Genomic DNA, 136,394 nt, shown 5'->3' on the forward strand with positions numbered 1-136,394 from the left:
AAGGTGAATGTATTGTATTAATATCACTCAAAACCATAAAACGTTACATAGTCTGTTAATTTTGGCTGTCTTTTCAATATGGTCCCGTCGTCCTCTACAGTGGACATTTAAAAATAAAATAAAAAAGGTCTAAATTACAAGATGGTTTTTTTAACCCTTAATAGGTAGGAAATCACACCAAAAAAAAAGGTATACCAGCAGCACAGCTAAATTGGTTCTGTCCATCATTCAAGAGCAAGGGGCTGCACATTACAATAGACGGGAGGAGTTTCCAAAACCCGGCGACACCATTGGCCTGGCCCCGCGACGAAGGAAGGGGGCGAAACAAAACAAGTCGTTGAGGACAGGCACCTGCAAGGGTTTCGGTTTGTCCCTGTGAAGAATGAGTAACACGGTAAGACAGCCGTCAGCACCTGCCGAAATGTTGTTAAATGTTTTTGTACACTCTTCCGCATCCTTTGAGACCGCTCACACAAATCGCGTGTGCGCTTAGAAAGTTAACATTAGAAAGTGTATCCAAATGCTAGCTACACGAATGAAGGAAACAAATACAAATGTTTGCTGAAAGTACTTTAAGCTGCGGCCATTATGTAGCTGTGAATAGACTTGTAAAATGAAGCTGAGGCTATAAACTGCTGAAACTTTGACCTACTTAAAAACAGTGTCTGTCATGTTGCTTAATAGGTCGCTACCAACTGATATTAACGACTCGGGTCCTGTTCATAGTTCATAGTTCATAGATAAGGAGTTTGAGTGTGTCTACATAACTAGGAAAAGCCTGGACTCCTATTTGTTGAAAATACATGTTTTAAACGCATAGAAAACTTTTTTTTATATAAATAATGTCAGTAGACTCTAAATATGGGGTTTCAAAAGAAAAAACACAATAGTTACAATAACATCAACCCCCCTCTTTGTTTTACATATGTAGGGTATTTTTTACAGCTCTACAAGAGATGTTTCCTACTGTTATTCCCCCTAGACTACAATGAAGTGTCTCTGTGTGTCCTAAAATACAATCATGTGTGTTATTTTTAGTTGGCCCTGCTTTTCCTGTTGTTTTAACAACCTGTAAAACTTTCCTTTGTATAATTTGTGTTAATTCAGAGGTTGAACAATTAGTATGTGTTTTTGGCAGATAACTTAAGACTTGACTATTTAATATAATAAAAATCTTGCAAGGCAACACTTAATACCCGGATCCACTTTGTTTATACCAGCACATCCACATATGTTTATGTTTTCACTACTCAGTCACACGCTACAGATCATCCATGTGGCTACTCTTTCTATCTTATTAAAGGTGTCAAATATTTAAATAACTGTAATGCCTTTAATATGAGTTTGCCTTTCCTCCTCCAGTACAGGGACTCATGTGGAGCAGGGCTGGAAAATGAGGAGGAGTTTGTGGATATATTGGAGGAGCAGAGGCGCAGCAGTGATCTGGGCCATGCACTGCGGACCTTCAGCCCGCACCCTTACAAAGGAGCCGAGTCCTGCTCCAACGCTGACCTCAACAAAGCTGTGCTGGAGTCCCAGTATCTGCGCTACATCGCCAAGGAGGTGGGATAGTGTCATTTAAAAACATAACAAAGACGTTTTCAAGCATTTCTTCATCAAAATTGTCTATTTTCTGCATTCCCATTCAGATAGCCGCAGAGACGGGGTCATCGGTAGAGGAGGTGAGAGAGGAGGCTTGTGGGATTTTGGAGGAAATGTCTCAAAACTTGCAGCTGAAGTGTATCAGGCTGATGGGCTTCACAATGTCCAAGGTGTTAAAAAGACTCTACAGCGGCATCTTTGTTAATATGGAAGGACTCAACATGGTAAGGTTGTTAATTAATACTGAGTTCAGAACAACAGAAAGGTATTTAATGATGTGGGTAATAAATGTAAACTTAAAGGCACATCTCCTGTATTTAGTTTTCTTGCCTTTATTTCCCTCAAAATACAAAAATTTTAAGCCTCTGTTCAAATGTTGGTTTAACATTTCCCTTCTGTCACTTTGCAGCTTCAACAATCCATTCAGGAGCATCCAGTGATCCTGATGCCCAATCACAGGAGCTATATGGACTTCCTTATTATCTCCTACATCATGTTCACCTACGACATCCCTATGCCAGTTATTGCTGCAGGAATTCGCAAGTATCTATTTAAATTAAAACAACAGAATAATATATAGTAAAGAATAACATTACAGAATCCGTAGTTGATGCTCATTTCTCTATCTCCCTCTTTTTATTTCACAATTTCTCTCCCCTCTGAAGCTCTTGCAGGGATGAAGTTGGTCGGACAGGTACTGCGTCGCTCGGGAGCGTTCTTCATCCGACGTGCGATTGGCTCTGACAAACTGTACTGGGCAGTGCTGTCAGAATATGTCAGAACCATTGTAAAGGTAAAACATAATAATCTGCTTCATCAGCCACACTCAAACTGTGGTACTCCTTTTGGAAATGACTTCAGCTCAGGAAGCCCTTCTAAATCCATATTTATCAGCTTCTGTATTTGATCATCTGTTAAAAAGAATTCAAACTCTGAAATGTTTTTTTCTTTAGACAGGAATTGCTCCCTTGGAGTTTTTTGTGGAAGGACTGCGGAGTCGCACACTAAAGTCCGTGATGCCAAAGCTAGGTAATCATAGTGTGTGTGGGCCGTATTTGGGCCATTGCAGATAAGAACAATAATACAAGTGTTTATGATTTACGAAATTTTTTAACAATGTCGTAAATCATACACTTTATTGTGACTTTATTCTAACAGAAATCAAAAGATATTCATCTCATAAATGCAATTTTATTTTTAGAGTATTACCATCCTCTGGTGGCTGCGTCAGTACTTTTCTTTTTTAAAACTTTTTTTTTGTTGTTGTCACATTTTAACTTCAGTGTATTATGTACATATTAGTTTAATACTTTTACAGTGGGGTCCATCTTTTTGTACAACAATGACCCTAATACACGGTCGTAGAAAAGTGAAATTGTCTGCCATGGAGAAAGGCCATGACCGTGAAAAGAGAATGTCAAAAAGCTGAACGCAGGTGGCGAAAAACAAATCTCCAGGTTCACTTTGAAATCTATAAAGAGAGACTTGGGCTGCAGTCGGATAGTTTAAAAATCAGCTCCTAAGTTCTAACCCTATCGTCTATTCCTTGACCTCTGAGTGAAACGTCACGGGGTTAAGGGATAGTGGATAGGAGAATTCAAAAGGACTTAGGAGAAGAGACTGCGGTACTTTAGAGAATCCGAATGCACTTTCACTATCCGACGTGTTTATGATGCGCCCGCGGACGTCATTGTGTGCGTCTGCTGCTGTGGGGGAACTATGGAAACCACAGTTTTCTATACAGCGGACTACAACATGGATGTTTAATAAGAACGAGGGACTACTGTAAACTCATCTAGAGACTCTGCTCCGTGCTCTGATGCTGCTGCTTTGCTTTATGAACGTGGACAACAGAGAAACATATTCTTCATGACCAAAGTTGGAATTGAAATAAAAAAGGAAAGTGAAACTTATGCTCGTCACCCTCTCCCTCCGGTCCACATTAATACAAATGATCCCAATACGTATGATTGTATGAACTAAAGATCTTAAAATCAATACAGATGTATTTATTATAAACATTAGATTAGTCCTTAACATCTATCACTGTGTATATCACCATTCAAACATATTTTAAAAGTTGAACAAACCCCACACAGCTCAGTAAAGACTGAAATGTTGACTTTATTTGATAATTTCAGTGAAAACTAACGTTCATATTTCTCTTTTTGATTATAATACTGATGAACGTTCAAAACAAAGCACTTTGGCAACTTACCACCTATGTTTTAAAATGCTTAATAAGCACCGTAACTTTCATGATATAATTTCTCCGTCATAATCGGTTGTTTCCGTGAACGGCCGACTGTTGAGTGACGGCAAATGCTGCGGCTGCAAGGCATTGTGGGGCAGCATTTTCGCTTCTCCTGTCGGTTAGGGAGGTCCAGTGGTTCCTAAGCTAAAGGAGGTTATAAAGGAAGTTTGAAACCTCCTTTCCTATCATTCTCATCATTCTAGAGAATTCGAACCGCACCTATCATGGCTGTCACTGAGGGACTTCCGGGTCATTTCACTCCTTTAGGAAGGTTCCTAAGCTAAATGGACTATTCGACTTCAGCCCTGGCCTTTATAATTTGGAATTGAAAAACGCACGACAATCGTTCTTCTCTGACATCATTACCAAAAACAAAAATAACGCACGTGCCTTGTTTGCTACAGTCGACAGACTAACTAACCCCCCAGTGTCAGTAGCCTCTGAATTTCTATCCACCAGGGCGTGCAATGATTTTGCCTCCTTTTTCACTGACAAAATCAGACAAGCAGACATGCAGAGGCACTCCTCTGCATCAGGAACAGCAAATATGTTGTCTCTGTGTCCACTTAACATCAATTCAAACACCATGACACAATTCCATCAGATTAATGATAAAAACCTAGAGGACATTATACAACTTCTGAAATCCTCCTCCTGCTGCCTTGATATTATTCCAACAGGATTTTTCAAAGATGTCTTGCCTTGCATGGCCTCAGATCTACTTCATATAGTAAACAAATCTCTTCACTCAGGTATTTTTCCACAGGCCCTGAAAACTGCAGTCATTAAACCGCTCTTAAAAAAGAATAATCTAGATGCTTCAGTAATGAACAATTACAGGCCCATATCAAACCTCCCATTTCTAGGTAAAATCATTGAAAAAGTTATTTTTCAACAGTTGAGTCATTTCTTGCATTTAAATAACTGTTTCGATGTGTTCCAGTCAGGCTTTCGTCCAAACCACAGCACTGAGACTGCTCTTGTAAAGGTCTTTAATGACATCCACTTAAACACAGACAGTGGCAGAACTTCAGTGTTCGTATTATTAGATCTCAGTGCTGCGTTTGACACTGACCACAGCATATTACTAGACCGACTGGAAAACTGGGTGGGACTTTTGGAAACGGTTCTAAATTGGTTTGAATCCTACTTAAAGGACAGAAACAACTTTGTTTCTGTAGGTAAATACACATCTGAGTTGACATGTGGGGTTCCTCAAGGCTCCATCTTGGGGCCTCTTCTCTTTCACATCTACATGCTACCACTGGCTCAGATAATGAAAAACAACAAAATAAGTTACCATTAGGGTTGGGAACCGGTTCCGGTTCGGAACCGGTTCTAACATTTCGATTCCAACGGCATCATTTAGAAATGTGAATTTCGGTTCCGCTTTTCGATGCCTGAGGAAATGTTTCTCGCCGCTCTCCGTAGCCTACTGCATGACTGCAGCGGGGCGGGAAATGTAGCGTTGTACCTACACTTCCTACAGTGTAACCTGAGACCAGGGCCGGCCCGTTGCACTGGCGTTATAGATGTTCGCCTAGGGCGCCAGATCTGTGGAGGCGCTGCGCTGGCAGCTCTGGGAGGAAAACAATTTGTTTTGACCATTGGTGCTCATCCTAATTGTTGGCCTTGATGTAAAAACATTCATAATTAAGTGAATGTAACACCCTTTTCATCCCGGTTACAATTTTCATTTCCCCTGTACGATGGGCGCTGTAAGTGATGAAAATGGGGGATGTTGGCTTATCTGGCAACCGCAGCTCACAGCCAAAGTGCGAGGGAGAAAGGGAGGGCGCTGTTATTAGCATCTGGTGCTAGCTGCTCTAACGGAAGAAGAAGATGTTTCTACAATGATGTGGAGGGAGAGTCCTCTCCAGTCAGACTGAGGCTGATAACTTCAGCTCAGTGAGGTAAAGGACTCTGAGTGTTTAGATAGTTCACTTTAATCTAAGTTATCTCAGTGGGTCTCAAACGTTTTGATCACAATTTACGTAAACACATATTTCCAAGGCTCTCCTTTATAATTATTGGGATTAAACGGGTTTGAAATCATTCCAATGTATACTATAGGACAGTAAACCAGACATATCGTTTTAAACTGGAGAGATACAAAAAATATGCATAAATAAAATAGTAAGATATGAATGAACAACAAAAATAAAATACGTTACATGTATTTGTTATTGGCTATGGTAGGTTACTGGTTATGCTCACATACTTATTTAATTATTAAAATGTAAACCGATCTTTTTCATATGGGTGTTTGGAGTTGTACCCCCTAGATCTAGTCTCTAGTAATTCTGCTTAAAGTGCACCAGATTGAAGCATTTTACTTTAAAATGTTCAAACATTTCTTCCCGGTATGCCTGAGAAGGCAGATGCTTGTTTTTCTCAAAAAGAACTGTTCTTTAAAAGTTGCACTGTTGTAGCTTCAGTGGTTCTCAGGTTACAGTTACATAGCAGTGAATATAAACAGACTGATTGATGTGAATATTACTGTAAACGAACCCGTGTAAAAGTTTCTCGAATAAATGTAATTTTTTTGGTGGAAGAAGCATGTATCATTTTTTTTTTTTACCCTGCCCCTCAAAGAACCGGAATCGAAAAGTAGAATCTGAATCGTGGAAATTCAAACGATACCCAACCCTAGTTACCATAGCTATGCAGATGACACAAACATTTACGTAACAATTTTACCAGGAGACTATGCTCCAATTCAAACACTGAGTAAGTGCATTGAACAAATCAATGACTGGATGTGTCAGAACTTTCTCCAATTAAACAAAGATAAAACTGAGGTAATGGTTTTTGGAGCCAAGTCAGAATGTATAAAAGTTAGCGCTGCGATGTTCAAAACAACAGATAAAGTCAGAAATCTAGGTGTAGTCATGGACTTTGACCTGAATTTCAACAGTCACATTAAAACAGTTACTAAATCATCCTACTATCACCCAAAGAATATATCTAGGATTAAAAGACTAATGTCACAGCAGGATTTGGAAAAACGTATCCATGCTTTTATCTTCAGTAGACTCGACTACTGCAATGGTGTCATCACAGGTCTCACTAAAAAATCTATTGGGAAGCTGCAGCTGATTCAGAACGCCGCTGCTCGAGTCCTCACTAACACTAAGAAAGTGGATCACATCACTCCTGTTCTGAAGACTTTACACTGGCTTCCTGTGTGTCAAAGAATAGATTTCAAAATGCTGCTGCTGGTTTATAAAGCACTGAATGGTTTAGGCCCAAAATACATTTCTGACCTCCTGCTAAATTATGAACCATCCAGATCTCTCAGGTCTTCAGGGACTGGTCAGCTTTCTGTCCCCAGAGTCAGAACTAAACATGGGCTGCAGTCGGATAGTTTAAAAATCAGCTCCTAAGTTCTAACCCTATCGTCTATTCCTTGACCTCTGAGTGAAACGTCACGGGGTTAAGGAATAGTGGATAGGAGAATTCAAAAGGACTTAGGAGAAGAGACTGCGGTACTTTAGAGAATCCGAATGCACTTTCACTATCCGACGTGTTTATGATGCGCCCGCGGACGTCATTGTGTGCGTCTGCTGCTGTGGGGAAACTATGGAAACTACAGTTTTCTATACAGCGGACTACAACATGGATGTTTAATAAGAACGAGGGACTGCTGTAAACTCATCTAGAGACTCTGCACCGTGCTCTGATGCTGCTGCTTTGCTTTATGAACGTAGACAACAGAAACATATTCTTCATCACCAAAGTTGGAATTGAAATAAAAAAGGAAAGTGAAACTTATGCTCGTCACCCTCTCCCTCCGGTCCACATTAATACCAATGATCCCAATACGTATGATTGTATGAACTAAAGATCTTAAAATCAATACAGATGTATTTATTATAAACGTTAGTCCTTAACATCTATCACTGTGTATATCACCATTCAAACATCTTTTAAAAGTTGAACAAACTCCACACAGCTCAGTAAAGACTGAAATGTTGACTTTATTTGATAATTTCAGTGAAAACTAACGTTCATATTTCTCTTTTTGATTATAATACTGATGAACGTTCAAAACAAAGCACTTTGGCAACTTACCACCTATGTTTTAAAATGCTTAATAAGCACCGTAACTTTCATGATATCGTTTCTCGGTCATAATCGGTTGTTTCCGTGAACGGCCGACTGTTGAGTGACGGCAAATGCTGCGGCTGCAAGGCATTGTGGGGCAGCATTTTCGCTTCTCCTGTCGGTTAGGGAGGTCCAGTGGTTCCTAAGCTAAAGGAGGTTATAAAGGAAGTTTGAAACCTCCTTTCCTATCATTCTCATCATTCTAGAGAATTCGACCCGCACTTATGGCTGCCACTGAGGGACTTCCGGGTCATTTCACTCCTTTAGGAAGGTTCCTAAGCTAAATGGACTATTCGACTTCAGCCAAGGTAAAGCAGCGTTCAGTTATTATGCTCCAAATATCTGGAACAAACTCCCAGAAACCTGCAGGTCCGCTGCAACTCTGACTATTTTTAAATCCAGGCTGAAGACTTTTCTTTTTGTCGCTGCTTTTAATTGAACTATTCATATCTTAGACTGCACTGTAACTTTTATCCATGTATTTTTTCTTTTAATGTTTATTTTATTAGCTTTTCTTTTTAATGACTGATTTTAAATGCCTTTTTCTTAATGTCTTTCATTTTTTGTAAAGCACTTTGAATTGCCTTGTGTTGAAAAGTGCTATATAAATAAACTTGCCTTGCCTTGTTGGCATCCTCAGTGTCAACAATTTGAGTTATTTGTTTCATATTTAATTGTCAATTATTTTTATGTTTACATAAAGTACATATTTTGCTACCTTTGCTGTGGTTGGTCAAAAGTCTGTATTGTTCCCATCCAGATGACTATAGGTTTCCACAGTTCAATTGTAGTGACTAACAAGGGGGAACAAATGTTGTGTTCATGCATTGCAGTTTTGACACAACTTTACTGTGTATGCAGGCATGATGCACATGGTGATGGAGCCCTTCTTTAAAGGAGAGGTGTATGACATCACACTGATCCCCATTAGCATCAGCTACGACCGAGTGCTGGAGGAGTCGCTGCTCGCACACGAGTTACTGGGTATCCCCAAACCCAAAGAAAGCACCACGGTACGCCCTGGTCATTTACTCGCTTCACCAAACATTTCATAATCATCTGATTCCAAGACACCTCAGCACCTCCCAGCATGCACTGCAATCCAAACTGTTTATAATGAAAGCTAATTGGGTTCAGAATACCCTTGCTGCACCATTACTCCTGCCTCCATACCAACATGTAATTAAGTGTGTTAATTATGTACAATACAGAAAGATATGTATTAATTGTATTTGCAAACAATATGAGTTTGTCTCACTAACTCATTAAAGCAGGTCAGAAGAGTTAATGCATGGATAAAGCTGATTATTTCTTGCTCGTGATTCAATCCCAGCCTTGCCCTTTCCCTGCAGGCTCTGCTGAAAGCTAGCAAAGTGCTCCAGGAAGATTACGGCAGCATGCATGTGAACTTTGGCCGTCCAATGTCTGTTCGACATTTGTGTGAAGGCAAGATAAACCGCTGCCAGTACAACCTCGTACCAAGGTAGAAAAAAGTCCTTACATAGTGTTCAGTCTAAACTAAATCAAATTTAGTCAAAACAACATTTAATGCAGCCTGAATAAAGCAATAATAATAATTGTTCAATAAACACATGGTATAAAAGCCCTGAAAATTGAAAAAAAATAAAATACTTCCACCCCCTTACTCCCCTTGTCCCTTTTCCTCTATCCACAGGGACCTTCCTCAGAAGCCCAGTGCAGAGGTTCAGGCCTGTGTAAGCTGGCTGGCTAATCTGATGGTCAGGGTCCAGGAGGAGGGCTCTGTGATGGGCCCCTGGGCTCTGATGGCCTGTCTGCTGCTCCAGGCTCCCACCATAGTCCTAACAGAGGAGGGTCTGCCCTGGCAGGAGCTCACAGACAAAACCCTCTGGCTCAGGAAGCTGGCGCTGGACTTTGGGGCTCGCCTGAACTGGCCGAGTGGGCAAGGTTATAATAGTTTTTAGTTATACTTACATTTAGTTTTAGGTAATTTTGTGTTTGCTGGTTTAAGTTTAGTTTTCAGAAATGTTGTTCTGATTTGACATAAATTCATGTCTCTTTTCCCTGTAGGAATACATTCTAGCTTAAAAAATGTAACACATTTAGGTTTCTTCTTTTTAAATTTGATTTAATTTCTTTTTCATTTTAAGAAAATATATGGTCACATACACAAATGAATAATATAAAAAAATATGAACAAATAAAATAAGAACCAAGAAAAGAGAGGAACATTTTATTTGTTTTATTTTATTATGTTATTTTAAAAGTAGGCAATAGGGGTTCCAGTAGAAATGATTCCAGTTTAGTTAATCAGAATAGATATCGTTCTTATTTAGTTTTTTTCCGTTTGTTTACTTGTTACTTGTTAACCATGCATCAGCACAATATTGTTTTATATCTTCTATAAATATTGAAGTTCAGGTGCAGCTGCATCATGCTAAAAATGATGGAATTAAGTCCTCTACATTCAGTGGGCCTTTTTAATGAGGTTTAATTCCAGCTCCCTTGAACAACCAGTATGTGGCATTTGTATGCTGCTCTACAATTCACCTAGACAAAGTGATACAGACATTCAAACAGAGTTGTATTTGTGGGAGTCTCACCTCGGGACACTGAAGACTCCTCAGACCCTGCTGTAGATCAGACAGATTAGATGAATGTGAGGTGGCACTCGTGTTCACATTCACTTAGGAGATGTTCAGTGGATTATTGCACCTTAAGTAACTTACCCTAAGAGGACCCTACTGAACTCTCTCACTTTACAGTTCTTGTTTGTGTGTGCAAATGCAGGCGAGTAAACACACAAACACATAAATACAATACAAACTATTCACGACACGTTTTGTTTTTACAGGACAAGCCCCTGATACGGATGTGATGTCATCCACGGTCGCCCTTCATGGCTCTGTAGTTAATCGTAAATCCGGGCGTGTCTTCCTGGTTCAGGAGGAAGAGCCTGCGAGAAATCGCCCAATCAGCCCAGAGGAGGAAATGATCAGCACGGCGGCGGCGGTGCTGATGCTGGCTTCCTACAGGAATATGTCTCTGTACATATTTGTTCGTCCCGCCTTGCTCGCAACGGCCTTACACATCACAAAGACCACACAAAAAGGTGATGGTTGAATGAGATATAATTCAAGATCTCTAATGTATTTTCTTCTCGCTTCATCCTGATCCATCATTCCGTTCACAGACGAGCTCCTCGTCTTCTTCTGCTTCCTGCGGGACGTCTTCTCAAACGAGTTCATCTTCATCCCTGGAGATTCGTCTCAGGTAAATGTCCTTTTCAGATTCCTTCGGGCATCTCAGGACAAAGATCCCAGAGAGGATTACTGTCCTGTCAAACAGTGGTGATATAATGAGGAGTGAAAACATGATCACAGCTCTGCTTCTGACAAACATCATCAGGCTTAAGTCAGAGCAGAGTCCCAGGTCAGGTAGAGGAGTGTGTTTTGAATAGCAATGGAAGTGATTAAGTAGCTTTTCGAGAGCTTCAAGTATTGTTAGCTAATTGTTAACAGTTTATATGAGTTTATACACTTAAAAAAAAACGAATCGAGAACGTTTTCAGTGTAAAAGACAAAAATATAGGATTTTTTTTTGTATTGATATTGTGTGTTTCTGCGTGTTGCTTCTATCCCTCCATTGATCAGGACTTTGAGGAGGCGTGCTTCCTCCTGAAAAAATGTGGAGCAATCCACGTCAGTGAACAGGAAGTGATGGTGTCAGACGCCGGGCTGGAGGTGTTGTCCTTCCTGCAGGCACTGCTACAACCCTTCATAGACTCCTACCAGGTGCTTTGACTCTTGCCTCCAGACAGACAGGGCTGTATCTGCCTCTGAGGACAGTGAGGTCATGGCCTCTGTTTATGTTCTGGGAATCTGAGGGTTTAGTCACTCGTAGTTAACATTAAGCAGGTGATCTTGTTTTTATTCTGATTCCAGTTTTGTTGTTGTTGAATACTTTAGGTAACACAAATAAATGATTAACACAACATAACTAAGTCAGATAATACAATTGTCCTCTTTGTAGTGTGGGAAAAAAATAGGAGTGCTTTATTTCACATAAAAAATACATTGTTTACTAATTAGAAGTAGTTGATGACCGATCTTTAAAATACAATTTGCAGAAAGTATTTTTAACCTGCTCTTTCATTCTGGTGTAATGTAAATTTTTCATTAAATTATATTTTAATTCAATTAAAGTAGTAAATGTAATGCTTATTTTATGTTAAATGTATATTGTTACGACACCCATCTTTACACTGGAGATTGTATTTGAAGGAAACTAAATAAAATGACTAGTTGTTTTCTTTGATGATCCTTGAAGTGAAAGTCTCACTGGTACAACCTTGTCAATCTTTGCTAAAGCAGAGTGGGCACTGGTTAAAAGTTACTAATCTAGGCATTAACTCAAATTCAATGTTGGTCTAAAAGTATGTGGTGTATGTCTTTTAATTGATCAGGTGTGCTTTCATTTCCAGGTGATATTCAGGTACCTCTGTGAAAACGAAGTTCACGTGCACGCTGAGAAACAGTTCCTAACTGCTGTGCGAAACCTGGCTACAGAGCTCATCCTTTCAGGTGAAACAGAAAGTGACCTCTGACCTTTTACAAACAATCTCCAGCTGTGTCCATCAAATAATTCTCAATCATTTTCTCTGAGTTTCAGGTGAACTTCACATCTACGAAGCACTGTCGTCCGACACACACAAGAACGTGTTGTCGGCCCTGCAGAGACTGGACACTGTGACAAAGTCGAGGGCGTGAGTAACGAGATTAGCTCCTGCAAATCTGTTTGGTTTTAAGCTCATTTTCTGAGGTGCCTGAGAAGCTGTCTGAATTTCTGATGCCAGAGTTAAGAGTTCCCCTTTTTGTTTTCTCACCGCAGGTCTGAACAGAATGAATACACAGTGAATAAAGCAGCTGTCAGAAGAATCGATGACATACTTTGTAAGTCAGTTAACTTGAAAATACAAGTTTGTTTTTGAAGGAATTTGGGATAAAGTTGTGTATTTAAATCTTGTCCTGACTGTCCTTTCAATGTATGAGATTTGGTGTTTGTTCTTGGTTTTGTTTATCCCTCCAACCGAAGAAATTATTTATTTTCTTTCTCTTTCTTCTCTCACTGTAGCTGGGAAAATCCCCCCCCAGATGCTCCACACCACACCTGAAGCAAAACTCTAGCCTCCATTGGAACAGATCCAATCTTCAGTATCTCTGTTTCCTTGTTTTAATTCCTCACATTGATAGGGTGACCCAAGGTTGACTGTAGGCTGATTTTGATAAATGGCCATTGTCAGTGTTATTCGATGAAGAAAGGTGATGCCTGTGATTTAATATGCTGAACTCAAACTGATTTCAATCAGTTGCATTGTATTATTATGTTTTTGTCTATTGCTAATTGAAAAGGCTGCCATGTATTATTGAGGAAAATGAATAGAGCACTTTAAAAGAACTTGACTGATTTATACTAGTTGACATAGGACAGAGTATGATTGATGACACTTGATTGTATAATGAATAACGTACCATTAAAGAAAAAATAATCTAAAAACCATATCCCATCACAGATTAGTTTGAGACATTTAGTTTTTATTCATGTCAATAAGTGTAAAACAGATGTAACAAAATGCACCATACATTCTTGATCTTCTCCTTTTAATATCTTTTCGGTTTGTTCAAACCGCCAACAACAGCGAGCAATAACCAGAGGTCAAAGTTCAACCTCCTGTCACTGCCTGTACTTGTAACACTTCAGCAGTTAAAGGCATTGTATTTGCAAATTCCCCATTATGCTGTTTTACATGGATTATCTATACACAGGTGGTACGTCAACTTTGATGCGTAAAGCGCTTACGGGGTCTTGACAAAACACCGAGATGTACTCCAATACTCTTGAATTTAGCTTTTTCTCGCCCTCTTTGGCTCGGTGCCGTTCTTTGTCCCATCTATCCTTCTCGCCGTTCATTTGGGAGAACAGGTTTACCTGGATGGTATGCAGCGTGGCCGCCAGCACGTAGAACCCCCCCTGCAGCATGTGGCAGAAAGCCGAGCCCACGCTCAGCCCCGCGCCCATCAGGTTAGGGATCGTCTCGCACACCACGCACAATCCCTCCAGGAAGTGCAGCGTGCCCTTCCTGCCCAGCGGCTGGCCGTGGTGGAGCAGGCCAACGTCAAGGGGAGAGGGGGTGGGCCGCTGGATGTGGTTCACCATATATCTTGCGCAGTCGGCGAAGTGCGTGGCGGCGCGGCGCAGCGGGAGGAGGGCCAGGTACAGGTGACATGCCGCTTTGGTGAGCGCGTGGAACAGCAGCCGCAGCTCGAGCACGGCGTTGCCTGGAGATAAGAGGGTAACGGGGTCAGTTGGAGTCTAATTTAACACCCTGGCTAATGTCAGCAACCATTACAAACAGCGTCTGCCCCTGGATTAAAGTGATCATCAGCCATGGCTAACACCTGAGCACGCGAAGTGGGTGGCACGGGGCTTCACCACGAGCCCCTCAACACGGGACCACTCTTAAATAAAATAGTTTAATCTGGAATAGAGATTTTAACATAATTCCGTATGTTGCAGTTTAACTTTTGTCAATATTTATGTCTTGGAACAAATTAGCATGAAAACAGCAGAGCTTTCAGTGAAAATTGCTAAATGACATTATTTTATATTTCTCAAAACATTATTTTTAATTGAAGCAAACCAATGTTTTTGACTCATTTAACAAGGCCTTCTTTCTTAGATAAAGCCTACTCTACGCAACATGGCCTGATTTACATTTGAAGTAGGCCTATGTCTTGCTTTGCTACACGTCCTGTTTATTCTGATCATGCTAAAATGGGAAACATCACTAACATAACCCAGTGTGCAAACCTTTAATCGCGTTTTATGATGGATTCTTAGCAAAACTGCAATGTTACATATTTGTAGCTTAATGTTTATGATATAATTTGTACCCAAACTACAAATTAAATTGCCACATTTTATGTAGACCTAAAACTAGTTTTATTTCTGATACTGTGAATATATGACAGCTGTTTTCGCCATAAGGTAGACAGGTGGCTTCCTGAAGAGCTTCCAAATATCCCCTAACCTACATTTTCCCTTACCGTCCCATAACCCAGTGTGCAAACCTTTAATCGCGGTTTATGATGGATTCTTAGCAACACTGCAATGTTACATATGTGTAGCTTAATGTTTGATATAATTTGTATACAAATTATGTAGCCACATTTTATGTAGACATAAAACTAGTCTTATTTCTGATACTGTGAATGTATGACAGCTGTTTTCGCCATAAGGTACTAGATAGGTGCTTCCTGAAGAGCTTCCAAATATCCCCTAACCTACATTTTCCCTTACCGTCTATAAAGCATAATATCCACAGCAGGGCAGTGATCGCTGCCAATGAAGTCCACCAATCCATGTGGTCTCCCCCCTGTCCTGGACTCGTCAACGAAAGGAAAGAGAGCAGCTACAATCCCCAAGTTATGATCTGGCCAAGCCCTGCCCTGCCTTTACGCAGCTAATACCCAAACATTAATCGCATTCTCCGCAGGAGCCTTGCAGCCTGTGCGCAACATGTTGAAGGTGCACCTGTCCACGAGCGCATTAGCAACAAGTTAAAACAACTTACTGCACCTTATAGTGTCGCACAGAAAATGGCACTCCTTTACTACCATGTTTGCAATTAGGAATGTCTTTAAACATTAACAACAGAGTAAAAAGTATATTAATTTCCCTCGGCCTATGTCCCATATCATTGGTTTACCCAGGCTGGATAAACAGTCTGCCTCCAAGTTTGTCTAGAGTCTAGACACATGTAAGTGCCAGGAGACATCACCTTGCCTAAAATAGCTATCTGTGACTATTTTAATGAAGAAAAACATCAACAATGATTATTGGAGTTATAAAGTAGTGGGGTGTATTGGAAATGGCATGACGTTGCATGGCATGTTTCTTTGCACTTTTTAAGAACATTTTTAAATGTAACATGTTTGTATTTTCTTAAGGCTATATTGAGAAACATGTATTGCAATACATTTTCAAATAAAAATGGAAATTTGTATTAAACAATCATTTCAAAATATAATTAAAACATAGCCTACTAATGAATAATAATAATATAATAGAGCAAAAGTAGTAATATTAATTAAAAAATAACATAAATGAATAAGACGTAGCCTAATTAAGTTCACAATTTCAAGACGTCACCGACACAGACAATATTTCGGTTTGCCGAAATATGTAATTATTTTTCACACAGAACATGTTGTTCATATTAAACTAAGGAAGTTATGGTGTCGTATATCCGAAGCTTGTCTCGCGCTGAACGCCGCGTGCGTCTTTGCTCGCTTGTGAGACGGTGTCATGGCAACGTAAACACCTTAAGACGGCAGGACACCTGAAGGAGCCTCTCCTCTTCCCCTCATTTCCTCTCCTCTTCCTCTCCGCGAGTCACCGCCTCTGCTGGAGCCAGTCTCAGGGGACAGCAAAGGTTAGCAGTCGGTACGTGTGTTTTATGTGTAGAGTCTGCGGTCTACTCTTGTGCCCACTTTTCAGGGGCGCTGAGGGAGGTCGCGACTTACGTTACTTAGCGACCCTATGAACTTTTTTTTAATGATGTTGTATTGCAATATTGTCCGTGAGGGTGGGACACCAGTGTTTTCTTAATTCACTAATTCTGCCGTTTTTTCTCACGAACGTCTGACCAAAACGTCCTCACTGCAACACAGGTAAGAACACTTATACCATTACCATGTCATTCATATTCAATGTTACTACTTGAATAATATTTTGAGCATGTAGCACACTGACTGTAGATGCAGGTCCTCCAGAGCTCGAAAGTAACAATTAAGTATATTTACTCAAATACCTAAGTAGGCCTACATTTGTAATATACATGTACTTTACTTGAGTATTTCCATGTTATGCTACTTTTTACTTCTAGTCATTTTTGATACAATTTAACTAACGTATTATGATTGATTATTATGGAGGGCAGTTTAAAAAAAGTAATTCAGGTTCTCTCCACCTTCACCAGCTGCCAAATGTTGAACACGTTAATAGATGACTAATAATAGATAACAGATTGAGTAGTAGGCTACATTTTGCTGCCAATACTTACTGAAGTAACATTTATTTTAAGTGCAGGATTTTTTCTTGTAACAGAGTATTTCTACACTGTGCATGGTTGTATTACTTTAACTTCAGTAACATCTGAGCACTTGTTCCACCTCTGGTCAGACCTAAAAGCAGGTTGTCACCGACGGCTTAACTGTTCTCATGATCTAGGGATGAGCACAAAGAAGAAGAACACCCCCAGTGGTGTGATCACCTTCCACACACATTTTCCTGTCGGCCTGCTGAAATCAGAGGTAAACAACGTTCATGCCAACTCATGGTCTTTAAATGTCAGGAAGGCTACCTAGATACGGTAGTGCACCCTGGTCAGCATGGGTACAATACTTTTCCATTTTCTCCTTCCATCTGTTCATATCTGAATGTACAATACTGGAATCTCAGTGTCCTTGGAAAGATGAATGGAAAGGTTTCAGGTTATTGACAGATAGTTGCTGTTGCCACTGTTATCCTCTCTTGACTCAGGATAATAGAAAAAAGGGCCTGTGGAGGGGTCAGGTGACATGCAGCTGAACAAACTAGCCGAGCATACAAATGGTTGTTACAGACAGATAACAGAAAGCACAGCAGGAGGGAAGCTGCCATTGATGTTTCAGCTGATACAAAAAAAATCCTCATAGTGCACAGACATGTGTCCCAGCGTGGTGTTCACGTAACAGTGAGCTGCAGCTCAGGTTTCCAGGTGGTGACGTGATCTGTCAGAGCCTTTTGTGTCGTCTCCGTTCACCTACAGGAGTGTGTCTGGTCTGTCTGTGAACTCAGGCCGGGATTTCTGAGTATATCCTTTCTGATACGCCAATATGTTTCCCTGTAGTTCAAGTGCGATGTATATTTATTTTATTAATTATTCCTTTGTTCACCTGGCTTGAACAAGGTGATGTGAGACTGTATTTATATATATATTTTTGATGTAATAGTATATCTTTATGTCCATACTTATATTTAAAAAATCGTAGTTTTTCACTAGTAGCCGTTTTGTTAGTGAGGGGGTTATTTGTTGTTCAATAATACTAAATAACTAATAAATGTGGATATTTTATATGTTAGCCAATAAATAGTAAAAAATTACTTATTGTCCACATGAAGCATGCTGCAATTTAAGTGTATCAGCATTTTATTATAATTCCGGTATGCTATGCTGTTATTTGACATGTGTTCCGACTGTATAAATGTTGGTATTTGCTATTTAAAAAAAAAAAATCCAAGGATGTTGTGTTTATTAAGGACAGTTACAGAATTGACCCTATGGTGTTTCAGGAGCGCATGGTGGATGTTAAGGGAACAACAGAGAGCCGAAAGACCCCCATGCAGCCAAGCATGAGTATGAGGAGCCCCGGTGAATGTGTGAGAGCAGAGGAAAGCGAGGAGGCCTCACCCTCTGGGTCAAAGCTGGGGGGCCAACAGGGATGGCTCTCTCACACCTCCCTCAGACGACTGCAGGTATTGCACACATCCAAACTCAAACCTGCACAAAGAGAGGGTGAATTTTCCAATGCATGCTTTACTTTTTAGAGAAATATGGAGGCAGAAAATCAACAGGTGAAGGAAATAACCCAACCATTACTGGATACAGAACATGGTTTTGTGAAGGTAAGATGCTGGAGCAACATTTTTTGTCTTAATTTACAGTTTCTGTATTCAAAACATGCAGCTTTTACAACTTGTAATCATCATTGTGTTACAAAAAAGGCCTTGAATCTTTAATGATGTACCTGTACCTCCCACCTTGGTTTAAACATGTCTTCATTTAGGAGTTGGAGAAGTTTCTGATCAGACAGGACTTCACAGAGCTGAGGAGGAGGGAGCTGCTTCACAAGCGCTGGACTGAGCGCGTGTGGTTTCCCCTGCAGAGGAGGGTGGAGGAACACGTGTCCAGCTGTGGCCCCGCGGTGTGCAAAAGCCGTCAGAGCCTCTACAGTCACTTCCTCCATCACTGCAACTCCAAGGTGATGCTCACCTCTGGAAAGAGCTTTGGTCTTGTTGTCATTTAGGGTTTTTAAAGGTCCCCTATTATACTCTTTTTCATCAATATATTACAGGTCTCAGTTATATACAAAACATGTCTCTGAAGAGTTTGGCTCGAAATACCAAACAGATCATGCATTGCAGCATTACCCATAATCCCCTCTGTTTCAGCCCTGTTTCCAAAGTGCTGATTCTCTGTCTGTTACATTAGATGAAAACAAGGAGCCCCTCGGAGAGATATTTGGTTACAAAGAACACAATGGTGCTCTAGGAGGAGGGGGGGGGGTGGTGTTACCTTGGTTGGTTATTGGTAGTTACACAAGACAAAAAAACATGACATTATAAAGTGGCCAAAATCTGATCAGCTCATTTTCAGACAGGTTTTTATACCAGAACAAAAAGAGAACAACTATTTTTTCCTGAAACTTTCAGAATCTCTTTTACGCAGAGGGGACACATGTATAAAAGACATGACAAAGTGGATTTTGCATTATGGTGACCTTTAAATGATGCATAAGACTTCACACACATGCTCCTTTAGTGTGTGTGCTTTCACTACAAAAACACACAAAAGACTATCTAACTAATGTCTTTCATCTTCAGGGCTTTGTGTTTCTAGAACATTATGATCTCAAGGAATACGATCCGTTTCTTCTCCACATCAAAAAGCCACGCTACCTCAACGTGAAGGTGATATTTTGTGACTGAAATGTTTTGCTAAATATATATTAAAAAGCAACTTTTGACACACTGAAGAACTGCAAATGCTACTGATGAAGTATTCTCTGATCTATCCCCAGCTCGGTACGGCAGACTTAAAGGAGCCATTGTGCCTTCAGTTACATGAAAGACTGAAGGAGAAGAGAACAGCCTCTTCTTGTGAAGCAGGTATTTTTCTTCTTTGAACCAAAAGAAAATTGAAGGCTTATACGGTTGCTTTGCTTTGAGTTTGAGCTGAGATATCCGCAGTGGAATTATGTCCACAATTTGGGGAAAGTGAGACTATATAACTTTTAAAAGAGGACATAACACATCGTCCCTGTTGCAGATGAGAGCCGTATTCATAGGTAGTCGAAAGCACCCTTTCTTAACATCATACGATGCTACAGCCTCACTTTGAACAGTAGCTTATTGCGGCCACTTTTCCTTTTGCTTTAGGATCTAGATACACAAGGAGACAAGTAGAGAAGCTACCTCAGAGCAACATCCTGCTACAGGCCTTTTCACATCATCCAGTCACTGCTGCCAGAAACACTCCAGTGGTGAATGAAGCTGAAGGAAGGAAGTCTAGCAGGTATACAGTATGATGAGATGTTAAACCATATTTTCAATTACCCTAGCAGGGGTGTCAAACTCAATTTCATCGCGGGCCACATTAACATTATGGTTGAGCTCAAAGGGCCGGTTGTAACTTTAAGACTATATAAATACACATATATATATATATAATATAGTGAATTATATTACATTATTGCCTGAATTATTATCGGATAGGGTGTTAACTTCCTAATCAACTACGTCTGTTGGCAGAAGTCTAGGGCAAATAATGGCAACGTATTATATTCTTTGCAAGCTCTTACGGGCCACATAAAATGAAGTCTGCAGGCCTTGAGTTTGACACCCCTGCCCTATAGGATGCACAATGATTATGTAATACAGCTGCAGCATAATGCCTCAAAGGGATATTTGGGATGTTGTGAAGTGGGTTTGTATGAGGAACATATAGGTACTTCATACAACCCAATTCCTTTCAGGGTTGCATCTGTTAAATTAATGTGTGCACATTTTTTCCTGCAAATGTCTCTCATGCAGGTTCGTCAACATACCGTACCGGATCAGTTCCACCGCCACACCGGATGGAAGGTGCCATAGGAACGGTTGCTTGGTCTCCAAACGTGGATGTCCGCAACGACCAGCAAGTTTACAACAACACCAGTCCTTGCTAACATCAAAATAAAACCCATATTAACGATTAATCTGTACCTTCCCTTCTAACTACCTCAAATGTTACCCCAGGCACTAAACCTGGGAGGGGGATGTGTGGGATTAAATGGACACCAGGAAAGTGTTCAGAGTAGAAGTGAAAAGTAGTGAAAAATTCACCATAAAAAAAACGAGAGCTAAGTGGCATCTGTACATTTGAATAATGCCATTTTCAGGATCAAATGGCATGCTTAGGATCAACTTTTTACATTACAGACATTGTACAGTAGTGTGCAACATTTACATATTTATTATTAATGTGTTATAAAACCATTTAGCAAATTTAACTGTGGCTAATTACATTCACAAGCTGGTTTGCTGGTTACCCAAACAGTTTATCCAAAATACATTACCCCGTCATTAGTTTGTCATTTTCCATATCTGGCCAGGTCTACTTCCCTTTCAGACAAAGGGTGTGGGTGGCTTAAGGCAGTGACGTCAAATCAAGAGTTTTTCAAGGCAACCCTGGTGCTGCTACAAATAGGCACTTTTTAAAGTGAGTGGCTGCAGTGTGTGTGCTTTGTCCTCATTTGGTCGGTTCGTAAAGCTGCAGGTCCAGTTTGACCCAGACTTCTCCAGTTGGGACTTCATGCAGTAGAAGGCGTCGGTTTGCGGCACCTTTGCTCTCCATCTCTTTCTTTATAGTCGCCACGGGAACCTCAGTACGACCAAGGAAATCTAGGAAACATAACAGTCATTTAGTTACACCTCTAAAATTAATAACCGTTTTTCTTTTTCTTCCGTAGTAGTCAGAAAGTCAAGGCCTTAGAACCTGTGTGTGTGTGTGTGTGTGTGTGTGTGTGTGTGTGTGTGTGTGTGTGTGTGTGTGTGTGTGTGTGTGTGTGTGTGTGTGTGTGTGTGTGTGTGTGTGTGTGTGTGTGTGTGTGTGTGTGTGTGTGTGTGTGTGTGTGTGTGTTGTATCGTATCCACTGACCATCAGGTGAGAACTGGTCCTTCTCGAACACGGTGATACACAGGATGTCCTGGTAGAGGTCTTTGATGAAGAACTGGGAGTTGAAGTTCCACTTTGGGTTCAGGGTGTCGCTGGCGGGCCGGGAGGTGTAGCACTGAGCCCCCATCGTCAGCTCACAGTACGGGTTGCTCTTACCTGGGGGAAACATAATGTGTTTTAATTTAACTCAAAATGACCTATGCTTATGAATACTGTATTTAACAATTCGCTGGTTTTCCTCACCATTGGGTTTACAGGCTTTGAGCTCCTGGGCTTCAGCGACAGTTACCAGCAGGCGGCCGATACCGCTGCTTTTCAGGGAACGAGCTGAAACAAACACACACACATTAAATATGGGCCTACAACATTTAGTGTTAATTCAAATTTTACATTTTAATATTCAGGGAGCAGGATTATGTTTTTGTTTTGCTGAAGGAATCGTAAGGACAGAGGGGTTACATTTTTCAACAAATGTATATTTCAGCTTTTGCAAACATTACACTACATGGAACTTTGATATTTCTCATTCAATCTTATCTGTGCATACACTTGCTTCTTCAGTTTAGCCTACATCACAAAATAACAACATCATAAATGAACCAACTATTTGAAAATTGCTCATTTAATTCAATTAAATTGCTATTAATGGGGTGACAAGTGGGTGACGAGGTAATAAGAGGAGGGTGTTTCAGGGGTTTCCAAGGCGAGAGTAAGTAAGAACATGTGAACGTGTTTACCTTGGTAAGCTTTCTCTCTCTTCTTCTTCTCCGTCTCTATGAAATGTTCAGAAGCTGCTTTGATTTTCTGGACCCACGTTGTTCTACCGACACAATAAATACATCCATCTTTGACACAGTTTGATTATCTTATGGATATAAATGTTGGAAGATGTACCTGAACGAGAGGTATGCATGCACATCATGCATACCTCTCGTTCAGGGTCTCAGTTTTGAGCGTATAGACACGATCGATGTGTGAGACGTGGAAGAGCGGCTCGTCGCTCGAGGGGTCCGCTGGCATTTTCACCAAAACCTCATTTAGAAACAGAGGCTGGAGAAGAACAGAAGGTCAATCATAGGAAGACTGCACCAAGGCACTGATTCATATGTAATCAAAGTAGTATTTGATATCATTCTGTGTGTGAATACTGCCTGGCCTCTCTCTTACTGTTTTGTACATCTTCAGCTGTATGTTGGTCTTGAGACTGAATAGCCTGTCTGGTCCTGAGGAAGAGAAGGGTTTGGCGCTATGTGTGAGGAGGAAGAAATCATTGAAGAGGAAAGCCCACAACTCCCTGCTGCTTTTGGTTTTGTAAAGTCGGCCACTGTGCAGCAGCTTGCGAGGCCCGAGGCAGTTCGTCAGCGAGTTGAAGACCAAGTGCTGGAAGAGATAAGGCAGGACTGAGGAGAGATGAAGGACACTATCAAGTACAGTGAGGGCTGCAGTGAAAAATGCTCCCTGTCTCTGTTACTGTATGTGTTCATTTGTTCTGGAGGAGAAGGGAAACCGCAAAAAAAGGTTATGATAGAAGTATCGAGAAGGAGCTATTACAGTGCTACTGTATACAACATGCACTGGGGGAGGTGTTTATTACTGCACTTCATAGCAACAATATTGATATGTTTAGACTTCTACGGAAGGAAAGTGTGATTATTATTATTATAAGTGTGATGTGAACCGTTTTTTCTCATGAATATATGCCTCAGGAACATGTTTATTTTTGTGGAATAATATTGTTATGTTTCTTTCATCCGCTACCACTTGTTTTAAAAAATAGAAATATATTTGACTCATAGAAATACATGAACTTTGTGTTTAGAGTGCATGGAAACATATGATTTCACCCTGAAGAAAAACAAGATTGTAGTCCTAATTACAACATGGGGCCCTCTGTGTACAACAACAAAAACAATAACATTATCCAGACACAAAAATAAATCTCTTGCCAAAGAATTCCGAGATGAAAAAAAAGATGAATAGACTTTTTTTGTTTCAGAGATGAACTTAGACGGGTAATAATAGATTTATCATACAGCATCTCTGTATCGCATGTGTATTCACTCTGTCCTAAACGGCTTGTTGGAGCTCCTGCCCCCCCTTCCCTATGAGCCCAGTGGGCTCTGATTGGTCAGCTCTCCCACTATGTTCTGATGAGATCACCACCGTTACAGCGGAACATCAGTGATTATGTGTTACAATGGCGTTTGTTAGCAACCAGAAAATAACACCAGTAAGGACAAACAGATGAGAACGCTGCGTGGGGTCTGGGTGCCGTGTTGGCGGGACGTTGCGGGGCTCGCTGCTCCGCCCTTTGAGGATCGAGGAGCGGACAATGTGAGCTGGATTACTGGTGTCGTTTCCTGGTTGCTGCGTGGGGTCTGCGAGACAGCGAGACACCGCGGAGCACACACATACACTCACAGCCAGGCTGTTCGCCACACACTCACAGGCTGAGAAAAGACAAGGCTGAGTGAGTGTGTGTGTGAGGAGCTCCACGGATTGGTCCATTTGGACCTTGGCATGGTTACGTCACCATACTCAGGAAGAAAAAAATGGAGAAAGAAAAATGTCCAACGAGGCGTTCTGGGGCAGCATAGACACGTCTTTTCTGTGTTAGAGTTTTACTCGCTACAGGGTGTACTTTGAGGGTTTGGGACTTTGCAGACAGTTTACATGCAGAAAAAGCTACATAACACACAAGGGGACGGGTAATACCCGGACAAGCATGACATGGGACCTTTAAGTCATAAAAAAAGAAGACTTCCAAATGTTTTATTATAATATTCTTCCAAGTGAATATTATAAAATATCTTATCTGCGTGTGTTTACCTCTATAGTCCCCTCACTCTGCACGTGGCTCTGAATCCACTCCAGCCTGTCAGAGTTCTCCTTCTCCCGCACCCCCTCGTTGACCTGAGAGCACAGCTCCTCCGCCCCCTCCAGAGCTTCTCTCAGCGGGCCGCGGTCCGCATGATTATCAGGGGTGTGCTCCAAGATCTGACCCATAGGAAGAGGCACGGAGAGACATGCAATAAATATCAGAACAATGTGGTGGATCCAGAGCATATAAAGTCATAAAGAAAGCATTTTTCTACATACGTTCTTTATGAGAAGGGGGTAGCGTGTGATCCTCTGCATGGGCTTGAGGAGGAAGCTGGACAGTGGCATTCCTTTGCAGCGGTAGTTAGTGGCTATCTTCTGCTCAAGAGGAAGCAAACAGTAAGAGAGAGAACATATTTTCTTTTCTTCTCAGAACCCTGTCAGTTTTGTCCCTTTGGTTTTTTCTTTTAATATGACCATCCATTATCTGCCACCTTTACCTTGAGGAAGTCTTTAAAGTCCTGCTGGTCTTGGGTTTTGCTCTGCAGCAGGGCGGCTGCGTTGAGCTGGCAGGAGCAGAAGCTGATGTAGGCCTGCATGTGTGCGAGCTCCGAGGCCAACAGGTCCCCGATCAGCTGGACCGGCATGTTGTCTCCTTCCGTCTTTTTACGGACACGCAGCGCCCTGGGAAACACGGATGATGATGATGATGATGATATAAAGCATGATTTTTGTTACATCTTTATTAAAAGATCCAAATCTGTTTTCCAGTGGATTTTTCCTTAAAGGGACAATTCAACCTACAGCGATACGGGAAAGAAAATAGCTCCTACATAAAACTGCGTAACTGGGTCATGATTTCTGGGAAGAGACAATGTTGTGGATTTCTAAACATGAAGATAAAGGCAGACATCTCTACGGCTGATAGCACCAACCTACACCATAACATCTAAATTGATTAATAGCAATATAGATAAGGGGAAACAAATATTTTATTTTTAATTTAAGGTGAACTGTCCCTTTAAATATATTTTTTCTTTGTGCATTTCCTCCTTTTAGCACATACACATTTACAGGGTAGCATGGGGTATATTAACGAAATGTCCCAGAATGCTTCTAAAGGCAGTGTGTGGTACCTACTTGAGTAGCTTGGTGTTAGACATAATGAGCTCCCTCCAGTTAACAAAGATTATTCCCATCTCAGCTTCAGTTAGTCGGCCTGACTCAGACATGGGTTTGTAGAAGACCTGAGTGACAGATGTTTGCAAATGGACATTAATTAAAATGAAACACTATAGGAAATTCCAGTGCCTGTATGTTTATGTTCGTCCGTACTTCAAGAACCAGCTCCAGGTCTTCCACGTAGGTCTCCTCAGTCTGGATGAGCTCATGGATGTAACCCTGCCTCTTCCTCTCCTGAGGGGTCATGGTGTCCAACGACATCAGGTCAGCACACCCTACAGCGCACATGCAAACATGCACAAACACACAAGCATGTGCATGCACACAAACACTTTCCTGTCAATCACAGATACAGTGTCCGAGGAAAAACACGACACACTATGCATGTTAAAATCTCCCTTTATTGTCAGTTATATATTTCTATCTACATTTAATGCACAGACAAGTGTGAGGCACGTTGTAGTTGCAGTACATGAACTAAGGGAACATAGCAGGCGATGCTAACGCTAAGAACTCTGCTACCAAGGCAATGAATTAAAGAAAAATTAAGCACCTTTCATGGTGGAGCGCTCACTCCAAATGATTGCATAGGTGTGAATGAGTAAAGAAGCTAATCCTCTAGGGAAAGAGCGGTGGAAGACTCAGTTGAAGTTCAAACTTAGCAAAATGTGGAGGTAAATGTCAGCAGAGTAGTGTTATAATCTCTGAATCTACTCTTAACAGCTAGTATGCTAATATCTGCTTGTTTGTTCTTTTTGCTGGTGATATCACAGTTCATTATAGGATGACCTCAACCTTAATCACTTGGAAGCATTAATAGATGGAGAAGTGCATAATAAGTGGATAATAAAATCACAATTCATTTGTTTGAGTAAAGCATCAGCAAGCAGCAATCAAGGTTATTGGTGATTTAAGCAACAGCGAGTCTTTACATTGGTCCGTTTTGGCAAGGTTTCATGTTGTTAGTGCAAGAATAAGTAACCCTGCAAAATGCTTACATACATAACCTTAATATAGAAATGTCAACGATTTAAGTCTAATCCATTTATATATTTGTTTCATTATACTTTGTAAGCAAACTATTTCAATCCATATTTAAATGTATCTTTAGCAAAACTGCACATTTCATGCCTTTTATGAGAGGTACGAAGCCTCTAAAAACATGTTTAGCTGCCTCTGCCTCGCTCCCAGGTTAGTTAGTTAGTTAGTTAGTTAGTTAAAGAAACACAAGGGAAACACAGGAGGAGAGAGCAAGGGGGATAAAGGTGAGTAATAAATGCTTAAGAGAAAAGGACAGAAAAAAGAGAAGGTAAAGGAAGCTAAATCAATAATAAAAGGGATCAATAACCAGTAGCACAGAACACTACAGTCCTAAAAAGGTGGAAAGCGCAGAGGTGGGCTGTTCTTGCTGGCGGCTGGGCCTCCTGTAGCGACAGGGCAAATCGGATAGGCTCAGACAGAAGGGGAAGAAGGAAGAGGAAGAGGAGGAGGAAGAGGAGCAGAGAGGAAAGCCAGCATTACTGTCCTACAGAGGAAAAAAAGATGGAGGGGCGGGAGGGGGAGGTGAGTGAGATGAAGGAGAGACGGAGAGACATTAATATAGTTTTAATATTAATGCTACACTCTTACATGCAGGTGTATTAATAATGTATTTCTGGAAATGTAAATGTTGTTACTAATCACATCAGTTGGGGCATGATGGTAATTTCTTCCTTCTTTTTCCCTGTGATTAAACGCAGGCCTTGTGTGAGCCGGGGTGTGTACGAATTCATGTTCATTAGCATTCAAATGTCATTTTGTTTTGTGTCTGCAGCTTTGACAAGTGCATCCTAATTAAATGTCCAGTGTGTTCACACTTGTTAACAGAGAACAGACAACAGAGAACGCAGGCTATGAATACTAAGTAATTGAGACACGTACCTCCTGCTTTTTTAAATAATCAGATCTGTGAATAAGACTTAGAAGAATCCTACCCTTACCAAAGAGCATGATCAGTGAACTATATACACATTGTGCATATCAATTTCCCAGTGAAAAATAAGCTTCCAAAATAATTTAACTGATAAGGACGAAATAAATTGCTTTTAATTTGAAATGTATCAGTGGTTGTTCCCTTTTGTTCTGTGATCCAGACATTTTTGGCAAGACATTTTGGGAAATATGTCTATTCACTTTGTTCCCTAGAGTAAGCAGAGAAGATTGATGCCACTCTCGAGTCTGTATGCTAAATATAAAACTATGGCAGACTGTTAGCCTACTTGACCTACTGTATAGTGTGTGGGAAAATGTTAGCTTATCAAGCAAGCTTTGTCATATTTCTGTTTTTTGTTAAGAAAATAAGATAGGCCTACTGAGTGTTATTTAGTGAGCTGAAAAAAGTATTGGTAGGCATATTTTCATGATTGTTTTGCTTTCCGACACAGCCAAGCTAGCATTTTCTTACTGCTATATTTATATTTATGCTAAGCTAATCGCTTGCTAGCTTTAGCCTTACTTAACAGACCTGGCAAGCAGGTGCATAAACTTATTTCCCAAAATGTCAACCTATTTCTTTCAATAATTTTAAATTCTTTGTACAGCCATTCCAGGGACAATCAAAAAGCCAAATGAACAGTGATTTAACTTTTTTTTCTTTTTAAATTAAGTATCACACCATGTGGGGAATTGAGCCTGAGTGGGTTTAAATTCACCAGTGATCCCTCAGTGACAGAAACCAACTATTTTATCTTACCGTCAGTCTCTCCATGCTCTGACATGGATGGGGGATCTACTGTACCTGCAGTGAGCCAAGTCAACCAATCAGATTGACAGCAGCAAAGAAAAGTTTGTTTAGCTGATAGATATCTGTTTCGCCTACAGTCTTGCTTTTTTCACAATACTTCCAACTAGATGTGTAAACTATTGATTTTCTCTCACATGTATGACAGAGAAATATGGTCCATCTGAGGAAAGTGACTTGAGATGTACTCACATTGCTGGCTGGGGTCTGATTCTGTTGTCATCTGGACATAATTGGTGGGTAGCAGGCCTGTCACCCCATTGACGTCTCCTTTCCACCAGTCAGGGTTGGTCTTGTCCAGGACGCTGATCAGCTGACCCTTGGAGAAGCTCAGCTCATCCCGATTGGCAGCAGTGTAGTCGTACATTGCAATAACTTGGCACACTGCGGGTGCAAAGACATACATCTGGTTTTATAAGGATGTGAGTTTAAGTAACTTGGTTAGTTAGATGGTTCTGTTTGAAATATCTCAACTGCTGTTAGATGGATAACCCTGAGAATTATTTTACATTTACGCTCCCCAGAGGATACATCATGCTGCTTTTGCAGAGCCCCTACAATGATGTCAATCTGTTGACACTACTGACACTTTAAGGTTTCCTGGAATACTTTGAATACAAAATATAACAGTGTTTGCATATTTTTAAAGTTAACAACAATGCTGTGCACTGGTAAAATGACAGATACTACATTATGCAATTCTGAGTTAGTCATTTATAACATCTTGGTATATTTTAGGAGAATATGTCAAAAATAAGAGACAATAATTGTCTATGTGTCTGCTTGAATATGAAAGACAGAAACCAATCAATAATTGTGTTTTAAGTGTGTGTGCCATCACCTGGCAGAGGGGAGGGAGAGGACTTGCTGCTGGAGGGCCCGAGGAGCTTGACGTGAGAGGAATGGAACCAGCCTCTCTGCCGCTTCTTCCCTCGAGCCTGGAGGGAAAAGAGAGAGCAAATCAATCTCCTGCTGCTTCCCCTCTGGATTATTTATCCAGACTTGAATTGATGAATTTATTTGGTCGTGCAGAGTTCTGAGAATTGATATGGCTTCATAAATTAGACCAAAGCGCAGCCTCAAGTCTGAATGACTAAATGATTGCTGTCAAAAGTTTAATAGACTAATATCCTAATTTGCTTTACCGAGGGCCAAATGCAATTTGACAAAGCTGTGGTAATCATCTTTAATTCCAATTTTGTCTGAACTTTGCTGCTTTGTCTCAGCTTTGTCTCATTACTGTGTCAAACTGAGAGCTTAACCAGAGCTATAGTGGCAGCCTCAGCACAAAAGTGGAGTGAGGATTGATCGCTCACTCCTATAGATGTATGACCTGAAGACAACCCTGTTATTACTCCTGTTACCTCCTGTCCACCTCTCACAAAACCTCCATTGATCTGACAAGTCAGCAGATACAACAGCATCCACAGAATAAGCTTTGTTGTAGTGGTACATTTACCTACATTGTGTTATTTATTTGTAATTTCTCTTTTACATTTTCAAAAAAAAATGAGAATGATACTTTGGTCATAAAGCATTTTTTTTTTTTCATACAAATATTTATAGTTCTTCAAACAGAGAAAGAAAAGACTGTCAGTGTGGATATTTAAATACATCCCACATTGAAGGAATAGCCAATTCATTGCTGCAATAATAATTGATCTTGAACTGCACATCAGCATTTAAGTACCAATGAATCAGAGTTACTGGCATTTTAAAGCTTTGCATATAAACTACATTCATAAAAACGACATTAAATCGAAATGGGCCCCTACAGCTGTAATCACTGACCTGCAGTTCCCCGAGCCACCAGCCAGTGGAGTTCTTGGCCAGCACCACGATCAGCTGCCCTGGAGACAGACGCAGCTGATGCGTCGTCGGGGCGACGGTGGTGGAGACTGCCTGGGCGATCTCTGTTGGCCAAACAGATACAGCTGAGGATGAATTTAGATCAGGTAAATGTCAAGAGCATAACAGAGTAATAAGAAGGCCATTATTTATTTGTGTGGAGTGTTTGTGTGCGCGTGTGTGTGTGTGTGTGTGTGTGTGTGTGTGTGTGTGTGTGTGTGTGTGTGTGTGTGTGTGTGTGTGTGTGTGTGTGTGTGTGTGTGTGTGTGTGTGTGTGTGTGTGTGTGTGTGTGTGTGTGTGTGTGTGTGTGTGTGTGTGTGTGTGTGTGTGTGTGTGTGTGTGTGTGTGTGAGAATCACTGACTCACCAGGCTTTTTGATCGAAGCTCCAGCTTTTGTTCCCTGAAATAAAACAAGTTGTATTTTATTAACAAATAACTCAAATAATTGCATTCAAAAACAAAAGAAAACTATGTAACTTTAACAAAAAATGAAGATGATTAAACATATATTATTGTATAATCCTTTAATTAAAACTTTATTTATAGTTCATAGCTCAAAGGCCCTTATCAAAAACATTTAAAAATAAAAAAATAAAAAGACAATAGACAGCAGATGCAAAACGAATAAATAATACAATTCAATACATCCTTTGTAAAGATTATATGATGCTTTTTTACTTTAAATGGCTCGTCTCACCTCTGGTTCTACAGGTCGGACATAGTTGGATGGAAACACTCCCGTATGATCCCCGATGCATCCACGCCACCACTCTCCCTCTCTCTCTGTCACCATGACAACATCTCCCTCAACAAACGTCAGGTCCCCAGCCTCTGGGCTCTCATACGTGTACAAGGCCACAAACTCTGGTTACCATAAAATACAGGTGTGCAAGTCAGAGCCAAATATCTTACAATATGAATATGAAATACAGATAAACTATACCTACCCTCTAGTTGAACAGAATCACATGTGTCAAATGGATCCACACTAGAAGGGGAAAAACACAGTCAATGTACTCTGAGAAAAAGTAGACAATATAAGGTGTGTTTGTGTGTGTCTTCATACTCTGTATTGCCACCCATCTCCAAAGTGACGAAGCTCTTGGGGAACCATCCCTGTGTCCCATTGAGCTGCCCCAACCACCAGTCTTCCCTCTGCTGCTGCACGCTGATGATGTCACCCTGGGAGAAGCTCAGCATTGGGGTTATGACGTCACCTGCCCCGGAGGAGAGGTTGAGGTGAGTTTCCGATGTGGCGGACCAGGAGGAAACAGCTCGAGCCAACAGAGGGAAGAAGGACTGAAAAGTAGAGAAGCAACGTTTTACATCAAGCACCAAGGAAACCATGAAAATCATCCTCAAGGCCATTCGTCTAGATATAGAGATACTTAAAATATCTCAGATCACTTCACACTTCATCACCCTGACCATGAGACCTACTAACACTAATGTCATCTATTGGGAGACGGAGATCTGTAAATGCTTGTGTGACCCACAAAATGGCCAAGAAATAGAAGAACTCTCAATAGGGAAAACTATAAATAAACATCCTGCTGTTGTACTGTAGAAGGATGTGTGTGTGTGTGTGTGTGTGTGTGTGTGTGTGTGTGTGTGTGTGTGTGTGTGTGTGTGTGTGTGTGTGTGTGTGTGTGTGTGTGTGTGTGTGTGTGTGTGTGTGTGTGTGTCAGCAGCAGTGTATGCACACAAGCCAGACCTAGTTAGTTGCCTTCCAAAGCCTGTTTATAGCTCAAATAACTATGAAGGAAGGGAACATGACACTAACAGGAAACATAGCGGATCCAAATATGTTTCATGCAATGTTATTTTAAAGTCAAGGTAAGGTTGAAAATAACACACTTTATAGATATTTCTGGGGTTTGTCTTTTTTGCCTTTGGGTTATATTGCTATTGCTATTGTTCTAGGAGCCTAGAGTAAAAATATATATCAAACTTTACCTGTGAAGTGTCTGCTTGGGCAGAAACAGTGCTGTCATCCGCTACCTTCCCATCTAGGTCTCTGGGTAAAAATGGAGGGACAAACACTTAGAGAAGAAGCAAACAAGAAGCAAAACTCAACTAATACAGAACAAAATTGTAATATTTTTAGTGTAGGGAGACAGAATGAAACAAATACTTTTTCTTTGGGATATTTCAGTTACCCTGTGTTATGTGGTATTGGCGGTGGACACGACATTTTTCCAGGTAAAGAAGCTGGAGTCCCCGTGGTGGAGGTAGAGAGAGTGTGGCACTTCTCTGCGTAACTCTGGGGAAACCAGCCCCTTTTTCCATTGAATCTCCCACACAACCAGCCAGGCTCACCGACAGTCTGCTCATCCACCTGCATCATGGAAAACACACCTTATATCAGCAATTGCAAGACATAGATGATGTTGTTTCCTAGCACAGCGATCGTACACATTTAGTATTTTTAGAGATCCATCGGACACCTGCTTTACTGTCATTTACATTTTTTGGCAGATCAGACAACTGTCTTTTTTTCACTTGACCGTGTTGGTTTCTGTCCTGCATCTTGTGCCAAGCGGATAGTAATGACATATTTTAGTAAAACACAGATTCTAGTAAGCTAACTGCTAGAAATACAATCATAGTCATATTAGCTAACTAGCTTAGGCTAGCAATTATAAAAGCAGTTACTCTTTTACATAAAAGTAAACAATGTGTAAATGTTTGGTTAAATCGTTGTTTTTGTGTGTGATATTTGTTACTTTCTTTTACTTACATTTAACTATCATATGTAATGTTGTCTGTGTGAAGTAGCCGAGTGGTGATGCTAATGATAGCTAAGATGTTGTCCACAGTAAACATACTGTAGTCTATCCCTGACAAAAATGACTGAAACATTTCTTTTTTGGGGCTTTGTTTCAGCTGGTAAATCAATCCGTGGAGTTATATAAAGAAAAAGCAGAAAAAGCATCCACAAAAATGGGACTTCAGGATTTTTGAGGAATGCGGCAAATATTAAATACTGAAATATATACATGCCCGCATCTCATGGTAAATATGTAAATGGTCATCTGTTGTGTGTTTACAGTGTGTGTGTGTGTGTGTGTGTGTGTGTGTGTGTGTGTGTGTGTGTGTGTGTGTGTGTGTGTGTGTGTGTGTGTGTGTGTGTGTGTGTGTGTGTAGTACCTCTATAGTGCCGTCTGCATCTATACTCAGCTCATCTGCGTTTCGGGCCACAAACGAGTACAGAGCTCTATACGGGGTCAGCTTTGAGGATGGCTGAGCCACCAACACCGGCTGCTGTTCTCCTCTTTCCTGCTCCTCTTTCCTCCTTATCCTCTCCTTCTCCTCCTCTTGCCGTTTCCTTTCCGCCTCCACCTGCTCCCTCTTCTTCCTTTCCGCCTCCACCTGCTCCCTCTTCTTCCTTTCCGCCTCCTCCTGCTCCCTCTTCTTCTTTTCCTCCTCCTCCTGCTCCCTCTTCTTCTTTTCCTCCTCTTCTCTCCTTCTTCTCTCCTCTTCCTGAGCTTTCTCCTGAGCTGCTCTGAGGCGAGCTTGTGCCTCCCTCTCCTCCTCCTCCCTCTGCCGGGCCCTCTGCTCCTCCAGGAGCCTCCTTTGACGCGCCTCCTCTTCCTCCTTCTTGATCTGCTCCTGCTCTCTTCTCTCTTGATCTAGCTTTGCTTTTCTGTGGAAAGAGAAAAGCAACTTTGTCACAGAAAATGTGTTAAAAATGAAGGTCACTTAAATTATCTAGAGAGTAAAACATGAGTTAATTTGCAGCCACACTCACCTGGCTGCCTCTTCTTCCTCCCTCCTCTTCCTCTCCATCTCCTCCTCCTTGCGCCTCTGAAGCTCCCTCACTTTCTCCTCTTTGACTCTGTGCAGGTCGTCGAGGACAGCCTGCTGCCTCACCTGCTTCTCCCTCAGCTCCTGATGCAGCAACAGAATGTACAATGCATAAGAGAGTAGGGCTGCTCGATTATGGCAAAAATCATAATCTCGATGATTTGGGTCAATAATTGTAATTGCGATTATTAAATACGATTATTCATTGACTTTGAAAACATCCATTTATTGGAGAACAAATATTTGAACAGTATGTTTCAAAAATAAAAAAAGTAATAATAAAAAAATAATCGTTTTATTTCGATTAAGTTGTTTTCGTAATCGTTGCAAGCCATAATCGTAATCGCAATTAAAATACGATTAATTGAGCAGCCCTATAAGAGAGGCATCAAATCAAGCATCGTTCAGTCTAACAATGCAGAAACAGTGTTATTATTCGCCAAAGCACAACACAGCTGTATGCAAGCTTTCATTCTGTGCTACAAACACAAAGCAGCCAAGGCAGTAGATGTGCAGTGCTGTCTTTTACATGTGTGTGTCAACATCTATAGAAAGAAGTCCAGGTGCTGTAAAACATATCTCTAGTATGTACACATGAGGTCATTTAACATCATACCTGCTTGGTGCACTAGTACAAACATGCAATACTGAAAAACACACCAACACTGACAGACACATGCAGTTGTGTGTATATTATACAAGCAGATTCATTTTCTCCCATTGCTAATACAGCAATTGTGCAGGTTAAGCATTCTGTGTGTGCTGTTTACCCTCAGGGTGCAACCTGTTTACAGAGAAAACACAGGCTGGAATATGGAGAAACAAAATAATGGAAGACCAGAGTAGAGCTCCATCTAATAATGAGTCGTAGAATACAAAAGGAGAGGAGGATTGAAGATTGTGGACTGTGGGAAAACCATAGACTGTATAGGGGAAACCAAGAGGTGAGATGACAAAATAATAAATAAGGGGGGGTGATAAAGATTACAAAGTGGGGGGCGGGAGAGGAAGACGGAGAGGAAGAAAGATAACCTTGATGAGAAGGAAGAGCTGGCTGAGGCAGGCCAGCAGAGACAGAAGGCCTCGCAGGACACAGTCATCCATATCCCCCAGCTATGAGCGAAACACAGTGCGATGATGGAGGGAGGCAAAGCAGTGGAGTAGAGACGGGGATGATCAAAACGTATAATAAGTGTGATAAAGAAAAACGGAGAAGTGAATTCATAAGAAAGACATCCAGGTAGAGGAAGCAGCGGAAAAAAGAGACGGAGAAGAAAAATCGAGGCGTTAAAAGCTTTAAAGAGCAGGGAGGAAAGGAAAACAGTTAAACAGACCAAAAGAGAAATAGTGAGTATTCAATTGACAATTGATATACTGGGAGGGAGCATGACATCAATCATCACAGCAAGTATCGAATTTGCGTACACCTGAGTATGGATGTGGGCAATAACTTTGCCTGGGGGGTGAAACTCTAAAGTTACCCTGAGCAGCCGAACAAAATTTCACAGCAGTGTTTTCAGTGCGAAACCGCCTTTTTCTGCTTTATTCCAATAAACCATAGCTGAAGGATAGAAACAAATCCAGCTGCTGCATATTGGTGCCATAAATCATGCAGTGTTGCTGCTTTTTTCTTTGTCGTATCCTCCAGAAAATACCCACTTCTATGCCGAAATATAAGTCAATACATGTCCCCCCAAAAAGTTAGGGCTTCAAGATGAGAAACAACTACTACACACCAGTTGGTAATCTTTGCCTGCATTAAGATGAAAAACAGTTAAACAGTTAGCCTGGCTATCAAGTAAAAACAAATACATCTCAAGTAGCTAATCAATAAGTCATGTCGTCATTCATCAGTACACAACTTCCACCATTTTGGGTCTGAAAGCACTCTGACCTGGCTCTTCCGGGGCTAATGTGGGTTGTGTATGAGTTCAAATAGTTTAATCTCCTTTGATTGGGGCTAAAAAGGTCGTCCCCACCCTTCATTTCCTGAATTTGTCTGTACCCACTGACCTTAAGCTCCTTGTTGTACTGCTCCATCTCGGCCAGTTTGTCAGTTGTCTCCCTCTCCAGAGTGTCGAGCTGGTCCTTCAGCCTGCGGCATTTCACTCCTTTCTCGTTCACACTCCCGCTCACAGAGGTCAGAGTCACGGCTGCAAGGCAAAGATCAAAGATGTCAGAAGAAAGTGAGAGAACTCCGGCGATGCGTTCTTGTTGTGCCACCAGGCGTTAGTCACCCACAGGAGATTTTGTTGAGGTTGAGGCTCCGCAGCTTCTCTGTCAGCCTCTGCTGTTCTGGGATCAGGATGGAGAGCTTCTTCTGCCAGTCCTACAAGTCACAGAGGCACACACAAACAGAGGATGAACTAAATGCAATTATTTAAATGTTTGACACGGAAGGGAAGTGGAAAGTCTTTAACCTCGAACTGAAGCTGCAGCGTGTTGATCTCTATGATGCGTGCGTCTCTCTTCTGATTGACGAGGTCCACCTCTGCCTTCAGGATCCGCCTCTTGCTCTTGGCGTCACGGAGACAGTCTGAGATCTGCTTGTGCTTGTTGCCCTGCGAGACCGGGGGTAATTGATATCAGTGTCCCTGTTGTCTTTTGCCAGATTGTGATGGCACATTTCTGATTGTTATTTCAGTCTCACCACAGCCTCCAGCTCCAACTCCAGACCCTTCTTTTTGGCCCTCAGTCTGGAGATCTCTTCCTGCTCTCCCTCTTTCCTCATGCCCAGTTCCTCTCTCTTCCCACGCTCCCACTCCTCCCTGTGTTGGCGCTCCATCTCCTGCTTCGCCGCCTTAAAGCATGAACACACATGGTCACCTGACAAACTAGAGGTTCAGCGTCACACATGATGCTTCCATCACTCACCTCCATCCTCTCCAGCTCTCTCAGCCTCTCCTCCTCCCTCTGCCTCTCCATCTCTCTCCGCCTCTCCTCCTCCAGCCTCCTGCGGTTCTCCTGCTCCCTCGCCTCCCTCTCCCTCCTCTCATGCACCTCCCTCTCCTCCCTATCCCTCCTCTCTCGCTCCTTCCTCCGCTCCTCTTCCAGAGCCAGGCGACGTTTCTCCAGCTCGGCGCTGCCTCTTGCAAAGTTCTCCTTCAGCCTGTCCTCGTAGGACACTGAGCGGAAGAGAACATACAGGAATGTTACAGAGGAAGAGCCCTTACGTTATAAGAAAGCATTTTGTGTGCAGGAAATGCCATACCATTGTTCATGTTCTTTTGTGAAGGTAGTATCTCCAGCGTGTCGATTAAACAGGGAGTTATGTGAGGCCCCGTTCCATTAACAAGCTCAATGGGCTGGAATCCTCCTCTGAAATCCAAACAAATGGATACCTCTGTTATCGCAATTTTAAATAGAAATTCAATTGAAAAGTGTATAAATACAGTGTATGTTACCTGACAGAGGGAGGTACCAAGTCTTGAGGCAGGGTGAGGGGTAAAGGTCGGCCAGTTTTAGCCATTTCCACCAGGTGCATTGCCAGAATGAACTCATCAGCTTGGAGCTGTCCGTCTTTATCCACATCTGCCAGAGTCCTGCGGAAGTAAGGAATATAGTAACTCAAATAAAGCAATACAAATGAAAACTTGTGGGTTATAATATCATGATTTGACGGCAGGATATTTCTTTTTTTGGAAGCAGCAAGACAAGCTGTTAACATTGACAAATTATCACCTTGTGAAGTTGTTATTTGGAGTGAGATCGCAGACAGATTTATTTACACATCCTGCACAGACCTGTCTCTTACCATCTGGTCCTAGACTCACTGATGCTGTACAATATATCGTTTTTTTTTTTATTCTCATCGGGATGACAACTTGTGTAATAAACACATCGCAAAAAATTGAGATATCGCACTTTTTGTTAATTAGTTGAAAGAGAAGAGAACTGCACTTTAAATGACTTTTTAAAGAATTGACAGTTTTATATCTCATAATTTATCGCAAGTAACATCTTCCTCATATCCTGCTGCCCTGGTTTGCTTTTTTATTTTGCTGGGTAAGAAGTGTAAGGTCTGTTTAGAGTATTTTGATTATGATATCATAGAGAGTAAATTGAAACAATTTGCTAAAAGACACTAAAATGCTCCAATAAGTTATTTGGATCGATGTTTATAATACAAAAAATAATGGGAAGTGAATCAGAAGTAACATTTAAGATAATCTCCAATGATTTTTGAATTTCCAACATCATTTCAATTACCTTTTCCTTACATATAAACCAAGAATGTATTTTTTTTTTAAAATAATATTGGCATTAATTACCACGCCATCCTGCTGTCCCTCCTCGAATCATCACTCAACATCACCGACACTGCACTCTCCTGGCTGAAATCCTACCTCACCGACAGACATCAGTTTATCAACATCAACAACTGCACCTCCTCCACTGCTCCTCTGTCCCAAGGCGTCCCCCAGGGTTCGGTGCTTGGCCCCCTCCTCTTCATCCTCTACACGCTCCCCCTTGGCAAAATAATTCGTCGCCACAACCTTCAATTTCACTGCTACGCCGATGACATCCAACTTTATATCTCAACAAAAACCATCACAACCACCCCACAACACACTCCACTCTCACCAACTGTCTCTCAGAAATAAAAGCATGGATGCAAACAAACTATCTCCAACTGAACAGTGCCAAATCAGACATCATCATCATCGGCCCCCCATCCCGTATCAAAGACATCCAGAATTTCAACTTCACCATTGACAGCCACACTCTATCTCCCCCCTCACATTCGCAACCTCGGAGTCATCTTCGACAGTCAGCTCAAATTCAACCACCACATAAATCACATCACCAGGACCGCCTTTTTCCACCTCAAAAACATTGCCTGTCTCCGCCCATCACTCTCCTCCTCTGCTGCTGAAACCCTGATTCATCACTTCACGAATACTGCAATAGCATCCTCTACGCGTCTACGGCATACCATCCAACCTAATCAATAAACTCCAACATATCCAGAACTCTGCTGCCCGCCTCCTCACCCACACCCGCTCCCGAGACCACATCACTCCCGTCCTCCAGAACCTCCACTGGCTCCCCGTCCGTCAAAGAATCAACTTCAAAGTCCTCCTCATTACTCACAAAGCCCTCAACAATCAGGCCCCCCCCTACCTCACAGACCTGCTGCACCACCACGCCCCTTCCCGCTGCCTCCGCTCATCAGAAGCCAACCTCCTATCCATCCCCACCCGCACCAATCACCGGACCTGGGAGGACAGAGCCTTCTCCGTCGCTGCCCCCTCCCTCTGGAACTCACTCCCCCAACCCATCAGAGACTGCACTGACCTCACCACCTTCAAAAAACTTACAAAAACTCACCTCTTCAATCTGGCTTGTGTGATTGTTTTTGTATTATTTGACTTTAACTTTAACTATATATTTATTTGTTGTTCCTTCCTTTTCTTTTCCCTTCACTATATCTGTAAAGCGTCTTTGAGCACCTGTAAAAGCGCTAACAGATTAAATCTATTATTATTATTAATTAATAGTTCTAATTGCCTTTTTGTGCTGTAGGGCATTGGAATACTTTCCATATTAAATAAAAAACGAATATATCACTATGTTATAAACTATAAAATTATATATATTGTGAAAACACAATTATGAACTCAAAAGGGCAACCTATACTCACCAGATGGTGGCGAGTTGAGTCTGGGTGAGGTTGGATGCAATCAGCGCATTTCTAACCTGAGGGCCTGCAAGGTAAAGCATTATCAGAATTAATAACAGATTGAATTCCTGCCAGCTGATTTGAAAATGTTTGCTACCTCTTACCACCACATTATGTCAAGTGGGGCTAAGATCAACAACAATGTGTCTGAACTCTGAAGTGATGCTGACCCAGCCTATGCTCTGTCAAACTTTGAGAGGGCCTCTCATGAGCAGCCCTGCACTCAACTTGTGTTTATTTAGTGTGCACGCACAGTATCTGTGTGCGTATGGGACCTACCAGATAAGTATCCACTCATGAGCTTGTCCAGCGTGTTGAACTGCTGGCGGTACTTGAGTCTCGCGCCCTGCGGAACGCCCCAGTCACTTGCAACCGTCTTCGGAGAGTTGCTGGCCAACGAAGTGGTGGAGGAAGAATTTGAACTGCGGAATAAAAGAAAAAGAGAGTCACGCCAAGAGATCACCTAACGGGAACTTACAGAATAATAATACGAGGTCAGCGTTTCCTTATTTCTCCCCTTGTTTTCAAGCCTTGACTTAAAACCACTAATTGCATCGGGACTCCCCGGCGTTATCTCTTAATTAGCGGTAGAGGAAGCAAACGGCCTCGTAGACAATGACTCTTTGAAACGTGCTCTCAGGCTATGCTAATCAGCCGCTCTGTTTTTATTACAAACAATGCCTCTGCAAGAATAGCAAAGGCTGGGTCGTTGATGTTCATTTGAAAAGAATGTGCTTATTTTCTGTCATTATAGCCGGGTGGAAACTCGCTACCCTCCTCTGAAATAGAAGAGGTTTCAGGGAGACAATGAAACTCTGCCCAAGGGCTTTTTTGTTTTGTTTTGTATTTTAGTATGTGTCCCTTATAACTTGTTATGGGTATGGAAAAAACAGCAAAGTGTCAAGCATTATTGAATTTAGAACTTGAAGGTTGGATTTACAGTATATGGGTGGATGTGGGTCAACCTGTATTTTACTTCTTCACACTCCTGATGCCCTTATTTATGCCAGTTTTACCATCTACACCCGGGGACAGGACAAACACGAGGACATCTAAAACAATATATTCAAAATGAAACCAGATACTAATCCTATTCATTCCCCAAACTGCACAATAAGAAGGATATTAGATACCACATGTTGTGTTTTTTGAAGGGAATCTAGCTGTTGCTGAAACTGCCCAAAACCTTCCCACCGTTGGTTTCCATTCCAGGCAGTGATCAAGTGCTTTGTGCAAAAACACAAATAACGTTTTTCTGTCATTGTTGTAGGACTGCAAAACCCCTCCAGTCGCCATATCATATTACCACTTTCCCTTGAGACACAAGCTAGCATTCAAGGCTAATACCATGTGTGATAATTAGCATTTCATGTGACAAACCCATAGACTGGACAAACCCCAACTGGTCACGCAAACAACAGTGCACGTCTCTATACTTTAGTCCACTATCTACAAGTTTGTTGTATTTGTTTTGCAAACCTCATCTGAAATACAATCTGTCTTACATTTTATGAGATTACTATTCTTCAGCTAAGCTAGCTGCTCTATAGTGCTTTACATACTGTAGGTGAAGTACTGTACAGTGGTGTTATGAGCTAAATGGGGCATGAATGTCAGGGCAATCCATATAGTAATTGCCCAAATATTCCCTCAAAACTTAAAATGTGAACCTTATGGTGGTGCTAGAAGTCAGAGGATTACTAATATCAATAGACGTTAACCTCTAATGAACATAAATCGTTGCCCAAATCCAATCGGTATTTAAAACAGCAATGAGGATGTCCTAGTACGGCTACTAAAAACCAGATTAAAACGTCACAGTAATGGTGACCTCGCCTTGAAAGAATGCCATTTGACTCTGATGTGTGTGCTTCTAAACAAGCCCACTTCCTATTGTAGCCAGCTAGAACATCTGATTTGAAAATGCCCTTCCTGCTCCCTGTGTTATCAACGTGTTTCATCTCTGCCTGCATTCTGATCCTCAACCCTCCCCTGAACGAAACTATGCCTCTTTGTGAGCACTGGGCTAAAGGGCTGGTAGTGACTCAGAGCAGTATTTAAACAGGCATATCCCATAATCCCTGCTCCAAAAATGGTGCCTACTAGAAATCCTCACATTTTATATACTTAGAAATTGAGGCCTTTATTCTAAATGTATGTTTCAGGAGGAGTTGGATGGGCAGACAAACATCATCAAAATTGTCCAAAATTCTCTAGACATGCGAATTTAGGGGAGATTAGATGGTTGTATTTGCAGTATGGATTTAATTCTCACCTGCTGGATCCGAGATCAAGAAGAGAGTTGGCCTTTGACATGCCGGTGGATGGAGAGAACGCCATGGGAGAGGAGAAGCCAGAGAGAGGGAGCGCTGCAAGCATAGTTAGAGGCAGTCAGTTAAAAATATTATGTTTGACAAACTCACGGTAATATGAGAAAAACAGTGCTTTTGTACACGCATGAAAACACATACATGCATGTGCTTTGACATACTGTAGAAGTACACAGAGTGCAGTTGCCCTTGAACGTGTGTACATGTAATCTTATCTCCTCATACTTTACAGTGGCAGCACACATTGCTCCAGCACCAAGGTTATTGACATCTGGGTAAAACAAACCGGTGGCTGTTATTCTGGAAAGCTGCGGCCCTGATATACTTTCACCCCGGGAATAAAGATTGAGGAAATGCCAAATAATTGAGAAAGTTCACACATTTCATAGCCAACCATTAACAGAGTGAGATAAAGACAGCAGCCAAAGGAGATATGGGGAAGTGAGAGACGAAGAGTATAGGGTGAGATAGAATCCTCAAAAACGGACTTATTGAGTATGTATACATTATATATGTGCACCTGCTACCGGTGCTGAAGCAGCTGTTTCTGCGTACATACACATCCTGTAGGCTATATTATACACAGATGCTTCCATATTGCATTCAAGTCTGATACAAGACCTCAGGGAGTGGGTAGATAGGGTTCAGCGCTTTCATGTTGCATGTGCTATCCACACCACATTAACACTGCAGCATTTACGCACAAGACCTGAATCTATAAATGACCTGATACTCCAAACATTACACACCAGGATGGGGTTGCAGCAGCTTTCATAAATCATTCCTCAGCTTTTACTAGTCTACTGGATGGTTTTAAACTAGTGATTTACTAAATGATTAACCATTCAAGCCTAAGATATGTCTTAAGAAGATGCTTTCCAATGCAAACAGGAAGTAACTGCAGCATCCTAAGAGGTCAAACATAAGGAATTTGTTTAAGCCAGTGGTATGTTACATTTTATTGAAAATACTTGGAAATAGTTGGATCTTTTTTTCAATTACAAATTAATGTATGGAGAAATGAGTGTGCTTCAGAGTTGGTATAGCACTATTTACTCTAAAGAAAATAATATGTGAAGTTTGTGTTTTAATTTAATTAGATTGAGATTTAATTTAATTAATTAGAACACATTTTCAGGTTCTTTTGTCAGGTTTCTACTAGAAGGTGCTCCATGCTTTTGTGTTACTGTGCTCGTAATTCAAAGCTGCTCATATGTTTCAACTTAACGTAGCTTTGTCAGTCGGATCAGTTAGACATGGTAGGTGCTTGTTTTAAACATTTAGCAAAACATATTTTTATAGAACTAGATTGTGTGATTTTACCATTTTAATTTAGTGATGCGCAATCTCCATTTTGTAAACAGTACAGTTATAATTAGACTAATTAGTACCTAAAAGAAGCTGGTGCATCCAATGTCCTTGGCAAATTCTGAGTAGATATACAACTGGAGATAATTCCCAAAAAGAACAAGTATAAGCATTTTTCTCATTTTACACATTACCTGTATCTATGTCCCCAGCTGTAATGCCATTGTAATAGCTTTCATTGTATGTGCAGAAGTTAAAATCGATAGCACAAGCTTCTTATCAATGCTGCAGTTCTTTTATCCGTCTGTCTTCTCCTCTTCGTTCGAGAAATATCCCCTTTTCTCTGGAACATAATCCAACATCTACACTCTACATTCACATTCTTGATCCTGGGATAAGATTTAATAAATTGGTGCTAATCCACTAATTAATATCTATCTTATTTTGTCTCGTGAGCGAATCAGAATGGTTCCACTTCAGAACCAACCTGCATTGTTAGGAACTAGCGGTGGGCTGAGGAGGTTGATATTGCCATTGGGGAGTCCACAGTTCCCTAGGCAGTTGATGAGGGGCAGAGTCATTGGCGTTGGCAGCAGGGAGTGCATGGAGGGGTTAGCCGGGATGGGTGTTAGGCGGGGCATGGCTGACATGGAGGACAGACCAATTGACAGGTTTGGCATAGAACCCATTCCTATAAGGGGGAAACACACATGTGAACATGAACAGATCAGGAACACTGTTTCAGACAGACTCAATTAAAGTAATATTTCGAAATGTGTAGCTTTTATTTCATAAAGGAAAACCCTAGCTGGTGCAAGTATTATTTGTGTCAATCAATGACTTAAACTGCCTATTATACTCTGAAAGCAACCACCATTTAGTAAAACCAGGATCGTTTTTCTTTTTAAAATAAATAAGCCTCCCATTTGAAAGTTTTACCATTCAAATATAATTCCCCTACAGTACGTGAAACAGCACTTTTAAAAGGTTAGGTTGTGGGAGCAAGAGTTAAAATGTAATGTTTTGGTTAAGTTAGATTGTGGTTATTCAGTAATATGTTCTGATAAATCCTTACCAAAACCTGCTGATGAGCGGATAGTTGGAGCAGCATTGCAGACGGGCGTTTGCTTCATTGTGATCGGCAGGACAGATGGTATGTTTCTCCCCTGGAGTTTGAGTTTGATCAGCTTCATAGCGATGGAGAACTCCTGTCTGTCCATCTTCCCATCACTCTCCATGTCGGCTAGGTTCCTAAAGCACAGGGAGGAAAAATAAAGCTGTTTAATATGATCTAGTTGTAGCAAAGTGTGCATATTTAGTTTTTTTCTTCCTTTATTGACAGTAGAAAGGACAGGGTTACACAAGGCCCTGGTAGGATTGAAATCCAGTGGCGTTATTCACACCAACACCAAACCACACACACAGACTCTGTTCTAAATACATTACATACACAGTTTTCTGGGTAGGCTGTGAAGGAAGTGAGTGCTCAACAAGAAGTAAGAAGCAGGCCAAATGGGACCAAACTCACTCTGAGAAACAATGTGGCTGGTTGTTGCTTACCAGATTTCAGCCAGGACAGGAGCAGGCAGGCCAGACTGGAGGAAGAATTTCCTAGCTTGTTCTCCTGAAGATAGACCATAATCACCGTAATTCAGAAAGACAGGCATTTCAACAATTGAACCACAGAGGACACTTCTGATTGTTTGTTATGACAACAGCCTACCTGAGACATAGCCAAGGACCGGGGCGAGGGAGTCAAACTGTTTGTCATGTTTCCCCCTCTCCTCGGGAGTAATGGCCCACACACTGGCTCCGCCTGGATAAAAACAACAAGACAAGCCTGTATTTTGAAATGTCTTTGCAATAATAATGAAGCAAGACTTTTGAAGTTGATCCACAGGGCTGCATCAATTAAGACGCAAAAAATGGTCAGGTACCTTTTTTTCATTTTATACCTTTCTCTCCCCTCATGTTTCCTGTCTGTCACTGCACTTTCATATATCAGGGATATTAGGGAGAAAAAGGTTATATGATGATATCTTTTAAAAGAAAGTCAAGGGATCACCAAAGTGAAAAGATGAATCCTCTGGAGACCATGAATATCAAAGTCAACTCACAAAAGGATGATATAAACCACAACAGCATGAAATCCTTTACAAGCTGTCTCGGGCACTGCTATGTCAAAAGGAACATGAGTACAAAGAGATCCTGCTTTATGAGATAAGCTGCTACTTTTGTAGAGCCCTAAAGTCATAAATATGAATGAATCATATCTTAGGAAGAAAAATAGACAGAAAAAGCAAATTAAAAAAACATAATGTGTGGGCTGGGCTCCACTCCTAAACACACACAAATAGTGTGAAAAGCAGAAATGCTAAAACCAATTTCAGTATACATCGTTCTTTTCAACTTCACCAATCTGCATAATTTCCACCCCGTATGAGATTTCCCCCTCAGATGAAAACACTCTTAACTAACTCCCGACAATGATTAATGTAGAAAAATGTCCGGTCAGCTTATTTTCACTCCGCTCCACTCTTGCATATCTCAAGGTAACTTCAGGGTTGTCCATGAATTAAATATTAAGTCAAATGTGCTGTGTGAGGAGTGTGAGACTCAATTCTTGCTCGATTCCACAAGACGTCTTTAATTGAGGTGGATGAAAGATTATCATCGAAGCTGATAATCAATTTATCATAAAGGGAATCAGTGAAATTAATCAAATCATAACACGAGCAGGGTATACTTACAGCCTTCCCCTGCATTTTTTATTCCCATACCTTGAGAGCTCTGAATCCATTTTTAATTAAAGGATTGACCATGTGGACATTGTGCAAAGATGGATCTCTACACATGACAGTAATGGAAGGACAGATATAGATAAGGACACGGTGAGATAATGAATGACTACATCGTAGAAAGAGGATTGATGTAAAAAATTGATCAATTAAAACTACAATAGCTGAGTGATGAAAGACTGTTAATTACATTAAGACAGAAGAAACAGCGGTAAAGTAGATAGTATTAGATTGAAAACAACTGAATGAAAGAAAATAATATACTTTGTCTACGAGCACTTCAGTAGCTAAGTTCCTAAACAATTCATCATCTCTGCTCGGCAGATGGCTGTAACTAAAGCGATCACAGCGATACAGTCCTCAAACAAAATGTTTGCACAGTCTGTCTGGTGCAAAAATAAAGACACCATGTTGAAAATGTTTCCTTATAACAATTTGCCTTCTTTTATTGTGATCTTATTATTAGTTTTAAGATCAAATTGGTATGCAAATGTATGATCTACCAATTAATAACAGTACAATTTGTTTGATCAAATAAATAAAAAACACTGGCAAAAAGTAGCTGAATTCAACCTCATAATGATAAAAAGAAAACTCTGGACATGTTGTTAGAGTGAAATAATTTATCAGGACTTGTCGCAAATAATCTAATTAGAGTCTCTGATGAGAAGCACCATCACATTAAATGTGTGTGTGCAGTCTACAAAAGGATGGAATCAATTGTATAGATCTCAAAGGGTCTTTTTATCCATGTAAAAAAAACATTTAATAAAAATGAGGAAAAACTATGGAAAACCTTCCCAAATCTAGGTCGAAATGATATAAACATTAGCTGTCGTGTAGCTCAGTTGGTAGAGCTGGCCATTTGCTTTATATCATCCAACCTTCAACACTGTCACTTAAATACATTTTAAACTGGTTCCCCCCCCAAAAAAGCTTATAAACACAACAAATGTTTAAATAGACTCTATAGATGTTGGTACATTGTTATGTTACTAATTTGTTTGACAGGATTGACTGCTAAGACGTTAGGGACACAGACTATCTGACACAGGATGTTGCCTCTAAAGTTTAAACTCTTGGACTGAAAAATGATATCATCAACATCAACATCAGGGGAGAGTACTATGGCAGACACAAATTCAGACAGTAGAAATTAGTTGAATGAAGTTGTAGAGCTCAGGACATAAACTATAGTTGTAATATAGTGGCAGTGATATTGTTATTCGGTGAAATTATTTGTGCTATTATGGGTGCATTTCTTTATAGACCTGGTATCTAGGGTGTAATTTATTCGCCAGCCTCAGGAAATACCACCCTGCCCATGATGGAACTTCCTCCCCTGCTCTAACCCAAACACTCTTGTTGACTGCAGTACACACATCCCTGAGGAATGACACAGACTCAGCAGTCCTTTATATGCAGCTAGCAGATGAAATGTTAAACTATATAGTTAAAGAAAGGAAGATTAAAATGTTAGCCGATGTTAGCTCACTGAGCAATCACTGTTTGTTAGCAAACACTCTGGCTAGCTTCGATATCTGATCATACTACCTGGTCAGGTATATGATTTTTCCTCTGACAAAGCCAGACTTGCAGTGCCTGACCTAGTTTTGGCATTGTCAGCACCATGAAAAGGAAAAAGTAATTAATATTGCACCGAAAAGTAAGTATACTCCACATTGTCTCATTGGCTTTGAAAGACCTCATTTAGAAGCTTTTGTAAGGGGGGAAATGTGGAGCCGATATTTAACACAGCGCCACGGGACATGTCACTAGCATGGACACATTCACAGGCCTGTCAGTAAACTCTGTTTGTGTACGGTTTATCATTGAGGACTGAATCCTCTGTGAATTAATGGGGCAAAGCCTCTTACAGAGACATGGAAGAATCAAGGGGTCTTCTGTGGCTTGACATTTGTGCTGGAAAAACAGATATACAATGTGAGACCAGAGAAAAAATGCCAAGTAATTAAAAATGTTGATTCGTTTTTGAGGCTAATGGTTTTTTTAATCTGTTTTTTTTTTTAAATAACTTTAATTTATAATACATGAAAAAATAATTTCTTCTTCTCCTTGTTTCATTTCTTAACATTTTGGTAAAAGCCCTTTTATGTGAGAGGGTTGAAACCACTAGAACATTTGAAGCTGGAGCGAGATAACATATAGCAGAGCTTGGCATAAAAACTAAGCTAGCATGAAGCTAAGCTAGCAGTGCTAGCCTGGCTCTGCTCAAGGCCTCCTATATGCCCTAAAGCTCTCTTTTCAAAATATTATACATCATTTGTTTAATCCTCTCAAAGATCTGAGCTGTGACCCAGCATTCTTATCTCCTCTTGTTATTTCCCCCTGTGTTTCTATTAAAATGTGGCTCATCCAGGGCTTCGCAGTAAATCCACACTGTCAAGGCTGCGACCTGGACTAAAAAAGGCAACCGAAGCATCATACCGAGTGGCGTTACGGATAGCTAAGGCAGGTAAACCTCACAGCATTGGTGAAACGTTACTCCTCCCTGCTGCTAAAGACATCTTTGTCTCAACTATTTCTCTCCGAGTGCAACGTATGAGGAAGCTGCCATCCTTAACCTCAACATGTTTAAAACATAAAGAGGTTTAAAAAAAGTTTAATGTTTTAAGGAGGTGACGCTCAGCCAATCAAAAAAGAGAAAGGTAGCGAAAACAGCATTTTATGACATTTTCTCTTACTGGAACTCTTTGAAATGCAATTGAATACCCCGGCATTATAGCAACAACAACAACAATAATAATAATAATAATAATAATAATAATAGCAATAATAATTGGGAGGGGGGGGCGCGGCTGTGATTATGTTCTCTGAGGGGAGGCTCACCTTCCCACACTTTGGGAACCCCTACTGTACATAACTGTAGTTGTCAGGCTTCCTGCTCAGAAGACAAACCCAGTGAATATACAAGAGCCCTTTAGCAAATATTGAGACAGTATAACACACAGTCTAAACATAGGAAAAAAACTGCAGTATACTGTCATGGAACAGCTTCCAAAGCAACAACGCCTGTGCAGAATTCAAACCGACTGTACAACAAAAACAAAGAGTGTCCACCTTGTGTGATTTAACTTCCCTTTGTTGGCCTGTGTTGTTGTCAAGGTGCTGCAGGAGATGCTGGAGCAAAACCTCCTGACACCCAGCGCCGGGCCTTCTGGGGGAAACCTCATCACTGCTCTCATAACTATTTACACATCCAACGCTTCACCTGGGGAGGAAGTCGATGTTTCAGATATGTACGGTGCATCGACAGTCTCTGCACGTCGCAGAATTTCTGTCGACTGTTGCACACCGTCCACCTGTTTGGGAAATTAACACACTAACGATTGTACAATTGCCTCATTTCAGATTCCCCGTGTTCATGATGTGCGATAGAGCAAATATTTCAGCCTCACATACAGTATGTTTCCGTGGAGAAACTCATCACATATAATGGTGTTGTGTTTCTACATTGCGTTGTTTATCTACTGGATGGGCTTGAAGCAGAGTGTACTTGTGGGGGGTTGGCACTTTGTTAAAATGCCGAATTAGTCATGTGGACGAAATGCATCCGACACTCACAAACACACACACACTTTCTCCGAGGCATTTCCCATAGAAGCCCTTAAGGAGCAGCAACTACTGTTCTATGATCAAAGGCTGTGAAACAAGAGGATTAACACACATACACACACACATATACACACACTATGGAGCAATACTGTCCACACCAAGGACAAAAGAGATGCATCATGTTGCGAGACCGAGTACAACAGAAACAGAGCCAGTTCCCTACGCAAAAACATCCAAAAGAATCCTTACGATTTGCACACAATTAACAAAACATGTTTTTTATCTAATAATTCATTTTAATTGGAACCCTTGAGTCCGGAGTCAGATCAATATGCCATTGACGAAATCTTCAGCTGACACAACTTCAGTACAGACTGAAAGAAGGAATGATGAAAGTTTAAAGAATGAGCACGACACAAAGCTGCTTATAGGAGAGCTCCATCCATTCTTTCCTCAACTATTCCCTTCAACTTCATAATTTCTACCCTGACCACTCTCCAGAGAGTACACATTTTGCTCCCACGAACACAAGATAAAGTGTCCTTACCATCCATGGCTGCAGGTGGAGAGCGCAGGCAGAGAGGCGAGTCCTCTTCTCAGCTGGCTAGCTCTCAGACATCTGCAGAGAAAGAGAGAGGGAGACCGATGTGAGTGTGATTGTATGTGTGTGTGTGTGGGTGTGTGTCACGGAGCAGCGGGTTGGAGTGAGGAACGCGACCATGCGTGTGTGAGTGAGAAAGAGGAAAACAATTATTAGAAATGCGTGATGTTAACAATGCAAGGAAGGCAGGCACCCTGATCAGCTAACAGAGAGGGATGACAGAGCGAGGGAGGGACAGAGGAGGGGAAATAAAGAGAGAGGAGGGGGAGAAAAGAGGGAAGAGCAGAGATGCGGACAATGCCACCAGGGAGTAGTAGACAAGACAGACACTTTAGGGGTACAGAGGAGGTAAAAAATGACGGTGGTCTGAGAGGATAGCAGCATCTATCACTGTAGGCTCTCAGGTCATAGATTTTGGTAAAAATAAGTGCTTTATTTTTTCTCACTTGATAATCTCTGTTCAACAGACATGTGTTTTAACATGTCTGTCGATTGGCTGGCTGGAAAATCCCCATTAAATTAGGCTCCCATTAGGAATAGAAATATTTATTGTAGGATTCATATAAATAGCTTTTATCAGGAATATACAGATTTGTCTGGCATTTCTACCAATATAACATTAATATTTGCCTTATTAATAGGTCATATTTATCTCAGGAACATAGAATAGATAATAGAATAGAATCAGAGGGATGAAACCCTCTTTAATTGTCACACATGCAGAGCACACAGCACACACAGTGACATTTGTTCTCTGCTTTTAACCCATCCTAGTACCAGGAGTCTAGTACTGGGAGCAGTGAGCAGCTATTATACAGCGCCCGGGGAGCAATGGGAGGGAAGGGGGATGTCCGGTGCCTTGCTCAAGGGCACCACGGCAGGGCAGGAGGTGAACTGGGACCTCTCCAAGTAGCAGACCACACTCCATTCAAGTCGGGGACTTGAACCGGCGACCCTACGGCTCACAGTCCAAGCCCCTACCGACTGAGCCACTGCCGGACATATAAATGGTATGTAATATCTCAACAAGAATACAAATATTGTGTTTGTATTGATGATATATGAATGTTTGACTTATAAGGAACTGATTAGAATAAAAACATTTATTATTGGACACATTTGTTTTAATAAAAATTAGAAGAGCTTGCCCACAATGTATCTGCACTGCACACGCCACACAATAAATCATTTCCTATGAGTGTATTGACTGCAGTCTGCATCCACTGTTGTCACCAGCCCACCTGAGGAGATTTCTCTGTGGGATCTCTGGCAGAGTCCCTGGAGGTTGAGAGGACAGATGAGGCCATGCAGGTAAACCTCCTAAATTGGAAAACGAGCTCTGTGTGTATGGCCTTTGTTTTATTTTTTCACAACAGCAACCCTGACAAATAAAACGCCTCCTCTGAGTTCCATGTAGTCTTTTGAGTCCTGTCCATTCTGATTTGAGTGCAATATTTCCTCTTTCTTTGCCTTGTAGTCGGAATTGCTACGGCAATAAACTCCACATGTTTTTGATCATTCCTGTTTCCTACAGCTTTAAATGGAAAATGCTCACTACTTTATAGAGGTAGTTTCCCTCTGTTTTAACCCCAAGCTGAGTTTCCTGATGCTGCAGTTTCTTATTCCATCGATTAAGCAACTCTTTCAATCCTGTTCTTCAGATTCTATTAGCACCTCCAGTCAGACCTGCCCTTTTATTTCCTCTGCTTCCATCCATCTAGCTAACAAGCATGGTTTCTCCTAAGCTGTGATTCTCGTCAGTTCGAAGCAATCTCCTCTCCGCTGCTTTCTCCAAATCATTGTATTTCTTTTTTTACCTCACCTCACACTCCACTTTATCTTTTCCATTTCAGCTCCCCTATTTTTTATTTATCCCTCACTCGCATCCGCTCTTATATGACTCCCACCCATTTCCCCTTTTCTCTCCTTCTGCTCTGGTTACAATACTCCTCCATCATTGGTTTCACTCTTTTTGTGTGAATTCCTAGAGCGGGAGACTGGTTGTTGTAGTATAAATCATTCTCTGTACATGCCAACACTGCCAATTACTTAAGAGCAATGAACTGCTCACAGTGTGTGTGTCTGTGCATACGCTTGTATAGATAGGCTAGCTAGTGCATGCGTGCAAGCTAACACACACTGTTGTTATGGTGAACATGTTTTCAATCATAATAACAGTTCACTGTGTGAGAAGTCATGTTTATTTATCACTGCATTGTAAATTGGCATTTCGGACACTCTACCCAACCATAGTTCAGAGTAAATACTAGCTAGCATTGATAGATGTTGTGTGGCTAACCAAAGCTAATATCACTAGAACATGCAATTTCAGAGATGTGATATTTTGTGAACTTTAAATACATTTTTACTCAACAAATTTGATTAAGTGTCGGGTCAGATTAGTCCAAAGATATCCTTTATGATCTCTTTCACTCTTAATGGGTAATTTGTAAAAAAGTTAACGACAGGAAGCTAATGTTAGCTTGGTCGGAGAGCTCAGTTAACTGTGCAACAGTCAGACCTGTTAGTTACTTTGTTTACATTTGTATCAAAAAAAGTATATCTTAAAAATAAGTAGCCTAATCACTTCTTCAATTAAATGATGCATAAAGATATATTATGATTGAACATTAAGGTTGCAAAGAGTCTAAGCTTGAATATATAACCCCTGAGGAAATACCTCCAAAGAGCCCAAATGAAGCTTTGTTATAGTAGTAACTCATTGTTTGTAATATATTAAAGCGACCAACTAGATAAAGCCGGAATATTCATTATTAGTCAAACTTTATAAAATTATTCTAATAGGTCCCTGAGCTGTGGTTGTACCTTTCTGTAAATAATTATGTGTGCGCCTTACACTCCCTTATGTAAACACACAACGTATGAAGGTATTTAGCAGACTCTAATCCGCCCTCACACACAAACACTTTTGTACCCTGAGGTGCATGCAGGTTTAAAATACAAAGATATTATCTGCCTTTGGCTACATTAGAGAAGCTACCCTGTTCAAACAGGACACATCCTGGATAAAACATCACAGAATAAACACGAGGCGAAGAGCCACCCTCTACTACCAGCACCTTCTTCAGAAGCGCACATTCAAATGTTTCAATTTGCTCCTAAATACCCCCAGTGTTTCAAAAGACTTGAGCACTTCTGAATGCATTTTTTATTTGATTTAGGCCTACCCTAAAAATCAATTGCTCACATATTAGTTGCTTCAAAACATGCCGTTCCTGGCAAACGTCGGAACAAACCTTTTTGAACAAATATGCACGAAAGCATCCTATTTGTTCATAACTGGAAAAACAAACACATCCATGTGTTCATGTATTTGGACTTATGTTACTTAGCCTGTGAACATTTCCATAACTCTATTGACACAGGAACAGTTTCTTGGAATTATTTATGGTGGAATAATCTCAACCATCATTTTATTTACAAAAACATACTCCTGATTCAAGGTCCAGTGACTTTTTATGGACCTTTTAACCTGTCATTCATGAATAAAGTTCCATGCATTCGAAGGATTGGTTAATAATAATAAATGACAAGAACCCAGACTGAAGTTTAATGATCTGAGAATTGCTGCAGCCTTGCCTACGCAGTAACAGGAGTACCGTGGGTACTCTGCTGTGTGCGACTGAGAACTTGAAGGTGACAATGCATTGTGGGTGGGCTGCACCACCCACAGAAATTTGGTGTGGACACCAATAGGGGTCCACACCAAATTTCTGCCCTTGAGACCCCCAACAGGGTAATCTGGTCATGCATGTGATGGCAAGAGTACTATCTCAAAATGAATGAAAAAACAACATGGGGTTAGGATTGTTTTTGTCAACATTCTATTCAATGGTTAAACATTGACAGTTTAAACTCATCGCTTGTTGATTGTTGTTATAATGTGAATTCTAAATGAGGCTGAAAATAGTACTTCCTTTGCGATGCAGTACCAAAAGCCCAGATATCTTTCTTCCTCTATAATTTATGGTACATTCATGTTTCGAATATTACATGTAGCACTTTGAAAGTTTGTGATTATGGGAACATTATGAGTCACTTGAAGGGCCAGCGGTTTGCTGACAAACTGCACTGAGGAAGAAATTGAATCAAAGAACCTTTGACTCAGCGCTGCATGCTGATTGACACCTGTGTGCGCCACACTGGCCCGCTCGGATGTGCGTATCAATGCTTCAGCCTGTGTGCACAAGTGTGTCTGACACACACTCCTCAAACAGAGGGGGACCCTGTTCTAGCAGACACAGCCCAGGAAGCTTAGCTGAGCCTGACGAAGAAAGAAGCCTGTGTGTGTGTGTGTTTGTATTTTATGCCTCACAAGAGCACAGAAACACACAGACAGCCACACACACACCTTCCTCAGCTGTGCTGCAGGTGAAAATCGGGGACACTTCCACCAGAAGAATTATATTTATCCCCTTTGATACATTTATGGGTCAGCTGGAGCAATGATTCACCAAAGCTTCTTTACTTCCTTAACACTTCAAACACACACTCACTGGCATGGCCTGCCTCAGCTTCTTACCTATGTACCTATGGCACAACATGTCTATCTGGATTTGGACGTATAATGCATAATTGACACTTTGGCTGTCACATGAGACTGGGCCCATAAAGTCGTCAAGCCACTTTCAACAAAACAGTAAATAATGCTTGTTCGTGTTTACATCTGTGTGTGTGTCTGTGTGTGTGTTATGCAATGCTTTGTTTCTTGGCAGGTGGATGTGCGAGAGTCCCTGCTGGGATAAGGCCAGATGTGATGGGAACATGCAGTTTAAATGGACTTTGCCCACTTCAGCAAAGACAAGCCTCCTCTTTCTGTTTTCACTGAGAGCAGCAGGACACACAAAGCAATCTCTATAATTAGTCTATACTGCAGTGAATGAGCATGGATAAGCTAAACGTGCCCAAATCACATTATGGACCAATAGAAAACTGAAATTATGTTAAACAATGCAAACATCTGATAAGTCCTTTACATTTTAAATGCTTTAAAGTCTCCTCTATGGGGTGATCCAGTAATATCCTGGACTAAAAAAAAAAACTAAAACAAAAAAAAGCATTCATCAGATCACATACTCACTTGATAGTGTCACTGGCAATGTGTAATATTGACGAGAGGCAATTTGCAGTAGATAGCCCTTTTTGCCCTTTAATGTTTAATTATCATTACATGGGATATTGTTAAACTGTAGAAATGCATTTGAGCATATTAAGAGAAAAATATATATACACGTCTTTTTTTCCCATATGGTGTTTTCTTCATCTAAAATGCAAACAAAAGGCTATCACTCAGGGTTTAGAGAAATGTGTCAGGATTATTTCAGTGTGTGCAATCTTTAAAATTCTTATTTTGGCTACATTTTTAAACCACATTGTCAATACGTTACACTGCCTCGCCTTTTACATTTTGTTTTTAATAAAGCAGGACATCCAACTTACCTTCCCAGAAAAGGTGAGGGAAAAGCAAGGTCAACAGCGATAGTGTCCAGTGTGAGCTACATGTTATCCTCTCCTGGTTCCTGGTGATTTACCTGTTGCGGTAGAATATCTGCGGTGATCCGGCATTCAGGCTGGCAAATCTGGCTGCAGGAGAGGGAGGAACTGATCCAGCAGCCGGGGCGGGGTGGACTTGAAATGGGTGTCTCAAGATTCAATCCACACCAGATCCACACAGTGTTATGTTTCAGACTTCCGGATGTGATTTTCACAATAAAACCCCTTGTCGCTCCTCATATGGCAGTCTTCAGGTTTTGATAAACGCATGTAACAACAACCAATAAAAAACGTATACGCAGAGGTGGGAAGTCACTAAGTACATTTACTCAAGTACTGTACTTAACTACACTTTTGAAATACTTGTACTTTACTTGAATATTTCCAGTTTATGCTACTTTGTTCTACTCCAGTAGAATTCAGAGGAAAATCATGTACTTTTCCTCCCATACATTTATTTTGAACCTTTAGTTACTATTTAGATTTAGATTAATTATGTGAAATATAATCAGCACTTAAACAAGACTTTAGTTTCACCTGAAGTGAATTCACAAACTACCCTGCAGTGTACAAAGTGATTAAAACTAGCTGCCCCTTTGCTAGGTTTGATTACACTTGAATGCATCAATAATTATAATAGAAACATATGATATAATATGATTCTGGAATGGACCAATTTGCATAATAAGTACTTTTACTTTTGGTACTTTAATATTTTCATGCCAATATTTTTACTTGAGTAACATTTTGAATGCAGAACTTTTACTTATAACAGAGTATTCCTACACTCTGGTACTTCTACTTTAACTAAAGTACAAGATCTGAGTACTTCTTCCACCTCTGCATCCCTATTCAATGTTATATATTTCCCTCTGCATATTGGACGTTTATGGTATTGTATGTTCTTTATGTTAAAACTAATACAATATTTTAAATACAGGAACATTTAAACAACAACAAAAAACCCTAAGAGATGAAACCGGTGAAATTAGGATTTTACTTTCTTTCATCTTTAACTTGAAAAAATACACCTGGGATTCAATTACATACTTTACCAAAGTATAACTATCTAAATTTTTCAAGTAAACGTTATTGGAGTAAAAGTTATCTTTTAAAAACCAAACTAGGTGATTAACACTAATTGTTTAATAATTGGTAATCCATCTTTCTCCATTTATTCCATTAATATATTCATCTTTATCTTGACCATTTTAGATGGTTGTGTACGGTACAAGATCTAAAAGCTCTACCTTTCCAGGACAGACTTAAAAAAAAAGTCATCTGTAGTTTATTTAAGCATGTTTGATTGAATGCTTGCGAATGAGTGTACATATTATACATTATCATTGCTAGATTATATATTGAAAAATCCTTTTAAACGAGGTATACATTGTTCTTGAACCACATAAGATAATTACATCGGTTACATAAACATACGCCAGATTCAAACATTTTCAGCACAGGGGTTCGTACTGATATGACTGCTGTTATTTCTGACCATCTAGTGTCACAATCATCTAATGTAACCATTTGTCAGTTCCAAGTAACAATTCAAATCTTTAACTTTGAAGGCACAACCCCTTGACCTCAGTGTTCCGGCTGTTTGAATATAATTTCAATGGTCAGTCTTCATCAAAGATGACTGTTAAACATTGTTTGTGCTTTATTCACACGTATTACTGATATGCAAAGTGTTTTAAAATGGCCTTGGCTAAAGTTGTACAATATGTTGTAAACAGACCCTTTCCATGATTTCCTTTTTTCCCCATTTGGCCTATGTGATGAGTGAATCCAATGGAATGAGATGCAGATATCTGTAGTTAGTAGCATCGTTCTGGTTTATAAGCTGTGTAGAGTGTGTAAGGCCTTTGCTGCCCCTAAAGGAAACTAAAAGAATGCTGCTGGTGTAGGGCACCAGCTTCAGCCTATTTTATGTTTTACATCAACAAGTTAACTGTCAGAACCTCACTCAACCTAAAACGTGTATTGCTTGAGTTCAGGATATGATATTATTTAAAATAAGACATTGTGTGATAAATACTATTAAAAGCAGTGATGCTCAAATATGAAAGATCAGATCAATTGACACTAAGCAAATAAGTCATAAACCTATCCTATATACATGTTCATTGGATTTGAAAAGAACAAAGAAGTAGACAGGATGCATGAACATTCTTTATATCAAACATGTGTGGTGAAATCAAAATGAAAAACAAACTAATCCATCAAGATACAGGTATTTTTTACTTTCTACATTGTTGTTGTATTAGCAGATTTATTAGGTACTAACACTAATCTTCACCAATGTACACCACCACTGAAAAAGTAATTATACAAAATCTTGAAAATGTCACTAATCAAATATTTTTGAAAAATAGAGAAAACATAAAAATAGAAACAAGAAATATGGACATATGAACAAAATGCCCAAATGAAGGAAAACAAGACTAGAATAAAGAATAAAGCACAATAATCTTCTTTTCGCTAAGTAAAGTTAAGCGTCAGGATATCCAAGTTCACATTTTTACACATTTGGAAATTACCAAAAGTGGGCCACTGGCAGAAAAATAAATAAAAAATAAAGAACAATAGTTCATGCTTCAACATATAATATGTAATAGCCGCATTTAAACACTTTAATCATACATCAATATTTGTGGACACTTTGAGTCTTTGTATTTACATTGAGATATTTAAAGTATACATTACAGCAACACATTAAGACATTACTGCAAGATCATCAAGTTCATTCCACACCAACAATTAATACATTTGCATTACAATAAGGCAGCTAATGGCATTTGTAATGAAAAACACACATACCACTTATGGTAACCCTGGTAGATGCCTGCTGCACTTTCATTGACCACCATAATGGTATAAGTCAACAGGCACATTATCTTCCTCTTCTTTGATTAATGTGCTCTCATTGCCATGACCTATTATAACCATGGAGTATTCCTGGGATTCTTCTGTTTCCACTGGGACTGAATACTCAACATTTTCAAAGTCCCATTCGGTATTTAAGTTACAAGCTCTGTTTGGATGTGTAACGGACCCTTGTGGTGCACCCAGGATGTAATACTGGACATTCTCATGTTCTGGTTCTGTTTTGTGTCTTTCAGAATCTGGCAATGCAGTCATTAACGTATGTCCAAGAGCTCCTGTAGGATCACCTGGGACAAAATGCGCAACGTCCTCAGGGTTTGACTCAGTTTTGACATCATCATGAAGAGGACAATATCTTTCCTCTAAGTCCGGTTCTGGTTTTATATTTCCATAACATGGATGCCAATCCTCCTCTTTGATTTGCAAGTTTCCTTGGAGAGGACTGCCACAACCATCACCCACTTGGTGCCCATTGTTTTGGACAATCTTCCTAGGATCGCTTTGTACCTTTGTGCCATCACGAAGGATCCAATCTTTTGTTTTGTAGCCTTCGAGAAAATGGACACAACTAACACCTGAATGGTATTTCACTTGGCGCACAAAACGACCAAAGAGCCGACATTGCTTATTTTGGCTCTTCTCTAGATGACTTTGTGAAGCAAATAAAAATGGCAATTTGAAGATCTTGTTTACCTTACTGTATCTGTCATAACCTCTGAGCATGGCTTGGACTTTGGTCGTTACAGCTATTGAAAACTCCCAGCTTCTTCTGTGTTGGGAGCTAATATCAAAGTTATAGTCAAGGATGTCATACCAAGTGCTTGGCAAATAGTGTCCTCTATTTGTTTGTGTATATTTATTTATCTCCGACACAACAGCTTGGGTCAATAGCCTCAAGTGCAGTTTTTCTTTCTCTCCGGATTTTGTTACATCCAAATCCAAACCTATCTCCGTGCAATTGGGATAACGGATCACCTTACTGCAACGCATCATATTTTTTTTTTTTCTCTTGCATTGTATCTTATAAGGATTATCACTTGTCACTGTGTCTTTTTCCTTCTTTGTTTGCAGTGCCAGCTTTCTTTTTTCACTAACCTCCCTCCATCCAGCATCCTGAATCCGATCTCGCCGAGTCGATTTACAAGTTGGAGGTTGTCTCTGAGAAGACTGAAATGGAATTTCAAAGCCCTCATTAAACCAGTCAGGCCCAACTTCCTTTGGGGCTAAAGAGTAGAACAAACGTGCAGGACTTGTCCCCTGCAAGTCAATGTTAAAGTTGTGTTCAAGGATATCACCAATGATGTCACCCTTTGTTCCACACAATGATCTGGCAAAACCAATCACTTCCAACATAATTTTGCGAGTCAGTACATTGGTGTCAAGTTTATCTCTTGCTTGGTCTTTGTCAACAAACAGGTTCAAACCTGTGTTCTTGCAAGCAGGAAAGTATTCCACTATCATCTCCTCTATTGCAGAGAAGGAAGAGGACTGAACCTTTTCAGGCTTTGGTGCTGTGCAGTTTGCATCCCCAGAGACAGCGTCCGCCCTGGTATGTGTAGGTGGATGATGCATGTGACTAGGGTCAGAGTCAACCTTACAAGTCTTATGACTTCTTTCTTGAAAGCATTTGGGGCAATATTTTGTAGGATTTTTTCGGCATATCAAGTCAGGCAGTTCAAAAGGCTTATTCACAGAGTACATTTTCATCCCAATTACTTGGGCCCTTATGCTTGCCAATAGTTGCTCTTTATAGGCCTCGCGATACAGTTCATTTTTTAAATCAAGAGGAAAATTATACTCCAATATCTCTGTGACGAAGTGCTTTTGGTCTGATATCAGTGCTGTGGCAAACGTATTCAATTCAACCATGATGCCATTGGTCAGCGATTTTGGGTCGAGATTGAGTTTTTCTCCAGATCCTACATTGAAATCAATGCCTAATGTCCTGCATCTAGAGTAAGAATATAATGGACAATGTTCAGTATGAGGTGTTGAGAGAATTTGCTGTATACGATTTTCTGTTCAACCGCAGAACTGCCTACTTCTTGGCATGTGATAGCAGTATGGGACGAACCAGCACTACATCCATCTGTATTAAGGTTGTTCTTTAATTTCAATTTCCCCAATAGATGTTCTTTTCCTAGTTTGTTTGGTCCCTTGAAGGGATTCACATAGCATGTTAGATTCCTTTGCTCCACTGTAGCATGAATTCGGGCAACAATGCTTCTGGCAAGGTCAGGATCTCCACTTTGCAAATGAAAATCGAAGTTGTGTGTAAGAATGTTAAGACAAATCTGCTCAATGGATCAGCCACTGATCCATTTGTCAGTTTGTTGATGTCCAGTTTATTTGGTTGATGATTGTTAACATTTAACTTCAGACCTATTTCCTGGCAGAAGGGATAGAGATCCACACCCTTCTGTGAAAAATGTTCTGAAGTTTTAGCTTGTGAATGAGGTGGGAACCCGGGAGCAACATCACCCTCTTCCATTTTCAATATGTTGCTGAGTTGAGGTTTTACATTGCCCATACCAGGGAAAATAGGAAGTACACAAATCTCATTTGAGAATTTGATCGCATCTTTAGAGTTTTCCAGCATTCTCACTCGATTCATAATTTCCAATGTGAATATGTTTCGCTGATATTCACTCTGCAAGCCAAAATTAAAGTTGTGTTCAAGAATCTCCATGATGAAATCCTGCTTGGAAGAGTTCATTGCTAAGGCAAATGTTGCAACTTCAAGCAGATGAGTGTCTCGCAAATTGTCAACCCTAATTTTTTGCTTTGCACCAAATCCAACATGGAATTCAAGACCTGATTTCTTTGAGTTGTTGAATGGACCAAACTCGAATGTTGAGGATTTTTCTTGCACGGTTAGCACGCAACTTCCACAAGTTGTTCTCTGTTTCCATTTCTTCTTGTTTGACGTCACATTTGTTTGGTGTATTTCTTGAAGTTTGTGTTTGCACTTCAACTCCAAAACACCCTCTTTCCATTGGTTGATTAGCAAAGGGTGGGTTAAGGTTTGAGTTCTCCGTTTCCATTTCTTCTTGTTTCATATCACCTTTTTTTGGTTCATTTTTTGAAGTTTTTGTAAGCTGATCAAATCCGCAACGCCCTCCTTCATTTGGTTGATTAGCAAAGGGTTTGTTTACGTTTGAGTTTACATTTGGTAAACTGGATGAGATGTCATCGGAGGTGAGGGAAGGCACGGGATTACCCAGACAACTTGATTCTAATTGTCCAGGAATGTCTGAGCTTAGAAAACAACCATTTGTTTTTTTTAAGTGATTCTGAATGCCTAGGTTTTCTGAATCTGTCATTTCGACTGAGTCTAGATCAGACTCTTCTAGAGGACAAGTGTAGTTTTTTGCTCTTGTTTTCTTTGTTTGCAGTGCAAGCTTTCTTTTCTTGTGAGTAGTTTCCTGTTTGCGGGCATACTGACGAAAAACATAAACTTCATTGAACCAGTCTGGTGTCGCTCTGTGAAAATACATCGTAGGAAAAAAATGTCTCCCCTGCATGCCAATGTTGAAGTTGTGTTCAAGGACATCTTTAATGATGCTAACTTTAGTCCCACACAGTTTTTTGGTGAAACTGGCAACTTCATTCATAATCCCATATGTCAATACAGGTATATCAATCTTAGATTTTGGTTGGTGTTCGTCTGCAAACAGCATAAAACCGTTTTTTTGGCAACAACGGTAGCTGTCCATTATCGTTTCCTCTCTTCCTAAGAAGGTAGAAGACCGATCCCTTACAGTCTTTTGTCCTGTGTAGTTTGCATCATCAGAGACAGCGCCCGCCGTGGTACGAGTACGAGGATGATGTATATGACTAGGGTCAAAGTCATTCTGACAAAGCTTATGACTTCTTTCTTGAAAGCATTTGGGGCAATATTTTGAAGGATTTGGTAGGCACATCAAGTCAGGCAGTTCAAAAAGAGTATTCATCAACCGACGTTTGGATCTCTTGACATTCATTGGTATTACTTTTTTCCATAGTTGCTGTGTAAAGGCACTGCGATACAGTTCATTTTTTAAATCAAGATTCAAATTATACTCCAGTATCTCTGTGATGAAGTGCTTTTGAGCCGATAGCATTGCTGCAGCAAAGGTGTTTATTTCAACCATGATACCATTGGTCAACAATTTGGGATCAAGATTTTGTTTTATTCCAGATCCTACATTGAAATCAATGCCTAGTTTCTGACATCGAGAAAAAGAATAAAGTGGGCAATGTTCTTCATGGGGTACTGAGAGGATTTGCTTAATGTGATTAGCTCGACATTTCCACAACTTTAAATGTAGCTCATCTTGCTGTACAAAGTCAGTCGATCTGCCTACCGGTCGGACTATTTCCACAGACTGAGAAGATCCATCACTACATGCATCTAAATGTGGGTTCCTCTGGCAATCAAGTTTTACCATTGTTGTAGAGTCTTTTGTGGTGTCCTTTCCAGTTATATGAATTGCACAATTTGATAGATTCTGCTTATCCACTATAAAAGGAATCCGTGCAAGAATATCTCCGGCCAGGTCAGAATCTCCACTTTGGAAATCAAACCAAAAGTTGTGTTTGAGGATGTCAAGACATATCTGGGCAAATTTTCCACACAACTTTTCTGCAAAGTTTGTCACCTCAGTCATTGATCCATTGGAGAGTTTGTCAATATCCAGTTTTTATTTTGCTGTGGATTGTACACATTTAGTTTCAGACCTATTTCCTGGCAGAAGGGATAAAGTTCTAAACTTTTCTATGAAATATGTTCTGAAGTGTTAGCTTGAGAATGAGGTGGGAGCAGCGGAGAAAACTCACACTCTTCTATTTTCATTATGTTGCTGAGTTGAGGTTTTACATTGCCCATACAAGGACGACCAGGAAGCTCAAAAACCTCATTTGAGAATTTAATTGCATCTTCACAATTTTCCAGCTCTCTCATTCGATTCATAATTTCTAATGTGAATACATTTCGTTGGTATTCACTTTGCAGGCCGAAGTCAAAGTTGTGCTCAAGAATCTCCATGATGAAATCCTGCTTGGATGAATTCATTGCTATGGCAAATTTAGCAACTTCGAGCAGATGACTGTCACGCAAGTTGTCAACACTGATGTTCTTCTTTGCACTAAATCCAACATTGAATTCAAGGCCACATTTCACTGAGTTGTAGAATGGACTAAACACGAATGTTGAGAGGATTGTTCTTACACGGTTAGCACGCAACTTCCACATGTTGTTCTCGGTTTCCATTTCCTCTCGTTTCATGTCACCTATGTTTAGTGTATTTTTGGAAGTTTGTGTTTGCGCAATAACTTCACAACATCCTCCCTCATTCGTTTTATTTGCATTTGAGTTTACAGTTGGTAAACTGGATGAAATGTCATCTGTGGTGTGGAGAGGTGCAAGAATAACAAGACATCTTGATTTTAATTGTCCTGGAATGTCTAAGCTTAGAGAATTATTTGGATTGTTCAAGTTATCCTGAATGCCACAGTTCCCTGAATCTGTGAATTCGTCTGAGTCTAGATCAGACTCTACAAGAGGACAAGTGTAGTCATCTGCACTTTCTTTCTCTGTTTGCAGTGTAAACATTCTTTCTTTGACAGTAGTTTCCCGTTTCTGATGAATAACATAAACTTTATTGAACCAGTCTGGCGTCAGTGTTTGATATGGAATCGTAGGAGTAAAATTTCTCCCCTGCATGCCCATGTTGAAGTTGTGTTCAAGGACATCTTTGATGATGCCATTTTTAGTCCCACACAGTTTTTTGGTGAATCTGACCACTTCATGAATAATCTCGTTTGTCAATACATTTGTGTCAAATTTATTTGTTGGTTTGTCTTTGTCCAAAAACAGGATAAAACCAATTTCCTTGCAAGAAGGGTATTTGGCCATTATCGTTTCCTCTCTTCCTGAGAAGGTAGAGGACTGATCCCTTGCAGTCCTTTGTTCGGTGCAGTTTGCATCACCAGAGATTATGTCCGCCATTGTTAGTGGATGAAGATGATGCATGTGACTACGGTCAGAGTCATCCTGAAAAAGCTTATGCCTTCTTTCTTGGAGGCATTTGGGGCAATATTTTGTAGGATTTTGTAAGCACATCAAGTCAGGCAGTTGAAAAAGCTTTTTTTTTTCGATGATCTTTATCCATCTTCTTCAAATGTGATACGTTCATTTTTCTCCATACTTGATGGGTGAAGGCACTGCGATGCAGCTCATTCCTTAAATCAAGATCACAATTATACTCCAGTATCTCTGTGATGAAGTGCTTTTGTGCTGATATTAGTGTTGCAGAAAATGTGTTTAATTCAACCATGATGCCATTGGTCAACAATTCCAGATCAAGATTTTGTTTGAATCCAGATCCTACATTGAAATCAATTCCTAACTTCTTGCATCTCAAGAAAGAATAAAGTGGGCAATGTTCTTCATGAGGTACTGAGAGGACTTGCTCAATCTGATTAGACCGACATTTCCACAGCTTTAAATTCAGCTCATCTTGCTGTCCGAAATCAGTAGATCTGCCTACCTGTTGGTCTATCTTCACAGTCTGAAGAGAATCCGCTTTACATGCATCTACCTGTTGGTTGCTCTGGCAATCCAGTTTGACCATCATTGACGAGTCTTTTCTTGTGCCCGTTCCAAGGATTACACAATTTGATAGATTCTGCTTCTCCACTAGAAAAGGAATCCGTGCAAGAATATTTCTGGCAAGGTCAGGATCTTCACTTTGAAAATCAAAGGAAAAGTTGTGTCTGAGGATGTCAAGACATGTCTGCTCAAATGTTCCGCACAACTTTTCTGCTAAGTTTGTCACTTCAGTAATGGATCCATTGGAGAGTTTTTTGATGTCCAGTTTTTTGGGTTGATGATTGTTAACATTTAGCTTCAGACCTATTTCCTGGCAGAAAGGATAAAGGTCCAAACTTTTCTGTGAAATATGTTCTGAAGTGTTAGCTTGAGAATGAGGTGGGAGCAGTGGAGAAAACTTGCACTCTATTTTCATTATGTTGCTGAGTTGAGGTTTTACATTGCCCATACAAGGACGAACAGGAAGTTCAAAAACCTCATTTGAGAATTTAATTGCATCTTCACAATTTTCCAGCTCTCTCACTCGATTCATAATTTCCAATGTGAATACATTTAGCTGGTATTCACTTTGCAGGCCAAAGTCAAAGTTGTGCTCAAGAATCTCCATGATGAAATCCTGCTTGGATGAATTCATTGCTATGGCAAATTTAGCAACTTCGAGCAGATGACTGTCACGCAAGTTGTCAATACTGATGTTCTTCTTAGCACTAAATCCAACATTGAATTCAAGGCATTTCATTGAGTTGTTGAATGGACCAAACTCGAATGTTGAGGATTTTTCTTGCACGGTTAGCACGCAACTTCCACATGTTGTTCTCTGTTTCCATTTCCTCTTGTTTCATGTCACCATTGTTTAGTATATTTCTTGATGTTTGTATTTTCTCTTCAACTTCACAATGCCATCCTTCAATTGGTTGATTTGCAAATGGTGGGTTTGCATTTGAGTTCTCCGTTTCCATTTCTTCTTGTTTCAAGTCACCTATGTTCGGTGTATTTTTGGAAGTTTGTGTTTGCGCGTTAACTTCACAACATCCTCCCTCATTCGTTTGATTTGCATTTGAGTTTACAGTTGGTAAACTGGATGAAATGTCATCTGTGGTGTGGAGAAGTGCTTCTTGTTCCATGTCTGACTTGTTTGGAACATTTATTGGAGTCTGACATTTCTCCTCAACTCCACAATGCCCTCCTTCATTATTTTGACTGTATGTCGCAAGTGGTGGAATCACATTTAAGTTATCAGTTGGTAAAGTGGATACAATGTAATTGGTGTTGAGGAAAGGCACATGAAGACAGTTTGATTCTGGTTTTCTAGGAATGTCGTAGCCCAGAGAACATTTGGGGTTTTGTGACTGATTCTGTTTGCAAACGTTTCCTGAATCTGTGGCTTTGTCCAAGATTAGTTGAGATGATCCCAGGGGATAAGAACAGTTTCTCTCTGTTCCCATTACTTCTTGTTCCATGTCACATTTTGAGTCTGAATCAGACTTTCCTACAGGACAAGTGTGACAATGATCTCCCTCTGCTGTTCTAGTGCTATACAAATGAGTGTGATAAGAGAGTGTGTTTGTTTCTATGTCTCTTTTGCGCCTTTTGATTGCCTGTTTATTTTTTAAATCAGACTGCCTTCTTTTTGTCACTTCCTTAAACTGATATTGCGGAGCTTCCATATCAGACAGAGCTGTTTATCTGTGTCTTTTGAAGGGATTTGTCTGGAATGAAAACGGCTCAGTTTTAAACTCTGGGCTTATTTTGGTACCAATGTTGAAAAATCTCGTTCTTTTCTTCAGCAAGTGCGATATCTTGAACAAAGCTCGACTTTTTTCTTGTTGACTTTTTAGATCAAGTTCAAAATTGTGCTCCAAAACATCCAGAACAATAGGGCTGTAGGATGCAGTCAGAATTCTGGTGACATGAATTAACTCTAACATTATTCCCTTTGTCAACAAACCTGGCTCTAGACTTTGTTTTGACCCAAAATCAAGGTTCAGACCAATTTTCTCACAAAAGGGAAACAACTTGGAAAAATCATCATCTTTTTGTTTCTCTGCTGACTGTGCTTCTGAAAACTTGAATTCATCTTCATAGTCACTGTCATCACTTTGTGCCCTATCCATCTCTTCCAAGAGACTTTCTGCCTTAATGCAATCTTTGGATGTTGCGTGTGAACACTGTAATTCCTCTTCATGTTCCCAATCATCAGTGTCATCCGTCTCCACCAGGATACTTTCAGTCTTATGCTTTGTGGATGCCATGTTCGGTTCATTGCTGCTCGAGCATTCTGGATTACATGGCGTGTCAAAAAGAGTGAACACTTCATTTTTATCTTTAGGAGGTTTCCTAATCAAGTTTTTAACTTTGTGCATAATTCGAGATGTAAAATCAATCCGCTGTTGATCATTTTCCAAATCAAGATCGAAATTGTTCTCTAAAATGTTTGTGAAAAAATGCCTTTTACTCTTGTTTACTGTTTTAGCAAAGTCACAGACCTCAAGTATGACCCCATTTGTCACTAAACCTATATCCAGTTTTGTATGGTTGTTGGATGCTACATTAAAATTCAATCCAATTCTATTGCTGCAATGGAAAGGTTCTGGATGTCTCGAATATTTGTCTACACACATAATGCGCCACTGCCATACTTTGTTGGCATCCATCTTTTTGTTTGTTCTTCATACAGCAGTTGTCCTTGTTTTCCATCTGCAGTGAATTCACCTACTGTTCTTCTTTGCCTTGTATGTTTTCTTTTCCTGTATTTAGTTAGAAAAAAGAATGAAATGATATAAAAATTAATCACACTATTTTTTAACCAAAGTATTAATTATATAATATTTATCAGACTAAAATACCAGATATCTGACACTTAGACCCTTAGTTTCTCAAAGTACTCTGGTTACTTGTGATAGGCATTAGGCAATATCTTTGACATAATGACCATTTCTTTTCTTTCTTTCTATTACCATACATTTTTTGACTATGAGGGACATTTTCTTGAACACTAAATTAATACCAAATTTAAAAAAACACAATTCTACTTGCAGTAAATTTATATAGATTTCATCTTGCTACATACCTTGTAATACATTCATCTTGAATAAAAGCTCTTCCAAGTTTTCTAGCCCACACTGAATGACTGCTTCCTATGTGGTCATCCTCCAGACAGCAACGAGACTCTTCAGGTACAGTGCTACCATGGATGAAAAAAACATTTAAAAACATGTTTAACAGTGGTGAAAGAAGTATTCATAATTATTTATTTTGTAAAAGTTGTACAATTATATTTTAGAAACACTGTTACAAGTTGGAACCATGAATTCAAAATGTAAAGAACTAAAGTATAGGCAACAACATATACTCAAACGTACTCCAAGTTACAGTAATTATTCAAATCAAAACATTATAATACTGGATACAAATAATTTATTCATTAGCATGAATCCATCAGCGATCGGTCTACTAATGTTAGAAGGAACAACAAAACAATCTTGCAAGTAGGCAGAGGTGGAAGAAGTACTCAGATCTTGTTCCTAAGTAAAAGTAGAAATACCAAAGTGTAAGAATACTTCTACAAGTCAAAGTCCTGTATTGCAGAATGTTACTCAAGTAAAAGAACAACACGTTATGGCATCTAAATATACTTAATGTATCAAAAGTTAAAACACTCATGATGCAGATTGGCCAACATCACACTCCTAATCGTTTTGATTATAATTATTGATGCGTTTATCAAGCTGGTTAAGGTTGCACTAATTCTAGCACACTCAAGCTGGTTTCTCCAAAATTACCTACCCCACCTTTAATTTACTGCTGGCCAGTGGCCAGCAACTTAATTTAATCCTGGTGCAACTAAAGTCCTATTTAAATTTGTAGGCTATCATTAATCTACATCTGCAAATGTAATGAAGGTATTACACAAATGCTGTGGAGCAAAAGTACACTATTTACCTCTGAATTGTACTGGAGTAGAAGTACTTACATTCAGTACTTTAGTTTAGAACTTAGTTGCTTACCACCACTGCATAGGTTTACTGTAATCAGTGGCGACTGGTCATTAGGGGCAGGTGGGGCACATCCCCACCTAGTGTCAGCAGAAAGTATTAAAAATAATGATTACAATTTTTTTTTTTTAATTAAAAAATATATAAAATATATTTTAAGATCATGTTTAATCATCTGATTCGTCTGTACATTGTTGTTTTAGACTGTGTTCTTCTAATTAGTGTCTACAGTGTGTGCCAATAGCTTGATTTCACTTGACGTCACACCGCTGCGTTCCTTTGGCGCGAAATTCCATTGGAGGTCAGGAAGTAATTTTCTACAGAGGATCTAGCTGCTGTTACCATTGTGAAAATGCCGGTGTGTTGTGTAGTTTACGGTTGTTCCAATCGATCCGGCCGAGAGAAAAACAAGAGGTTTTACCGAGTGCCGAAGGTTGTCGTCCATAAAGCTGAGCAATTTAAGAAGCTAACCGAAGAACGCCGGAAAAAAATGGCTTTCAAACCTACATCTGCGGTCGGGAGGAGCAGAGTCGTCTAATGCACGTGTCTGCAGTGACCACTTCATCAGGTGTACCAATACTTGAAAGGTACCGCGATACCCTGCCGTTAAAAACATTTAAGTTACCTGTAGTCTAATATGGACTTTGTTGGGACTTTTTAGGGTGACCTAGCGCTTTGGGTGACGTTGAGTCGGTAGACTGGACTCCCACTGTTAGCCTCGGTTACCACACAACAAGTAAGCCCAGATCAGAGGCATCTCTTCGACGAGAGCAGAGGATGGAGCTCAAGGAAAACCAACAAAGACAATCAGAATGTGCAGAGGCTTTGTTGGATCTCCTGCAGACAACCGAGAGCCCAGAACCGACGCAGCCCCCGTCTGACAGCCCACAACCAGAGGACACCAGTGGGATATTAAATGACCAACAAGGTAAATTAACCACCAGCATTATTATTAAATATTACAAATGTGATTGTCAGAAAATCAATGCACACTTTGAATTAGGTTTAGGTTTAGAAAATAGAGTACTAACTTGAGAATCTGCAATAATTGGAACAGAGAACTTGCATGTCTGTAAAAAGGTTGTCAAAAAGATAACTTCACAACAATTCACATTCATATTTGACTATTTTAAATAACTAATTATGCTTGCTACTGCTATATTGTATGCAGATGCAGGATGCCAGACTGATTTAACGATGGAGGACATTGAGAGGATGGAGGATGTTCTGAGACAGAACACAACAGAGCTGGGAGATCTTCGGACAAAGGCACTGGACACAAAGTACAACCAGGAGTCCTTTGAGAACAACGAAGAGAAGACAACGTTTTACACCGGGCTCCCCAACTTCTTAGTTTTACTTCAGGTTTTTCAACTGTGCGAGCCCTACATCACCTGTGGCCCTATGTCTGTGCTCTCCAAATTTGAACAGTTCATTTTAGTTTTGCTGAGGCTGAGACTAAATCTCCCTCTGAAAGATTTGGCTTTCAGGTTCAACATCTCTCTCTCCACTGCTTCTAGAATTTAGCACAAGTTTATTGACATACTTCATGAGAGTACAGAATTTATAATTGAGTGGCCAGAGCGACATGTACTTCAAGCTACAATGCCAATGGGATTCAGACAGGCATTTGGATGTAGAGTTGCTGTGATTGTTGACTGTTTTGAAGTTTTTATTGAGAGGCCCTCTAATTTACTAGCTAGAGCACAAACATGGTCCAACTACAAGCATCACCATACTGTTAAATGTCTGATTGGTGTTGCTCCCCAAGGCTATGTCACTTACATATCTTGTGCCTGGAGAGGAAGAGTTAGTGATAAACAGATCACAATACAGAGTGGGCTCCTAAAAAATCTGTTACCTAGAGATATTGTCCTAGCAGACCGTGGGTTCGATATTGGCGATAGTGTGAGATTTTACTGTGCTTCACTAAAGATGCCTGCATTCACCAGGGGGAAAAGTCAGCTGTCAGCATACGAGGTGGAAGAGACAAGAAAAATAGCTAATGTGCGTATTCATGTCGAAAGAGTCATAGGATTAGTCAGAAGAAAATATCAGATTCTGCAAAGCAGGGCTGTGCCCATAGAGCACATGCTAACAAAACCAGGTGAGGCACTAGCATTAATTTACAAGATTGGGGTTATTTGCTGTGCCTTGTCTAATCTGTCGGTGTCTGTCGTCCCATTGGAGTAAAGTCATGGAGCTGTAGTCTTGTAAATAAGAAACCATGTATTATTCAGTATCATTTAATCTTTTCAGTAAACATCTTTTTGTGTTCAAACATCTTGTGTTCAAGTCTTTTCAGTAAACATCTTTTTGTGTGTTGTAAATTGTGTAGCCCTACTCAATATACAACTTTCATCTACATTCAGGCTTAATTCATTCAACAATATTCTAGAGATGACAATTGGTCTGGTGACGCTTCCATGTATGGCGATTGAGGGTTATTGTAAATGTAAATAAGAAACCATGTATTATTCAGTCTTCTTAGTATCATTTAATCTTTTCAGTAAACATCTTTTTTACAATAGCAATACATCACACAGCCCTACTTCCTCTAGTGCAGGGGTGGCCAACCCGCAGCTCTCGAGCCGCATGCGGCTCTTGGCCTAGTTTCATGCGGCTCTTCAGTTCATATCGAATTGTATAGCCTATGTGTGAGTTTGGGGGAGAGACACTGACTCCTGACTAGTGTTGCACGGTGTACCGATACTTGAAAGGTACCGCGATACCCTGCCGTTAAAAACGTTACGATTCCTCCGTTTCATTAGTATCGGTACTTTAAGAATGACGGGGGAAAGTACTCCGGTGAGAAAGCGCCGTTTTAATAAGAGCCGTGTGTGTTCAGCGCTCTGCTTCCACTCCCTGCACTGCAGCCGTGCCTGCAGTCCCTCCCCTCTCAAGCACGCTCTAAGTCCCGCCCCTCTCAAGCACGTTCAAGTGCCTCCCCTCTCTCGTGCACGCGCTAGCTGTCAGAGCATGTGAGAAAACGAGAAGCTGCAAGTGGGAGTGCAACTGCCGCTGCGCCTCGGCCTGTTGACAGAAAAGACGCCAGAAGCGAAATTTGGAAGTATTTGAGCTATATCTCTGACAGTGAGGGCAAGCCTACGGACACCACGAGGCCTGTCTGTCAGACATGTATTAATTTGATTTAATACGAATTCTTGTCATTTATTTTATTTATTGTTCTCATTGTTTAAAAGTTTGTGTTATGGTTATGGTTCTGGTGTGAAATAAAGCACAATAATTACATTTAAGACTGTTTCCCTTTTTTTAAGAAAAGTATCGAAAAAGAATCGGAATTCTTGACTTGGTATCGGTACCAAAATGTTGGTATCGTGAAAACAAAGCTACTCCTGACAGTTAAACCTGATATTTAGTAGGTCTGTTAAGTATCGAATGCTGATCATTCTGACGTAATTTGGCCGGTCAAAGTTGTTTGGGCTCGGATAAAATCGCTCCGTTACTTTCGTCTTGTGTTACTTTCGTCTCGTGTTACTTTCTTCCCGTGTTACTTTCGTCCCGGCTCTCCCTACGTGTGTATGTGTGGTGTCAGGTGTCAGTATGAGAGGATGACAGCGCGTCTAATTTTGATGTGGCCCAAGAGCCAATCACAATAATACCTGCGATGCAGTGAACCAATCACCTTTGAGGGGGGGGAAACCTATCGTTGATTAAACACTATCCAGTGTTTCCCCTACCATTGTCTTGGAGGGGCGCTGCGCCCCGCCAACAGAGCCCCGCGCCCCCCCCCTGAAATTCAAGGTGTTTAAAAAATATATATTATTTTGTTTTTTAAATATATATATAGCACCAAATTGCAAATAATCTATAACTATTGTCACTTTTCACATTGAACATGTGCTCTTTTATTAAATAAACTAAACGCTTTCATTTTAAGTTGTGAGTTTAGTGTTTTTGACCCTAAGAAACACTGATGCATTAATCAATAACAATAATCCACAGCTCCTCTCTCTGCTCCAGAGGATTTAAAAAATATATATCCCAATGCCACAACAATGAATGAAAGTTGAAATCTTGTCTCCAGAAAACAAAAAACTGTTTGATGTGGCTCTTTGCAGTAACATAGAAAAAATGCGGCTCTTAACCTCTGACTGGTTGGCCACCCCTGCTCTAGTGAGTGTGGTCAGTGAATATGAAGGTGCTGTAATGCAGGTTAAAGAGCTGCCACTGTGCAAATAATAATGCAACAAGGAGAGAACCACAACTTCCGGGACCAGGACGGCATGAACAGCTGACTGACCACTGGAGTCTGAATACCTTTTTGACATGTGATGGCATTAGCCACTTGCACTTCTCAGTGGTGCAGGATGCAGTCTCTCTCATCTTCACACCTGCTTCGATTGCAAACAGAACTGCTCCAACATGTGAGCAGGATTCTGACAAACTGTATAGACAGAGACATACTAGAATAACTAGATTGATCGTAAAAGCTAGTAATGGTATAACATTAATATTATAGCAGGCATTATTTTATCTGAGCTTAAGTGTTGTGTCAAATATGCTTTGGGTTGGGATATTTATTTTATGACTTACCCAGCCATACAGTTACAGTGTGCTGTAACAACTAGTGGTGCACGATAATTATTGGTCCGATATTAGGAATTATGACGTCATCCCGATAAACCCGATAAAAGTATTAATAGCCCCGATAATATACAATATATTTTTTGGGTAAAAAAAAGAAAAAAATACTGCGGTGTGGGTGGATTGGGATGAGGGGCGCTTGTTTTTCCCTCGGCTCCTCCCGTTTTGCCAGTACTGTGGTATTAGTGGTTTAGGAAGAGGGGAGTTCTTCACAAATCCAGCGCTCCCTAACTCATGCCTGGCTGTGACGTAAATGGTGTGCGGCCGTGAAGCCAGGAGAGTAAACAAACATGTCGTCGGTAGTATGGGACTATTTCAAAGTTTCAGAGTTAGATAGTTCGCTTGCCATTTGTATTAACAAATGCAATGCAGAAGTTCCACGAGGAGGGAAAAAGGCAACGAGCTATAATACTTCCAACCTGATTAGTCACCTGAAACATCGCCATCGCTACGATGGTGTGTTAAAAGCGTACGAAGACGCCTGCGCTGCTAAACTAGCGGCGAATCCAAAGCCAGCTGCAAAGGCACCGGGGCTTTTACCTATCGACGAGGCTTTTGAAAAAGGCAAGCAGTTTGCCAGAGACGACCCCAGGGTTAGTTTTGTTCATAGTAGTAATGCTCATGTCATTTGCTCACTACTAGTCTTTTTTTACCACCAGGTGTGCAAAAACTACAGGTAGGCTACATTTAATATATATATATATATATATGATATTATTATCGGTTATCGGCATCGGTCTTGAGAAGCAGGAAGTTATCGGTATCAAAAAAACAATATCGTGCATCCCTAGTAACAACCTCTCCATCTTCTTTAGCTACAATCCACGTTTTTAAAATGGTGTTTCTCCAGACCTCTGGGAATGGTTGACCTACAAAATTGAAGCTCCAGTTAACAACTTGCTAGTTAGTAACATACATTTACCAACATCAAGCCATAGCTAGCTAGTCCAGTTCTGTTACGTCCCCAGCTCGTTTTGGGGTAGAAGGGAAGCAACACATAATCAGATGGTCTTGGTAAAGAGGTTGTTTTTAATATTAACCTCAACATAGAGTGATATAAACAACGTGCAGGCTGTTCAAAGGCTCCGAGCTGTCGATACACAACAGTTCACAAAAACGAAGGCCACAGAATATCACAGTCACGAATCAGGACACTTAAGACAGAACTGGTGAGACGTTTCGCACAAGTACAATGCCGTCACCAAAACACAATATATCCTAAGCTAAACACATACACTCACAACAATATCCTAAGTACACACACACCATAAGCACCCGAGTTAACCTCTGTTAACAATATCGTAAGGAAACACACATCATAAGCACCCGAGTTAACCTCTGTTAACAATATCATAAGGACACACATAAGCACCAATAACACACAAACATTCTGAGGTATGGTAGCATGGCGTCCTAGCACAGATCCAGCGCCCCGATTGTCAACAACTTCGCAGCTTAAGTAGCGTCATCAAGAGGCGTCAGGACCTCTTCCGGTGGTAGGACCTATGGTAGGAACGAAACAACGTCGCCGACGCGGTAACCTACATATAATCATAACACACATACACATATATGTATACACACACAGAACACTCACAGGCCAGTTAATGCTGAAGGCAAGGCGACAGCCGTAACACTGCCTTACATGAGTCCATGTAGCTAAAGTTAGCTAGCTAGATGTCTCCTAATAATGCTACTTAAAGGTAAGAAGGTATAGGTAGTTAACACTCACCCGGGCAAAAACAAGGCGACATTTGTTTAATGCCTCTTTGCTGCCGAGGTCATTCACCCATCCACACACGAAGTAGTTGAAAGCTTCCAGGCTTTTATACGCTTTCATTTGACTAGCCGTGTAGTAGGAGGTATGAAGGACAAGGTAGCTGGTGATATCCATCGCCTCGACAGCGGGCAAATCTGATAAATCACGAGAAAAATCGCTCTTTTTCAGCAGATACGGATCGTATCCGATGTGTGCTGTGATTTTTTCACGATATCTGCGGCGTGCAGGTTCATTTAATTGTTTGACATAGTCGGTGTCCTCCATGATTCCTGCGTTGATGAATGATTGCCTTTTCACTTCCTGACCTCCACTTGAATTTCGCGCGTCGTAGAAGTCACGTGACTGAAACCAAGCTATTGAGCTGTTTAGAGCCATGTGGGACAAAACCCGATCATGCCCCTCCCTCTCACTGTCTAAGTCAATTGTGACTGTAAAAACTACACTGCGCATGCTCAGAATATTTTCCTATTTAATGTGTGTGGCAAAAAAATAATCACCATAGGGGCATTGAGCTGCCATCCCCACCATACGTCATCTCACATCATTCAGAGCTGATTGGCTGTAAGTACGTGTGCCGTGAAAAGTGTGGTGTGTGAAGAGGAGACGAGAGAGCTGCAGTGACGCGTCCTAAAACCCGAAAGTAAGCTGCGCATGGCTTCCCTCGACAAAAAAGCAATGATATTTCTCCATAGGATTTTAGAAAATAGCTCCAAATAAGATCTGTGGGAAACAAACCTGTTAGATAAATGCACGTTTTGTTCAGCCGGATAATATCCACATGTCTACCCTACTTTTATAATTTTCGAATCATAAATCTATTGATTAGATTACATTTATGATAGACTTTTGAAACTACAAGAAGATAAGGAGGACTTTTACAAAAAAGTAATAGAGATTTTTGTCCAGAGGGATAGGCAAATGGACTTAATCTTCAAGTCAAGGTAAGACTGCAATTTTATTGAAAATGGGATCTTACTAAGAGAGAACAATTCAATATTTAAATGATAAAATAAAAAAATGTGGGTATCCTTTTGTTGAACTGTCTGTTTAAAATTAATTGAAGCATCAGACAAAAAAAGCTTTTGAAAATAATATTATATTTTGATTTAGGTCAAAATATATTATTTGTAAACCTGAAGAGTCAGTGCCAGTGCCTCACCAGCCATGAACCTCACTGCAGAAGCTTACGGTACGTCCACACAGCAGCTTTTCAAAAATCTTGAAAATCTTGGAGCTGGGCGTGTCTGACAGCTTGGGGATTTTTTGCGAGCAATGCGACCAACAACCAATCACATGAATCTCCCGCCCCCGACATACAAAGCAAAAAACCCTGGGAATTTTATGCGAGCAATATATATATATATATAAACTCCCCAAACAGGCGAAACCCTACCAGTTCCACCCACTGTCTCTGCCTCCTCCCTCCATGCTGGTTCCTCCGGTTTGTATCCCGATAAATAGTTCTGGTCGTAAAGAACCGGGTGATTTGCTACCGTAATTTCTCGTTTGGAATATGAGGAAATGAACTGCGGTCTGGTTCTCCCTGCTTACACGCGGTTTGATTGGCTAGCGCTTCTACTGTCAGATTTGCATAAACGTGTTTGATTGGCTGGAGCTTCCAGCTCAGCTTCAAAAGTTGAACATTGCTCAACTTTGGAATCCTGGAAATCCTGGACATCCTGGAAATCTTAGCTTCGCTCCCCCACAATGCAGTTCGGCGAAAAGCGAGGCAAAGTGACGTCATCCCCATTCAAAGTCAATGGGCAGAGAAGCGTTGGAAGCGGTGGAAGATTCTTCTGAAGCTGCTGTGTGGACGTACCGTTGTTACCGTTTAACTGGTTACACCGGGGAACTCGTTACGTTACGTTAACGGTAGGAATGGGGCGTGTACTTTGAGGAGCCATTGTCGAATAACCAGGAAATACACATTTCGATCGCTTCTTTTGTTGTTTACATTTATCTTTTGGTATATTTGGCTCCATAGGAACACTTTGATGCACATTCAGTACCAGTGTGTGAGGTTGTGGTTGCGATGCCGATATCCGGACGCGTACAGCGAGGACTACAAAATGACAATAGCCGCGTTCACACCGCAGGACTTTCCCTGGTACTTTAGTTCTTTAGTTCCGTTAGTACCAATAATGTCGCGTTCACACCGCCGGGACTACTCAGTGCCGGGAACTCTTTTGGAACTCTTTTGGTACTTTTTAGTCCCTGCTAGAGAGGTGGTACGAACCTGGTGACAAAAGAGTGCCAATTTCTATTCTATTTCTATTGGCTGGGCGAATTGCAAACCACGCCCCGTTAGACTCTGAATTTGTTTTGTTAGGCAGCCATTTTTTCCCTCGCTACAAAACCACATCCACACCTGAGCGAGTATGTTGTTTGTACTTGAAAGCAGTTATGACAACACGTACAGCACCAGAGCGGTGGAATGATGAGGAAGTGTCGGCGCTTCTGTCAATTTACTCAGATGCAGGGATGCAGCAGCTTCTACAACAAGCAGTTCCCAACTCTAAGTGTTTTGAGCGATGTTCGCAAAAGCTACTTGAAATGACCATCGACTCGGGCACGCTGCTGTGGGAGCTCGCTGAAACGGCGGATTCAGTCGGCTGTGAAGTGAGCAACAACGACGAAGGTAAAATAAACTACTTGTACTGGGGTTTTTAATATGCACATTACTGGTCTCAGATGTACTTTTATTTGCTCAGTAGATCGAGGTAGCCATGAGCAGGCTGAACTGGCTAACACTGTTAGCCGGCCCTGAGCTGGCTAATAACATAACATCTAACTAGCTATTCTCGGCCGCCATGAAAATGTTTTGACTTGTGAATAAGTGGGCAGTGTTTTCTGTAATGTGCTTCACTAACTCATGGCACTACATTTGTTTGTTTCAGGCGAGGCGGGACAACTCGCTGGATTGGAAACGAGTGGACTTTCCTTTCCCGATCGCAACAGCAGCCGTTGCTCGTCTCCCTTTCCATCAACCAAACGCAAAAGTACGTTCACACACACTGTAGCTTCACAATCACGTTTACTTCCTTCATGGTACAATTATGAAACACCGTGGAAAACGTGTTTGCCTAGGCAGGCGTTTACACTTTTTGCGCCCATTTTACGCTCACAAAACTGTAAACATCCGGGCTAGGTCACATGACTTCCGGTAAGAAAACGTAACGTGTGTCTCTCTCTTGTGTGTGTGTGTCTGTGAGTGTGTGTCTGTGCCTAACCCTATCAGTCGGAATAGCCCTAACAGCCTGACCGTGTCCCTTCTGCCTGTAAAACTACATGGTGATTAAATAATGTTTCCTCTTAGGAAAGCGCGCACAGGACACACATGATGAGAACTTCTTTGCCACCATCGAGACTATGGAGGACAGGCGTGCCATGGCCAGCAAGGCGATGCACGAGGACCAGATGGTGCTTTTACACAAGGCCCAGGAAACAGAGGACAGGGTGATTGCGATGATGGAGCGCCAGGATGAACGGGACGCAGTCTTGGCACAGCACATGGAGCAACCAAAGGCTTTTCAGCAGGGGTTTCTGGGAGTGCTTTCAGAGCTAGTGAAGTCAAACAGGCCTTCCTCCCTGTAGTATTGTTTTACATATTGACACACAGCGGTGTTTCCTGGACATGGAAACATTCAGGGCTTAGCCCAACAGTTCAACTCTTATGGTGCTATTTTTATATATTTGTTATAAGTGTATTTTTTTGGGTACATTTGATTGAAGTTGATTTTCTATTGTTATTATATATATATTGCCACTGTTTTTTAATACTGACACCTAACTTGCACTAAGGTGTGTCTGTTACATTGTTTTGAACTTCATCTTGGTGAAGTTGATGCTGAATTCACTATTTAGTAGATAATCATGTGACACTTTAACTTTGCACTACGGTCTGTCTGCTGAGCCTACCTATTGTATTTGCCAGTGTTATGTTTTGATACTGACACTTATTGATCTGCTGCTGATAAATAAAAGATAACCTCCATGGCGATTTAACAGATAATGTATCTTGCTTATTTCTCCTCTGACACTATCTTTACAGTGACCTGTGTTGTAGCATCCTATAAATCACATGTAAGTGATTATTCTGATACCATCATGTTTCATCGATTATAAACTGGCGAAGCTTTGTTGTGTCCCACCCACAATGTGGCTTTGAAATAGATAATTTCATTGTATTTCAAAACGGCGTCCATCAACACAAGCACTATTTATTTATTGAAAGAGAAATGGTTAAGTTTGTAATTACCAGTGTTGTGAGTTCAATATTTTAATTAATTATAGTAAGGGAACATCTTAGGAGTTAGTGTACCGAGTTCCTCTCAGGAGGATATATAATAAAGGTGTGTTAACTGCTGAGCCTATTTACTGTGCATATGACACCTGGCAGTTTGTTATTATATTGCCACACTGTTTTGATACTGACATATTTTCTTTGCACAAAGGTGTGTCTGCACTATTGTAATTGTGCCTGTCTTGAATGTGGTAAATAAAAGAGAGAACCACATGCACTGTACAAAGCCTTCCATTGTCCTGGAAAGGTTTCATCAGCCATCTTTGCAGGGGGTAGGCTGAGTCCCCAAGAATATAGTAACCCACATCATGTCCCCCAATATTCCTTGTTACATGAGGAAGTAGACCACCCCTATCCACAAAACTACCCAGTGAGGACATGCTGAACACTCTGCTATCATGCATGCTACCTGGTAAGCCAACAAAAACACTCCAAAAGAGGCCCCTAGCATCCACAACACCCTGCAGGACGAGCGAGTGCCAGCCTTTGCGGTTGAAATACTCGTTATGGTACGCCTTCGATTCCGAACCAGCATTGCACTTACAGCATCCGACGAGTGGGTCAAATCCCTAGTTGGCTGCAATAACCCAGTTACAAAGCTGTATAACATGAGCACAAAGACAACAAGCTCATTGAACTCCATCATGTCTGAGGTCTGAAAGTAAACAAACGCCTCATACAGCGGGTGGGCTTTATACCCCCTCCCCCGTGTAGTTCTTCTTCTCTCGTTTTTTTGTTGTACTCGCCGTGAAGTGGTTTTGCGGCCTGCCAGTAAACCCAGAGAAGAAGAAGACGAAGTGACGTCAGCGTAATCGTGCCTCAGGGAAAGTACTGCGGTGTGAATGCGATTGGCACTAGCCCCCTGGCGGATTTAGTGCCGCGGTACTTTAGCGGTACTTTAGTGCCGGCACTAAAGTACCGCAAGTCCTGCGGTGTGAAAGCGGCTAATGAGGTGACTGGGGATGTCTGTTCAAAACATTGCAAACGTGAATAAATCATTTCAAATATATTTGTCTCCGACTTTCATTTGTACATTGTTGTTAATGTGATGTTTAGTAGCTTTGATAGCTGTCCATACCTCCAGACAGCCTAAAAGTAAGACACAAGTTGTTTACTCACAGCCCGAATGCAGCATCGAGATCCGTGGCCAGCTGTGATCCTCTCCGATTAACTTGTGACAAGACTTATTTCGCTATTCTCCAGCGAGCAAGGTTTTTATTAAATACCTCCATCCCTCTCATCACAACAAGACTCTACACTGTGCAGAAAAAAAACAACATAAATGAAAATAACCTTGCTGGATAGCTTAGAATGAAACAAACAAACAAACTATCTTCCATGGCTGATACTGATGTCACAGTAACGGCTAAACCACAGACAAGTCCAGCAGGGGGGCACAAGTTGAATCCATATAATGAAATTGTTATTTTATATATAGCCTATGTATATACATATATATATATACACATGCTATATATATTTATTTCTATCCTACATTGTCTAGGCTATATAAACCGGCGGAAGTGTCACAACTTTCTTGGTTTGTGATTATAGAGAGAGATAGATAGCGACAGAGAGATAGATAGCGAGACAGATAGAGATACTGTAGAGATAGATAGCGAGACAGAGATAGAGATAGGCCTACTGTAGAGATAGATAGACAGACATAGAGAAAGATCGGCTGTGCGTAAGTGAGTATTGTGTGGTGAGTATTGTGTGTGTGTGTGTGTGTGTGTGTGTGTGTGTGTGTGTGTGTGTGTTGGAGGGAGAGAATAGCTGTAGGGCTAACCAAGAGGGGATGGATTCAGAAGTTGTGAAACAACTGATGGATTTTATGATCCACAACATTTATCCTGATGGCTTGAATAGAACACAGAGGTTTATTATCAAGAGAAGAGCAGAGACCTTCAGGATTATAGGTAACAATGTCAGACATGTGGTCTTCAGAAGATCATCTGCTATGATAACACTCTTAATACATGTATAATTATGACATTTCAATACCAGATGAGGAACTGCACTACATATGCAGGAGGGAGAAATAAATTGTGCAGAGCAACTCGCCAAAGTCGTGGTGTCAGCCAAAGAAGCCAACGATCTCTTTGAGGAATTCCACGATAGCCACATTGACAGCCTAGACAATGTAGGATAGAAATAAAAAATATATATATATATGTACTATATACATATATATAAAATAACAATTTCATTATATGGATTCAACTTGTGCCCCTCCCCCGCTAGACTTGTCTGTGATTTAGCCGTTACTGTGACATCAGTATCAGCCATGGAAGATAGTTTGTTTGTTTCATTCTAAGCTATCCAGCAATGTTATTTTCATTTAGGTTGTTTTTTTTCTGCACAGTGTAGAGTCTTGTTGTGATGAGAGGGATGGAGGTATTTAATAAAAACCTTGCTCGCTGGAGAATAGCTAAAGAAGTCCTGTCACAAGTTAATCGGAGAGGATCACAGATGGCCACGGATCTCGATGCTGCATTCGGGTTGTGAGTAAACAACTTGTGTCTTACTTTTAGGCTGTCTGGAGGTATGGACAGCTATCAACGCTACTAAACATCACATTAACAACGATGTACAAATGAAAGTCGGAGACAAATACATATTTGAAATGATTTATTCACGTTTGCAATGTTTTGAACAGACATCCCCAGTCACCTCATTGTCATTTTGTAGTCCTCGCTGAACGCGTCCGGATATCGGCATCGCAACCACAACCTCACACACTGGTAGGCCTACTGAATGTGCATCAAAGTGTTTCTATGGAGCCAAATATACCAAAAGATAAATGTAAACAGCAAAAGAAGCGATCGAAATGTGTATTTCCTGGTTATTCGACAATGGCTCCTCAAAGTACACGCCCCATTCCTACCGTTAACGTAACGTAACAAGTTCCCCGGTGTAACCAGTTAAACGGTAACACCGTTACGGTACGTCCACCCAGCAGGTTTTTTGCTTTGTATGTCGGGGGCGGGAGATTGATGTGATTGGTTGTTGGTCGCATTGCTCGCAAAAAATCCCCAAGCTCCAAGATTTTTGAAAAGCTGCTGTGTGGACGTACCGTTATACACATCTAAGTTTTTTGTGCCCCACCACTTTTGTACATATAAAAACGCCACTGACTGTAATGGTGATAGCTATGAAGCTTTTTGTCATCACAATGCCAACCTTTAACGGTTGACGAAGAACACGCAACTCACATTTTCGACTTTCATTGTTTATGATCTCATACACGATAACATCTCAACTAAATTCCAGCCGCCATGCTTTCATTGTGACGACGTTAATCACAACCGAACCGCCATGATCGAATAACAGCGAAACAAATGGTTGTACACGTACCAAAGGTAGGATGAACACTCTCTGAGACTTTATCCTTCCTTGTTAACATCACGTAAATTGTCCCAAAAGATGTCTTCTTATATGAAATCCAGCCAAATAATCTCTTAAAGGAATGGTCCACTCATTAGATAATTAATCAAAACTTCAGTATTTAGTGAAACGTTATGTTTAAACCATACCCTGAAGAAATCAGCGATATTCCCTGGTAAATAATGATTTTATAGCTCTTTTTTATCAAGACCTGTATATTCCGTCTGGCCGCCGCCATGTTTGCCATTTTCAGTAGTCACGTGATGGTCGTGACGTCATCCATGCGTTCACTTTGTCAACACAGGGAAACATGGTGGAGTATTTCAGTTCGGACTCGTCAGCAGAGGAACAAGTTTTGACCAATGTGAAGAGATTGGATGGGGGAATTCAGCCATACATATCAGTATGACAATACGACACCCTCTGTCCTTAGACCCTCACATCGTACAAGGAAAAACTTCCGAAGAAAACCCACAGTTTAAAGGGAACATGGGAGAAACCTCAGGGAGAGCAACAGAGGGATCCCTCTCCCAGGACGGACAGACGTGCAATAGATGCCGTGTGTAAATTGAAAAGATAATACATTTGCAACATAGGTAGTCCAAATGTTTGGAAATGCATGTGTGTATAATGGGAAGATGATATAAGATACTATATGTATGCATGTAGTACCACCCTTGCTAGCGATTCCCTCTCTAGTTTAGCATACTCAGCTTCGTTGTCCCTGGCCATAGAATCACGATTTTATGGGGCCGGAAAAACTGGGGTAAAATACACACTAGCCGGTACTACGCTATATGGAAAGGCCACCAAAAACTGTCCTGGCCTGGACGCTAAAGGACGTTAAAACGGGGCTAGCCGCTGCAATGGAAATGCGCTATAACATACCTTATTCTTACTCCGAGCACTACTTCTGCTCCTCCGTCGCTTCACACTTGCAGAGGGCGATTTCTCAACTGGCCGAACTGGTGTCCTGGTCGGTGATGACACCAGAAAGACCGATGGTACTGCATCTCCATTAAGTAATGGTTGTTCCATAAATCCCATGTTATGTTTTATCATACTCTCAGAGTAGTCGTCCGGAAATTTGAAATGTTCGCTGCATACATGAGCCTGTGAATCTTTCGGTTCGGGCCGGCCACATTTCGCTAGCCACTGCCTCCGAATGTACTTCTTACGCTTACCTTTTGGCAACAGATGGAACCGAGCATTCCGTGGATTGTTCCTATCAGAATTGTGGCAATATTTCGCGATACAGTGAGGCATATTTGAAGAGAGAAACTACAGTAAATAACATGGAGATCAACGTGTCTTCGAAAACCAAACGCATGGTTTACGTCACGTCCGGAAAATGGCGGCGCCCACAGTGTTGATGTTATTTCGGTATATAATCAGTTTAAAATCACTGATAATGTCATCGGATTAAAAAAAAAAAAGAGAGAGAGAGAGACTGGCAGAGACTGGTCTGTTTTATCGGATGATAATTATTTAAAAATGAGTGTCATGAGCATACCATTCCTTTAAATGCAGAACAGTCGATGCACAGCTTTCACAGGAAGCGAAGAACAAAGATCTGAGCGGACATTTCAAAATAAAAGTGTCACCATCGGCGATCAAAACGGGATTTGTCAATGTGCACAATTAAATGATTATTACATATTAAGAATCAATGTAATACATTCGTTATTTCGGTTTTTCCACACACATTGTTTGATCTTGCAGTTACAGTACTTGTATATGCTTTAAATCATGACATTTCTATGTAAATTTAAGTAACTCATTTCCGGTGGTAATACTACTGCCCTTTTAAATGTCACAATCTTAAATTCTTTAAACAATAATTCAAGGGTATTCAATAATAATTCAAAGAGGTCCAGATACTCAAATGTTCTACCAGCAAAGGTCAGAACCTCATATTGTAGAAGTAGTATGGTCTAACTCTACATCTCTCTTTATTCTTACTTCCTAATATGGCTGCAGATTGGTGAGCCAAGAAACGGTGCTTTGTTTTAAAAATGCCTGTTCAATCTTTGTGGAGGAGGCCTGACTCAAAGCTGTAAAACAACCCAGTAACAGACAGAAAATAAACATTGCTCTGTGAAGATTATTTATTCTCATGAATTTATCAGAAATTATTAACAGACTCAATCAAATAAACAGGAGACATTCATAATTGTTGGAGATACTTGCCTGCTTTTGAACTCAAACTGAGCAGGCTATTAGTTTATTTAAAAATACACCCGACACTTAAATACATTGACTTCTTAGCCAATTACTCCATAAAGACACTTAAATATTTCATTCAACCAAATCAATCAGAAAATAAAACACAATCCAACAAATTATTTTGTCATTAGTGTATGTATCAGATGCCAGAGACAAGTTTGGCATACCGAGTGAACTAGTAGAATTTTTTTTTTTTTTTTTTATTATGTTATGTTCATAATTCTGGGTGGGAAAACAACTTAAATAACTGCACACTACTGCGTTATATCATAAAGGTTCTGTTTCCTATTGGAGCATTTCTTTAATCTGTACAGTTTTAGTGCTAGTTGGGGCGTGTTCAGAAGGCTCTGAAAAGCTGGTTTGGCATGTATCCCAGGTGGAGGAAGGAAGATTGGGCTTCCCTCTCAAGGTTAGCCAGTTCCAGGACCGTTGGTGCCAGAGCATCCACGTGACCCTTGTAGTTACCACCTAGGCAAGGGCAACAGGTTTGTTAGTCATGCTCAACACAACTGCAGTGGATGTATCTTTAGCAAAGTTACCAGCAAATCTATGCAATGATTATGATAAAAAAAACTACCAATTAGTAAGCAGTTTAAAACATACCTCCCGAAGCCTTACGCTGACCATAGGTGACCTTTCCATCAAAGTCATCCAAAGGTACTTTGATGTCTGGCTCGCACTGTGTGATGGTGCACTTCAGATGCTCCTCAATATCTGAAAGGAGCTGTGGAAAGAGGAAAGGGAATAAAAGACAAGTAGAATAGAGAATCCACAATGGTTAGTGTTAGTTAGTGTTTTCCTTAGTGTGTCAAGCTTTCATTGCTTCCAAATTATAGCAAAACCTTTCTGCTCATAGGCATTGTAGGAGCCAAAATGCTTGTTTTTGCCTTACTTATTATTTGTATTATTATCTTGTATTTCTGTTTGCATCGCGTTTAATTCTTATTGTTTATCACTTCCGGCAATGGTCACGTGGGTGTGGTTTATTGGTATTTAGGTCACCTGTTGTTGGATGACGGTTTGGAGGATTTGATGTAGGAAGAGGGTGAATGGCGCTCCGATTTCTGTTGACCGTCAGGTCTGGAGTTGTATATTGTTTGTTTTCGTTTTATTAAACACCATGGACTACAAATGACTACGGACTCTTACATGGAACGCGTCACAGCAAAGAGCACTTTTTAGCCTCTCAGCAGCTAACTCATAGGGAGTTATTGCCGCTACAGGCGTTTTACTTTGAATGTTTGCATCTGCTTCCTATCAAATCACTAAAAAGCCCTCTGCTGAATCGGTTGTATAACAAATTACAGATTTTCCTAGCTTGATTTAGTTTGTTTCTGCATCTTTGTTCACCTCTTTCTCTTTGTACCAGATGGTGCAACCTCCGTCCTCCTTCAGTCGCGTGTTGTAGCAGCCTCTGCCTCTGTTCGCACAAACGTGGTACCACACCTGCACATATGAAGAAAACATTTAATTTGAACTTCTTTTAAAAGTTATCTGTAATTCAAATGAATTAGCATATTTCTGTATCTCTGCTACCTTTTCCTTTTCCATAGCAACCAAGGAAATGGCCAGTCCCATTCTGCAAGTTAAAAGCAAAGCATATATTTTAAAAAGGTATATTGTGTGAATTTACAAACAAAACTAATATGGTGACAGAGGAAAATAATAATTGTATCTCCTCTTCAGCCAAAATACACAAACTCAGTTAGTCTCAGGTTGTCAGCGCTTACTTCTCGGCTCTTCCGACTCTGCCGATACGATGGACGTAGTTCTGCTTCTCATCTGGCAGGGTGACATTAATCACTGGAGAAAGATGAAGAGAGTGGTCTTATATAAAAACATTTATGATTTTGTGATGACCGTTGGTCCGTTTTATTTTGAAGATCTGAAATATTTACCATACGGAACTCCATGGACGTCAATTCCTCTGGCAGCTACATCTGTGCAGATCAACAGCCTCACTTCTTTTTTCTGTGAACACAAGAAGATCTTACAACACAAATAGACTGGTTGTCATCCATAAAAAAAAGGTATCATTAAGTTCTTGTTGTTTTACCTTGAAACGCTCCAAGTTAGTCTTACGCTCATTGGGCTTACGATCACCATGGAGACAAACGCAGGACAACTGGTGGCTTTTACTGTCCGGACCTAAAGAAAAGACACCAAAACTGAGTGTTTATTCAGATTTATTTTCATAGAAAATTAGTCAAACATCAATTAATTCCTTATTACTTTATATGCGTGTGTATGTCTAGTGATGGCTGAAATTCTCAGTAGTACTCATACCTCCTCCTTGCTGAATGAAGTACTGTTCCATGTTGTCGCAGTCGATCTTGGTGCGACAGAAGATTATGGCCTGGTCCATCTTGTGCTCTTTGATGGCCCTCACTGTGTACTCACCCTTTAGCATCTTGATGGCTTCTGACCACATTTCTAAAAACACAGACAAACACTCATTTGTTCTTCACCATGAATTTTCCCTGAAGGAAAAAACGCTATACCATCCCCGTTGTTGTTTATGTAAAGCACATTGCTTGTCTTAGATTATATTTAACAAATAAAACAAGAGTTAGATTTGAATGGTCTTAACAGATCAGCCCTTACCCGCAGAGTTTGCTCCTGGTCTGGTGTTATCTTTGGCATGGACCTCATCAGTCTATTCAAAGCAAGAAAAAAAAACTGTTAACATAATCTAAACCGAGATAAACAATTTCCAGCATTATAACTCAAACCATATCAGTATGAAGTATTTCTTTAGGCCAACATGAGGGACTCACCCGGACGTGGTTCTTGCCCAGGCGCTCCCAGAGGCGGTCGTTCTTGGGATTGACAGGCACAACCACATGGTGCACACTCTCAGGCACAGAGTCCTCCCCCTTCAGATCCACCCATGTGGGAAAGTGCATGATACGCTCAGACAGCTTCTTCACGTCGAACGAATGCAGTGTGGCTGAACAGACAATCACCTGGAAAAAAATATATCAACTGAGATAGTTCACTTGGGCTTCCCCCTGCTTACGGCTATCAAATGTTTCCTTGTTTTGCTAGCTGGAGAGCACAAACAAGCATCGTTAACATATTCTTTTAATTAATCTGCACCTCACATATGATATAAAAAGTTTTCAGAAAATACCCCAAAATTGCTTTGACAGTCATCCAAGTGTGTTGTTTTGTGCTTACTTTACTGTTTAAAATGGTCTGAAAAAAAAGAAGAAGCATATAACTGATTTGTTGTCACATATGTGATTTATCTGAAGTGTTACCTGCAGTCTCTTGCCATCAGAGGTGACCTGAGGGATTTGGTTATGAATCCTGTTGATAAAGTCTGTATAGCCTGCGGACAGAAGGCCATCCTGAGGGATACAGGGAACACAGGAAAAGTGATGAGTGACTTCAGGGATGGTTAAGCTATGAAAATCACTGATTAAACATAAACTGTACTTTGTTGGATGCAAAAATGAATGCTTCTGATTTTAAAAGGGAAATACTCAAGATGTGTTGTACATACACACTCATCCAGGACGAGAAAGCGGACTTGGGACAGACTGAGCTTCCCGGTGGATATGAGGTCATCCAGTCTTCCGGGTGTTCCCACGACAATGTCAACCTTATTAAAATTTGACACAAAAATCAGAAACAGAAGAGGCAAACAAGGCAAAAAAGATCTGTTAGTTAAAACTACTTAAAGTTTAAACTCAGTTTGTTTGGAGACGGTACATGTCACATACCCCATGTTCCAGAGCAGCCATCTGGTCCTTGGCAGGCACACCACCAATCACCAACAGGTTCCTGTAAGCCACATCAAAACATTACTGCTATCAACATTTAAAATTGATCACTGGCTCCATCTGCTGGTATAAAACAAAAATGTCATCTATAAAAGATAATGCAGGGAAATATAAAAAGTATAACTGTTAAATGTGCAGAATATATATTTTTAGATATGGCTCAGAATAAGTACTACACAGGAAATGGTTTTCCGATGTTTGTCAAATCCAGTGTTGTTAATACCTCACTAAAGTCATACCTGAGTTTGGGGTTATCCACGTATTTCGCACATTGAATGACATTGTTAAGGGTTTGTTCGGCCAACTCTTTAGATGGCTCGATGATCAGGGCTTTGGGTGAATTGGATGTTGCTTTCACCTGACTCACTTTGGCACTGCCTGCACAAACAGAGAAAAGAGGGCTAATCAATGCAAGAATATATCAGTCACATTAGCAATGGTAAAATGACCGCTCTGGTAATATGATTTAAAAATGTCTAACGAAAGAAGGCTTTTATTGTGAAACTAACTATTGTTTAGGGCTGTCCCGAATACCATTTTTCGGGCTCCGGATATTCGGTAGTAATCAGCTGCGAACCGCTGCCTTCAACACGTGTATTTTGGTGTATTCACGGCATTCATTTTGTTATTCTACAGTATTGTTGTTTTATAGTTATTTGTTAATGTATACGACTCAATTTGTGGGAAAAGGATATCGCATTGTGTTTGTTACTTTCTTTGCAGTTGTATATGTCTTAAGTGTAATTTGGCTTGGCTTCCTATTTATTTATGGACTTTTATTTTGAAGGAGAGGTAGCGCTGTTGACAGGAAGTTGTTGCTTTGGAAACAACGTGACGGAGATTAACGGAGAAAAGTAATATCTACATATAAAGACGGAGAAAGTAAACGATAACGTTTATGGTTACGTGTTAGCACCCCCCGAACAAGCTCTTACGTTGATATTGGAGATTTCAATACATTCAATTTGGAAAAAAAACGAAAAAACAAACAAAACGAATATCCGAATAACGAAATTGAAACCCGAATAGTACTCCAACGAACGAATATTCGGGTACAGCCCTACTATTGTTGTATCTAAATTGTCTCTGGTTAAAGAGCCTGTGACACCATCCCAACAACTGTTGTGCAATGAAATATTGGGCTACTAGTAATCTCGAACCGTCAGTTTAAAAAAGAAAAAGCGATACCGTTTCGTTAAATATCAATAATTTCGAACATCGCGGGGAAATTCCTTCACTCATTTTGAAGTTTTGGGGGAAGCCGGAAGTGACGTCAATGCGGGAACGCTTCGAGAGCCAAACACGGACAAAGTGTGTTGTGTCATGCGTAGAAATGGTGAATTACTGAGTTTAGGCACGTTAATAACGTTTTAATGAAGTTGACTACAGTATATTCATATTTGTCAGTGCTTTCATGTCAATTCGGCGACATAAATATACATGATCGTGGTGAAGATGATGATTACATTAGGATTACAAATCGGGAGTGAGAGCTGCTGAATTTCCTCCCATCGGATGTGATATAAAAACAAATCGATTATTTTTGTGGTTATAAACTCAAGTGGATGAAACTACATTTATTAGTGCTTTCATGTCAATTCGGCGAACATATGATACATTAAAGGATGAGTGAGGATGATGATTAAAAATCGTTTGTTTGAGCCGGTCTGCATTTACTGATGAGAAAACAAACCGATGCTTTTTGTAGTTGTAGTACACCAACAACGTGGATTAAACGTGTGGTTTTTTACCACAATGTTGGGGAAATTAATGGATAAAATGCACGGATTATTATTATTATTCCCACTCCGATCGGGACACTAGGTCCACCGTTTCCCCGCAGTGAGGCTCCCCCCGTTGACAGTTTACGTGGGCTGGGTGCAGTGGCGGACTGTGGATGCAGTGGCGGACTGGCCATCGGGACGAATCCCGATGGGCCGGTACCGAAGTGGGCCGGTCGGATAAGTAACTAGCACATCCCCCATAGGCGGCGCGTGAGGCTCAGGTTTGAGAAGGCTAAATAACTTCTTTTACCTGACGCTGCCCACCTCCGGCGTCTATAGAAAAGAGATCCACTCAGTGTGCGGAGTTTAAATCTCTCAAGTCATATTACAGGATAAAGGAAATACAGTTTAAACTGCCGTATGCAGAGAAGACGCCGACGTGTCGCACTTATCATTCATATTACATCATCAATCAGATCATCGATCAGATAATATCATAATATATCATATATTTCCTTATCTGAGTCAGCTTCTCCAGCCTCATCTGGCCGTGCAACACTCAGTGTCACAGACTCGATGCAGAAGTATTATTTAACACATTATGTTGACGAAACACTCGAGACAAATGTAATTAAAGTCAGATCCACTCGTGTCTTAGACGTGAACGCGCTCTCAGCTGGAGAGAGAAACCCTGGCTTGATTTACCGAGTTGATAACCAGCGTCGTAGGACCGCTTAGCGAGATCTCGTTTGTTAGTTTGTTGTTGTTAGTTTGTTTGTTACTCAAACATATCCAGGGTTTGTTGAACTGGCTTCGTAGTACAGGGCACAGGTGGCTAGCAGCGCTAATGTCAAAGACACAGACATTATACATTATATTTGTATTTTACATCCCCCGCTCCCCCCGTTGACAGCTCGGTACCGAAGTGGGCCGGTCGAGAGTCCCGGGATGATTTTTAGTCCCAGTCCACCACTGGCTACATGACCATATGATCGCCCATATTGACGCACCTCATTCTTAAACTTAGAAGATACAACATAAACCGATCCTTCAGCCTCATATGAGCTCTCAGACACGTTCAACATTAACCTGTCATCGCTGTCTGAGCTTGCTGCTGTGTGCGCCGTCGTGCGTTTACATCTGACTGTATATATATATAAAGGTTTACATGCAGATGCTGGGATCCTGGACGGTGCAGCTGGAGCGCTGTGCCCGCAATGACGTCACCCATAATTTGGCGGGACTTGAAGAATCCGCGAGAAGATCCAGAAAATTGTCAACATTGAAGGCAGATTAATGGTTATCAAAGTACAAATATCCAAAATCAGTTCAGTAACGGTTTTCAAGGGGACAATATGTACTCAAATTGATGGGTTTGGATGATGGGGGAAAACCGTGTCACAGGCTCTTTAAGGCAGTGGTTCTCAAACTTGTCCTCTCATTCCCCACTTTGAACAGGTGGGCCTTTTCAAGCTCCACCTGTTCCTCATCGCTCCAATAAAATGGTAGGCCAAGCTTAAAATTGTCAAATGTATCGTTCTATAATAGGGGTCTCCAACTTTTTTTAGGATGAGGGTTACTTTCAAAAAATAAAAACATGTCGTGAGCTACTTTTACTCCTCTTTTTTGTTTTTTTGCAGTGTATATATTTAGCACATTTTAACATTATTATATGCTACCTTTAACCTTTGAGTGCTGTTTGGGTCTGTGGGACCCGTTTTCAGTGTTTACTAAAATAAAATGTATGCAATTTAATTATTTTAACCTGCTTTATTTGGTGGTGGACGTCACATCCTCGAGGGTCCGGGGGCATGCACCCCCAGGAAGATTTTTTTTAAATGTTGAAGTTGAATGCATCAATCTGGTGCACTTTGAGCTAGGGCTGCTCAATTAAATCGTATTTTAAATCGCAATTACGATTTTGGCTTGCAACGATTATGAAAACAACATAATCGAAATAAAACGATTTTATTTATTTTTTAAATAGGTTTTTCAGTTGAATTATACTTAAAGTTCAGGGTAATCAACTGTTAAAAACATACTTTTCAAATTATTTTCTTCAATAAATTGATGTTTTTCAAAGTAAATGGTTAATCGTTTTTAATAATAGTGATATCAATTATTGACCCAAATAATCGAGATTATGATTTTTGCCATAATCGAGCAGCCCTACTTTGAGCCCAACATGAATTTATGGATACAGCTCTCAACACTCAGATGAAAGGGAGCTGTATACTTTTCAATAATCCAAACATCTTTAGAATATGATCACAACAAATCATTTAAACTTGTTTATTCTTATCTTATGTTACCTAGTTAGCATTCTTTCTTTTTATTTATGCATATTTGACTAATCCCTCCCCTTTTAAACTTTTTACTGTCCTATAGTACACATTGGAATGATTTCTTACTTTATTTTGTACAACTTTATTAAATAGATAAAGGTGTGCTCTCTCTCTTGCTCTCTCGCTCCACATTGCTTTTCTTCCCGACTGCAACGCTGTTGTGTGTGTCTGTGAGAGCGTTTCATACGTGTGTATGCGAAATGTTTACCAGTGGCGAGCCTGTCTCTGAGGGCCTAAGATATTCTACAAAATAATATTTAAAAACATTAAAACTAATTATATTTTTCTTTATATATTTTTTTTTAAATATGTTTTTAGTAATATTTGTCAATAGTTTTACCAAAAATAACTTGATTAAATTGTATTTAAAATAACATTTCCAAAGAAATAAATCCTTTGAATCTGCCTATTCAGTTTCTGTTTGAATGTGAAGTTTAAATGAAAGAAGCTCCTCTCTGCGAGTCTGTGAAGACAGGAGCTGATTGGACGTCCAGGCATGATTTCACAGAGGGCCAGCTATAGTAACTGAACGAGAGAGTAATGTCAAAGGACAGTACAATTGACCAATCATATCTTCCCTCTAAATGGGTGGGCTTTATTATCGCGGACTTTATGACAAGTTCCGCCCGCTGTGAAACGTTTCTTGTTTCCATAGCAACAACAACTGTCAACAGCGTAAACTTGCCTTCAAAATAAAAGCATGCCAAATTACACTTAAGACATACAACTGCAACGAAAGTAACAAACACAATGCAATATCCTTTTCAATTTCAAAGAACACAAATTGGGTTATCTACAGGTGTTGTTTTGTGTGGTAGAGGGTCGCTTTTCATTGATACGTTTTGCACCCCGGCCTTCCGTTGTTTTGATATTCCACCAGTGTATAAATAATAAAAAAATGTGAAAAAAAAATGTAAAAAAAAAAATTTGAATTATTATTTTTTTTTAATTTTTTTTTTTTTTTCACGACCCACCTATCACATCTCTGCGCCCCACCAGTGGGGCACGCCCCACACTTTGAGAAACGCTGGGTTAAGGTGTATGATAGTCATCTCAGATACATTCGGCATCGGTTCTTTTTGCATATGAAATAAGGTGGTATCCACACACCTGTCTGAGTAGATTTGACTGCGTGGCCCTCTGGCGCCTGGTCCATGGCAACAAACCCACTCTTGGGGGCATTTTTAAAGTCTTCTCCTCCAAAGTTGAACTTCAGTTCTGCATTCTTGAACACAGATAAGAAAAAGAGCCATTTGTATGGTGTAAAACTGGCACCTGTTAGTTTTTTTAATCCAGCATTACTTTGACGTGATACCTTTAGAACGCAGGAGGCAAAGAAGGGCTGACTCTTCAATTGTTGAGGGATCTCAAAAGCCACACCCAGGTCATTACCTGAAGAGAAGAAGACAAGAAACATTGCTATAGTGCCCCAATTAGTTAATGATAATAATATGAATGATAACTACTAGGACCGCACCATTTTTAGAGAAAGACATTTGGCCCTTGTCTACATCCAAGTAGCATCCAATGGTATCATGCATGGTAAACTCCTGCAAAGGGACAAAATAAGAAAATGAAAACAAGTTTGAAAAAGGATCTCAGAACTGTTTACATATCTAAATATTCTATAAGTAATAGCTACCTCTCCATAGCTGTCAAACTGCTTGTTGTTGGATTTCTTTCCAGTCCCACCAAAGCCAAAACCATACTTATCAGTTCCTGGAAAGAAATAAAGATTACAAGATTAAATATGTTTTCTAGTCAGACAGTTTATTATATACTGAGTATCTTGTATGTACAGCATTAAGGGGGCATACCCAAGTCCAAGGCTGCCTGACTGGTGGACCACCCAATGCGACATAGACCCTGGTCATGGCAGGTCACCTCATAGTAGTACTTCCCTGGACAAATAAAGACATACATAAGAACCGGCAACAGTTGCAAATAAATAAAAGCTTGTTCATTGTTGTAAGACAATCGAAGAAATGGTTAGTTCCCCTGTGAAATGCGAATGTTGTCATGTTGTACCTTTGGTAACCCCTTTTGTTGAGCGACAGCCATGCCACTCTTTGAACTCCCTGCTCTGGCAGCACAGTCCATCTGGACCAATCGCTGTACGAGTAAAAAGCAAAAAGAGCAGAGCTTTAGGTTAGAATGTCCTTAAGTGAATGTGATATGCTATTTTGTCTCTGCTTACCAAAGGCTGGGCTGCGGTCATAAGGATTCATCTGCCAGTTGTTGAAAACTGAGTCAAAACAAAGAAACAAGCAGGTTAGATACGGCACAGAACACCACTTTCATACTTTGTAATATAATGGATCGTTAATATGAAACTGGTCTTTTGAGAGCTTTAAAAAAGCTTTAGAAAGTGCTGTGTAATGTTTTGAATTTTTTTTAGCTGGCAGGTTAGACATACAGAGTGCAAACAAAAACATAATTCATATTAGGGGGTCTCACTAGTTCCTCCAGTCTTGATGGAAGCTCTGCCAGTCTTGCCCTCCTGCTCATCCTTCAGGGTCTCATACACAATCTGGATCACTGGCATACTGAAGGCCTGTGGATTAGTAATTATTACACATACATTTAGTAATGTTTCCAACTTGGGCTGATGTTTAAATGCAAACTGTAGATGTTAATTGTATTATAATCTGAGTGGCTGTCAAGTACTTACCCCTGTTTTACCACTACCAGTTTCTGCTGCCTAAAAAGGGAATAAAAGAGGAAAATGAGACGGAAACTTGCAATGTTCACATTTGGAATAAGAAATAAAGGAGGCCTACCATAAGAACATCTCCTCCACCAAGAATAAGTGGAATAGACTCCGCCTGGATATCAGTAGGCAGTCTGAAATGCAATGATTGAAATACATCAGTTTAGTGTTAACTGTTAAGCTCATAGCAATGTCCAACACGTCAAAACAATATGCACAGATATCACAAAACAGACGTATATTTTGCCAAATAAGCCTGAATGACTTACAGCCAGTCTAACTCTTCCACAGCCTGCGCTATTTCAGGCATAACACCCATTTCTGTTGAACAAAATACATATTTAAGGTTTCACTTCACTCACGTGGTTTTTAAAATTAAAGTAATATTGAATTCATGCAACATGAACACGGTTAGATTGATAGATATACTTACCCGAAAACGCTGCCATTATTGCTGCTACGAATGTAATTTATACGGATGTTAACGTGTTCGGCTCGGTGCAACTCCTTTAGTGGTCCTGCAAATAAGCCTTGTATCATTGGTTCCGGTTGGTGAATTAGTTCGTTAAATACGTTAAATATATCATTGCTAAATGTACAAGGAGGGCTACGACAGCATATATGTATATGTTTAAACATCATAGCATTTAAGTTATTATCAAGCTATGAGAATACTTAACTTGGGCTGTAAGCTACATTTTCCAAAAGCGGTTCCCTGATAAATACTGTCCAGTGCTGCTCCCGTAGACTATTTTTTGACAGGCTGTTCAAGTAAACATGGCTGAGGAAAGCCTGATAGAAGGCGAAGATGAAAACATTGTTGTACGATTTACTTGTTATTAACGAATGGCCTGCAGTGACAGACACTCAGGTTGGTCAGACTTCTTTATTCCCATGTTTTTAGTTAGGTACGTGGTTATTTTGTTGAACATTTATCTGTAAAGATCACGGAGCACAACACATTGCTAGCCAAATCCTCACATTCTCCTATAGTGTAGCTTTCATTTTTCATCATGATTACTTTTGCAATCAGCAGTTAAGTTCCATTCATTCGGTAACATTGATATTCCGCGCCACTAAGCAATAGCCTCGCAAGTATGTGGATGCTAGCCTAACTTTGGCGCTGTCACACGTTAATTAAAATGAACGAATCAAAATGATCACCCCGATGCTACTGCTGAGCTCACATGTCACTTTCATGTCAATTTACAGTTGCAAGGAGCACAACATATCAGTTATTGCCAAAGCAGTGACAGGTAAGCTTTTCTTTTTTTGTTGCCTAATTGTGATACTCTGCACAGCGAAACGGGGCGCTTTACTTCATCACAAAATCAGTCTGTTCACTCGAATTGTAGCCTATCAATATGCTAGATCTAAATAAGTAAAATAGGAAACATAAGTTTCCTTCCTAGCTTTATAACCAGGGAAACACATTTCCCCTAATCTTACTGTAGGAGGTGCACGAATCATGATCATCAGACCTGGAAAGTGCTATATTAGTGTCTTTCATGACATCCTATGCATTATTGGGGTAAAAAGACTGATTTGTATGTCCTATATGTCCTTGTCTACAGTGCCTAATATTTAATATAGAATGTGACAAGAGACAGATGGTCCATTAAATATGTCATTACCACAGGGTTACCATTGTGATGCTTACTAACTGTGATATCTTTCTTACAGGGCCATTCCGTTTAGTCTTGCACTACTTGTGGTACAGGTACGTTTATCAATATTATGCTAGCAGGTTTACATGACTTATTTTATAATTATTTCCACAATGTAATGGACTGACATGCCACACACAACTGTGATTCATGGTGCTTATGAATAGTGTGACTTTTAGAACGGAGTTATGTGGCTGTGTTTGACTACATTACATTTAAAACACAGGTATTACTTGTAATGTCTGTAGACAGCTTGTAATCAGCTATCTTTATGAATGCAAAAAAGGGTGTGCATTTTTTAAGCACTGACCATGACATCCTTTTTTGGTTTGGTACTTCAAAAAAGCTACACAAATATGGGTCTTAAGAATAACAATACAATTATAATAATATAGCTTTGCTCCGAATGTTTCCTATCATGGTGGCAGTCTTTTATATTTGTATGGTTATTTAAAATGACCATAATAGCCGCACTAACACTGAACTACTTAAAAAGGAAAATAGGATTAAATGTTTCCTGTTACCAATTCACCTAGAGCCATTTTACTAGTTCTATTATTTGACCAAAATAGGCCTGTGCTTTTTACTTTAACCTGGAATTAAATAATTTATAAATAATCCAACACAACTGGAACCCTACTGGTTTATCTGTACCTCCTGAAAACTACTTCACAAAAGTCTCTAAGACACAATCCTTTATTCAAGATGCATCACTTTTTACCTTGCTCTTATCGCACAGTATCTGTTGAAACCTCTTTAACAGATGGCTTTATCTGGCCTGCAGTGGATTCTGTAGTGCTGTAGCACCAAGGCCTGCTTATCTCATCAGCAGGTGGTTAGCTAGCACCATCAATAAACTCATTACATATTTAAGACCTCCTCTAGTCATGCTTGTCTCTTAGCTTCCCTTCTCTTTTTGTGGATGAGAAATCAGGGATTTTATTACAGTACAAATGACCCAGCAGAGTGGGCTGAATTCCTTCCACGTGTCGTAGTACAGTACAAACATGCAATGATGATGAACTTTCAAATGCATATTTTGTTGCTAAACAAGATTGTAAGAATTAATTTCACCAAATCCTCAACTGCACAGCAAATCAAATCAATCCAATAACACCAGCGGTGGCAACATCTCCACTACTTGCACACGAAGAAAGGCAGTTTACAGGACTGATAAAACTCAAAACAAAAATGCACAGTTCATAATGTTTACATTTAAATAACCCCTCAATTCAATAAATAAATAAAGCTGATTTCATGGCTAGTACTTTTATAATGTTATGATGATGATTGTATTGCGTATTTTTATTTAATTTAGGAACAACATTTCTAAAGTTTATTTAATTTCAATGAAATAAAAAAAAAAATACATTATTTCATTACATTTATTTCATTCAAGTGAGTGTAATTTAATTTGTCTACATTTTGGGTATTGTATTTGTAATGTTACTGAATGTGTTAAAGTTAAAAGGTGGGGTAGGTAAGTTTGAGAAACCGGCTCGAGATACACTTTTTGTTATATTCCATGGAATGCTCTTAACATCCCGATAGCAATTAATATCTTAAGTGCTTTGACAAAAAATCCATAAAAAAATGTCATCTGTGGAAGCCATAGTACTATAAAAAGCACGACCAATCATTTTAGCCGGCCCGGCTAAAGTAACTGGATGGCCTACCCACTCGAGCGGCTTTCTCCAAAATTACCTACACCACCTTTAAGTGATATATTCTTTATTTTAACTTAAACACATTTAAATCATAATTAATTTTTAATAAAAAATGGTCTCAGCTATGCTAATATATCTCCCGCTCACACTTTAATGTAGTGATCAATGTTTTACATCAGATTCACTGACTTTTCAACCCAGCACTCTAGACACAGGGATTAAGAATGATGTCATCCAACCGTTGCACCCGTTGCTTCTCTTTTCCCTGGAGATCAGTCCCTCAGTAAAAGTTGCTCTCATCAGCTTTGTGAAAGTTTACTGGGAACTTTTACCCCTCATTAAAAATACTTCTAAGTTAAGTTATAACTGTTTAGCTGTTTCTTGTTCTAATTCATTAACATGTAAATCCTTGATTTGTTTGTCTGTTCCTGTAAACATCAGCCCCTCCAGCTCCTGTCTACCTCTGGGTCTTGTGCGCCTCGCCCATAAGCAGGTGCTTTCAAGGTGCTATAAAAAAACGCACACACACACACACACACACACACACCTGAAAGCAGGCAATTTTCTTGCTGACTTGTTCTAAGCCTCCCTCTCGTTTGGTTTCCTCTCCCTTTTGCTTATCCCCTTGACCAATCATTTCATTCTACTCACTACAGCAAACACACCTAACAGAAAGGCCGTTTTTTAATTGGCAATCGATCCCAGATCCTCTCTTCAAGCCATCCACCATTGGCTCTTATTACAGTCTTTATCTCCTTGGCCCTCCAGACACACACTCTTATCTTCCTTAATCACCATGGATTCATTTCACCTCCACTTTTTAAAATGTTGGTTATATTGACCTCCTCTCAGCCACTGCTCTCTTTTCTTTTCTCTCTTGATAATTCCTGACCATCCTCTTGTTCTCTCCACAGTAATGGCAAACTGTTGGCGGTGGTTCAGGACCAGTGTGTGGAGATTAGGTAATTATTGAACTCTCTCCCGCTGTTTGAAGCTCCCTGTCTTTGTGTGTGCGAGTGATAGAGAGAGTTTTAATTAACAAGATGGCTAATCACATCTCCCTTTAAAAAAAATGAGCTGCAGTCTAAGCTTGTATCTGAAGAATAAAGCATCAATACAATCAAAGACAACTCAATCAGTCATAGTAGAAAACATTTGAGTCAATTTAGCAAACATTTTGTGGCACTTTGGGCTACATAAAATAAATGAAAGCAAATTGAAAACCCAAGTGCTGCCTAAATGTTTCCATCATCGACCAAAGCATACATGCACATGAGCGTGTTTGTGCTCATTTTGAGCTGTTGTAATTATTTTCCGACACAAATCCAATTTTCCCCCTTACAAGGGAAAAATGTGCCCGCTCAGCACTGTGCTCCATTAACACAATGTAGTGCTTTAAATGGAGCAAAATTGAAATGAAAATCAATAGCAATAAAGCAGGTATACAAATATGTCTTGCTCTCTCTTCGACTGATTTGTCTCAAAGGGCTGCCTTCCTCTTGACCCTCTGCGTAATTGAAAGTCATTTTCACATATCAATAAGTATCTGTTGTTCACTCTGACTCAGTTGACCCGATGTAATCCAGACCAATCTCCTCTCATGCCTCAGATTGATGTACTGGGTTTCTCTGTACTCCTTTGCACATACCCCTGTTGTTAAATCACAGAGTGTGTGATAGACTTGCTTTATGGCATTTGTCGGTGTGAGTGGGTGTTTTGTCGGCTCAAGGCCTTATCCATTGAGCTTTGTTTAAGAGTCTGTCTAAACACTGCCCACTCTCAAGACCCTGTCTGCTTGATCCATTGAGCTACTACAGCTCAGAGGCCATAAGTGGCAATTATAACCCACGTTATATGAGGTCATCTAAGGCTAAAAGTGTGTACAGTTGCACCCTTGGGTGTGTGTATCCTTGTCATGTTGCTGCTTTTTCACTGGTGTGTTTGCTCCTCAGGTCTGTGAGAGATGACTTTGGCTCGATCACTGGGAAGTGCCAGGGTAAGTCCCTCTCCGCCGTTTAATTTGAGCTCACAACGCGTTTTTAACTTGTATTCTTCATTAACAGTGTCCATAGCCTGTGTTCGAACACTACTTGGAGTTTGTTTCAAAGCGAAATATCAACCACGGTGGCTAATTGGATTGTGTGAGAGGGACACAGATAATCACTCTCATCCCATACACTGCCACTCATTAGAAGCAGCCTCGTACTGGCTGATAAAATAAATCTCCTTTATTGTTTGATTAGCTATTCAATTAAAATGGCCTGCTGCGTTGGTATTAATTACGTGAAATATGGGGAGGCCCAAACTTTCTGAAAGTAAATACACTTTGATGTTAGGAAGTCATTTCTTTTTTATTATTGGGAACTATTGAGTACAATGAGTAGGATTTTTTTTTTTTCTTCTTTTTTCCCCCCCGTTGGTTTACCCAAAAGTCATAGTGGGCCAAGTTTTTATACTGAAAATCCTACTCATTGTGTCTTAAAGGTCACCACACCTATTATGTAAAATCCACTTTTTCATGTCTTTTATACATTACTGTGTCCCCTCTGTGTAAAGAGATTCCGAAAGTTTCAGGAAAGAAGATTCCCTCTTTCTGTCCTGATAGTCCTCTCCACCTTCCTCCCCCCCCCCCCCCCTCTCATCGGTAACGTGCCTGGGAAATCAATCAATCAATCAATGTTTATTTATATAGCCCAATATCACAAATGTTATGTTACATTTGTCTCAGTGGACTTCACAGTTTGTACAGAATATCAGTATAACAATACGACACCCTCTGTCCTTAGACCCTCACATCGTTTAAGGAAAAACTTCCGGAGAAAACCCACAGTTTTAAAACTGTGCGTCTTTGAGAGACATTTATTGAGATGTATAACTCTAACTATCCTTCATACATGAATTGGATAGGTCCTTAGACCCACGGTGTTGATGTATGGCATTAGCTTCATCCTTCTTCTCCCATCTGTATCCATCATTGGCACTCCTCAGAACACCAGGGATTATTCACAGATTGTCTGGTTTAATAAAAAATCCCTGGTTCCCTGAATCTCTCCTCACCCTTTCTCCGTTTGTTTGAGCTTTCAAGTCTTTTTTCTTCTTTCTCCTGCCACAGTGCCAAAGGACCCAAACCCCCAGTGGCGAAAGGCGGCATGGAGCCACGACTGCACCCTGCTGGGCTACGCCGACAGCACTGGCACGGTGCGCCTCTTCGACCTCATAGGCAGCGAACTCTTCATCATCCCTCCGGTAACCGTGCCTGTCCCTCCTCTTTGATGTCATCAAACCCCCAGAGTCCCCTTTCAAGCTGGCCCTGTTTCTGAAATGCCTTTTACTTTTATTTTGCATGCATTGATGCTCATTCTAATTGACCAGGCAGGTGGAGCATATGGAAACTCAGCATTACCTTGATTTCTTGTCAGTATTATCGTATTCTTCTCAGATGATTGGTTTAAATATAATGTTTATTAGAGCTAAGAGCTGGGATGACTAGATTAATCAATTAACAAAAAGGTAATTGCTGTTGATAATGATGATTGTTATAATTCTGACCATTTCTATAATCATTTAAGTAATGTTTTATGGGAAAATGCCCTCACAACATTGAATGCTTATTAATGCTTGATATCATATTAAACTGAATATCTTTGGGTTAGGAACGGAAAAAACATGAGAAACTGGAATGGAGATTTTTCACTAATTTCAGACAATTACAGAATTGTTATAGAACAACGAATCCATTTATTTTGTAAGATAAAACTTTATTGTAAGCAAATGTAACTCATTTAATCTAAATGTATATAGGCGCGTTCACACCAAGTACTTTTCCCACAAAGGGTCCTGAGAACTACGATTTAGTTGCGTTCACACCAAAAAGCCCTAGGAACTAAATTAGTTAATAGGCGCATTCACACTGCGGTACTTTTCCCACAAAGGTTCATGCGAACTTAGTTCATGCGAACTCTTTAGTTCTCATGAACTAAGTACAGATCGCGTTCACACCGGAAAAAGTCCCTGGGGGTGGATTAGGCAAATGAAGCCGCTGACGTCACTTCTTCTTCTTCTTCTTCTTCTTCTTCTGCTTTGGGTTTACTGGCAGGCCGCAAACCACTTCACGGCGTATACTGCCGCCCAAAGTCCCCGGCCGGAAGTCCCCGGAGTTGGGGACTGGCAGCAGCTTCTACTGAAGCCTTCCGAGTAAATCGCCAGAACGCCGACACCTCCTCATCTCCACCGCTCCCATGTTTTATTTTGTGTTGCCATAAGTTAGTCTCTCTGCGTTTCTGCGCTGGGCTAATGCTAATAATGCTAATGCGAGGATAATAAAATGGCGGCTTCACAAAACTTTTTGAGAGTTTTACGGGGCGTGGTTTGCAATCCGTCCAGCCATTTTATTATCCTCGCATTAGCATTGTTAGCATTAGCATTAGCCCAGCACACAAACGCAGAGAGACTAACTTATGGCAACACAAAGTAAAACATGGGAGCGGTGGAGATGAGGAGGTGTCGGCGTTCTGGCGATTTACTCAGCGCCCGGGGAGCAATGGGAGGGAAGGGGGATCTCCGGTGCCTTGCTCAAGGGCACCACGGCAGGGCAGGAGGTGAACTGGGACCTCTCCAAGTAGCAGACCACACTCCATTCAAGTCGGGGACTTGAACCGGCTCACAGTCCAAGCCCCTACCGACTGAGCCACTGCCGGACATATAAATGGTATGTAATATTCTTAAGAATACAAACATTGTTCTCAACAAGAATACAAATATTGTGTTTGTATTGATGATATATGAATGTTTGACTTATAAGGAACTGATTAGAATAAAAACATTTATTATTGGACACATTTGTTTTAAGAAAAATGAGAAGAGCTTGCCCACAATGTATCTGCACTGCACACGCCACACAATAAATCATTTCCTATGAGTGTATTGACTGCAGTCTGCATCCACTGTTGTCACCAGCCCACCTGAGGAGATTTCTCTGTGGGATCTCTGGCAGAGTCCCTGGAGGTTGAGAGGACAGATGAGGCCATGCAGGTAAACCTCCTAAATTGGAAAACGAGCTCTGTGTGTATGGCCTTTGTTTTATTTTTTCACAACAGCAACCCTGACAAATAAAACGCCTCCTCTGAGTTCCATGTAGTCTTTTGAGTCCTGTCCATTCTGATTTTCGTGCAATATTTCCTCTTTCTTTGCCTTGTAGTCGGAATTGCTACGGCAATAAACTCCACATGTTTTTGATCATTCCTGTTTCCTACAGCTTTAAATGGAAAATGCTCACTACTTTATAGAGGTAGTTTCCCTCTGTTTTAACCCCAAGCTGAGTTTCCTGATGCTGCAGTTTCTTATTCCATCGATTAAGCAACTCTTTCAATCCTGTTCTTCAGATTCTATTAGCACCTCCAGTCAGACCTGCCCTTTTATTTCCTCTGCTTCCATCCATCTAGCTAACAAGCATGGTTTCTCCTAAGCTGTGATTCCCGTCAGTTCGAAGCAATCTCCTCTCCGCTCATAGGCGGCGCGTGAGGCTCAGGTTTGGGAAGGCTAAATAACTTTTTTTACCTGACGCTGCCCGCCTCCGCCGTCTATAGAAAAGAGATCAACTCAGTGAAAGCACCGCCTGCTGACCAATCAGAGCTCAGTGTGTGGAGTTTAAATCTATCAAGTTATATTACAGGATAAAGGAAATACAGTTTAAACTGCCGTATACAGAGAAGACACCGACGTGTCGCACTTATCATTCATATCACATCATCAATCTGATCATCGATCATATAATATCATAATGTATCATATATTTCCTTATCTGAGTCAGCTTCTCGAACCATATCTGGCCGTGCAACACTTACATTGTCACATACTGTATGCAGAAGTATTATTTTAAGCAACACATTAGGTTGACGAAACACTCAACTCAAATGTAATTAAAGTCAGATCCACTCGTGTCTTTGATGGGGCAGTGATATCATAAAACAGTTGTACGTTTTCAAACACTCTGTAGTTATTTTTTAACCAGTTGTTCTATATTCACCTTGCAGGTGCAACTATGTGTCTTGTATCCTGGATTATATGTTTAAATCATGGATGCATTAAAGTTCATATTTTTCTAATATTAGTTTACTTTTCATTAATAAAGTATGACGCTGCGTTGTCAGTACACTTGTCCCTGTTTGTGATTGGTCAAATGTTGCTAACCCCGCCCCTTTCACGTGAACGCGCTCTCAGCTGGAGAGAGAAACCCTGGCTTGATTTACCGAGTTGATAACCAGCGTCGTAGAACCGCTTAGCGAGATCTCGTTTGTTAGGCTTAGTTAAGATAACTCAAACATATCCAGGGTCTGTTGAACTGGCTTCGTAGTACAGGGCACAGGTGGCTGCATAGCAGCGCTAGTCAAAGACACGCACATTATTATATTTTTATTTTACCAGGATGCAGTGAGGCTTAGCCTTAGCCTTCCCTAGCCTACAGTACCCGCCGCCCTTGTCTCCCCTGTTTTCTCGAAATCATTGTATTTCTTTTTTACCTCACCTCACTCTCCACTCTTTCCATTTCAGCTCCCCTATTTTTTATTTATCCCTCACTCGCATCCGCTCTTATATGACTCCCACCCATTTTCCCTTTTCTCTCCTTCTGCTCTGGTTACAATGCTCCTCCATCATTGGTTTCACTCTTTTCGTGTGAATTCCTAGAGCGGGAGACTGGTTGTTGTAGTATAAATCATTCTCTGTACATGCCAACACTGCCAATTACTTAAGAGCAATGAACTGCTCACAGTGTGTGTGTCTGTGTATAGATAGATAGATAGATGTACGCTTGTATAGATAGGCTAGTGCATGCTGTTAGAGAATATTTTAATGACATCTGTGCAGGGGAGAATTATAGTGTTTTGCTATGTGTCCTGCCTGCAACTTAGAGCAGGGCACAGGTCAAAGGTCCTGCCTTCCTGTGGGGGAGTGTGGACCATGCGCGCAGATGACTTTAACAGACTTTCTTTGTCTCTAAACATGTGTTATATCGATTATGATGGAAAGAGCGCGAATATAGGCCACTCCTATATTCTCTGTGTAGAATTGCACTGTTCTGCTCTGATATGGGCAGTGTTGGCTTGGGATTTACATGAGGAAGTCGTGTGGAAATCTTGCCAATGCTCCGGCCGAAACTCTTCAATAAACTCCGGTGTTTGATGTAAAGTGGACTCCAGTCTTCTATTTCTTCCATTCACATTGCTGATCAAAACTTTCCTTCACACATGCGTGCAAGCTAACACACACTGTTGTTATGGTGAACATGTTTTCAATCATAATAACAGTTCACTGTGTGAGAAGTCATCTTTATTTATCACTGCATTGTAAATTGGCATTTCAGACACTCTATCCAACCATAGTTCAGAGTAAATACTAGCTAGCATTGTGACGACCCCTCCACACCACGTGGGGTGCCGTCTGGTTATGTGTGTGTTCTCATTCATAACACTCCGTTCGATGTCTCACTATGGGATGCGCCTCAATGCGTATGCAAACAGAGGCATCAATCTCAGTACGCCAATCCTGATTGGCTGGTGATCTTGACTGAACAATATTAACACACCAGTTAATATTGTAATCTGCCTCGCCGTTTCTTTCTGTCGAAATAACGGTAAGGTTTGATTTTTTTCTTCAAGCTAGTAACATACCTGTTGCTAGTTTTTTCTTCCCTCCACACCGACACCACGGTAAAGAGGACGTTCTCTTTTCTCTCTCACACCAGAGGAGACAGAGATAAAAAAAAAAGGTATTAACACACCAGTTAATATTCTTTAAAGAATAAAATCTACACCGTCGCCTTTTTTCCTTTCGGACTAACGGCAAGGTTAGATTTTTTTCTCAGTAACGTACCTGTTACTAGCGTGTCCACTCCACGCCGACACCCCGGCGAACGAAGATGGACCCTTCTCTCCCTCACACCAGAGGAGTCAGGGACTCGGAGGCTCGGCTCTGCGGCTGCGGGTTTAAGATTTCAGGCACAGACTCACACCAGGTCTGCTTGTCCTGCCTCGGGCTGGAACACGCCCGGGAGGCTATCGATAACCCCGGCTCTTGCGGGCATTGTACCCGCTTCACCATTAAGAGCCTCCGCCGATGGTTAGCACGCCGAGCTAGCTTGTCGGGACGGGACCCCCTCATGTCCGCTGATTCGCCGGCCGGTAATCAAGACATGGTGGCGTCCGCTGCAGAGATTGAGCCCCGCGCTGTGTCAGACTGGGGCTCAACAACAGCGACCGCTGTCCGGAGCCCCATGCCGTGTCAGGCTGGGACCCGGTGGCGGCAAGAGCCGCGAGAGCGGAGCCCCGCGCTGTGTCAAGCTGGGGTTCCCAACTGGACCTCACCATGGTTGCACCCGCGGAGGATGTCCTGGAGTTGGACTATATGGAGGACGAAGAGGATACCTCTGAGTTCCTCCTGTCTGACTCGGATGAGGATGACATCTTCGTTTCATCGGCTCAGGCTGCAAAGCCGGGAGCGATGTCCGCTCCCCGGGGCGAGAGCACACCAGCTTCGCCCGTCTTAAGTATGGACTTGCAGGCCGTGTGTCAACGCGCTGCGTCCAGGCTGAACATCCCATGGCCTGAAGTGGCCAAGGAGACCGCCAGATCTTGCTACGAGGGGAAGAACTTGCCCCAAGCAGCAAGGACGAAGAGGCAGCTCCTTCCAGTCTTTCCGGAGATGCTGGACGAGGTGTCGGTCTCGTGGAGAGATCGCCCCTTTAGCAACAAGGCCCCAATCCAGGGTGCCTCCTCCCTGGACTGTGACGGTATGGAGAGGCTCGGCCTGCTCTGCATGCCGCCCATGGAACCGCTGGTGGCAGCCCACCTCCAACCGAGGCTGGCTTCGACACCGAGCAGGAACCCCATGCTACCGGCAAAGGCAGACCGTTTCCAGTCAGCGATGACCGAACGGGCCTATAAAGCCGCAGCTTTGTCCGCCAGGGCACTCAACGTCTCCTCGCTGCTGACCGCCTACCAGGCGGAGCTCTGCGAAGACATGTCGAGCAAACCTGAGCCTGCCGTGTGGGACGAGATCGCAGTGATCACGGACATTTGCCTCCATGTGCAGCGCTGTGCAGTCCAAGCCACGGGCAAAGCACTGGGAATGATGGTGGTACAGGAGAGAGCCAGGTGGCCCAACCTGACGAACCTTCCAGACCGGGAAAAAGAGGATGTTCTGGACATGCCTATTGTTCCCGAGGGCATATTTGGCTCCGCTCTAGCTTCAATGCAGCTGAGATGCGAATCAAAAAGGAAAGGAGACGAGGCTCTCCAGCTCTGTCTCCCCCGAAGGGTCCAGCCGCCACCTTCAATGGTCCCGCTGCAGGCCTTCACTCAAGTTGTCTCATGTCCTGCCCGGTTCAAGATACCGAAGCAGCAGAGACCACAGCCCGTCCCGGGTCCCCAGCCCAGGCACGAGGCGAGGGGGAGCTGGCCAAGAAAATCTCCGGTTCCGGCAGATGCCGCTCAGGCGCAGCCGACCCAGGTTTTCAGCCACCAGGCGAGGAAGAAGAAGCGGGCGGCCTGACAGCCTCCTCTCCTCGATGAAGGAGCTGGAAGTTCCCTGTTCCCCAGCTCCAGAGCACGTTCCAGTGTTAGATGCTCATGTGTTTTCGGGGTGCCACCATGCCCCCATCTTCCCGCCGCCTCGAGTAATGCCAGAACGTCATCCTCAAGTTCGCGCCATCAGGGAAATGGACTTAACATCAAAGACAGCAAGTTCCGCTGCCTGTTTAAGTCACACAAACACATGTCATCATTGTTGTTTCCGAATAAATCATTTTCCACTGTCGTTTCCAGGCTTGAAGCCAAGGGTGCAGTCAATAAAAATGAAAAGAAAAACAATAAACAGTCTGTCGTCTGCCCCTCTTTTGAGAGCGACTACGGCCTCTCTCAAAAGGCGGACAATAGACGGGATTGTGAAGGCACCACCGCTACGCACATGCGCATTGTCGGCCGGGGTTGTCAACCTGGGGTACCACAGTGTTCATACACTAGAGGGCCCCATAACACAACAAATAGAGACACTGAGGGCAGACGACAGAGCTGTGACATGAGGGAGACTTTGAGAAGCGAAAAGTGGAGGATGCTCACAGATTCTGCTTGGGGTTTTCAAGACAGTAACACGGGGCTACAGGCTCCAATTCGCTGTCACCCCCCCTCACTTCTCGGGCATTCTGTATTCACAGGCCCGGGGAGAGTCGGCCCATATTCTAGAGCAAGAGATTTTCTCGCTACTAGAAAAGAAGGCTATATCGATAATACTCGCCGAACAGAGTCAGAGCGGCTTTTATTCCAAGTATTTCCTCATTCCTAAACGGGGAGGGAACGGTATTCGGCCTATACTAGATTTGAGAGCTCTGAACAAATATCTCAAAAGATACAAATTCAGAATGCTCACTCACACATCTCTGTTGCGTCTCGTGCGCCAAAACGACTGGTTCACGTCAGTCGACCTGAAAGATGCGTATTTCCACATCCCAGTATATTACCCACACAGGAAATATCTGAGGTTCGCCTTTCAGGGTGTCTGTTACGAGTACAGAGTACTTCCCTTCGGTCTGTCTCTCAGCCCGCGAGTGTTTATACGGTGTACGGAAGCCGCGATAGCCCCGTTAAGACAACAGGGTATTCGCCTGGCAACTTATCTGGACGATTGGCTCCTTCTTGCACGGTCGAAGCAAGAGGCTATTACGCAGACGAATGTCCTCGTAACCTGGGTTACGACCTGGTTTCGACCTGGGTTTCGTAATAAACACAGAAAAGAGCATGTTGTCTCCAGCCCAAACTGTACTCTTCCTGGGCCTACGCCTGAATTCGGTGCCCTTTACAGCCTGCTTGTCAGCAGAGAGAGTGAAAGCCTTCAGGGCTTGCCTCGCTCATTTCCAGTCACGCAAATATGTTCTCTTCAGATCATGTCTGCGATTGCTGGGGCACATGGCTTCAGTCATTCTGGTGGTACGACTGGGAGTTTCAGCGCTGGGTAGCTGCCCTCCGATTGGACCCCGCGCGTCATGGCGCACGGAGAGTGATGGTCACTATGAAATGCGTAATGGCACTGCGCCACTGGCTACACCCGACTTTTCTAGTATGGGGCGTGCCTATGGGTGCTGTCCTATCACGGAAAGTGGTCACCATAGACGCATGTCTGACGGGCTGGGGAGGTATATACGAAGGTCGACCTGTAAGGGGTCTCTGGAGCAGAGACCTCCAACGGTCACACATAGATTATCTGGAGCTTTAAGCGGTGTTCCTCACCCTGAAACGCTTTCTGCCTTTTCTCAGAGGACATCATGTCCTTGTGAGGACAGACAACACGACCACAATATCGTATATAAACTGCCAAGGTGGTTTGCGTTCTCTCCAGTTACCCATGCTGGCATGCAAACTGATCTTATGGAGCTGCGGATGTCTCCTCTCTGAGAGCGACGCACGTACCAGGAGTGATGAACCTCGGGGCAGATCTGCTGTCCAGAGGTGCACCACTATATGCAGACTGGATTCTACATCCAATAATTGTGAGTCAGCTGTGGGTGCGTTACGGCCGAGCCTCGGTAGATCTGTTCGCATCAAAATAAATGCTCAATATCAGCTGTTCTTTTCAATGCGCGATTTAAACGCACCATTAGGCGTGGACGCGCTCGCGCACGTTTGGCCTCCGGTCCTTCTGTACGCGTTCCCACCCCTGGCTCTGATACCCCCAACTCTGGCGTGAGGGAACAACGCCACACACTTATCCTGATAGCTCCGCACTGGCCTGCAATGTACTGGCTGGCGGAGATATATCAGCTGCTGTGCGGGCACTACGCAGGGACATACTGTCTCAGGCGAGGGGGACGATCTTTCACCCACACCCAGAGCGCTTGGCACTATGGGCCTGGCCCGTGAGTGGTACAATCTGAATACAGTGGGGCTCCCTCAGAATGTGATAAACACTATTCAGAGTGCAAGAGCTTCCTCCACCAGGTCTCTCTATGACTGTAAGTGGAGGGTGTTTGAGGAGTGGTGCCTTCAAAAAGGACACATCTCTTTTCAATGTCCTGTCGGGGTGGTTTTATCATTTCTACAGGACTTAATTGATAAACACAGAGCTTTCTCTACGATCAAAGTGTACCTGGCTGCTATTGCTGCATGCCATGTGGGCTTTGAGGGAAGAACGGCTAGCCAACATCCTTTGGTCTGCCATTTTATGAAAGGGGCTCGCAGGCTCCTCCCTGTTTCCAGGTCACTGGTGCCCTTATGGGACATGGCAGTGGTTTTAGATGGGCTCACTCGACCTCCATTTGAACCCCTGGAAGAAGCTGACATGAAACACCTGTCACTCAAGACAGTGCTGTTACTGGCTCTGGCATCTGCCAAGCGAGTCAGTGACATTCATGCGCTCTCTGTACATCCTTCATGCACTCAGTTTGCCCCGGGGCAAACGAGAGTGTTGCTGAAGCCCAACCCTGCCTTTATACCTAAGGTGGTTGGCTCATGTACCCCCATTGACATTGTGGCATTTCCTCCGCCGCTGTGTTCCTCTGAGGAACAGCGGCCGAATTTGCTGTGTCCAGTTTGTGCTTTACGCATCTATATGGACAGGTCAAAAGAGTTTCGTTGTAGTGACCAACTCTTTATATCCTGGGCTAACCCTCAGAAGGGCAAGCCCGTTACCAGGCAACGGCTCTCCCACTGGATTGTGGAAGCGATTGCTCTGGCTTATACGAGTCAGGGTTTGCAGGCACCAACGGGCCTGCGTGCTCATTCTACTTGTGGACTGGCTACATCCTGGGCTTTGTTCAAGGGTGTTTCCGTCCAAGACATTTGTGCAGCAGCGAGCTGGTCCTCGCCGCTCACTTTTGTCGGCTTTTACAGGTTAGATGTCTCTGCTCCAAGTGTGGCCCGCGCAGTGCTGGGCCCCGTGTTGAGACAGGGTTCTACCTGTTAGGTTTTGGTTGTTTTGGTGATTTTCGAGATAAGCATGTCTAGCAATACGGGAGTTTTAATATCCCATAGTGAGACATCGAACGGAGTGTTATGAATGAGAACTATAGGTTACTTACGTAACCAGTGTCTAAGAGTAACATGAAGTGAGATGTCTCACCAGACGGCCCTTCTTGCTAAGGCGAAGCGAGAAGAGGTGCTTATTTTGAATGACGCTGCGTCGTAGCGCAAGCTACTTAAAGGGTGGGTGGATTCCCTGACGTTGACGTCAAGATCACCAGCCAATCAGGATTGGCGTAATGAGATTGATGCTTCTGTTTGCATACGTGTTGAGGCGCATCCCATAGTGAGACATCTCACTTCATGTTACTCTGAGTACTGGGGTTACGTAAGTAACCTATAGTTTTGTGTGTGATTGCAGGTCCCAGCTGCAATCTGTCTGATGAGGCGCACCTGCCGGGTGAGCCACGCTGAAAAGGATATAGGAGGAGCAAGCCGGATACGTCGCTCTCACTCCTCTGGGCACTTTCTCCGTGCCAGCCTCGGGGACCTGTGGCTGTTTCTGTTCATTACATTGTTTATTAAGAATAAACAATTGTTATTTTCTTACCCTTCGTCTCGCCTCCCTGCTTTTTGTTGCAGCCCAGGAGCTGGGTTGTAACAGCATTAATAGATGTTGTGTGGCTAACCAAAGCTAATATCACTAGAACATGCAATTTCAGAGATGTGATATTTTGTGAACTTTAAATACATTTTTACTCAACAAATTTGATTAAGTGTCGGGTCAGATTAGTCCAAAGATATCCTTTATGATCTCTTTCACTCTTAATGGGTAATTTGTAAAAAAGCTAACGACAGGAAGCTAATGTTAGCTTTGTCGGAGAGCTCAGTTAACGGTGCAACAGTCAGACCTGGCAGTTACCTTGTTTACATTTGTATCAAAAAAGTATATCTTTGTTAAAATAAGTAATCACTTTTTCAATGAAATGATGCATGAAGCTATTATGATTGAACATTAAGGTTGCAAAGAGTCTAAGCTTGAATATTAGAGCTGGTGCAACCAGCTTTACACAATAATTTCATCATCCTGAGACAGAGACATTTCCGCCTATATAACCCCTGAAGAAATACCTCCAAAGAGCCCAAATGAAGCTTTGTTATAGTAGTAACTCATTGTGTGTAATATATTAAAGCGTCCAACTAGATAAAGCCGGAATATTCATTATTAGTCAAACTTTATAAAATGATTCTAATATGTCCCTGAGCTGTGGTTGTACCTTTCTGTAAATAATTATGTGTGCGCCTTACACTCCCTTATGTAAACACACAACGTATGAAGGTATTTAGCAGACTCTAATCCGCCCTCACACACAAACACTTTTGTACCCTGAGGTGCATGCAGGTTTAAAATACAAAGATATTATCTGCCTTTGGCTACATTAGAGAAGCTACCCTGTTCAAACAGGACACATCCTGGATAAAACATCACAGAATAAACACGAGGCGAAGAGCCACCCTCTACTACCAGCACCTTCTTCAGAAGCGCACATTGAAATGTTTCAATTTGCTCCTAAATATCCCCAGTGTTTCAAAAGACTTGAACACTTCTGAATGCATTTTTGATTTGATTTAGGCAGGGGCGGATCTAGACAAATATTCATGGGGTGGCAGGAGATTTTGAGCGGTGGCATCCCCTGGCAGAAGTATATGCTGATTTAATCGCAGTCATATCAATCAATGTTAACTTGGAAAGCCACAGTATTAATATTTTAACTCAATAACTAGGGCCGGGACTTTAACGAGTTAATTACGATTAATTAATTACACAAAAATTAACGCGTTAAAAAAATTAACGCATTTTAATCGCACTTTAATCGCACTTATTTTTGCACAGCGGAACGTTTCTCACTGAATGAGTTTCAAGCGTACCGATTATACTGGAGCACCAACTAACGTTCATGACTTCAGCATGGGACTTCAAACAACAACAAACCACGGTGAACAATAGTCAAACATGAACGAACAAGCTGATGAGACCGCTTTGGTCGGCCCCGTGGATGGGACATCTTGTTTTAAAAAACGGACGGATGGAAGCGTCGACAAGAGCACGGTTGTGTGAAAATTATGCAAAAAAGAATGTGCATATCACCGCAGCACATCAAGCCTAAAGTATCACCTAAATGCAAAGCATGTAGCAGCTAGCGTGGACGTTAGCCCGACTCCGAGTGCAAGGAACCACACCCTGACCCAACCCACACTCAACCAGATGACTGGTTTCAGGGCCAGGATAAGTAAGTCCACGTCTGAGAAAATAACCAGCTCACTGGATTGTCACTGGGCTCGACATTAAGGACTGCCCGATGGCCCGGGGCCATCTAGTATTTAGCTCGGGCAATGAAGCCTCGCCTGCTGGTGGCCCGATCGGGCAATCTATTATGCCAGTATCATGCAGCTCGCGGATCCAGTAATGAGTGACCCGACAGTAAAACTAAACATATCTACAGTATAACTAGTTTAGGTAGTTTGAGAGGTAATTAAAATAGCTACGTGTGATATTCTAACCTGAAGTGTGTGTTACTTTTGTTCCGCTCACCGCTGCATGCGATCATGCAGAGCTGCGTGTCGAGTCTCGACTCGTCAGCAGCAGCTGATCTCTCTCTCCCGTCAGATTAGACTTCACTCGCGTTTATGTCCATATCGATCAGATGCAGCTAGTTCTAGCTAATTATAGACTACCTGCTTATTAAAAGACAACTACACAATAAGTGTCGCTATGCAACTGGATTAGGCCACAAAGTATAGCACAGCATTATGCATTTGTTTACATGCCCACCGCAGCCCCGAGGCATTACCAACAGATCAACGCACAATCAACCCACACAGGACATCTCTTTCTCCACATTAAGTGTTAGACATTAGAGTTGACTATTCTTGTCTGTCACATAAGTGGCGCAACTGAAGCGGTATTGCTCTAAAGGGAAATTATTTTGACCAAAGATATTTAGATTTGCCGGCTAACGGGAACTCTGACGTGTGCTTCGCGGATGCGCTCGGCTCCTCTCGACTGCTGCTCGGGTCTGCTCGGTCAGCTTCCGGATGAGGAGGCATTCGTTCGACCAACTTACAGTTGTTAACATTACAAACATTTTTAACAGGGGCCATAATAGTGTAAATAATGTTTGTTTTGGCAGTTATAACTGAATGTAATGTTTTCTACTTTTTTCCATCTGGGAAGGCATTTGCCTTCATCAGATGGAAAGTGTTTTGACCAACAACTTAAGTGTTTCTTATAGCTATGCAGGAAGCGAGCAAACACAAACAAGAACAAACAAACAAGTGAAATGAAGAATACAATTGAAATTGTACAATATAATATTGTGGTGGTTCATCTTATAATTCAGTCTAGAGAATGCACCAGACAGCATCTAAGACCTGCAAAAATTAAAAAATGTCTAGGGGGAGGCCCCCCAAACCCTTCGTGCCATTTCGTCCACATGCATTTTTCAGGGCAATCTCTATTGGGCTCAGGGCCATCTGTAAATTAGCTTAGATGGCCCTGTGCTTAAAAATGTGATTTAAAAAAATGCGATTAAAAATGCGATTAATTTCGATTAATTAATTACAAAGCCTCTAATTAATTAGATTAATTTTTTTAATCGAGTCCCGGCTCTATCAATAACATATGTGACATTATTGCGGCACATCAGTAAATCCTTACATATAAATATATAAGCTGGCAGACATAATTTAATGCATTTTAACTGAACAATAACTGAATCAATCAATGTTTATTTATATAGCCCAATATCACAAAGGTTACATTTGTCTCAGTGGTCTTCACAGTGTGTACAGAATATCAGTATGACAATACGACACCCTCTGTCCTTAGACCCTCACATCGTACAAGAAAAAACTTTTGAAGGGAAAAATGGGAGAAACCTCAGGGAGAGCAACAGAGGAGGGATCCCTCTCCCAGGACTGACAGACGTGCAATAGATGCCGTGTGTAAATTGAAAAGATAATACATTTGCAACATAGGATGAGTTTGTTTGAGGAGAATGAGTTTGTTTCACTCTTAGACCAGCAGGTGTACCAAATCTATGCAGACTGCTGCAATAAGTACATTAATGGATTGTCTCATCGATGTTTGTCTGTATGAATATGATAATATTAACAATCATATTATTCTTATCAGCTGTCAATCACTGTTATGATTCACATATTCATTTATTATTGAATAAACTATATTTGTTGGAGGAGTTAATGATGAATGTTCCTGCTTGCTCACCCTCCTTCAAATTTGAAAGACAAGTAATTACTATCATGTATCAAAATTCAAAAGATCCAAAGTAACAGTTCAGCGCCCCACAACTTTATTGCAAACAGTTACAACCTTGACTTTACGCCAGAAAGAATACACATTAAAGAAGTGACTAACTGCATCAGTTAGGGTTAAAAAATGTGAATTCAGCTAAAACATATAAATTATCCAGTAGAAATTCCTTACCTACTAGCCTAGTTAAATGAGAGTGGTTGCTTTTTTTTGGCTGGGCAGTGTAGTTTTACACACCGTCTTATTTGACTTTCTCAGGACATAAAACTGTTTTTTGGGGGCAGAGCCCCACAAAGAAAAAAAATATATACACACATACAAGGTCATAATTTTAACAGTTTTTTATGCTCATCGAGTCATCCGTGAGCAGAGCATCAAGTTGTCATGTCTATTACAGCTGAATGCGGCGATTACCATTTTGTTCAGCAAAACGCCTCACAAACTTATTAAGATCAACAGCTTTAGTGCGTTTTGATTCAATGCTGAGTACAGACAAACTTGACAGTCTCTTCTCTGTCATATGACGCGTTTCCACTGCAGCGGGTAGCTCGCTTTAAGCGTGCCGAGCCGTGCAAGGCCTGTTTTTGGTTGCGTTTCCACTTGGCCTAGTACCGGCTAGCGGGTCCTTGTGAGCCTCTCCGCTCACACAGGGTTCAAATATGGACGGAAAAAGCAGGTTTGTGTAACACAGGCGTTTATTAGCTCCAAACAAAAGTATCCACGGGTCTCCAACGTTGCCCCTGTGGCAACCTTCACAGGTCCTTTTGCCACCTTCCAGGATCCCGCCTACTGCAAAACAGACCAGAACCAGGTAACGACATGCTTTTATTCCGGCACTGATTACCTGATTCCAATCAGCTGTCTGGCCTCCGGCCGAGCCCCTCCCTTCACTCCAGCAGCCGGCGCCCTAACCACAGCCCGCTGCCACAGTCCTAATTCACAGTTTTTCTGGCCCCATAAAATTGTGGTTCTAGGGCCAGGAACAACCAGGCTGAGTCGGGCTGAGTATGCTAAACTAGAGAGAGAATCGCTGGCAAGGGGGCTACAACTACAACAAGATGAACATATTTGACCGTGATTTAATTGTAATACACGTTTCAAAATGATGCCGAAGTAACAACATACTGATACCAGTTAGTAAAAACCATGAATTAATGCTTTGACAAGTCTGCAGACAGACGGCAGGCGAAAAAGCCTTTTAAAATGCGTGTTTTCTAAATGGAGCTTGGCTAAGCTAACGTTATATATGCTCCGAGCGTCCACACTCACAACAACAGCCTATACAGACATAAATAAACCAGCGACTGTATTCGCCATGACACAGAGAGTCTGTGGTTTGTACTTGTTTAACTTTTGTCTAGTTTCTGAACAGATATGAAGAGCTGTGAGCTCTGAGTGCTAAGAGCTAATGGCTGTGTTGTTTTTCTGGGGCGCTCATTGAAGATGACGTCACGGCTCCGCCTACACTGCGTTACTATAGTAACTACCCCAGTTCCTAAACTGTAATGGAAGCGCAGCATTAAAGTGAGCCGGGCCTGATAAGGCCTAACCAAACCGAGCGAGGCCGAGCGAGGCCTGCAGTGGAAACGCGCCAATAGTAGACCGCAAATACCTCATTCCTTCCGTCTACTTGGATCCTAATGATTCACCACAGCCTCTATACTTCCTTAACACTTCAAACACACACTCACTGGCATGGCTTGCCTCAGCTTCTTACCAATGTACCTATGGCACAAAATGTCTATCTGCATTTGGATGAATAATGGATAATTAACACTTTGGCTGTCACATGAGACTGGGCCCTAAAGTAGTCAAGCTCCCCCTTTCAACACAACAGTGAATAATGTGTGTGCGTGTTTACGTCTGTATGTGTGAGTGTGTTATGAAGGATAAAAATAAGGCAAAAAGTAACTGTGAATATAAGATATAGTAAATCCTGTTATAGGAAACGCTAAAAACATTGAGCTGTCTGAGTGGAAAAATAACGTGTTAAAGTTTACTGTTGAGATGCCTCAGCAGTTTGGCCGGCTACATCCTGTTATCTTCAAGAACGAGAACACCATGGTACGGTATGTGGGGCCCTGACCTTCAAAAGGCGCAACCGTCTTGTGAGAAAACCAGTTAAAACAGGTAACAAAGACACACCGAAATTAGGAAAAAGGGAGTAGGGCCCTGGCCGTGACCTTAGCTAAAACTGTGTGTGGCTGGGCAGAAAAGGCAGATTGCAGCACAGAGAGCACCAAAGGTGGGGGCTTCACAGCAAATACTATAAAGAACAAGATATATTCAGAATTCGACACTCACTTCAACTGGGATCTCACACTGACGAGCTTGTCACGGTGGGAACTCAAGAAGGAGTCCAAGGCGCTGGCGTTTTGTGGTATAGTATGGATTGATATATCTTTGTTGAACTGTGTAATAAAGTGCTTATTTGAAGAAACAATCCATTGGAGTGTAAAGTCTAGTTTTGTACAGCTAACAGAGAATAGTGTCTAGGACACAATTCCTTTTCCCTCAGAACTAAGAAAGGTCATCGGCAGATCCGGACGGCGACCCCGCTCTGGCCATATCTAAACGATCTGCGCGGAGGACGGACCTGGTCCGGTAGACTCCAACAGCTTGGTGACCCCGTGACGTGATGGTCTAGAGCGGGTAGTCTAGACACCGATGACCTTCTGAGAGGACACCAACAAAAAAAAACATTGAGTTTACGGCTTTTACAAGAAACCATCTCACACAATCAAAAACCCGGGTAATTTAGAATCAAGGTAAGCATCTGCCTGTTACAACAAATAGATGTGTTTGAAATACCACTAAATTTTAGGATTATGTGAAAATGGCAGAAATAATTGTCTCAGCTAAAAAGTAAAGATAAAACGTAAATAAAATTGTGTGCACTAAATAGATCAACAAGGGTATAAACAAATCTGTGATGAGAAGCGGGTGAAACCCGTAATTTATGAGGATCCGCCGCGGTCCAAAGGGAAGGTGTCAAACTAGTAAAACTAGTAGCCAATAGTACAGTGTAAAACTAGGGGAGACTCTAGTATCTAAAGGGAAGGTGTCAAACTAGTAAAACTAGTAGCCAATAGTACAGTGTAAAACTAGGGGAGACTCTAGTATCTAAAGGGAAGGTGTAAAACTAGTAGCCAATAGTACAGTGTAAAACTAGGGGAGACTCTAGTATCTAAAGGGAAGGTGTAAAACTAGTAAAACTAGTAGCCAATAGTACAGTGTAAAACTAGGGGAGACTCTAGTATCTAAGGAAAGGTGTAAAACTGGTCGCCGTATCAGTAGCTAATATATCTGTGTAGGCCTACAATGTTTGATTGTTTGAGAAAGAATAGTTTGTGGGAAACCTTCCCTGGGAACTTAAAGGAGTTGTATTGATCTATTTGTTGATTGTTCTGTCTGTTGGTTGTCATTGTTGATTCGTAAAAACCTTGTTTTATGTTGGTAAATGTTTTGGTATACCAATAGTTTGTTGTTAGTTGTTGAAAGAAGCCCCCCTTCTCTTGAAAAGGCTGAGAGCTCCAGCCGGAGCCGGGGTGTCAGTATTTGTCTGTGAAAGAATCTCCCCCCACTTTCGGATTCTGTAGAAGAGTACTCTTTGTTTCAATCAGAAAAAGAGCAAGCTATTCATCACAATTGTATTTTTAGGTTATGAATAAAACAAAAAGTAGTAGCCTAAGTGATAAGCAGGAGGGTTTTTGAACGCTTGTCAGTCAGAATAATGTTTATATAACAGGGGAAGCTCATTTGTGGTCAGCTGCCCTCTGTTCTTCAATATTCTGTGTTGCTCCACGGACATTCAAATAAATAAGAATAAGGACATTAAGAGAAACGACAAGATTTGTCCAGTGTATTAATAAATACAAGTGAACACATATTAACCTAGTCAGATAAATAGATACGAAGTCATTCTTATTTCAAGGAAGCCCCCCTCCTCCTGGAATGCCTGTTCCAGCCGGGGTGTCTGTGAGAGTACCCACACCCCCCTCCTTCTTTTTTCTCTCTCCTTTTTGCTCTCTTCTTAAATGCATGAAGAAAGAGCATTGAATTTAAAACAAGGAGTGAATAACATTGAAAATTAATAGATCAATGTGGGAGCTGAAGTAGTAGATATTGAAATAAATAAGAAACTATAATTTGCTGTTTTTAGCATAGTTTTTGTAGGATACAGTTACGTCACTTTGTGGTTTTATGAGGGGTTTTGAGAACTGATTGATACCATTGCATTACATTGTGAATGTCATGGTATTTGTCATTAACTAAGGATTGTACTTAATTATATTTCAAGGAAAACAATTATATTACAGACAGTAACGTTAAGGGAAAGTAAAAAGTGGTTCACGTTAAAACAGAGCATTGGTGGCATTTTCAGTTCATTGCTTACTTCCACACGCCTTTTCCCCTCCTTGTCTCTTTCATGACTTTATGTAATGCATTAGAACGATTGTTATCGTAACTTTCCGTGTTTATAGAATTCAAACTCACTGTTCACATTACGGAGTATATTTCCGGAACGGCCTTTCAAAATAAAAGCCACAGGCCGCTGTTCACCAGAGATGCCTTCACAATAAAACAGTAATTAGATTAACAATATATTTAACTTATATTACGTCCTTAAACATTCCTTGAACACAATTCATTACAGCTTTCAAATACGGCGCGGATTGAATACAGTTATTTGTATTCTGTTACAACATCACCATGCTTGTAACACAACTTAGATAAACAATTTGAAAATGAATAGAATTAACCAAGTAGATAAAAGATTAGTATAGTGGTTGGAGGGTGTCTTTGTTTTGCCTATTAACTTAGAACTGAAGTAATAAAGAATAGGCAGACTACTATCATTAGTTTGTTTTAACACTCACATGTTTCAGCATTCCTGACCTCAGCCGTTTTATTTTGCAACCCGTTGGGAGAGAGATTTAAATTGAGTTTTTCTCAGTGGCTGGATGGCTGGGATTACAACAGCATTGGATAGTTCTGCACCACCTTTTGGGTTCTCTGAATCAGTGTGTTGGTGAAGAGTTGCTCACTGCGAACAGAAGAAGTGTGCAAAGAACGCATAGGAGATATTGACATTATGCTTGTGCCTCGTTGTCAAGGCAACAGTGGTGTGAAGAGGTACTGCGGTTTTGGGGGATTTCTGCTGTACAGCCGACGTGTGTCTGTCAAGTGATTCCTTCCCTCATCCCAAAGCCAGGGAGAGTTTCCTTGGAGCCCACTGACCAGGGCCGGTCCTAGCTTTTTGGGGACCCTGCCACTGACTACAGCTGCATCACTGACTGTGCTCATTATGACAAGATCTTGAGACATGCTTGTCTCAGATTGTTCTGGAGGAATGATGCAATGATTTTACAGCATAATTGTGCAAGAGTTTCCCAGGGGGTGGTGTAGAAACCTTAATGCTTAGTGTTTAGATAAGAGGCTGCTTGTTTAAATGATGGTCTGGAATACTGAAAAGATTAAAGTTTAATATTCTTGTTTAGCAAACAAGACATCTGATTATTATGTCACACATAATAATCTTGTTATAGAAACTAGCTATGGGTAAAACGTGTGGTTGTTATACCATTGTTATCATGAACAAAAGATAAATAAGGAAATAGTATCTGCTTAAAGATGAACGGATTTCATATCCTAGAGAGGATTAGTTATTGTGAATACTCCACAAGGTATCTACTAATGCAGTGGTTCCCAAACGGTGTGCCGCGGCACACTGGTGTGCCGTGAGGCAAGTCCGGGTGTGCCGTGGGATTTTGTGACAACCATACATTATTATTGCAATATACAACTACACAAAAATAATTATTTTTTAATTTACTATATCAGTACTTTGTAGGTTTATATGTACGTAATCTGCGCGACTTGCGCGTCCACATCTCCGCGTGCAGTGCTGCATAAACATGGCTGAGTCAGCGATAACTCTCGAGGGGTGGAGGTGTGCCCATTATTTTGAGTTCATCCGAAGAATAGACAGGAATGTGACGGTGAGGTGCAAACTGTGTCCAGGCCAGAAGCTGTTATCCACTGCTGTAAACACCACGTCAAACCTCAACAAGCACCTGCAAAGAACACTTGCTAAGGTGGAGCTACCGCACACGCCATTTGTTGTTTGTTTATATCACAGTCTGTTCTTCTTCTCTGTCTTCCGGTTGTTGCCTGTTTTGAATGACGAATACACACTCCCGCCGCCTGCTGGTAAGGAGAGTTATTGTACGTGCTCGGCTGAAGTCTTTGCGGTGTCTGGTTCCAGTGCAACACATGGCCAACACGCAGGAGAACACGCCGACGCAATAGCGTGAGCAGAGATAGATAGACTGCGCAAAATATACAGATAGCAGGAGACAGAGAACAGCCATGGTCAGATAGGAAAACATTCAGGATCTGGATCAGTCTTATGCGACAATGGAAACTGAACTAAAGAGAACATTTGAAACTTTAGCAGTCTGCGTGATCTGCCTGCAGGGAGGGGCGGGCCGGCCCTGCGAGTAAAGTAACGAGTAAAGTAACGAGTTACTTTATGTAGAGAGTAACGAAGTAGTGTAATATATTACTTTTTTTTAAAGTAATATGTAATATATTACTTTTTTTTTAGTAACGACCCCATCTCTGCTGAAATGTTACATTTATAATTTGTAGTTCAGGACCATGGACAATGCAGCTTCCTTGCATTGACAGTTCTCTGTGCTGAATGTCCTTTGTCTCATGTTTAATGTTGTGACCTGTCTGGTTTAAATGAGTGTGTTGCTGCTTTGATGAAGCCTAATTTGATAACGTTTCAAATTAATTTCTGAAATATTTCGTTAATAAATATTTCATGAGTAATATAGTTGTCTTTGTCACATTTTATTTGGCATTAGTAAATAATTATGCACATAATACAGATATTTTACATGATATGAGTGATAACACGTGTTATAAGGGCTATTTTGCACAATAGGTGTGCCTTGAGATTTTTACTTTGGTGTGCCTTGGGCACAAAAAGTTTGGGAACCACTGTACTAATGTATTGTAAAGAACTTGAATTGACTTGATAAATAAGTGAAGATAAGAAGATGTATTAACCATGAATTAATCAATTGGTAAATAAAAAATAGCGGTAAAGAGAAAACTATTAAAGTGAAGTGAAAAATCATCCTAAAACACACTGAAAAAGGAGGGGGAGGGCATGATGGAGGTATGCACTAGACTTTAAGTAGTGGGTGTTTGGGAGTTAGGAGTACAGAGTAGAACCCTTTTCATCATGTTTACAAATTATACTTTTAGAGTTTTTATTCAAGTGTGAATTTGGTAGTGTTTTAATTTGTTACAGTATTGATCAGTTCAAAGGGAGAGTTTTAGTAACAGCTCTATAAGATCAGACAAATATTTCTTTATATAGGTCATGTTGAAGGGAAAGCTAGTTCTAAACAAAATATAGTATTTCAATTTGAGGTACTGGTTTTACCATTGTGGCATAGTTATTACCATAGGAGGACTTTCGGATGGACATACGAAATGACTTCTGTTTTTAAATCCTTGATAAAGTAGGGAGTAATTGTTGCATGTTCGGACACCCAAGGTTCCACGCATTGTTAAAGAGGGTAACATTGTTCTTTAAGTGCACCAGAATTGAAGATAAATTAATATAATGAGTTATGAAATACATAGCAGAGCTTTACAGATCCTGATAATGTTTTGACTCAAGAAAATAATTATAGACACAAGTCTCTGAAGTGAGTTTTGTACCAAGTTGCAGGGAATTTGGGAAACAGCTGTCCCAATGAAAAGTTAGAGATATCTTGAAAAATATAGTTGTAATCGTGAATTAATAAAGGATGGCGCTCCATATATGACATATTTGTGTAGACAAAGGATACTGGCCTATGCTGACATGTCAAAGTCTCTGCAGAGCACGACACATGGCCAAAAAGACTGAGACCAAATGACCTTTGACCCTGATCGACAGTGTAACTTGAGAAGGCACTGACAATGACTGACTCAGGGGTAAACCTGACCAAACTTGACTTTACAACCTGACAGTGTGAGTGTATGTCTGCATGTGATCAGTGCAACTGCATGATTTAAAACAATGACTATCAAGCATGCTTTTGGACTAACACATTATTTTAGGGGCTACTGTGAGAGATGTAATTCCAGAATGGAATACTGAAGAAGTTGACCTGTGATAATGAAACCATTTTGTAATATTTCAACAGGTATTAAAGTAACTGAGGTTTGAAATGTAGAAAGAACATATTACAGTTAAGCTAAAACATAGTAATGTAATGACACAGAATTTAATTTAGACAACATCATGTAACTAGCCTGGTAAAGAAGTAAAAGCCATAGACTTTATTGTTTAGGTCATTATGGGGATATACATTTCATCTAAATTCATAATAGAAAGACATTTGATGATAGTTTGTTGGAATTCTGTATTCATACGCAGTGGGGATCAAAAAGCTGAGGGCCCAGGAGCCCTGAGCGTAGGCTTGAGGGATTTGTATCAGATTTCTCCACACAGGTTGCTGGCGCCAAAAGGGGGACCCAGGAGGCCGACACAGCGGAGTTCGTCTGGCTGAAGGTCATCAGGACAAAGTGGCTCTCCGGCCCCGACCGAGTGACCCAGCGGACCTCTCATGCCGTCCGCATAGGAGGAAAGGGGGACAGCTGGTGCCAGTGTGCGGCGGGGAAACCACCTGCTAGGACCAGGGACGACATCAGGACGGACGGGGCCCTCGCAGAGGAGGTCGACTCGGAAGGAGCCATCAGTGGACCGGAGAAGGAGGATCGTGAAGACATCTCTCCAGCATCGACCCGGAAGCCGCCATCAGCGGGCCGGAGGAGGAGGATCTGAAAGACATCTCTCTAGCAGGCAGCCCAGAAGCCGCAGTAAGCGGATCGGGGGGACAAAGACACGGCAAGCCAGGACGGCCTAAAAGGGGCCTACGCTGTGAGTTCGCGGACGAATCCACAGCAGCCAGAGCCAAAGGACACACAGAGGAAGCTGAGGGCAGCAGGGACGCTGAATACGTCCGCCTGAAGACGTCCGCCTGAAGACGATCAAACCCAAGTGGTGTGCTCCAAGGTTCTCTGAACCACTCAAGGTAACCCAGCGAACAGATCATGCAGTCAGAGTAGACGGAAAAGGAGACACGTGGTACCACTGGAGCAGGTGTGTGGAAGCACCAGCACCTACCAGGACCCTCGCTGACACCATCCAGGACCTAGGCCAACTGAACATCAGGCAAACAACCGAAGCCCCCCAACCCCCAAGTGCGGACATCGACTCAACTTCTGAGGAGGAGGAGACAACAGGAGAACCAACGGCAGCCCAGGAGATAACAGCCGGCGAGGAGGCACAACAAGGGACCACTCCCCCAAAGTAGGCGGTACACCACACGCATCACATACACACACCACACAAGAGACACTCACCTACACTGATACACCAAAGAACTTTTACAAGAAAAACGAAGATGAAGAAGAACTCAGGACCTAACCAACACCTCTATTGCTTGGCCTTAACACTTTGTTTTTTCATCATTGTTGGAATAATCATTATCATAGTGGGTGAAAGGGGGAGGCAAATCATTGACCAAAGTAATAATCCAAATTCCCCACAAAATGAAACTACACAAGATATCAATGGCCGTGTTTGCAGCAATTTTGACCTTGCTGCTGCATCCCATGTATCCGCTCAATGGTGGACAAAATAATTAGTACCGCCATAGCACCTTCTACTCTCCTGGGCCAACAACTCGCCTTGCTATCCTTAGAAAACAACCCAGACATTGAGGAAGGCGAAGAAGAAGCAGCAGCAATGGACACTTTCCCGACAGCACCACCAGTACCACCGTATGGCAGAATGTGGGAAAGAGAGACAGAAGCCTAAAACAGCTGACATAAATGTACATAAACAATAGCGTTGTTTTGTTGCCCCAATCATTAGAATGGGGCAAAAGGGGGATTGAAGGATAAAAATAAGGCAAAAAGTAACTGTGAATATAAGATATAGTAAATCCTGTTATAGGAAACGCTAAAAACATTGAGCTGTCTGAGTGGAAAAATAACGTGTTAAAGTTTACTGTTGAGATGCCTCAGCAGTTTGGCCGGCTACATCCTGTTATCTTCAAGAACGAGAACACCATGGTACGGTATGTGGGGCCCTGACCTTCAAAAGGCGCAACCGTCTTGTGAGAAAACCAGTTAAAACAGGTAACAAAGACACACCGAAATTAGGAAAAAGGGAGTAGGGCCCTGGCCGTGACCTTAGCTAAAACTGTGTGTGGCTGGGCAGAAAAGGCAGATTGCAGCACAGAGAGCACCAAAGGTGGGGGCTTCACAGCAAATACTATAAAGAACAAGATATATTCAGAATTCGACACTCACTTCAACTGGGATCTCACACTGACGAGCTTGTCACGGTGGGAACTCAAGAAGGAGTCCAAGGCGCTGGCGTTTTGTGGTATAGTATGGATTGATATATCTTTGTTGAACTGTGTAATAAAGTGCTTATTTGAAGAAACAATCCATTGGAGTGTAAAGTCTAGTTTTGTACAGCTAACAGAGAATAGTGTCTAGGACACAATTCCTTTTCCCTCAGAACTAAGAAAGGTCATCGGCAGATCCGGACGGCGACCCCGCTCTGGCCATATCCAAACGATCTGCGCGGAGGACGGACCTGGTCCGGTAGACTCCAACAGTTATGCAATGCTTTGTTTCATGGCAGGTGGATGTGCGAGAGTCCCTGCTGGGATAAGGCCAGATGTCATCGGGAACTGCAGTTTAAAATGGACTTTGCCCACTTCAGCAAAGACAAGCCTCCTCTTTCTGTTTTCACTGAGAGCAGCAGGACACACAAAGCAATCTCTATAATTAGTCTATACTGCAGTGAATGAGCATGGATAAGCTAAACTTGCCCAAATTACATTATGGACCAATAGAAAACTGAAATTATGTTAAACAATGCAAACATCTTATAAGCCCTTTACATTTTAAATGCTTTAAACTTTAAAGTCTCCTCTATGGGGTGATCCAGTAATATCCTGGACTAAAAAAAAAAACTAAACCAAAAAGAAAAGCATTCATCACATCACATACTCACTTGATATAGTGTCACTGGCAATGTGTAATATTGACAAGAGAGGACATTTGCAGTAGATAGCCCTTTTTGCCCTTTAATGTTTAATTATCATTACATGGGATATTGTTTAACTGTAGAAATGCATTTGAGCATATTACGAGAAGAATATAACGTCTGACACCTCTTTTTTCTTCTCATAGGCCTATGGTGTTTTCTTCAAGATGCAAACAAAAGGCTATCACTCAGGGTTTAGAGAAATGTGTCAGGATTATTTTAGTGTGTGCAATCTTTACAATTCAAAATGTTGCTACATTTTTAAACCACATTGGCAATTAATTAAACTGCCTCGCCTTTTACATTTTGTGTTTAATAAAGCAGGACATCCAACTTACCTTCCCAGAAAAGGTGAGGGAAAAAGCAAGGTCAACAGCGATAGTGTCTGTGTTGATTAGATAGATAGACACTCCTACCACAAGGTGTCGCCACATAGTTGTGACCTATGTTTAAATCCACATGTACGCAAAGGGACCCGAACAAGACCTCTTGAAAAACTTGGCTAACACTTTAGCACAGAGCACGAGTCAGTTCCTTAATAGACCAACAAACAAAACATGGTACCAGGAGTGGGGTCTTGCTGACGCTCTCTCACGAGCACCTACAGTGGATTATGTGAGTACAACTGAAGAGGATGTGAAAAGTCATGTGAACATGGTGTCTGCTGCTCTTCCTGTATCAGACACAAAGTCCAGACAGATAGCTGAAGAAACAGCAAAAGACACAGAGCTGCAGTGTGTCATTGCAAATATGCAAAATGGATGGCTTGTAGGTTCCTGTCCGCTCTTCTACCACATCAGAGGTGAACTGAGTGTCGTGGATGGACTATTACTGAAACAACACAGGATTGTCATTCCACGCGCATTGAGACAGGAAGTACTACAAAAAATACATGAAGGTCATCTGGGTGTTGAAAAATGCAAAAGACGGGCGAGAGACAGTGTTTTCTTGCCTGGAGTAAATAAAGACATCGAGACACTGATTGGTACGTGTGACACATGCCAGACACACAGAAACAAACAGACTAAATGATGATGTGCCAACAGCACCATGGGATAAAGTTGGAATGGATTTGTTTCATCTCAAAGATAAAGACTATTTAGTGCTCATTGCCTATTACTCAAACTTTCCTGAAATGGCACTACTATCAAACTCATCATGTGTCATAACTAGGGCTGTCAAGTTAACGCATTAATAACGCGTTAACGCAAAAAAAATTAACGCCACTAATTATTTTAACGCGATTAACGCTTGTGTATTTTTTTTCCTCGGCCGCCCCGTAGTTTCAGAGCGCATCGAGTTTAAAATACCATCTACAAGCTGATGCTGCTGACAGCCCCGCTCCTGCCGCCCGCTTGTGGCAGACCACACTTCCACGCTCACCGGCAGGCACCGACTGGTCATCGGGAGGACCGGGAGGGTGTGTGTATGTGTGGCCCGATCGAGAGAGAGACCTTACGTGCATTACCGTACCGCAGTGTGAACGCGGCTATTGTTGTTGTTAGCATCTGGTGCTAGCTAGCTGCGCTAACGGATATAAGGAGCTGTTTAAATGAAAACAGAGGAGCGCCCTATCCACACAACTGCGCCGAGCACTTGACTTGATGCAGGAAGCCAGACAGCGGGACATTGTACGAGAAGTCAGCACACTCATGATTGCAGCAGCATGAGTGCAGCGTCCATGCAGCTCCCGTTCGAGCATATGCCTTGAATTGCACATAGCTCCAACGATCTCACACACACACACACACACACACACACACACGCACACGCACGCACGCACATGCACACACACACCATTTGTATTGAATGAGAGAGGTTCCAGGTTGTTGTGTTTAATATTCATGAGAATATTTGTCATTGTTCAAATGATAATAAACATTAGCATAAAGCATATTTGTCCACTCATATGTTGATAAGAGTATTAAAAACTTGAAAAATATTCCTCTAAGGTACATTTAGAACAGATAAAAAATGTGCGATTAATTTGCGATTAATCGCGATTAACTATGGACAATCATGCGATTAATCGCGATTAAATATTTTAATCGACTGACAGCCCTAGTCATAACACATTCAAAATCAATTTTTGCAAGACATGGCATACCTAACACAGTAGTGAGTGACAACGGACCGTGTTGCAACAGCAGAGAGTGGCAAGAATTTTCAGAACAGTATGACTTTAAGCATGTGACCTCAAGTCCTCATTATCCACAGTCAAATGGGAAAGCTGAAAAGGGAGTTCACATTCTCAAGCAACAAATCATGTTACCACTCTGTAAGCCAAGAGTTGTTAATTTAGCAATGCCTTAGCTTGAAGAACAGGGACACAACTAATGACAATATCATATGTTGGTATATTATTTAGATATTCACACCTTTATCAGAAGAACCAAACCAACATAAAATGTGCTCACAGACAGGCCAGTTCTGTCTAATTTATCACAACTATTTTTGACATGAGATCTTCATATCATCCTAGTTTTGTATTTAGTTTCTAGATTTGTAAACAAATCCAGAATCTTTGAAATATGTTATTGAAAAAAGACCAAGAATAATATAAACTGTACCATGTGTCCTTTTGTGTCCTTCTGTAGTCCATTTGTGGTTTGTCTTGTCTCACCCCGACTGATATATCACAAAATCCACTGTTTAAATTGTTCCCTATATTGCCCCTATGCCCCTGTAAGGTGTCCTTGGGTGTTATGAAAGGCGGCCCCCCAACATAAATGTATTATTATTATTAAGAAGAACAACTTGGTGTGGTGTGGAGGGGATGTAGGAAGCAGGAGCAGGTGGGGCTTCAAGGTTCAAGGTTATTTGTTTTAAATGTGTCTTGGAGATAAGGACCAGCTGCACACAATAAAATACAGTATAACACAAAACCAATAAGACACACGGTGACACATGGCACACCAACAATCAATCATCGTCCAGCCTCAGCTTTGGTATTCTTTCACAACCATGTTATGGGTTTATTAGACTGAGCAAACATAAACATATGTGGTGATCCCACGGGTTCTTGTTTGCAGACAGCGGCGATTGGAGCATCCGTAGGCTGCACAAAAGTCCGGCATAGTCAGGTACTTCTGTAAACACAAAGCCAGCAAATTCCTGTATCATAATGCAAGATGTTTTTAACAAGCCAAACCACTTGGAAGAAATCATGTGTAACTTAAGTTATGTTGAAAAGAAAGAGCAGTTCTGCCTCTCCCACTGGTGTAAAGTTGCTGGGTGAACTTTGTAATACTAGGTTAAGAGCATTCCATGGAATATAACAAAAAGTGTATCTCGAGCCGGTTTCTGAAACTTACCTACCCCACCTTTAATGGATGTTAAAATTGTGTAAATGTTTAGACAATTTCCAAGTTTGTGCTTAGCATTCTGAGTACATTTAGACCAGATGTTTATTTGTTATGACAGAGAAATCAAAATGTTTGGTTAAAATTGATGTTGCACTATTTGTTTATATTACCTCAAAGAAAGGGGGATGTGTTGATTAGATAGATACACACTCCTACCACAAGGTGTCGCCACATAGTTGTGACCTATGTTTAAATCCACATGTACGGTAAAGGACCCGAACAAGACCTCTTGAAAAACTTGGCAAACACTTTCGCACGGAGGACGAGTCAGTTCCTTAATAGACCAACAAACAAAACAGTGTCCAGTGTGAGCTACATGTTATCCTCTCCTGGTTCCTGGTGATTTACCTGTTGCGGTAGAATATCTGCGGTGATCCGGCATCCAGGCTGGCAAATCTGGTTGCAGGAGAGGGATGAACTGATCCAGCAGCCGGGGTGGGGTGGACTTGAAATGGGTGTCTCAAGATTCAATCAATCCATACAGCGTTATGTTTCAGACTTCCAGATGTGATTTTCACAATAAAACCCCTTGTCGCTCCTCATTTGGCAGTCTTCAGGTTTTGATAAACGCACATAACAAACAATAAAAAACGTATACGCAGAGGTGTGAAGTCACTAAGTACATTTACTCAAGTTAAGTACAATTTTGAAATACTTGTACTTTACTTGAATATTTCCAGTTTATGCTACTTTGTTCTACATTAGAATTCAGAGGAAAATCATGTACTTTTCCTCCCATACATTTATTTTGAACCTTTAGTTACTATTTAGACTTAGATTAATTGTGGGAAATATAATCAGCACTTAAACAAGACTTTAGTTTCACCTGAAGAAAATTCACAAACTACCCTGCAGTGTACAAAGTGATTAAAACTAGCTTCCCCTTTGCCAGCTTTGATTACACTTGAATGCATCAATAATTATAATCGAAACATAATCAAGGCTGGATTATTGTAACTCCTTATTATCAGGGTGTACCAAGAAGTCAGTCAAGTCGCGTCAGCTGATTCAAAATGCTGCAGCTCGTGTACTAACCAGAGTTAGGAAAAGGGACCACATTACTCCTGTTCTGGCTGCCTTACACTGGCTCCCTATAGAACACAGGATAGAATTTAAAATTCTTCTTCTCGCTTAGAAAGCCCTTAATGGGCAGGCGCCATCTTACCTTAAAGAACTCATTATACCCTACTGTCCTACTAGGGCATTGCGTTCCAAGAATGCAGGGTTGTTGGTTGTTCCGAGAGTCTCTAAAAGTACAATGGGAGCCAGAGCCTTTTCTTATCAAGCTCCACATTTGTGGAATCAGCTTCCAGTTTGTGTTCGGGCGGCAGACACCCTATCCGTTTTTAAGAGTGTGCTTAAGACCTTCCTTTTTGATAAAGCTTATAGTTAGGGCTGATTAGATTCAGCCCCTAGTTTTGCTGATATAGGCTTAGTTTGTCGGGGCGGGGAAGTTTGTTGGAATCAAGAAGTGCATGCCTCAGCGTGATAAAATCAGATTTTAAATTGGAAACGGCCATATCCAGAGAAGGAGCATATAAGTAGACAATAGTGTCATCAGCATACATATGATAGGTAGAAAATTGCATCTGATTACAAATATTGTTTACATATAATAAAAAGAGCAAAGGCCCCAAAATAGAGCCCTGTGGAACTCCCTTCTTCAAGGTGACAGGGTCAGAGACAGTACTACCCAACCTGACGCATTGAGTACGGTCGGTTAGATAACTCTGAAACCAGCAAATGGCATTATGACCGAAAAGAGACATCAACATAACATTAGACATAATGTGGTGATCTACAGTGTCAAATGCTTTGGCCAGGTCAATAAACAATGCAACACATACAGATTTGTTATCCAAAGCAGCCTTAATATCGTCTAAGACTTTCAGACTGGCAGTCACAGTACTGTGCTTTGATCTGAATCCAGATTGCATAGGGTTAAGGATGTTGTGTGAATTTAAAAAAAGTTTTAGCTGAGTAGAAACTAGGGACTCAAGAATCTTTGATAACGCAGAAAGATTTGAGATAGGACGATAGTTATTTAGCTCTGTGGCATCACCAGCTTTCAAGAGGGGCGATACCAGAGCTTGCTTCCACACAGCTGGCAGTGTGTGAGTGGACAGGGAGAGATTACAAATATCAGTTACTGGTTGTGCTATAATCTGAGCTGCAATTTTTAAAAAGAACGGGTCGAGGCCGTCAGGCCCGGCAGACTTTTTAGGATCAATTGAGTGCAAACCCTGTAAGACTTCAGAGACCGAGAAATAAGCTAAATCAAAAACAGGGGAGTTCATCTCTTGACTAGGGCTGTGAGTACGACCATTTAGAGAGTCATGACTTTGCTCATCAAAAACGTGACCAGCCTTTTTGAAGTGAGCATTGAAAGCATTAGCCATACCATCTGAATCTGAAATAAAATAATCACTGACCTTCAGTTTTTTTGGGAAACTAGAAACCTTCTTGTTCTGAAGTGATTTAATTGTTTTCCAGAACTTAGAATGGTCATTAAAACAATCATTGGTTAAGCTCAGATAGTAATCAGCTTTAGCTTTTTTAATAAGGGCTGAACATTTATTTCTGAGGACACGAAAAATAAGCCAGTCATCACTAGTGTTAGACTTTCTAGCTAAGGACCATTGCTTATTTCGATCATGAATTAGATCCGATAGTTCTCTAGTAAACCATGGAGTGTTCCTATTCTTGACTCTGAATTTTCTAAGGGGGGCATGTCTATTAATAATCGATAAAAAGTGATCAATAACAAATTGGACGGCAACATCGACAGATGGAATTAACGCTATGAAGTGCCATTTAACCTCCGCCAGATCGTGAAGGAAAGCCTGCTCAGAGAAGTGTTTGAAGCAGCGCCTGAGCACAATAAGGCCCTTGGCTTTGGGCAACTTGAAATATGGCGCTCTGATGAACAAGAGTTTGAGCCAATCAGCACCTCAGTGCTAATCTACAGTATCAGGATGCCTTTACACACCAGACACTCGTTGTCATAAAGATAGGAGGAGAACGAGTCAGAAAGACTGAAGGACATGTTCTTCCAGCTCTCGTACAAAGATGAACTTTGAATTGATTTTATACCTTGGATGTTTACAGATGTACAATTAATGACTGTTTTATATTTCCAATGACCAGATATGTGTTGAATAGTGGTGATTAATATATTTTTGCCAGATCAGATTACACTTTCGCACTAAACAAAATTAATTAATTAATATTTTCAGATTATAAAGTATTGAATAATAAGACATTTCTACTATTATCACAGATAATGTTAATATCCTTAATCGTCCAGCAATCAGGCTTAACAACACTACTCTTTAATGTATTATCCATGCACAGACAGACCTAAAATGATGTTTCAAGTACTGGATTAATTTCAGTTTTGGGCCAAAACAAATATTTATAATATTTCATATAACAATTATGTAGCATATTTGATCCTCAAATTAGAGAAGTATAATTTAAAGAAATTGATATTCTATATTCAACATTAGATAAACACAGAAGAATCCTTTCCAAGTACCATAAGTAGATGCTCAGGTAAGTATAGGAATAGGAATAGGAATAATAATAGGAATAATTGATAGACTTAATTTGGTACAGATCAGTGGTAGCATTTACAAATGTAATAATTCAAGTTTTAAGAATGTTACTCTTGACTAAAGCGTATTTAAGTAAATGTAAAAGTAATCCTAAAATTGAGGACACTGCACTTTTGCAGATTACAGATTGATCAAATCACAACTGTGAATTGTATACCTTAGCTGGATCTCTTAGGATCCTAAGTTTTAAATGCTTTTGACTAGTGATTGCCTTGAAGTAAATCTTTAAGCTGCAAACTGGTTTTTGATTTTATAGTTTGATAAATGAGATTAACTAATGGTTAAATCATAAAAGATATTAGTTCAAAACAAATATTTTTGCTATTGTGCACCTGTGTTTTATGTGTGTTCATTATTATGCTTTTGACAAAAGATTATCCAAACACTGATGAGATGATTTTTCTATTATGATTGGCTGTATCAATCATTGTGATTGAATGTTTCAATGTTATTATGTTGTTCTTAATGTGATTGTTATTGATGTTGTGTAAGTCTACACTCAAATCTGAAGATTCCCATTGATTTAAGTATTGAACAAAATATTATTAGATTAAGGTTTTTAGATTATCAAAATTGATAAAAAGAGAGAAACTGTTGGGGAATATTTTCCAAGGCCCATAACTTAGACCCAGTTTATCAGTTCAAACTGTCCTGACTGAGCACACGCACCTCGTAACCTTGGCTGATGTGCTCTCAGTGTTCCGTCTCCCTGTTCCTGCCTGTTGGCGTCAGCTGATAGAGGTGTTATGATTCTATGTTCCTGCCTGTTGACGTCAACTGATAGAGGTGTTATGATTTTATCTTGTTATGCAGCATGTTGATTATTCTCTCTGAACTAGCTAAATACATGGGTCTGGGGTAGAGTTCTTCAGAATTTACATGGCAACTCTACCGTGCAGTCAGACCGTGGCTGCTGTGACTTGTGATGTGAATTCTCCGGCCGAAGCTCCAAATAAACCATCAGTGTTTGACATCAAAGCTCCTGCTCTTCCCGTGTCTCTTTCCTGAGTCTGTGACTCCCACTGCATTGCTACACAGAACTTTACCTTACACTGCCCCTAAAGGAAACTAAAAGAATGCTGCTGGTGTA

The 136,394-nt window shown here is 41.1% G+C and overlaps 4 protein-coding genes and 4 long non-coding RNA genes across 14 annotated transcripts; 5 read left to right on the forward strand and 3 right to left on the reverse strand.

The window, feature by feature from the left end:
• Window positions 1–302: 302 nt before the first annotated feature.
• Window positions 303–13,513, forward strand: gnpat2 (glyceronephosphate O-acyltransferase 2). Its single transcript, XM_034076364.2, has 16 exons — window positions 303–394; window positions 1,363–1,563; window positions 1,650–1,826; window positions 2,012–2,141; window positions 2,268–2,395; window positions 2,556–2,631; window positions 8,825–8,976; window positions 9,316–9,446; window positions 9,639–9,889; window positions 10,797–11,054; window positions 11,136–11,215; window positions 11,596–11,736; window positions 12,426–12,525; window positions 12,614–12,707; window positions 12,833–12,894; window positions 13,076–13,513. Exons 1-16 carry the CDS (start codon window positions 383–385, stop codon window positions 13,126–13,128), a joined length of 2,046 nt encoding a protein of 681 aa, XP_033932255.1. The 5' UTR covers window positions 303–382; the 3' UTR covers window positions 13,129–13,513.
• A 2,784-nt stretch (window positions 13,514–16,297) lies between these two features.
• Window positions 16,298–21,021, forward strand: fam228a (family with sequence similarity 228 member A). 3 transcript variants are annotated; one of them, XM_034075802.1, is made up of 9 exons: window positions 16,298–16,447; window positions 17,234–17,316; window positions 18,338–18,520; window positions 18,593–18,670; window positions 18,832–19,026; window positions 19,649–19,735; window positions 19,846–19,933; window positions 20,204–20,339; window positions 20,858–21,021. In XM_034075802.1, the coding sequence occupies exons 2-9, from the start codon at window positions 17,236–17,238 to the stop codon at window positions 21,000–21,002; spliced, it is 993 nt and encodes a 330-aa protein (XP_033931693.1). In that variant the 5' UTR covers window positions 16,298–16,447; window positions 17,234–17,235; the 3' UTR covers window positions 21,003–21,021. The 3 variants fall into 3 exon arrangements, with proteins under 3 accessions (XP_033931693.1, XP_033931690.1, XP_033931692.1); XM_034075799.1 differs by having other exon boundaries at window positions 16,298–16,436; XM_034075801.1 differs by lacking the exon at window positions 16,298–16,447 and adding an exon at window positions 16,462–16,674.
• A 91-nt stretch (window positions 21,022–21,112) lies between these two features.
• itsn2a (intersectin 2a) lies at window positions 21,113–56,397 on the reverse strand. 5 transcript variants are annotated; one of them, XM_034075794.2, is made up of 39 exons: window positions 56,266–56,397; window positions 50,660–50,731; window positions 45,462–45,554; window positions 45,299–45,362; window positions 44,814–44,989; window positions 44,226–44,429; window positions 42,376–42,469; window positions 40,380–40,522; window positions 40,062–40,125; window positions 37,822–37,959; window positions 37,629–37,735; window positions 37,292–37,542; window positions 37,068–37,217; window positions 36,838–36,978; window positions 36,659–36,746; window positions 36,431–36,570; window positions 34,362–34,501; window positions 33,761–34,256; window positions 32,770–32,948; window positions 32,567–32,627; window positions 31,677–31,909; window positions 31,558–31,598; window positions 31,308–31,474; window positions 30,977–31,010; window positions 30,553–30,695; window positions 29,603–29,699; window positions 28,954–29,145; window positions 28,714–28,758; window positions 26,136–26,257; window positions 25,941–26,047; window positions 25,301–25,484; window positions 25,080–25,178; window positions 24,810–24,977; window positions 23,148–23,360; window positions 22,909–23,030; window positions 22,718–22,800; window positions 22,224–22,307; window positions 21,963–22,136; window positions 21,113–21,706 (listed from the first exon to the last, which is right to left on the reverse strand). In XM_034075794.2, the coding sequence occupies exons 2-39, from the start codon at window positions 50,664–50,666 to the stop codon at window positions 21,555–21,557; spliced, it is 5,196 nt and encodes a 1,731-aa protein (XP_033931685.1). In that variant the 5' UTR covers window positions 50,667–50,731; window positions 56,266–56,397; the 3' UTR covers window positions 21,113–21,554. The 5 variants fall into 5 exon arrangements, with proteins under 5 accessions (XP_033931685.1, XP_033931686.1, XP_033931684.1 ...); XM_034075795.2 differs by having other exon boundaries at window positions 30,553–30,674; window positions 56,174–56,397; XM_034075793.2 differs by having other exon boundaries at window positions 56,174–56,397.
• A 12,380-nt stretch (window positions 56,398–68,777) lies between these two features.
• On the reverse strand, window positions 68,778–84,759 carry LOC117440082 (uncharacterized). The gene is made up of 2 exons (XR_011642638.1): window positions 84,670–84,759; window positions 68,778–68,892 (listed from the first exon to the last, which is right to left on the reverse strand). It is a non-coding gene; the product is annotated as an uncharacterized lncRNA (long non-coding RNA).
• On the forward strand, window positions 78,651–79,516 carry LOC139433135 (uncharacterized). Its single transcript, XR_011642715.1, has 3 exons — window positions 78,651–78,729; window positions 78,989–79,090; window positions 79,408–79,516. It is a non-coding gene; the product is annotated as an uncharacterized lncRNA (long non-coding RNA).
• A 1,112-nt stretch (window positions 84,760–85,871) lies between the features above and the next one.
• Window positions 85,872–97,098, reverse strand: LOC117440101 (ATP-dependent RNA helicase DDX1). Its single transcript, XM_034076352.2, has 26 exons — window positions 97,008–97,098; window positions 96,844–96,895; window positions 96,645–96,708; window positions 96,536–96,565; window positions 96,322–96,418; window positions 96,062–96,109; window positions 95,893–95,976; window positions 95,682–95,765; window positions 95,507–95,583; window positions 95,342–95,414; window positions 95,180–95,256; window positions 94,975–95,089; window positions 90,035–90,173; window positions 89,736–89,796; window positions 89,516–89,614; window positions 89,271–89,360; window positions 88,785–88,973; window positions 88,612–88,663; window positions 88,294–88,440; window positions 88,064–88,155; window positions 87,906–87,978; window positions 87,738–87,810; window positions 87,544–87,586; window positions 87,358–87,453; window positions 86,611–86,731; window positions 85,872–86,475 (listed from the first exon to the last, which is right to left on the reverse strand). The coding sequence occupies exons 1-26, from the start codon at window positions 97,021–97,023 to the stop codon at window positions 86,345–86,347; spliced, it is 2,223 nt and encodes a 740-aa protein (XP_033932243.1). The 5' UTR covers window positions 97,024–97,098; the 3' UTR covers window positions 85,872–86,344.
• Window positions 97,099–97,293: 195 nt separating this feature from the next.
• LOC117440214 (uncharacterized) lies at window positions 97,294–104,340 on the forward strand. The gene is made up of 8 exons (XR_004551235.2): window positions 97,294–97,445; window positions 97,787–97,830; window positions 98,258–98,294; window positions 100,350–100,412; window positions 100,823–100,870; window positions 101,861–101,904; window positions 103,021–103,154; window positions 104,005–104,340. It is a non-coding gene; the product is annotated as an uncharacterized lncRNA (long non-coding RNA).
• Window positions 104,341–104,393: 53 nt separating this feature from the next.
• On the forward strand, window positions 104,394–113,461 carry LOC117440324 (uncharacterized). Its single transcript, XR_004551243.2, has 3 exons — window positions 104,394–104,616; window positions 104,865–104,939; window positions 113,274–113,461. It is a non-coding gene; the product is annotated as an uncharacterized lncRNA (long non-coding RNA).
• The last annotated feature ends 22,933 nt before the right edge of the window (window positions 113,462–136,394 follow it).

The sequence above is a fragment of the Pseudochaenichthys georgianus genome, chromosome 24 (genome assembly GCF_902827115.2).
Source record: "Pseudochaenichthys georgianus chromosome 24, fPseGeo1.2, whole genome shotgun sequence".
In the NCBI taxonomy this organism is placed as follows: domain Eukaryota; kingdom Metazoa; phylum Chordata; class Actinopteri; order Perciformes; family Channichthyidae; genus Pseudochaenichthys; species Pseudochaenichthys georgianus.

Bases quoted from the DNA above. Each gene is read 5' to 3' on its own strand.
- gnpat2 (XM_034076364.2), top strand. The intron at 1,564-1,649 runs GTGGGATAGTGT...ATTCCCATTCAG, and splicing joins TGCGCTACATCGCCAAGGAG to ATAGCCGCAGAGACGGGGTC. The intron at 2,396-2,555 runs GTAAAACATAAT...TTTTTTCTTTAG, and splicing joins ATGTCAGAACCATTGTAAAG to ACAGGAATTGCTCCCTTGGA.
- fam228a (XM_034075802.1), top strand. From the start codon at position 17,236: ATGAGCACAAAGAAGAAGAACACCCCCAGTGGTGTGATCACCTTCCAC. The intron at 18,671-18,831 runs GTAAGATGCTGG...GTCTTCATTTAG, and splicing joins CAGAACATGGTTTTGTGAAG to GAGTTGGAGAAGTTTCTGAT. The intron at 19,934-20,203 runs GTATTTTTCTTC...CTTTTGCTTTAG, and splicing joins AGCCTCTTCTTGTGAAGCAG to GATCTAGATACACAAGGAGA.
- itsn2a (XM_034075794.2), bottom strand. The intron at 36,571-36,658 runs GTGGGTGACTAA...TTTGCCTTGCAG, and splicing joins CAACCTCAACAAAATCTCCT to CCGTGACTCTGACCTCTGTG. The intron at 22,308-22,717 runs GTAAACACGTTC...TGTTTGTTTCAG, and splicing joins GAGAGAGAAAGCTTACCAAG to CTCGTTCCCTGAAAAGCAGC.
- LOC117440101 (XM_034076352.2), bottom strand. The intron at 96,110-96,321 runs GTGAGACCCCCT...GTTTTGACTCAG, and splicing joins CATCAAGACTGGAGGAACTA to TTTTCAACAACTGGCAGATG. The intron at 88,664-88,784 runs GTGAGTCCCTCA...TGCTTTGAATAG, and splicing joins TGGGCAAGAACCACGTCCGG to ACTGATGAGGTCCATGCCAA.